The sequence below is a fragment of the Agelaius tricolor genome, unplaced genomic scaffold (genome assembly GCF_023055355.1).
Source record: "Agelaius tricolor isolate 1412-34295 unplaced genomic scaffold, bAgeTri1.0.p SCAF_5, whole genome shotgun sequence".
Lineage (NCBI taxonomy): Eukaryota > Metazoa > Chordata > Aves > Passeriformes > Icteridae > Agelaius > Agelaius tricolor.
In genome coordinates, this window is record NW_027269265.1 from 41544335 (window position 1) to 41688513 (window position 144179).

The window sequence follows — 144179 nt, forward strand, 5'->3', positions numbered from 1 at the left end:
CATCAAATAAACTTGTAATAGCATTTGGTTTTGACTGGTTTTGAATAACAACTTTCAGAACAAGATGGAAATTCAGTAAACATGAATTGTGAATCTGGTCCAAAATAGATGTTTCCTACTGTGAGGAAGTAGTTGTCAGTTTTTTTCTGCCCCTAGCCAGTCATTCTTGCCCTGTGGCAGCAATGTCTTGCTTTTCCACCCCTCATTCCATTATTTTGGGGTGCTCAATAAATCTGATAACTAAAATGTTCCAAGTTAAAAAAAAGTTAGCTAGCATAACACTGTTTTAAACACTTGAGTCATTTTTGCAACCAATGCTATTATATCATGGAGTTCTTAATATCCTGGTATGAAAATCAAAGGAATAAATGTCTTCATGCTGAGAAGAAGGCCTAAACTGATTATCAAATGACCGGGTAAAGATTATGGCTAGGTGCCAAAAGTTAGACTTGGTGTTGCATGGTACTTCCTTAGTATTAGACTTGATAGCCTACAGGATGAAAGAAGAATTAATTCTTGTACCCATAACAATTTCAGTGTCCTCCCTAAGACTGAATGACTGGTAAAGTAGCTTTGGAATGGTGGACATTTGCCTTCTAACATCATGGACCAAACCCCAACAGTTTCTGTTGAAAAACAAAAATTAGGCAACCAGCAGGCAACCATCAGACAGTAAAATTCATTTGATATGATTTTATATCTGTGATCCTCTATAGGTATGATTTGTTCATACAGGGCTGGAAGACTCCTTGCCCCATTTCAAATAAAATTGCTTTATAAAGGTCCTTGAAAGGAAAGCTCAGGCTGTTATCAGATCACATCTGCCACACAGTAGTTCAGCTTAACAACTCTCAAAACAAGCTAGTAGGAATGTGTTAAATCTTGCTTATATAATAAGTCTTAATTTCTGTGTTTCTGATGCTGTTTGACATGGCCAGCATAGCTGGAATATTTCCTGGTTTACGCATCCTTTTAGTTTGTCTTTTATTTTCCTTGCATTTTACGCAGAGTCAAGTAGTCTTTTGTGAGGTAACAAAAAGTTTGAAAAAGTGCCTTAATATTTGAAAAACTGCATGTCAGGTAATGGTGATAGGAGTGCTGCAGGAAGACTGTGTTCAAGGGAACCTGACTTTTACCACTGAGTAGGAAAACATAGATTACTCTTGCAAGATTTGCTCTCTAGAATCACAGGCAATTTAGCAGCATAGCTGCATTTAGCAGAAGACATAATGGTCTTTCCTTTTAAGGCTTTGACACTGCCAGCCTGTGTACATTTTTATGCATACAAAACATACACTTTGAAGTTCAACCAGTCAGTTCTAAAAGCTATTTTTCTCGTGTGCTTATTACTCATCTGTCAGGAAAAAAATGCATATTTTGTAGGTGAATTGAAAGGCCCACTTTAAAACAGAGAAGCACTAGACTGTTTAAGATCAGCTTTAATAAGTTAGCAGTATGAGTGCTGACATTTTAAAATGACCTACGAACAGAACAGACTACAAAGTTGAAACTCATCTCCAGTTTAACCCTTGAAGTCCTAACTTCAGGCAGAGATGAGAAGGTAGCCCAAAAAATGTCTGTAAACACTGTGCTCAATGCATTATTTTTATGGGTATAAATAAATGTGTCCAGATTTCCAAGTTTGTTTGTGCTTTCATTTGGAAGAAAATAAAGGCTAAGGAGAGTATCTCCTGAGCTGTAAGAGAAACAAATTCATGAACATTTGTCAGGGTGTTTGCACAGTCCTTCTCTTTAGAGCTGAAAGATGAGAAGCATCTGGAAGAGAAGCAGAAGAGACAAGAGCAACAACTACTTTGTGCACACCTTGCTCAGTCAGTGAAGGATGAAAACACAGCCCAGTGCTGGGGCCATAGCAGCACCTTTCAGGTGAGCATGGGGCATGGGCACACAGAGAGGGCCCAAAGCATCAGATGTGCCCCAGATCTGGGGAGAAGTGTAGGACTGAGGCAGCAAGAAGGAGAAGAACCTGTAGGCTGAATCTGATAACTTCATCTGCAAAATCAAACCTGTCTCTTTTGGTAGGCAGCTGTTGGCTTCAAAAGTGAGAATGGTGTTTGATAGCAGCATTGTCTGAGAACTGGAGACCAAGACATTCAATAAATGCAGTAATGAGAGGTTTGACATCTTGCACAGAAGATCCCACACTCCATACCAAACCCCACAGTTAAAACTAATTGGCGAATATGAAGGGTGAGGAACTATTTTACAGATTAGAGCAAACCTGCAGTTATGCATTGAATAATGGAACTATTTTGTGAAAATATAATGAAATGGTGTGTGAATAATCCTACCTATAGCTACAACATATAATGTTGAAATGTTTATTTACAAATATGTGTCTACTTTTCTAATCTGTTAAGAAATAAAATAAACATTATCCCCATGTAAGTCCTTCTAGAGAAGACTGGTTTTGAAAAATGCTCCTGTTGAATCTTTTAGCCCACAATTAAAAAAAAAATCCTTGTATTTATCTTACTACACCCAAGTCCAGGAAGACTGTCTATGAAAATAGAAGAGACCTTTTTTGTAACAATTTTAATTCAGTGGTGGACTCTCTGTCATCTTTAATTAAGTTCCTCTAGTTTCCTCCAAGCATAACATTTCTCTTTTTATTGAAATGTAGCAAATAAACAGGTATAGGAAGACATGCTTATTATTCAACCAAGGCATTCTAATGTATTTAGACCTGGTGTAACAAAATCTCCAGAGCAAAGTGACAGGTAATATGGTATGGGAGTGGGGGGGACAAAGTTACAAGGGATGAAATCACATGCCTTGTATATTTGTTTATTTTTTTTTTTTTAGAAAACATTCAAAAAAACCTAACTCTACATTGCCTAGATTTCAAATCATCTGAGGTCTTGGCTTGCAAAATGCAGATGCTCTCTGCAGAGCCTGAAGACACCATTGGCAAGTGCTGCAGGAAGGCAGGTGGTGTTTTTTGCCATGTCTATGGGTTGAAGCTGCTATATTGGGTGTATGTGAATCAAACTCAGACTACCCTTTTCATCAGGTCCTCTGACAGAAGAAAGTCAGCTGGGCAGGCTTTGGCTTTGAATGTACTTCATCTTTTCTACAGTAAAGACTGTGTAGTTGCCTAGTACTTCTTTCAAAGCCGGCAGTGCTGGTTTGAAAGAAAATGTATTTCTCAGGACACTTGGCTGTCTGCTTACTCAGTCAATTTCTGTCTGCCCACCTGATTAACTGTGTGTACCAGGGTTCTCACCATGATATCTTCAGTACCAGATCTAAATGTATTCTAAAGAAGAATCTAAAGAAGAAAGTTAAAACTTTTCTTTCTTCTGCTGCCTCTCACCACCTCCCAGAATACATATTGGCACTTGCTTGGAACAAGCACTAAAAAGGTATCAAATCCTCATCAAAAGAAGTTAAACAATAGGGGGATGGAAAAAGGAATAGAACTAATTTTTTGTAAATTGTTTATTTATGAGCTCATGATAGTTCTCTGAAGAGCAGAAAAGGAAAGGCAGGCCAAGGAAATACTTAAAGGATATCTCTTAAGTTTCTGAATGTTCCTCTCCTTAAGTGGAACAATCCAGGATTTTGATTCATAATACACAAAACCCTGGAAGTAATAGATCTGAGTTCTATAATGTGAGTTAATTTCCTATTAATATAACAAGTAAAATGTTAGACATGCTTAATTCAAGAGCAAAAAAGCATTTAACATCAATATGTGTTTTTCATCTACTATAAGTGACAGCCAGCTATACCACCCAGGTGCCTTAAATACCCTTGTCTTGTGAAGCATAACACTGACATCTTACTTAGATTAGAAAATAAATGATTTTACTTGTCTTTATAAAATTTTAAATCACCACCAGACAGTGGAGCTAAAGAGCCACAAGCAGCACTTGGAGCACAAGCAGGAAAATGAACTTAAGGTTTCTTTTCTACATGTTTGTGTGGAGTATGTGTATTTACAAAATAGTCAAGCAGGTATAATTCATTTCTACATGCAAGTGTTAAGTCATAACATATCTGATTGAGTGCAAAGTAAGAAGAAAGTATGTTATAGGCCAAATTGAGTCCTGTCACAAAGGAAATAACTGTTGAATTCAGAAGTGAATTTTGTCCATTGAAAAAAACACGGTACCTATTCTTTCTGGTTCCTTTGGAATAGAAACAGAAAATGCACCTATAAAGTCTTCCCCATACAATTTATTTCATGCTGCATGCAAATGACTTAAGGCCTGTTCCAGTGAAATTGTGGGAGACTTGGTCCTGCAGTGCTTGTTGAGATGGGGAGAGGCAGAGCAGGGCAGGTTCACACCGGACAGGGGAGAAGCAGCTGTCTGTACCATCATGTTTCTGAAAGGTTGAACAATTTCACAGAACAGCTCCAGACTGTTATTTTAAAGGAAGTGACAGAGGGCTGCTGAGAAGAAATTGTGCACGGACATGCTGTGCTGAGATGCAGCAAAAAGCCTATAATTTAAGGTCCACTCTTACTGTTCTAAAAGCCTTTTCTGGCACAAGGAACGCAAAGTTTTTTGCCTTATTAGTGGTAAAATGTAAGTTTGGAGGGTTTTTTCTGTACCAAAAGATGTTTAGCTCCTTTAGGAAGACTTGAGGATCTTCCTGCTCTGATCTGCAGCTTTAATACTATTGTGTTTTTCACACAGATCTCATCCTACAGTTCATCAAAATAGACTACCTGTCCTTCTTCTATACTGCAGTCTTTTTCCACCATGGGAACTCAGATATGATGATGGTGAGTTTGGGATGCACAGAGATATCTCTACACAAAACCTGGATCATCTGTGCATTATTAGAGCTGATATCCTCTTTGTAGGAATTCAGCCACTAGAGAGACAGAGTCACAAGCATGCGAGTAGTTTTGATTCACTGCCCTGCAGCTATTGTTGAATTGTAGCACATTCATTTTAAAAATCAATTGGTATCTAGTTAATGTTTGCAATAGTGAAATAGGATTGAGTTGGATGTTGAAACCCAGGGACATTGTACAGTTGGTGACTGAAAATGAAGAGGTAATTGTCTTCACTTTGACTGCCTTATATTGATATTATTCATATAAGTACACCAATAAAAATGGTTGCTTCAGCCCCTCATTTCATTCACTAGACAAAATAGAAGCTTATTTCCTTTTCTCAATTGATAATAGTTAATTGGTAGGCACTGCAGTCTGGAACAATACCTTGAGGAATAGTTATTAACTTCACCTCTGAGCTAAATCCTTTGGCTCCTGAGCTTGTTTAAGCAGAGATCACTGAGAAGAATGCACCCTGAAATTATTTTCAAAATGACTGCTACATACAGAAATCCTTTCCATCGTCTGGAAGGGAGGATCCTCTGCTCCATTATTTCTGTCTGCTACTGGAAAATGTTCTTGGTATTGCTACATAGTTTTTGGGGCCATGCCTCCTTCTATTTATTCTGAAAGAAATTTGCAATGTTTTTGTGAATGAGGGTTGTCTGGAAAGGACATGGTGTTGGGACAATCTCAGTGGCATAAAGCTTTGCTTAATTATCGGTGGGCAGGGTACAGATAGCAGCATGCAGGCTGCTTCAGTAGGTTTCAGATCTACTTGAGGAGGGATTAGGGGTGGTGTTCAAATCTGAGCATCCATGTTGTGCTTGGCTTCTCTGCTGTCACACCAAAATAGCAAGGGTGACTACAAGTCTCACAGTGTTTCACTCAAAGCACATTCTCCCTTCAGGATCAGGATAAATATGGGAACCATGTAAGCTTAATAGTATAATAAATTGATCAGACTTTGCATTCACAGCTCCCTCTGCCTAACTCAGTCAAAGCTATCCACTTCTCCTGTCGGCCCTCCACAGCTCAGAGATAAAGTGATTTTCCTCATTGTCTTCTCAGTTAAGTTGGTTAGTGACAATTCTGAAATCCTTGGTGGACAATAATTTGTTTCAGAATTTATTCAAAAAGCTACATTAATTTCAATGAACATTGTGAGGATGAATATGCAGGACATTAAATTTAAAATGATACTGCTGTGTCTAAAATCACTAAGAGTTTTACCTGTTATTTCTGGGTGAAGCACCTTGAAATTTTGTAGCATGACTATACAAGAGCTCGACTAGTCAGTGCACTCTGCTGCATTCCTTATGTCTAATCTAAGCCTGCTCTCTTTCAGTTTTCCACTCCTGTTTTTACAACTTTCCTCTGGTTTGTCTCCAATAGTATACACTCTGCTAGGAGTATCAAGAGCTTGGGATATCTTGATATTGGGACAGGACAGAAATATAACTCCAATGGCACAAAAGTATGAACTGAGTAACTAGGGACAGAGCAGGGATGCAAGGTAATAGCTTCATGATGTAGCACTTCTGCATTTCTGAGGGTGACTAAGGAAGAAAATACATGTCCACTCCCTCAGAGTGTTCCTAACCAGGTCATCACTAAAGCTTTACATTAATAAGCACTACATATAGCACTGAAAAAATAGTAGGAAAGAGATCATCTGGATAATAGACTGATTTTGAGCTCTGTTTGTGGAGCACTGTGGCTCCACAAACTTTTTGAAATTATCCCTCATGGACAGAAGAGTACGTGAAAGTGAGCTAAGACCAAAGCCCCAAGTAAGATAAAAGAAAAGTTCATTTTCCTATTCCTAGGCCTTGTCTACAAAAGCATGTTGCACAAGTTTAATTCAGGTTATTTTTTAAATTGATATAGTTAAAAGTAATACAAATTCTTTATGGATCCAGTTAATTCAATAACTGAACTGAGACAAATCCATATAAATCAGTTATGAACCAAACCTATTCATATGGGATATGGAACAATTTAACTAAATCCATACCTATGCCTAGGTTGTAACCAAAGCAATGCAACTCTTCTGTGTCATCAAGGCTGCAATAACCCATTATTCTATCAAATATTTTCAATTAAGCTGGAACATATTTTTGAAGCAAGTCAGTATTACTGAAACAATTTTTTAGATTTAGAACTTCTATTGTTTATGTTGTACTTATTGTATACATGGATAAAGTAAGTCTATAATTGAGATTGTTCACTAAGACATCTCTAAAAATGCAGCGGTTCATTTTCGAATACAAATCCTTTCAAGTTTCATGTTATGGACAATATTTTATCCATGTTACCAAGAGGATATTGAGCTACAGAAAAATTTCTGTCAAATATTTCCAAAAGTATTTTTTACTCAAGTCCTTAAACAGATGTGCCATAGCAGGAGGCAGACCAAGAGCACAGAACCTTACATGCCCTGAAATCTTTAGGAGAAACATCAACAGACCTGCATGGGAGCAGCAGCAGGAGGCACTGCTACGACACGGAATGAACTGTGCTGCCAAGTGAATTAAGAGGGATAAGAGCTTTCTTTTGACCCTGCTCCTCAAGTATGAATTTCTGAGCTATTGCCTGTAAATTACAAAGCTTTGATTTTCCAGTGCACAATTTAATACATGCTTTGACCTTTCAACGTGCCATATGAAACTTTGATCCTTACCAGCCGACTGTCAGGGTGAACTTTGCATAAGATGAAAACAATACATTTCAAAATCATATTCTCCCTCCCTTTTAGAAAACCCATAAAATATTTCTGAGGTGGAGAAAACTCGTCTTTATACACTGACTAAGGGTAAATGCTACAGAAGTGCTACATTTTAATGGCTATAGTCAGAAGCCTTGATTATCAAGACCTTTATGCAAGGTTGATACGAAGCACAGATTGTCTAGGAAGAAGATAAATGCCTAAGAAGAATATAAATCAAGAATACTCAAAAGAATATTCTTACTTCAGCCTTACCTTGGAAAGGATGGGGAAGTCACTGACAGGGCAGTCCATTGCTCAAAATGACTTTGGAACTAGGAGGTAGTTGTATCATTTCATGCACAATTATAGGGTGAGTTCAAAAGGTCTAGTTCATTCCAAATTAAGAAGAGCTGAGAGATTTCTGAACTGCTCACCTGAGAACAATGAAAATTTCATAAACACAAAATCCTGTGATATTTCTAGTCTTGCTAATGCTAAGAAAGTAAGAAAAAAGAAAACAAACCAAAAAACCCAGCAACCTCAGGATGAAGAAACTAACCCAAAAGCCCAAACAGAAAAAAAAACCAGCACACAAAAAAGGTGAAAATAAATGTTTGCAGCAGAATGTACTCCTTACTTTATTTTTGTTTGTACTGGGCTTTTTCTGTCTGGAAGCCCTATAAAATCAGATTGCAATATTTTAAAGACTAGATGTATTCTGCTATTTCCCCCATGCATGGTAACCCTATATAATTTTATATCACACACTATAACCTATTTTCATCAATTTTAAAGATAAAGAAATTTGCAAATTTGTCCTCAGTAAAAAAGCTCTTCATGTTTATTCATGTTTAGCATAGATGCATCCTACTTCTTTTTTTCTTCTTTTTACTGAAGGATATTATGAAACCTCCCACTTCCAGAAAGACAAAAAAATCATAAATCCTCTTCTATGTGTGAGCTGCAACATTGCCCATGGAGTTGCTGTGCTGCTGGTATTTAGCTCTTTGTCTTAGACTGCACAGTGAAAATCCTCAATATCAGTTCACAGTCTACTCTAAACAATTCTTCAGACCTACAAGCCTTGGATGTCAGTTTAAAGGCAGGCTTTGTCAGTTTTAAATGTCAGGTTTTTTCTAATTTGGAAAGTGACTCTAGAGGCAGCATCCCTGGTATCACAATCTTCCTTCAGTGCTTTCTCTCAGAAACATTCTGTTCCCAAGCCAAAAGATTTCCTGGCTTTCTTCTGACTGCCAGTAGGCATATACTCCCCACATTCACAGAAAACGCACCAGCATAAATCTCTCTGACTTTCCTCCCTTGTCATCATGTGATCAATGGAACTGGAAAAATGTGCGCAGATGAGTGCAGTGACAGGACTTCACAGCCCAGCAGGAGATCCTGGAGGAGGGGACACCACTCCGCTCTGACCCAAGGCAGCCTGGGGTGCACCTTCTGATGCTCGTTTGGTATGTACTAACACCCAAGCCATGCTAATTCCTGACTGTCACACTGTACAAAGGACTCCCAGGGAGGGTGTTATAGCCTTAAAACTGGCTATACAGATTCCACATCAGTCAGGATTGGCTTTTTGCCTCAGAGCAGTCAAGCCTATTTTGCTGCCAGTTTATGCCAGCACTACTAGCTGACCTCCTCAGCTGCTGGCATAAATTGCTGCAACACACCCCTAAATTTCCTCCACAGGGAGCAGATTTGTTGAATTAGAAGGTGCAGTCTTTAGATGGCTACTTTTCTGCATAACACGTGGAGGCCAGGAAACACAAAGAGTGCATCAACTCGATGTGTGCTCAGTGAGGAACCAAAGTGTCACAGAAGCCAGCCCTGGCTGCTGCGCTGTGGGGGCTGGGAGGACAGCAGGACCGATCCATGATAAGGGGAGACAGACATGGAAAGTAAACAGAACCATGATTACAGAGGAGAAATGAAGAGTTGCCTGACAGTGTCACACTGGGAAAGAAAAAGGCAGAGAGGATTAAGGATGGCATCAGAAGATATGTCTCACTGCTCGGTGACTCCAGCATGGCCCTGCTGGCAAGCCAAGGGGGTGGAAATGTGGTTAAAAAATACTGTCTAGGAAAGTGATGACGGCCTGTGAATCACTGGTGATGATTCCTGCTTTTATTTTGATTGCATTAGTGGTTGTGGTGTTTCAGGACCTATTTTCAGTAAGGCATTTCCTTGGTAACAGGAATATAGTTTCAAATGCTTTTCATGTAAGACTTGGAAGTGTTAGAAACAGAAGTCTGATAGGTAAGCCTAGAATGGGACCAGATTGAATAAAAGGTGAGGCAAATTTCTTTTAACTCCTCTGTGCTATTATTAAAAGGCCACTAATTAGAGACAGAAGATAATGCTTGTAGACTTTAGCCATCTTCACCACAGCTGCAGTGGTGTTATTTGGGAATGAGAGGGAGAAAGGATAAGATTATAAATGAGAGGGATCGTAACACAGGCTTTCAGCACCACCAATTAAACTGTGCCTCGAGGACTACTTCACATTTTCAGTCATTTGGAGACCTCACAATAATTTATAGGAATAAATCACATGGTAAATCATGTGATAGCTCCCTTGCAACCTCAAATAATTGAGACTCATTGGGGTCAGCTAAAGTCAGCTGAAGTAATTTTCACTTGGTTTCTAAACATGCATTAAAAATTAGCTTTGATTCAGCTGGAGAAGGCAAAGGAAAAAACACAAATCAAAACAAGTAAAACCCAACATGTGTATGTTCTCTCTGAGGTCTGCATTTGCCTGATCCACTGTAGCCTTTCAGCACCTTCTCCAGGTCCTCTTTTAATGATATTTGATAATTTTCCCTACTTAATAATTAGAATCTTGTCTTAAAAGATGTAATTTTTTTGGGTAACAGAACTGGATATGATATATATACTTCCAATTCCAGCAAATCTGAAAACATGGTAAATGAGCACCTGGCACATTGGACAGGTGACGTTTGGGACATCCATGTTCAAGAATTGGAAGAAATTGGAATATTTGATCCAGGACTTGTGACACTAGGTTTATAAGAGATGTTAGCTAGGTAAATTTTATGCAGACATCCAGACTTTGAGACTAGTTTCCTCTTAAACAACAGTTTGGAACAAATTTTGAAAATTTTATACATTACCTCATGTAGCTGACTTTGCAGAGATTCTCTGTTTTTTGAATTAGTACTATCCCCCTACCACATTAGTGCACTGAACCTATCTGTTATTTAAACAGCTTCCTTGTGTGGATCACTATAGGCTGCTGTCTTCTAATTGCTGAATCAAGTATGCATAAATAATTTACTGAAATTGCATTGTTGCACTTAGACAGTTTTTGAAATTACCTCATGTAACTTCATTAAACTTCAAGTCTGGAATGTTAATTTGAGGGAAGAAAAATCACTGTTTCTGTATTATTAGATCATTCAGCTGATAAACACGTTCTCAAAAAAGTCACCTGATGAGTTTCAGTCATCAGATTCAAATTGTAAATGGAATCATTGTCTATGTATTAGAAAAGCACATGCCATGTTTTGTTAACATAATCAGAAAAATGGAGCTGCCACAAATCCTTTCCCCATCTGCCAGTCATTGCACTAAATGTTTCTGCAATTTTATTAGAATCCTGTCTCTGCAGATCCTGCTCAACTGTGAAATTGGAATTGCAAACAGAAATATTACATTTCTACATACAGTAGTGAATAAAAAGTCCAATTTTTACATGTAGAGAGACAGGGGAAATGTTTTTTTAAGACAGAAAAATAGCAGAGGGAATATCCTCTCTTTCCCAAGTATGAGGCAGAAGGTAAAAGCGTCTGTTTCCTTTATGACATTTTCTATGACAGCAGGTAGAAACTGAGAGCAGCTTTCTGTCAGGAGCTTTAACACAGAAAGGACAAAAGACTGCCCATCCTTCTGGTCCTTGGAGAGGGACACCAGGTAAAGGTTAATAAACTTGAGTTGCTTTGGCTGCTGCAGATCAGACTTCCAGAATGGATGAGTCAAGGTTGGAGAAGGACTGGGCAAGTCCTGCTGCCTAAATCCTTGCTTGTAGCCCCGTTTTTACTGTACATTTGTTGCAATAATGCAAGAGATATTTATCTAGTTTTGATAACATCACCTGTATTGGATATTCCTGAAGTATTATTTCCAAAGCTGATAAAGCACAGTGGTTAAAAAGAGTTTTGTGAGTCTGATGATTGAAGAATCTTGTCTACAGGGTGTTTTCACACATCTCTTAATAAAAAGTCTCAATATAAGGTGTTTCTCCACTTCCCCACTCTCCCTCCTCCCATCTTCCTACTCTCTTGGTATTTGTTATCATTTCTTAAAGGGTATTTTCCAAGAGTCAAATGCAAACACTTTTGCATGTTCAGTTTGCCTGCAAAGCACATTTACATACTTTCTGGAAAATGAGAAATTGAAGTGGAAAGAGGGACATGAGAAAACTCTGCTTGTTCAGCTCCTTGTGCAAGCATCCTATCTTTACCATTCAAGACACAGGAGATGTAGAAAGAATGACCTCTAGGATATCTGGAAAAAAAATAGCAATGCCTCTGTAGAGCTGCTTTTTTTTTCCACATTGACTGCAATATCTTAGTCATGAAGTTTAATCAGTCCTGCATCAGCAATACTTGATTTTTCAGCTCTTTGCATTGATTGACACTTACCTGCAAACAAAAGGTAGAAGCTACAGCACTTAGTCCAGCATTCTTAAAGAACTGCTACTATCTCCTTTCACAAGAATGAATATCCTTGTTTTTTTTCTCTTAATTTAATAGGATGTTCAAGAGCTGTTAAAAAATTTCTGTCTTTTTCCACAATTTTTTTCTTCAGCAGTCTCCACCTTGGATCAAAGTCTTGGTCTACTTTACTTTCTCGTCATAACTGAACTCTGGTATTAGCTATGGCTTCTTGTGATTTCTATCTAGTCTAGGCTTCTGTAATGATTCATAGAAAATAGCATTCAGAGTAGCAACTTTGTCATGCTACCTGGCTCAGGACACAGGATCTGCAGCTGCCTTCACTCTCTGATGACATTATGAATACTTCATAAATACTGCAAATCAGCCTGCTGCATTCATCTTTCTCTCTCTAATAACATTTACCCTTAAATATTTTTAAAGAAATCCAGCTACAGCTGTGTCCCCTTCTACTTTTTGCATGGGGCACAGCCCACAAGGTGTCTCTGTGCTCCCTGGTGCCAGTATGCAAAGTTCTCACTCAGGACAGGAGCAAAAGGCAGACTCCCTCTCTCTCTGGCCTGTGGGCATCAGCACCTTTCCCTTTGCTGTAGCCTGGGCTGACCTGATACCTCAGAACAAATCTGTTACAGAACAGTGTCACAGCTGGTTACAGGACTCCCCTAGGCAACATCCACCAGTCCCCACCCTAGGTACTTTTTTCTGAAGCTGCTTCTTTTTCTGTTTGCAGTTTGAAGTGTGTAGGCAGATGTTTGAGTGTCCACACATACAGAGTTCCTCTCACAGCTAAACCCTTAAAATTAACTCTCCCTCCTTCATCTTGTGGTAGACAACTATAGGTACATCCTTTTGGCACCTGTGATGTACCTATCATCTGTTGCATCTTGAAGCAATTTAAACTTGGTTCTTAATTATTTACATCAGGTTTAGTCCAGCGTTGGTAAGGTGAAATAACAGTGATGCAAAACTTGTATAAACAGATAAGAAAAGGAGACCCCATAACTCTCTTTATAATCTGCCTTGAATCAGCCTTCTCATAGGCTGCTTAGAAGGATTTCTTCTTGCCCCCAATTTGTAGGTTCTACAAGCTGTGCTTTTGTACAAGTCTTGTTTAATTAGGATTTTATTTTAGAATAAAGACACGCTTCCTTGGAAGGTCAGGGATGGCTAGATTTTAGTCTCAGACAATTTCCTCAAATCAAATTCATCCAAGGATAAACAATGAATTCAGAAAAGCTGTGTAATGTCCTTCTAAATGTCCCTGGATATAGGCAGGGGGCAACATATGAAGAGTTTCAACATTTTGCAGTCACACTATAATACATAATCTAACAATTTTACAGAAGAGAGATTTTCATATCTCTGCAAACTTGTCTAGAATAATTTTAAAACCTGTACTTTCTTGACAGGACCTACTCTACATTTCTGAGTTTCATATTCCATGTGAAAAAGAAACTGGCACTTTCAGCTTTACTTCAAAGAAAACCAGTGAAAAACAAAAAGCAAACACAAATTTGTTGTGAAGGTGTATCACAGGGATTTCTTTTTTAAGCTGCCATCTTGAATCTCTTCAATGTAGCCATCAAGCAGGACTGCTAGCATTTAAAAGTGTTGCATAGAGAAAGTAATAATGAAAATAACATCTTTGTAACACCGTAATGAAGAATGAGATTCTGCTTTCACCCACATTTCATTTCCTTTCGTGATGACCTTCTTGTAGTTGTCAACATGGAAGCAGGAAAATGAAGCTTACCATGGCGTAAATTTACTGTTATGACCTTGATGCATAACTAAGTCATAAAAATGGACTAAGCTAGGGCTGTGTAACAACTACAACAAATGAGCAAAGTCCTGAAGAGAAATTGAACTGATTGTCTGCAAATGTAGCTTGTTCCATAGAATGTTGAACAGTATGCAACAAAGCCAAGTCAAAGGACCACAAGCCAGAGGTTGGCAGATTTTTCTGGAGTTGCTTTACTGGCTTTAAGTGAGGATGAAGATGTGGATGCGTCTGAACACAAACTGAACAAGATATCCCAGTTCAGTTTATCCTAACTATATCCATCTAGGTCTAGATCTAGATCTTCATCTTTTTCATTAGAGTGAAAATATTTTAGCTTGCAATCTCAATTCAGTATTCCCAAACTTTTTGTTTAAGCTCAAACACTTAAAGACTTTGCCTGTATTTGGAATAGTTACAACTTTATAAAAGCCCTATCTGCTTTCTTAAGAGATATTATGAATTAATTTTCACCCCTACAAACTGTAGGGTTTTTAGCAGTAGATGTCATTGTCATCTGACTTGTCTAAAGCTCGTTTCCCAGTGGAGCACAAATACATATGACACTGCAGACTTACTCAAAATCAGACCATGACCAATTTACTCCAAGACCTCAAGGTGACGTAAGAGTTTAACTTTGCATCTGATCTCATTCCTTGTGAGGCTTCCTCTTAGAGACTTAATACAGATTTTTCTGATATGATCTATAGATTTGAAGAAATGCAATGAGATCTATAGAAAGATGATTGGGGGTAAAGTTAGAGAAAACTGGGAAGTTAAGGTCACATTCTAACAAATGTTATAAGAGCACAGAAATTATAGTAAAATGCAGCTGCTACTTCCTTGATGGAATGTGGTTGGCATGCAGAAAATCTCTTCAACAATGATTTCCCCCTGCCCCCTTAAGCAAGCACCTGCAACCTTAAGCAAGTGCTAAGAGGAGTGAAATGGAGGGTGGAGTGGAATGGAAACACCAAGGCCAGGCTCTGCAGGGAAGGGAACCTGATGGTGCCATGTAGCCGATAAATCGGATAGCAACTGTCAGCCAAGGTCTGTGGGACATTTCCTGCTGTTGAACCAGCAACCATGGCAAAATTACTGTCCTTGGATTAACTTGCTTCATTGTAATCTCATTGCAACATCAACGCACACCTGAATCCCTGGAGTTAAAGCCAAAGTTACCTGCCTCCAAGGTACAACTGTCCCTCACTGAAATTGCTCTCTGTATTTCATTGACTACATTTTAAGAGTGAAACCAGAGAATTTTACACCAGTCAGTAACAAGGGTATGTATGACTAGAGTCACTCAAACCTCATGCAAATGTAAAGAAATAGTATAAAAATGAGGTAAGGGTGGGGAGAAATTAGGGAAGACTCCATCATAACTTCAGGAATCAGTCAACAGGCTGAATCTATACTCTCCTCCATAGAGATGCCTATTGGTTAACAACCTTACTCTTTGTACACTAAATGATTATCTCAAGATAGTCCAATTTTATATTGTCAGTGTATTTTTATTAAAGTTTGTTATTCCATCCTTTAAGGATGCTAGCAGTTCCTGGCAGTGGATATTTAACTAGGAGTGGGGAGATCCAAGAAGGGGATCTCTCTCACTAAATTGCAGTAAAGGATTTGCCTCTGATTCACTATTGGCATGTGTCTCTAAACAAGTCAGTTGAACTGGCCTCCAATATAGCAAGCTGTTCAGTGGAGTCCCCATAATGGGACACTGATAGACTGAGCAGCCACGAGGGTCTCATCATCTCTGGGGCACTGACACGCTGATCAAACATAAGAAGGTTCAAGAAAACCAGTTTTTCACTTGAAAGGATTACTAGCTGATCACTGATTTTCTGCAGTCTCTAAATCATTTATCAAATAGCAAGAACTGACATACCTCAGTGCTTCTCCTGTAAGAAGCTATGAGATGAAAGTCTTGCAGTATTTTCCCCATGGCCTGAGCTACCTTTTCTTCAAGCACAAAAAAAAATTCCCTGTTTACGTACCGGAATTATTACCTACAGTGTTAACACAGTTATAATACAACATTAATTTGGATATATTTGTTTCCATCAAATCTAGATATTGAAAAAAATAGGAATATCAACTGGGTAGCAAATATGATTTTCTTAGCTGATGGCAGGATCATATGCTGCCTAGCTGAGCATATAACACCATCCAGGGATGTCATACATTTGTGCTCTCAGGGTTTTATTACTATTTTACAGGTGGCTTCTGGATTGAGTTGTAGTAGTCTGACTCAACCTATTCTGGCTTTTTACTCCAGTCCCATTGTGAGATTGAATGCTGCTCTGGTATGAATAGGGGATGACTTTTTTGAAGTCAACAGAACAGTATCAACTTGTGCCAAATGAGAATCTGTCCCATATTGCTGTTTTAATTACAGTCATGTCAGAGCTGCTGTTTCATACATATCGATTAATCAAAATGTTACAGGAAACATATGGCACCAACAGGAGAAGGGTAAAGGACATCATCTTTCACTAGGACATCCACCTTCCACAGTCTTACCACATGAATATTAAGTCATCATTGCTATCAGATAATACTTAATGCAAGTATATTTCTGTCAGGTGTACAAAACCACGGGGATATAGTCATCACTATTAGGTTGATGCAAACAGCTGTCCACATGGGATAAATTTAATGACATACTCCACATGCTGTTGAAAACTGGCTCCAGAAATCCAGCAACCTGCCACTACTCATCCTTCCAGATCCAAGCTCCCAGCTATCCAAACTGAGCTTTTCATCTTTTAACAGTGCTTAATGACAGCTGATCCTGTAACTCCATAAACAAATCAAGAGATATGGCCCAAGACCAAAATATTCTTTCCCTGAAGAGAAGTCTAGACACATCACAGTATTTTTTATTTTGCTGGCTATTTTTTTTAACACTGATTAATCCACCCAGGCTTCATTATGAAGCATCGCCAGAGGCAATTTGCATAAGTTATTTTGTGTGCATAGTTTCTCTCCATCTTTTCAATATCTTTGTATCACAGGAATCACTCTGATCTATCTTAACTAAGTGTGGTGGCACCAAGCAGCTGCTGCTCTGCCATTGTTCCAGATTTCCAGAAATATAGAACAAAGGTCCCAACCTTTTGTGGTCATTAAAGCTAGTCTTGCAATTTACCATATGGATCAAGTTGTTGTGCCGCTATGCTCTTGATGGAATCCTGTCTCTGATAATTGCTCTGCCTTTATAAATTACTCTGCTTTTCAGCTTTACACTGGTTTTCTGATTCCATTGAAGCCCTTGGGTGGTTTTGGCACTTCACTACTTAGCTCAGTGAAATTGCTTTTTAAAATTACTAAGTTGCCACTTCTAGTGCTGAATGTGACGGCAACTTCAACATCATTCAAAGATACTCAGTCGTTAAGAAAAATAACGATGAAAAATGTTGAAAGTCGAGTGCGGATTACTCAATAAACAGTTATTGTGTATGCTGGATTTTGGCCAGATAGGTTTGCATCTCTATTCTTATGAGGAGTGGCATGAAAGACACACTATTAAAGACTGGACTTGACATCAGAAGGTGTAATGTGTAGGGAAGGATACTGCTGTACAGCAATACAACTGCAATTGCTCTTGCAGGTCTGCATGCAAAGCCAACTGCTTCCATCTTTGACCCTGATTCTTCTGCAAAATTACAAAGGAGGCAGCTTAAGCCCTTTTCTTCCTGAAGTAAGTTTTCTACCTGGGAAAAGATCTTCTAATTTCATTTGTGGCTTCATAAACTATCAGGACGGTATGTGGGGCCAGATGTAAGATAAAAACACTATGCTCTTAGTTTTGTGGGTATTTCCTCATCTATAATTTATAGAATAGGCATAACTTAAACAAATGTCATGAGCACTTTTTTTTTCTGCATAGGAAGAATAAACTGTCTACTTAACATTTCAAATAGCATTATCCCTAAATATCTCTACTTTCATTGAGTAGACACTCTGAAAAAGATTCTCAAGCAACAAAAGATAACATCAACACTATGAGCCTGCATCTCAGGTGCATCTTCATCCAGAAACATCCGTGTGATAAATGCCAAATGAAATTATTTATAAGGAAATAAAGGAAATAACTGGCCTTAATAGACTGGACTTTCTTATCCGTATCCAGAGTTATTTGTCCTGTCATTTGAGAATCATCCAGTCACAAAAAAAATTCCAAGAGAAAAAACACAGGTCTTTTGCTCCTGAGGAGAATCTGCTAATGTAACAATGTGGGAAACTAGGCCCTAAGGAGCAACTGTCAATTAATTTCACTATTACACTTCATCTGAAATGCTCATGGTTCTCTTATTAAGATATAAGCTGTTCATCTTAGAATAAAATGAGAAGTATTTGTATCATTATGCTTGCTTTCCTTTGCCATCTCACAAGGAAATGAAATAATTTTATGACTTTTCAAAAGATCCTCTAATCTTGGGCACCTTTTCTGAGACACTACAGACACTGATTTCATGGGCAGTTGCAAATGTGCAGCTGCTTAGGAAAATCTGGTGCCAAATCTCACCCTGAAGACGGTGCACTTGGAAAATATGGAACCAGGTGATTTTGTTGGATAGCCTTGAGAAGGGGCCAGACAACGGATTTCTCAGTCACATGTTTTCTCTTCAGCTGAGAACAGTAAAGATGAAAATCTTATTAAAATAATTCCTTCTAGGTGCTTACAGCCCTTTACTAGTAATATACAAACCCGCATCTTTCTGTGCGCTATCTACAATGTAGAAACAATTTGCAAACAGTGAAATTAATAACTGGAAATTTTATCACAGTACTGACACCTTTCAACAGCAACCTCCAGAAGTCAGTACTTCAAGTTTGATGAAGAAAACTGAGAGGGGCAAAATCCCCTTTCTGTCCCAGAAGTAGTCCCATACACCTACTAGTAGAAAAAAGCTGCCAAGGCTTTGGGAGTTTAGCTACAATTTGTGAGCTCCAGTCACATCAGCCATGTCTGCATTGTTTAAATTTCCACATCCTAGGAGAAGGGCAACTCAATACATTACTGAATTCATATGCATTAATGTAAACCCTTTGTACACTTCCCTCAGGTCCTCCTTGGAGAGATGTCTTAACACAGTGATATTTATCAAAACCTCTCACAATGTGATTTCAGAGGAGAGTTTTTGCAGACTAAGCTGTGTTAAGGTAGAGCAGGAAAGGGAATAAGAGAAAACAAGATACAATTCTTAATCTATGTATTTTCTAATTTTTAATCATTATCTTGGGACTAGGTGCAGGTGGCACTGACCAGTTTGACACAGGCTGTATGTTAGTTTGCATTCTTATACAGAACAGGCTGACATCTTGAAAACCTGTCAAGGTTGCTACTGTATTTTAAGAGAAGTTCTATTACCTGGGGATACAACAAAATAGTCATAAAAGTATTTCAAAAGTGTAGAAGCCTAATTGACATTTTACCCAAGATCGCAAAGAATTCAACTAACTTTTCAAAGTGATTTCTGAAGCACAAACCAAAGTCTGCACATACACAAATTCAAGGTCATCTATGTGTTATATTTTTTCTTGCATGGAAAGCACGTTGGTGTTTTTATTCTGAACAAGACATCAGTTTAGTCATGGGGACAATGAAACCCAGGAGAGAAAACAAGAAGTCAGCATACATCTCTTCCTTCTACGATCATCTGCTCTGCACAGCTCAGTGCATAATGAGAGCTGTTACAGGCTCCCAGCCACTTGTTATTCTTCTGTTCCAGGGCAAAGTCAGCTGGCACAGCATAGACAGCCTTCACTGCTGTTTTCAGCTATCATGTTTTCCTTGTGCTGCAGTAGATGAGGATCACTCACAAAACAGGTTCCTTTCCTTCTGCTGGCCTTGCTGTGGGGTGGGCAACCCACCACAGAGATGTGTTACCAAACTAGATGAGGTTTAATAATGTCTTCTTGCAGAGAATATCTGAGCACAGGCTGAATTGTTACATGAAATGTTGCATAGAACAGTGGCTGTTCCTGAAGCTAGGATCACATGAGAAAATTTAAAGTTATGGTACAGGTAGCATTAGAATACTGCAGGGCACAATTACATAAAATAAGGAAGGTTTTGGCAATTTGCACCCAAAGCAAAGGTGGGGACCTCTTGTTTGAATAGCTGCTTGAGCTTGAGAAAGGATGCTTACAGTCCATGTGCTGTTCTTTGCTTTCTGATAGTATAAAACTAGGTTAACATGAATCATAGTACTTTTTTTTCTTTTTGAAATTATTAACTCTATCACATTATTTATGATGTACTTGAATAAAAGCTCAATTTGAATTGATGTTGCAGTTGTACCCTTAAATAATGACTATTACAGCTGACGAGGGATGAGCTCTAAATCAGGTTTGAAATAATTAATTATTAGGTCTTAAAGATGGTTGCACATACGTTTGTTTAATTTTATCTTTGTGTCAGTGAAGTTGTGCTGAAAAATCTGTGGCTAGAGAAGCAGCTTTGTTTAGTTACCATTTGACGATAGAAGAAAAATATATTGACTGTTTCCATGTAAGCACAGGAGAAGTGTCTTTCATTCCTCATCACAAATTGCTATTCTCCCTAGTCAGCAGTTACTTGCACGGAACTTTACTGTCTCTGCAGTAAAGTTTGTATTCAACTGCTGTGGAAGGAAGGACTAGAGAGAAAGTATTTGACCTGGAAGGTCAGGCATTCCAGGGAGAGAACTTGGAGTTTTGCTGTGGGTGTCTCGTTAGCTGTAAATTCTTAACCCTGAACTACACGTGCCACTTTCATTCTCATTGCTTTTAGGTTTCAATTAAAATGCAAGCACAGGAAAACATTTCATTTCTTGGAGCTATGTACAGGCTTCTTCATGGGGACTTCTTGACCCTTGCTTCTTAAAAGAATGGAGATTCATATGTGAAAACAGAAAGACAGGTCCCGTTCTTTCTTGTAACAGTAACAACCAGAGGCCATTAGAAAGGCTATAATCCAAATTGAAGGAGAATTGAATCCATTCAATTTGGATTATAGCCTTTCTAATGGCCTCTGGTTGTTACTGAGAAAATCATAGCAGACTGACAGATATGGCCTTATATTAAAGAGATTGGGATCAAGGGGTAGGACACCTGAGTCCAGTCAAAATTAGGCACAATTCTTCCTTAGGCTTCCAAAAATAATTTTCAAACCACTTACATTTGATCTCTCTAAAACCCTCTCTTGTTGCAGGTCTTGTTTACTTGATTGAAAGTTGTTTTTCATGAGCACTGTTTCTTAGTGTAGTATTCCTAGATGTACCCTCCTAAATGTACTATTTCTAGGCTTTTAGGATCACTTAGGGTGTCTCATTTTTTTTGAAATACAAATAATACTCATAAATAGAATCTGATTTACTTAGGAAAAGAAGGTATAGTGAATACTTGACATTTAGGTGTTTCTCTGGCCACCGGTCAGTAGGATCACAGAGAAGAAAGACAGGAAAAACTACAAGAGAAAGAATGGAATATATCTAGAAGGAAGGTTATACTGAAAAATAAATAGGGATTTGAGAGATTGAGGTTACAGGAGGGTAGAATTGGGTACAGAGAAAAAAAGTTTTAAAAGAGGTAGAACAGAAAGAAAAGAAAAAATATGGAGGTGAGAAAGGACCTGGAAAAGAAAGAAAAATAAATGGGAAGACCAGAAAAGCAATGAAATTTAGGAGAAAAGATTTAGGAGAAACAAATACACTACAGAGAAAGAAAGAGGATAAAAGAATAAAGAAAGCATGGAGGAAAACAAAAAAACTCAGAGTACTGCAATACCTTTGTTCCCAGAGCATATGCGTTCAGTGGATATAGGAGATACAGAAAGTCATTCTGGTCCATAATGAACTCTTGATTCTGTAGGATGGTCATTAAATACCTATATACTCATTTGTGTGACTGTCTTAGGCTAGAAACTACCTTATCACTGAAAGAACAGGACTTGTCTCTGAAGTATTTGCCTTGGGTGTATTCCAAATAAGCAGTATTTTAGCACTAAAAGAAAGCAGGAGTAGATGGAGTAGGGCAAAATTGGAGAAGAAAGATCAAGAGAAAAAACTAAAAGAAAACCCAGGTTTAAAATTACAGTTGACACCTTAGGTAATTATATTGGCAGGATCATTCAGTCTCTGCTGTATTTCATTAGGCTGCTGTACCTCTTAGCTTTTCCAGGGTGTGTTCACAATGTTTACTGTGTTTTGTTCTTCAGCAAAAATTACTGACCAGTATTATTATGATCGAGATAAATAAATAGATCAATTTATCTTGTATATTGTTTATAATAATTCAGATGCTCACTCTGACTATTCCTTGCAGTGGCATAAAGAATTGCAATCAATGGAGTGTTAGAAATTACTTATATCTTTCTTTCCAAACCTAAGCATGCTTCCCCTTGTTTTTAATCTACTAAGTGACATTAAAATAGTCATTTGGAAAATGTCCTCTGAGGCTGCTTTGTTCAGTTGACTGTTCTTGATTAGACTTGTATTAGTAGGACTGAAACCCCACTTTATAATCTGGAAGCTGTACTAAGACTTGTTCTAGTTTTATGTAATATTTTTATATTTTTATATTTTTTCATATTTAACCATACTTAAGATTATCATGAGCCCTAGAAAAACTGTCCATACTATTTAATGATAATTTGCACTGACTCTGGAGGTTTACTGGTGCCCTGTGTTGAGGAATAAAGCTGTAGGTTCCTTATGTGGGCCTGTCTTTAGATGCGTAATCTAGACACTTAAGATATTTAGATAGATAATGGACAGATAGTATTGCTCGTTCATTTGGTAATGAGCAGGCCAGAGAATGTGTCCTGAATGGAATCAGAAATTAGTAATAGCAAGGTTCTAAATCATTACTAGTTAAGGACATTCTTAAAATGGCAAAGGTTGAGAACCCCTCTAACCTCACCTACTTTTTGGTTCTATGATAAAAGTGGTGATGTTACATGGCAGAGACTCTTTGCACATTTCCATCTATTACATGAGACAAGGATGTGTTTCTGAGGTCACAGATGCAAAAGGGACAGAAAACTAAACATATCTGTAACTGTTCATGAGATAAGTAACTCCAGTCAGCTTCTATTGTCCAGGTGATAGACCTGTCTTTCCCTCCACAACAATGATTTTCTAATTAGACTACATCAGGTCAAAAGACTTGAGTGGGCCTGTCTTAAATGGACTTTTAGATGCCTGCCATTTAAACTATGACTTAAGATAAAACACATGGACAGTTTTTCAAGAATAAAGTATGTGAAATCCATATTGTGTAGTGCCAGTAACTTGCACAGGATTTTCCTTCTTTTGTTGTACATTTTTAGAAGTTGCTTTTTTTATGAGGCAGGAATTTCAAGACAATAAAGTCTCACAGTTAAAGCAGACATATGCTGAACTCAAGAATTAGGTCTTATCTTTTCTGATGAATTCTGATGTGTTTCTTAGCAAGTTTCTTCAAATCCAAGTGGGGTTTTCAGATGGGGTCATTAACAGTTTGTTCCTTTTTCCCAGGGTGCCCAGCATGAGACTCTTTTTCCTGATTGGCAGGAGTGTGAAATCCTCACAACTATAGCTGCAGTCAATCAAGGATGTGCTCTCAGCATACAAAATCAGATTGACTGCTAAATACTCTGAAAACTTAGGTGCTACATATCTCAGAAAGTGTGCTTGGTGTTAGTGGCTGTGTTTGACTTGAACTCTCCTGTGGCTCAGTTTTAGGTCTACAATAAGAGGATAATGACAGCCTTCACCTCACCTGGGCTGGAGACGATAAATTCATTAATGTTTGCAAAGCACTTAGATATTAGTCATCACCACTATAGAAAAGTCTGCAAGGAAATGAACAGTTATGTATTCAGGGCAGGGTTTGAATGCAATGCAGTAAATAAGAACTGAGAGCACTGAGCAATAAGAAGAAAGTCAAATATTAAAGAGCTGCTCATTAGGTACATCCTCTGAATTCTGAGCACTGATTGAGACCACAGTTCTCTGTAAATAAAAACGAGTGATCATGGAACTAAGAGATGTATTGTGATGCGTACATACCAGAGGCTAAACTAGCTTTGCAGGTACTCCCTTAGTCCTGTAATTTCCTAATTGTCAATTCTTACCCTTGAAACTTTGATAAAATTCTTAAAATTGTGCACATAATTTCATTTTGATGTACATATATTAATATATACATACATCTTCTCATAAACACACAATCACAGAGCACAATCTATTTTACATGTTTTTATATCTTTCTTTTGCTTTTCCACATTTTTCTGATGCCATTTCAGCATCCAATCTGATTCATAACTGTAAATGTAGATACTGTGTCTAATGACATACCTAAGTATAAATCTGAAGGTTAAATAGTTAAAAATATTAATAGATAAAATAATGACTTCTTGTAAGTAATCAAATACATTTTTCCAGACACATTTTCATCCCAATATTCCAAATTGTTAACCTGGCAGTTTCCCATATTTCTCCTTGATATATTCTGTTCATTGCTTTTTATGTTAGAGCCAGGTTTACATTTGCAAATGAAAAGCGTTAGTTTTTAGAATGATAACTTTTAATGCTGGACTCTAAAAGCACAGTTAATATAGCTAACAAAGGCATTTTAAAGATACAGAGCTAACAATGCTGCAGGTTAGAAGTGATGGATATTGTAAAACCGAGTTGCCATCACAAAAAATATTGAAGGTGAATCACTTTTATAGAGAAGACAGTGCTTATTTTGCATATACAAATGAGATACAGATATAAGATGTGGTTTTTATTTAAAATAGATCTGTGTACTCCATGCTCTGCCAATATCTTAAGAAAGTCATTTACTTATGTCTGGTTTTAAGATGAGTGACAAAAATTACCTTACTGCTGTTCTGATCTGTTCTGATTCCTGTTAAAGGGCAGCTTTTCAGGATGTCTAATGGAATGTTCACTTCAGGTTTTCACCAGAACCAGAAAGTTCAACTCTGCTGTGAAACTTATACTGATGTGCCTAACTTTTGACAAATGGGGATTTATCCATTCAATGCAGCTCTGAACAAATGCATAGAAAGGTGTGGAAAATATATAAGTAAGAAACAGGGATTTCACAGGCATAGCATCCTTTTGCTATTATTGTAATCCAGAACCTTGTATGGATCACAGGCAGGATGTAGTGTCTGCATGAGGAGAGGAGCACAGGTTGAGGGATGGATAGTTTGAAGATGATAGAGAGTCTATACACAGATTGAAAATTATAGCTAATATTCCAACAGCACTGAACATAAGTTTACTTAGCAAACACTAGAAATGTGAATCCTCTCACTATGCTGTGCAACAGAATTTATACCATTTATGGCTTTACAGAAGAAACAATCCTGGGATCAGGCAAATCCATGAGAGACAGATTCAGGGATAAACATTTCAGTGTTGGTTTAATTTTGAGACTGATACAGTACAAGTGATGTAAAATAAATGTCAAGGTGTGATGAGTTCATCAGAAAGAATATAATTAGAGAGTGTTGATTATGTAAACAAAATACCATCCTTCTCTCGTGTACAAAAAAATTAATTCCACAGAATTAATTTTGAACAAATGCTCCTCTCTGTCAGTGATTTTTCCTGATATTCATAGCCAAGGGATAGGTTGATTAAATTTATTTTTCTGATACCCACATGACCACCCTCATTTTTTGACATGGAAAGTTGCCCATGCATTCAGGCTGGTAAGATTTGGATGCGTTTTTTTTCAGGGCCCACTCTGCAGGAAATTTGTACATGAATAACCACTAATGAAAGCTAATTAGGAGCAGTCCAATGATCTGTTTTAGAGAAGATACAGTGATTGACTTAATTCTAGGAAGTATGGATTTAAGTGGAGTATTACTTTTTATTTTCAACATTGATATTCAGGGCACAAGTGGAAAAAAAGAAGAGCTTAGATGCTGGACAATAACTCATTTGGAAAGGCAAGAAATAATTTAGAGGTGTCTGTGAATTGCAGAGAAGAGTAATGGTGTTACTGTATGTACCATGGCTCTATACCTGAAGAAATAACAGGACTTGATCAATGATAACTTACGTAGAGGAAGGATGGGAGATGATGAAGAACCAGCAGAGGCATCCCTAAGAGAATAATGATATCTTTCCCCATGGTCCACGTCGCCCTACGCAGCAGGTGTGCTTGGATTGATGAGAGCTGTGCTGAGGGCAGTCAGTAGTAATTTAGTGTGGTAGGCCATGCACAAACGACTTTCGTTACTGCTGACAGCTTCATTACAGCAGGACCATCCTTCACTTATTGTAGACCTTCTTCCATCAAGCTGAAGACAAATGCAGGAATGACTAAGGCCCTATATGTTTGCAATATTATCCTCTCCATTACTGTACCCTGTCCTGTTTTGTCTGTAAATTCTACAGTTGTACCTTTGAAGTGTACAGCAAAGAACCAGAAACATCTCTAATGCCTTCATCTGCATGCACTTACTGTATGTACTCCAAAAGATACACTAGGAGAAAATGAAAGAGGGACTTTAGCATAGTCTGAAAGTGCAGCTTTTCTGATATCTTATAGGAAATGATTTCTGGAACATGCTGGGTCACCATGGAGTCTTTTTCTTTCTGACATGGTATGAACCATCTTTCTCTAAAACTGAGTTTCCAACCAGCTTTCCAATGCCTTTTCTAAGAGAATTATTAGGTTTCTGTAAAGCAATAAAATTACCCAGACATGAGTCATCCTCCTTAATCTTTTATGTGGGTGTATGCCATAGAATGGAGCAAGGCTGCAATCAAGTCTGAAAATCTCTTTTTCTCACAGCAAGAGAGTCAAAGCAAAAGGGAATTTCTATTTTCTGTGATAGAAAAAAGTAGCATGAAGGAAGTAAGGGGGCTGTTCAGATACTTTATACATACAAGGACTGCAGGAACACAGAATGATGGAGTAAGGAATACACAGGCCAAGGCTGCATAGAGCTAGATGCAAGAAATCAGACGAATGAATTTTAAAGGATCTTAGACTGGAACTCTGTATTAGTGTCTCCAAATGCATGTGAGAAGGTGCATTTTTTCCTGCTGGTGAACGTGGTTTTACTAATGCTACAAGACTGATGGAATTGTTTGTGAGTTTCTATAAGCCCTGTAAAATCACTGTTTATGACAGCATTTGCCTCTGGTTGTTATCATCCCACTCAGGAGATCTGTCAATGCCAATGCAACAACTGAGATTCTTCCTTGGGTAAGTTCTAAGTCACTTGTTAAATTATACATTCAACTACCTTAAAAAACCTCTAGGCACTGTACATAAAACCACTAGACTTCATAATGATATTTATAACAATAATCAGAACTTTGAATGAATATAAAGTTCTATCAAAATGTTGTATCTTGGATTTGGAAGATGTTTGAATTTATTACTCTAAGGCTGCATACCAGATAATAATGTAATAATGTTTTTTATTGACTACAGTGTCTCTGACTGCATTGCACTATCTTTTATAGCACTCCCTGCTGGAGGCTTGGCATTTCATCATGAAACTTCAGGACTTCCATGTATGAATGATCTGTGCATTTGTCACACAGTACGTTCACTCTTGCAAGGGGCATGTGCATGTGTGTGTATCTGTAAAATTGTAACACTCCCTGCCTACTGCAGGAACTCCCTGAAGATTCAGCTCTCTGACCAGGAATGTGCTGATTGTGTTGTAAAGAGGGGCCATCCATCTGGCACAGGCAGGCAGGATGAAGGTGCAGCCTATGTAAAATTGGTAATTGTGGATTATGACTGCACTTCAACATTAACTCAGGAAATACTGAATAAAACAAGACTTCCAACTCTGTCCCAAAATGGCCTCAAATATGGCTATTGGGTCAAAGGCAAGAGACTGGACATGCAGAACTCTAGCCTGAAGCAAAGAAACCGCTGGCACACTGGGTTGGTATAAAGTGATCACATATTCACAACTTACCAATTGCTAACTATTATAAACATATGGCAAATGGTAGCTTTGAAGGAACACTTGTATGAAGACAATTAAGTAGCTTTGTAAATGTTCAACCTAGGATTCTTGAGTCAATACTCTTTGTTCCATGCTTCTTAGGAAACAACTTAAAAATGCTCACTGTAACAACAGGATGCGGTAAAAAATCCAGTTATCGTTCTAGTTTATTTATTTTAAAAATTATATGTTTTATATAAAACCCCTCCACATAAGTACATTATGCATGATGACTTTTCTGCCAGGTGTGGAAGTGGCAAATTTCATGAGCCATCTGGACAATTACCTAGAGAATGTTTTTCTGGAGCTGTTGGTGAATGTTCATGTGGGTAACAGCAGCAGTGGGAGAAGTAAAGTGGAGATATGGGGAAAACCTACAGCTATGAGTGAGACAGTTGGCGTAACATAAATCTTAGGCACTTCATGGAAGGGCAATAAACAGTGGAACTCTAGAAAATCAAAGAGCAAATCAGAGACCAAAGCTTTATGCTGAGGAAAACACAGAGACAGAACATCTGCATTATTGGTGTACATGGTTAATATAAATTAGCATTAAAAAATAAAATCTCTAAATTTGCTCCATAGAAATTCTTCAGATTAAAATTTCATGCTTAAATGGGGAGAATATAATGCATTGTCCTGACTTCATGATGAGGAGGGGAATGCTGGTTATGCAATACTGTCAGTGCAAAGAGAACCTGCAAGGGCTGAAAACACATCTGCAATGAGACCTCTCCCATTAATGTTAGCTAAGTGTCAAGGTAAAACACTATGCAGAAGTTACATCCTTAGAAATCACTGGTGCGTGTCCCTTGAAGCAACTCTCTTCAAAAGGAAGAAAAGTTACTACAGATTCAGACTTCAACAGCAAAATTTAACTTCATAATGGATGTTGAGACTCATCCCTGTACAGGCCACCAATTGTTGGCATCAGTGCTTGGCACCAATCTGACTGTCACCATCAGTTTATCATCTCACTATAAAACTTTCATACCTTCTCTCTGTGAGTTCCCACAGGAAGCTTCTTACAACACTAACTCCTTTTCTCTTCTTCCTGCATGGCTGGCTGACTCCTTCCTGTCCCTCACACAACACACTAACCTCTACTGTCCCTTATGCGACCACCTTACCCTCACTGCTCCTCTCAACACAGCCAACAAACACCAGCTCTCCTCTCAAACAGCTAACACACTCTTTTATAGCATCCATCCTTAGTGGACACAGCTGTGGCCTGTGAAGGGCAGGCCTTATTGGATATAGCTGTGCCCTATTAAGGGCAGGGCTGTTCTTACTCTTTGGTAATTAGTACAGCTGCAACTCCTCAGGGGCAAGATTGCCTTCAGCACTATCTCTACTCTCCTACAATCCATCCTCCCACAAATGGAAACTGTGGTAACCAGGAAACTTTTTTAAAGGATGAAGGGGAGTAATAAAAAGGGTAAAATATTTTTGAGACCTTTTAAAGGCACCTTATTGCATCCTCAGCCTAAATTTTTATTTGTATAAAAATACTGTAAATTACAAAAAAAAGAGAATGTGGTTAAGGAAAGAGGGAAAGAGGCAATTATAAGTAAAAGGATATCCCTCAAAAAGTAGAATTTGTATCCAAAAGTGCAAAACTAGAAAATGTGTAAAAATTCTGATATACAAAATGTAAAAATACAATAACCTGTATCAACACTGATTCTGAGTATCAGTCTGCTAAAGGCATGGAAATTGGTAATACAGTCTCTCTAAAACACATGAAAACCAAACATCCTTCCCATGTCTGTAGGGCTGACAGATGGCTGAGCCATGGAAAAAGCACTGGAGGATGCTGTGGTCATTGCAGAAAGGCTGAGAGAGCTGCTTACATTAGTGCTATCCACATGGAACTTAGAGACGTTTCTGCCTTTACTTACAGGAAATGAGTCTGAAAATCTGCCTCAAAGAGAAGCATCAGCAGAAGGGGTTTTAGAGCAGATCAATAAAATGTATAATAACAAACACCATAAGAAACAGATGGTATTAACCCAAGAGTTCTCAAAGTTGCTGCTGAACTACTAACTGCTCTGAGTGAACTCTTGAATAAATTAGTGTTTATTCCAGAGAAAGAGCAGGTGGCAAGCAGAACAACCATTTTTAAAGGACCCCTGGCATCTGTGCGGGTGGGGAATACGCACACTGTGAAATCTACAAACAAAAAAGTATGATTTTCTTATCAAACAAATGGACAGAAGCTGTGATAAAAAATAAAAATAACAGATGTGGATAAATGTGACATTTTCAGGCAGAGTCAGTAAAGCAACAATAATCTGTTCTTGAGATCTTTGGGCATGTCTCATCCTTTTGACATAATGCATTTTGATTTCCAAAACACTTTTGATCATGCTCTTGTCCAAAAGTCTGTTGATCTTAAAAGAGCATAATCTCATAAAAAAAAGAGAGACTGAGAGAGTATGTCAAACATATAAGATCACAAGTAATTTGAAGAAGGTAAATAGGAATGATTATGCACTTATTTCACAAGGAACTGTGATTATTAACTGAAATAGCTTAACAAACCTGGAGTAAAAAAACCCAGTTTTTTACTCAATGGGTAATTAATATGTTGAACTTTCAGTCATGAAATAAAGAAACCCAAATCATTACAAGGTTTAAAAAGTGACTGTAAAAAGTGATAAAGTGTAGGCACACCATTAACTATTAACATAAAAAGTGTATTTAAACACTGAGTTAATCTTTGGTCTATATACAATGGGCTGGTATAGGCCTCCTTTCATGTTCTTTCCATAAGCATCATTTTCTGATCAGTGTTAGAGAGATGCTACTGTCCACTGCTGCTATTCTTTTCACTGTTTCTCTAACTATCAGGAAAACAGAATTTTAAAAAATTCACCTAATATAATAATATTAAATATTGTATGACTCAAAAGAGCAGAGAAAGTGATGGAAATGTTATGGAGAGAGACTACCACTAATTTTTGGTTTAACTGATATTAAAGCTTGAGAAATATGTTAAATCAAACAAATTTAGTATCTCTATCTTTAAAGATATATGGGAGAAATTTATCAGAAAGGGTGGTCCTGCAACTAGAGTATTAGACTGGATTTGAACTTGATACCAAAATCCTGTCTGATGCATTGCAAAGACTCTCCAGGTTCCTCTGTTTCCCATCTTCAAAACTGGGTGACCTCCCACAGTAAGTCCCAACTTCAAGAGTGTTGTTAGCATAAGTACTTAATGTTTCAAGGCAGCCAGAAAATTTGTTTGAGAAGGCTCCTAGCAAGTTGCAGTGTCATTAATCTTTGCAATTTGTTTACAAGCCTTCAGCCACTTTTCAGTCCATGCAAAAAAGGCTTATATCCAAGCCTACCTGAATTAATTCTTGTAAGACCTTGTGAGGCGTTGAATCAATATACTGTTTTCTGTTTAACTTACTCTTGGAAGAATATTTTACATTCATATAGCTCTTCTCAACCTGAATGGTACTGAAATGCTTTGCAGACTATGTTAATACAACTGCAGCACTAAAATGCTGCACTAGCAGAAAGTGTTGAGAGAGAAAATTGCAGCCAAGGACAACAGGACAGACTGTTTCTGTTGTAAGGAATTGTTTCAAAACCCTTACTGCACAATGACTGAAGTTTGCACAGGGAAATTCTAGAATGGTCTGTCATTGATAACAGTGCTGCCAAAGCAAGAGAGAAACTGAAATATCACGGGGTGCTCAGGAATCCTGTGCCTTGCTTGGAATCCTTCCTGCTCCCATGGTGTCTATCATGCCTTCTGCTCTCCTTCTGTACCCCTGGATGTGATGAGGGCTATGCCGCTCTAAAGCAACCCTGCAGACACATCATCCCAGGGATGACGAGAAATGTGTTTCTCAGTTTTGTGGAGTTTCGATTTGCTTCAGAATCTCTGCCTTGCTGCAAAACTTTGGGAACTGGTTTAACTTTCATTCAAAAAAGGGCTGCTTCTTCTGCTGCGTAGGAGGATGTGATGCTGGAGGCAAAAGCTGTGCCTATCATCAGTTTCAGTGCCTTACCATAACTGTAAGTGTGTGGGAGTGAGATCTGGGATTTCTCCTACCTGACATTAATTTCAGGACTATTTCCATATTGCTGTAATCCATTCAGGTACTGTAGGCAAGTTTCTGATATTTGTTTTTCAAATTCCCTTTACTTGGGAGTGCTGGCAACTGTATTCTGCTCTGCCTCTTTCCCTCAAAGGCTCTTGGACTGAACTCCAGTTTTTATCTCCTTTTTGAGACATTCACAGTCAGGAAAATGGAAGGAATGAAGGAGCTGGAGATATAGACCAGCACACAGTGTGAAGTGAGGGCTGTGGAAAGACAGACTGGACATGCATTTTGTCTCTGCATGGAGTCTCATCTCTGCTGAGATAAGGGATCAGAAACAGAGTGAAATTCACCATTTCAAACCCTCCAGGGCAAGCAGAGAAGATACAGGTCCTCAGGGTCACACTAATGGACTCTTCATTGTCACAGCCCAGGCTCCAGGGTTACAAAGAGAAGGGAGGCAAAAGAGCCCATCAGTCATGAAAGGTAATTGCTGAATTGTACATCCATGGACCTCCATTGTGAAGTGCCACCATGGTGGTGGGGGTATGTAAGAAGAGTAGGGCTGAAGGCTGTTACAGAATTTTTCTTATCTCAGACTTTGCTTTCCTGCTGCTGTTAAGTAGATGGCACTCATTTACCATAAAATGACACAAATATCATCTGGCATTCTAAGACTTTCTCAGTGCAGCCGTGTTACTAACTGTAGAGTGTTCTTTAATGGTCCCATTACTAAAACTTCAGTGGCTACCTAAATTTCACATGTAATTTTCCTTTATGTCATTTCATACCTACAAGTAAAATTCTTTCTCTCCCTTCAGCACTGGATTTATACAGCTGACTTGTGGAGGAGGACTGCTACTGACCCTGCTCTCTTCCTCCACTCCTTCTGGAATCACTTGCAAAGTTTCATCTGATTTCAGAGAAACAAAAAATCTCAGCCTGACTTTCTCTCATGACAAAAAGAAATTTCCCTAGGTCCTGAAGTCAAGGATGGCTACACAGGACCATGTTTTTAAGGTTTAAGACAAATATAAATGCTAGGCTATGAACCTGCAGCACCATCCAAAGTAATTTGCTGCTTCATGGGTTGCCTGGCAGGAAGAAGCAAGCTGAGATGTTTAGAATTTTTTTTAATATGTAATTAGAATAGATTTTATTAAGATCAAGTTTGAGTCAGATTCCCAACAAGAAATCTGATGGCACATGAAGTCCTGAGAACTGCAACGCAAGCAGAACCAATATGTGAATTTTAAGTAGAGATGTCCCACTTTTCTGGCCCCCAACAAATCTCACTACTAACCTTTGCTGCGCATAATAAAACGTGCCAACCCAGTAGGTTTGCTTTGACAATGGGAAAAAAGAAAAATAGCTGTAATGATTCACAAGGGATAGTTATCATTAGATCCCAAGAAAATAAGGACGTAGCACATGAGTTAGAAAAAGCTGCTTATCCAAGCTAGATTCATTTTGCTATTGCTAAAATTTGACAGTGATAATAAATTCCATGAGGTGCAGATCAGGTTTTTGCTCTGTGCTTACTATGTCCAGCATTATAAGGTCCTGATCTACATCAGAAAGTCCTTGATTCCACCAAACTATAATTAAAATAATTATAAATCTTTGCTATAAATTGTTCCTTCTCCAGTTTTTTATCCAAGCATAATGAACATGTTTTTCTGAATTGGTTTGCAAAGTACCTGTGTGAGAACTACCAAAAGAAAATGTATTGTTTTTTCCAGAACTTTTTATTGGAATTTATATTTTTGGATTTAATCTTTTTTTGTTACTTTTAACTGAAAATCCATTCATTCAAACTTTCCTTCCTCTTCCTAAGAAGCATCTGAAACAGTGGAAGGAGAAGTGGGATGGGTAGAAAGAGAGCGGAAAAAAAAAGGGGTTCAGCAGAGCTTCTGCTGAGATCAAAAGTGGAAAACTAGCTATGGTCATGTTGCCTTTAAGCTATTCTTTGCCTGAGTTACATCAATACTGGGCTGTCCACCTAGAACAGAGAGGATACCTATGTAACCCAGGAGTAACTGCTGCAAGAACATGGGTTAAAATGTGCTCAGTTCTAGTCACAAATAAGCATCTTAATTCATGTGGATATTGTGACCAGACCCAGACAACAGCAAGCACATTTGTCTCTGTGCACATGGACAGTTATTGCCCGTAAATAACCTGTCTTTAAATCAGCCTTTTCCCCCATGATGTATTTAAATATATCTACCACTCTTAGCAGCTACTGTCTAATCTGCAGGATTTGGGAGATCTTCAGATTCCTGGACCCGCTGGATTTTTGGATCTAGGCATTTATTTTGGCCACATTCAGACTCATATGACACATACGACACACGGGATGCACTTTTATTCTTTTCTGTTGCCTTCTTATCCTGGAAAGGAGCCCAGAGTAAAACTCTGTTGTTTCCTCACTGAGCTGGTTGATTGAGCAATTTTGTAAATATATCTCCATATGTACATGGATGCTCCTGCTTTTTCTTATTACAGAGAAAGCTCATAACTAGAGCATAAAACACAGGTAATGTTTAGATTGAATGTGAAACAGTTCCACATAAAATTAGAAGAATATCACTTCTTCCTGCAGTTTGGCCTAAAAGGAAATTAACTTAATTGAATATGGACAGCTGTATTTTGCAAAAATATTACAGCTAAAGATAATTTGGTTTTTGAAAATATTTTAGTAGACTATTTCAATTTCAATGAGATTGCTTGCTAGAAAATTAAATACATTTTCAGTTAAATGTAATAATGAATTCCATTGTCTGCACTGCTCAGGCAGAACTATAATTGTGTTTAATACAATTAAACCCAGTTTTTCTTAAAAGTAATAATGCAGACTATTGTCTACATTACTCAGGCAGAACTACAATACAATTAATGTCTCGTATTGAAGTCACTCAGAAAATGTACGTGCATTATTACATGCTCATTTTAAACATTGCATCCCCACAGCTCTCCATGCTAGTAAAAAATGCTTTTCCTCGTTCTAGTGGACCTCTGTTGTTACCAGCTACAGAGGCAACAGGTATGCACAAAGTAAATTTAGTGGTTTTATCCCAGTTGTTAGTGTACTCAAACCAGTAAGTTTTTCAAATCTCCCATCCCAAAGCATTTCTCCTCAGTTTTTGCCATCCCTCATGCCTTTTAGCTAGGGGTCTAAGTATCTTGTAAACTGCTCCAACAATCCTGAAAGCCTCCAATGATCCCACAGTGAAAACTGCTATATACTCCGGTTAAAAAAGTATTTCTATTCTAGAATTGTAACAATTTAAGTAATTTCTAAAGCATCATAGAGTGCTTTACTCAAGAACCTGAGTGTTATACAGACTAATAAAGTAACTTATGCTTCTTGAGAAAGCAGTGAATGCTAAAAATTGTGGTAGAGTGACTTTTTATATGTGACTATTATAAAACATAAACAGAACATTGAAGAATAGGAATGGAAACAAAAAATTGTGGAAAGAAACAAATGTGATTTTGGTAAGGGGTTGTGTCTAACTGAGCAAATATTCATTATTCTTTTTTGAAAGAAAACCTTTAATAAGCTTTATTTCTCTTCAAAAGGTCATGAGAGGAAGAATGGGAAGATGAGGACAGGAATTTACAAAAATGATCAAAGATAGTGGAAACACAGTAAAGAGATGTAATACAAACAAGTAAATGGAAATAAAGGTGGGGAAAATTCTTGGAAAATTTTTTGATGTGGCTCAGAAATGTTCTGTGAGTATCAGATCAATCCTGATGACCTGCTTGGCATAATTTCTTCTAGAAGCAGAATTAACCCCGGAAAGAGCAGATCTGCTAAAACTGTTCTTTTACTTTGTTCATCTAATTTTTTTTTTGTTCTTTCTGTTACTAAACATGAGTTTGATCTCATATGTTCACCCAATGACACAAGAAGAGAACTCCTCTTCCCCTTCCCCTCTCCCTACTTTTTTCCTATTTCTCTTTTACCTCCAGAAGGCACTGAGGATGTCACTGTTGTGGAATCAACGTACAGATGCATTGCTCTGTTTTAGCTTCCAGAACAACTTTGACTAGCTATGGAAAATTAAACTCTTTAACACTTTCAGTAGCATTTTGTCAATAAATAAAAGTATTGCTAATAACTTTGAGGCCTGGGTGGTGAAAAGACCATAAATGGATGGGAAGATTTTTGGTTCCAAGATTCATTGCCTTGGTTGGATTCCACATCATAGTTCCCTGTTTTTCACTGAAATTTTCTTCCTACCTCTGGAGAATCGCTTCTTTTAGGGGGTGGAGGCTTATAAATTAGGGGTACAGAAACCTGCTCCAAGAATGTTCTTCTGCATTTATGTGGATTTTGCTTAGTTCAGTTTAGCAACTACATAAAACCTGATACAAAGATGTATTGACTGTTAGCTGTAGAATTATTTCTTTGGGTAACTCAGGAAAGTGATGATGGAGAATTTAATGGTTTTAAAGTGTCTGTGATACAAAGGGCTTCTACTGCATGGTAGGCACCTGTTGGCTGTTACGCCCATTCTAGTATTTCAATTTCAATTTGACACCCAGATTTTGTCCCATTGGAGATAATTATAGTTATTTTCATTACAATAATGCCTGGAGATTTCAATCAAAATTAGAAAATTAGAAAAAAATTGCCAGTTAGTATAAAAACATATGACAAGACATAATGGCTGTAAATAAAGAAGAGCCCCCCAAACATTATCTCTTATAGGCAATGCAACCTAAATCATCACAGCAGTCTTTGCAGTAACATGGAAGAAATTAATGTGGTGAGGCAAAATGGAGAAGGCTTTGCCTCTCTTTACAGTAGGTATTTATCTAGTCTTGCTGCTACACTATCTGAGCACACAAGAGTTGAAATATATTTATTCACCCAGTGCTGCTGAAAATAGAAGCTTTATCTATCAGGAAGATCTGTGAATTGCAGGTAGTCACAGTGAAAATGCAGATAGTTGAAGAGTGGGCTTGTGCAATAACTTTGGATAATCCTTTCTTTCTCATGAATAATCACAATTACTTCAGATGGAGCATATGAAAGCAGTGGTACTGTGCCTAATCTTACAGAGTTTTCCCTGTTTCCTCAGTAAGCTCCCAATGATCAGGGGAGGCACACAGCATGGATAGTAAGCTTTGCCTGAAGCTCCCACTGCACCTGTGACACACATCTCAAGAATTAACTGGAACAAAGGATAAAAATTGAACAAAACTGTGAGCTTGTTTCCTAACATCAGCTATCCAGATGCTCCAAAAGTTCTATCCAGCCATCTATTCCTATGATCTCCTCTCAAATCAAACTACTTGAGTAGTAAAGTAGCTGAGGGTTTAACATACTGCAGTCATACAAATATTTTAATGAAATGTTCTCAGAGACTGAAATCTTCATATATTATGCATCAGCACAGGTCTGTTTACAGGTGTATTTTATGATAAGCCTCCTTGTATGCAGACCAAGCTGGCAGATGAGAGAGGATGAGTGCAAGGAAATAAGAATACCTGATGTGTTTTCATAACTTTATATTTGTTATTTATTATTCATTCACTCATTAATGACTATGCAGCCGCTCACTCAGAAACAGGTAACATTCCAGGTAATTAGATTATAAAACCCACTGCAAACACTGGGCAGTGAATCCTTGCAGGACATAGCAGTTTGATTTGTGGACCCTTTGCTGAATGATCACCATTAACAGAGATGAACATGAACAAGGCACCAAAAGAACAAATTGAATGACTCGCTATGAACATATTTTCAAATCAGATTTGATGTGGAAGCATGATGCTGTTTTAGAGTGTTCTTCAGTGAGAATCTAGTGAAGCTTCACAGGTTCAGCTGTCTACGCCAGCTGAGTGAGGGCCAGGCTCAGAATCTGCTGGGACACTTTCCCTTAAAGAGAGCTATTTCTTGCATTGGGATGAGCAAATTTTTGTTTGTTTGTTTGTAGTTCTGTTTCCTTTCCTTTCCTTTCCTTTCCTTTCCTTTCCTTTCCTTTCCTTTCCTTTCCTTTCCTTTCCTTTCCTTTTTTAACATATTATGAAGTATTTAAATTTAGGATATTTCTATCCCATCTTATCAGCTCCATATGGTTCATAAGTACTTCCCCTAGTTAAAATGTAGTGACTGAAAAAACAATTTTTTTCTCTAAATAGGCAGGAACAAATGTGGGGTCTTAATCAAACATGTCTAGTAAGTGACAGAAAGCAAACACTGAATTAGATGCAGGGGCCAAATTCTGTACTATAACCTCTTTTCAAATTGCTTCAGGTGTAAAGGGTATGAATGAAGCAGAGAAGGTGTAAATGCCCTGTCAAGATCAGATACATATGGGCAAGGTGGAAGTTCTGTTCATTGTCAGTGTTCATCTTAACATGAAAATTTATTTGTTTCTCCTCAAGGGGCTAAGAGCTGCTGGAAATAATCCAAATACAGAATATTCCTGTGAGTTAGCTTAGCTTTCAGGGAGTATTTTGTCTGCTCTAGTTCAGGTCTGATTGATCATACTTTAATTATTAATCAGAGAGATTAATTTCTGGCAAGTCTATTACATCAGGTTTTAGCTGATAGCAAAAGCTAGGTGTAGTCCTAGAAATTTTTGAACAGACTTGAGTTTTGGCTTACTTATCTCTTTCCTGATATGTATATATTGGTAATGATACCCAAAGTGAAGGGATGTGGCACAAAGAGAAACAGCTGGTGAAGAAAATTAAATAGACTTAGAAAACAATAGAATAAACTCATAAAAGAAAAATCCATCCAAGACCATTGAAAACAAAGAAACCACCTCTAATTCAGAGAGCTTCTGAGCTGCAGACCCATGGGTATTGATCTCCTATAGCTGGTATATGTTACCTGGCACTCACCTACTCTTATATTCTGCCCTAGGCATCTGTCTAGGACACTGTTGGCAATACTGATCAGGCTGGACCGTTGCTCTCACTCGTTATAGACATATATATTTTTGTGTGACAAAATCTCAGATTTCACTAGCATTACTGTGGACATTATTGCTATGGAAACAAACTACTGTAATTTACTGTCTACACTTTAAAAATACATTAGTGTTGATGCATTTGCATCAAACCTCATAGAAATCGACCAAAACCTTTTGCATTTTTTTTACACTTCTGTGCAATGATCCAGCAATGAGGACCTGTCAGGCTTGACCAATGGCTGGCATTAATGCAGAAACATTTTAAAAGCTCCATACTGATGAACCTCTGATATCTGCATAGGGCCTTCAGGGCAAACAATTTGGTTTTTATAGTGCAAGACACAAGAGGTGAAGACTCCAGGGCTGTTCAGCCCAGAGCCTGTTTCCTCTCCTCAGGAGCTGCCAGGAAGAGGCAGAACATGAGTTCTCCAGAAGAAGCTCTTGTTACCACCCAAGCAGCTATTTGACAGCTGTCACTGTGGTTCTGTGCTGGGAATGCTACTCCATGGAAGAAGTTACCATCTAATGATATCAACTGTCTCTACAAGTCTTTGGTCCCACTATTTCTAATGGGATTATGGCAGGCATAGATTTCCTCTATAGAGTTTGCGCTGAAAGTACCATTAACTCAATTATTTATTTCAGATATTCCTCCCAAACCTTCTATGCCTGCTAAAGGCTGTCCCAGTGCTCAGGGTCACTACCTTTGTACCTTGTAAGTCCTGAAGGAGACATTTTCAGGTGTGGAATTTTTCCAGTGAGATTGCTGTGGTACACATACATCCTCCTATGCACGTGAAAAAACAGGCATCACCTCTTCTCCCCTAACTGATTAATGGTGAGGATACATTATCAGAGCTAATAGGAGTCAAATGAAGAAAGCTAGTCAAGTGAAACCGTGTAAATTGGTTCCTGTGCTTTTTCCATCTCTTCTAATACTTAATGCCAGGAATTTTCATTTGTGTCCAGCCAGAGCTAAAAGGGAGAGGATTAGAAAGTAAATAACTCCCACATCTGCACTAGGGGAGCAGTCAGCTGTTTCATTGCCCCATTTATTAGAAGGACAAAAATGTAAATTTACATCACAGAATTTTTTATCCTGTACAACCTGTCATTCTTCTTGGAAAAGTAGATGTGCATACTAGCCTTTCACCTATATGTCCATATTAGTATGTCTATGCACCTTTATTATTCTCTTCCCTGACCTATATGACCTTTACCTAGGTGAAATTATCAGTTTTCAATAGGAATTTTGCTACCTAAGGGCAGGCCAGTTTTGGTCTGATGCTCTTAGATGTTCTATTTTACCACTTTGGTTTTAGTTTAAAATTCCTACCATAAAATTCTGCTTTAGAGCCAGGTGGAGAGTCCTGTAAGCATAGACCAGGGGGTGGTGTTCTGAAGACCTAGTTCACAGACCTGCTGAAAAGATGCTGGGAGGTACACTCTGTCTAGCTTTCCATCAGCCATTGCCAAGGACTAGAGGTGGTGGGAAAGCTTATAGGGGAAAGCTGCATAGATTGGAGCAGATCATAGGTTGATACTGTCCACCTGTTTTCCATGTTGATTTCCCCTTCTGTCTCATTATCTCTCATTTATCTACCACATCAATGAATTTTAAAATCTATAATTGCCATTAAATTTCTGCCACAAAAATATGCAATATTGGAAAAATAATATGAAATGAAATGAAATGAAAATATGCAAAAGTGGAAACTATCGGTCTGCTGGAACGGAACAGAAAATTATACTGATCTTTGCAGTCCTACTGCTCCCAAGGATAATTCTGAGAAGCTGGGGAGATTTGCTGTACCAGTGAGCATTCAGAGGAGCTTGATGTCTGTTTGTCTCTGAGATTCTTTCCATGCTCTGGGCTGTTCCCATGCTTTGATATCATTACACCTTCTGTAAGACATGCTGCAGGCACCTGGGAATGCAGGGTTCCTCCTCTGGATGGGAGTGAGAAATGTGCAGGGAGATAAAGAGCAAACTCATTTCCTATGCATAGAAAGATGAAATTTCTCTACATGCACATAGCTTATTGTCCCTGCAGTGGCTCTCTCTCTCTCTTTGCTTCTGTCACCCTGGTGATGGTTATCTCCCAACACTGATAGTCAAGGTGTCTCTCCACCTTGACATAGACTTTGATTCAGTAAGTCTATCTGTGTAACAGCTGTTGTGACAGAGCACAGAGTCTCAGGATTTTCTTACTTGAAAGCCAGACATATTGTCTGTTTTCTTTATCTTCTTTTCTCTTTCAGTTTTAGAAGGACTACATTAACAAAACAAATTATATAAACAGTCTGGAATGTCTTCTCTCCTTTCTCCCTTCTCCTCTGAGTATTGATTATTTGAAAGTAATGCAAAGACAATTTCCATGCATAATATTGTTATGCATATCTTTCCTTTTCCCTAGTTAAAGAGTATTAAATTAAATGTGTCAAGCTGTAGGACATTGTAATCAAACACTGTGAGCACAACAGGTTTTGTCTTCTTGTTTGAATAACATTTTTCTCATTATTTTTCAGCTTGGATCCCTGGAAAACTGTAGAATCAGTTTCATTCTTTGTGTTCTCTTTTTGAAGTTTTATTTAACATCCTTCTAAATAAAAAAGCCAGTGACCACACTTGAGCCATCAACAACAAACTTTTCAACTAGCAAATTATCAGTGTGAAACTGAATTAATAAACAAAATGAATGCATTAAATCACAAAATGTATCTAATTCTGTATCTGACAAGCAACTATACCTCTTACTGAACTGTAAACCTATGTCTGAATAGCAACAAGCCCAGAGGAACCTGACCCAGATTTATCTTTTATTACTACAGCAGAAATTATATGGTAATAATAATATTATCAATGCACTCCCTTTCTCAACAGTTCTGAGTATCCCAGATACACGATTCCATGCAAATGCCTAAAAGCAGCATTCCAATAACAAACTACTTTATGTTCTACACCATTCCCGATTATCTCTACTGTTATTTTTTTCTATGTATGTATCCTATTTGTTAATAACAGTGGGAATGAACTTATGAGCTGTTCACAATTTCATTATCCTCTGGGAAGTAATCAAGGCACGTCATTGCAACCAAGCTTTTTCTTAACTGTGGTCCATGGTTGTGAGAATCACATATATCAGATTAAAAACAATTGTCAGTGATGGTTTGATGTCAATATAGGTGTTACACAAAATAACCAAGGCCCAATTTTTTTGTGACTGTGAGATTTTCTACATGAGATTTGGTGGCAATCACAAATGTGATTCAGTTTAATAAACTGAACTATTTTTAGAAAACGAAAGACTATCTAACGAAAGACTACTATGGCTCAGCTAGAATTGCTGCATAACTTCATCTACACAGCTAAAGTGGCAATGTTGTCCATTTACTGCTAACAACCCAAGTGATCCAGTAAATACAGAAAATGAAATAGCCTATTTGCATGTCAGTATAATACCATTTTGTCCTGTTCTATTATTCCGTATCTCTCAGAATCTCTTTTTGTCTCCTCCAATAAAAGGCATGAAACAAGAAATGCTGAAAATAATAACTGGGAGCTATAAAGCCAGCTGATATCTCAAAGAATGCTGCCATTACTTCTTTGTTTGGGTCAGTACTGGACAGTCCTGACTGTTAAACACCAGTTCATTTATCCTTCACAGGACTAAAATAATATTTCATACCATACTTACTAAATTCCATAAGAAACTGCTACTCCTTTATGATCTAGCTGTTTTTTTGGTTTTTTTTAAACTATGAAGCTGCAATATTGGTATGAACAATGTGTAATGCTGGTGCAAACAGCATTGTCCTTTCAGACATTAACTAAAAGTGGTTTAGAAATCCATCAGTCATACAATTCTCACTTTATTGCTGAGCAAAGTGCACCATAACAAATGGTGGTGAGCAGACCAAAACCACAAAAAGGAACAAATGTTCAAGCTGAAGCTAGATTGGAGGAGAGAGACCTATCCTTACAAACTTGTGCTTATTTTTAAATAAATAATATTGCCTGAGGCCTGGGACATGTATAGGAATGCACAGATCTCTGTGACTAAGGGCTGCAATGTCATGTGCACTACATGCAGAGTAATATCTTCATTTCTGTGTCAAAGGAAAAGGAAAGCTTTCAAATATTTAGCAAAAAAAATTGTCTGGACACAGTAAGAAATATCTCTCTAGCAGTCATTTAACTTTAGTGAAATGCTCCTATTATTTCCAAAATTAATCAGGTATGAAAGCTCTTCTTTGTTCTTTTGAGGATAATGTCTTTATGGCAATTCATCACAGCAGCCATGAAATCTTGATGACAAATCCATAAACCCTGAAAAATATTGTAGGGAAAGTAATCTCCTAATTTAAACATGAACTAGTCTTGTTCTTATTATAACAAACAAAGGAGAAGTAATTTTCTGAGTAATGTGCACAGATATTTAGTGTGTGACTTGGAGTGTACACATCTAAAAAAACTCCAAACCCTCAGCAGTTTAATTCCCTCGTGTAGCTGGCCCAGCCCTGTCTCTCTGCTACTCCTGTGGGTGCCAACTCACCCACTGGTCTGTCTAGTCCTGCACGTGCTACTGAGCTTAGTAGCAGCGACATTTGTCATGTCCTGACCTCATCATGATATAAAACTAAGTGTTCACCTTGCAAGAGTAAAATATGCATCTTCCAGTTATTTTCTTATAGTCCTACCACCTGCTGTTCTAGCATATCTGAGCTTTATTATTTTATTTTTTTGCTAGCTAACAGAATCAGTATTTAATCAAATCAATATTTTATTTTCCATCTGAAAATATTTTGCTTTTCAATAGCAATTCCTGTTTCAAGAAATTTCAGTTTTAGATGTCCTGATTTCAAACAGTCACATAACCTTCTGGTATGGTGATTGTTTTATTATAGTTTCTTTTTACATGGAGAAGTTAGGCACAAATGTTTTAAACTAGTTTGTCAGTATAAAAAGTTACACTGTTAATAAACCAAGGCTAGAAGTCAGAAGACTTCAGACTTTTTATTGAGTTATTTCAGCCTATGATCTGGCAAAAGACATCAATAAAAACATCACGAATAATTTCTGGCATGCCCCTCTACCGCTATCTTACATAATGTTAGGCTTTAGAAACTCCAGTTACATAAACCAGACTTTCATGCAGCTCCAATAATGTCACTCAGCTGAGGTCCAGTATTTATAAAATTGAATTAACACTATATTAACAATATATAATTTCTGTGAAATCTAATGAGTGTCACCGATATTTAAAAACTAGAATTATTTTTTTCAAGGTTAATTCCATCTATTACTGGATATTTTAACTGCCCCAGGAGCCCAAGAAGAAGCCAGCACTCATAAATTTGTGACTGGTATACAAACCTTTACCTTTTGGTAAGGTCTGATTAAGGTTTTTTTAAAAAAAAATAAAAACAAAACAAAACAAATCCACAATATATCTAGCATCGAGTTCATCCCCATCTTTTTTACCCTCTCATAATGTCCATTCTTCAGTGCCTGTGCTAGTCTGTTAGACTGGCCAGGTAAAGTTTGTAGCCATCCTGCACCTCCTGCAGCAGACAAACTGGGTGCCCACAGCCCCACAGCTCCTCTGCCAGGCAGCTGGGGGGGACAGTTCTATCAGCCAAACAAAAAGACTTTCCAGACCAAAACAGTCCACAAATGATGACAGATCCGAATTTGTCAGAAGCCTTTCTAATGCCTTAGCCAGCTTGAGCAGAGAAATTCACTTTTTCTTCCAAACTAACCAGTATCACAACTATCTTCTGTCCAGTTCTATGTCCCTGCTGAGTAACACCCTTATGACTTATAGGAAGTTGCTGCAACATATAAATTAGTATTTGTAAAACTTTCCACGGTATCCTTCTGTCAATTCTCTCTTATTTATCATTGTAACCTATATCTGTGCACAAGAGAACAAGCAAGGACATGACTGATACATACTACATTCACAGAAACTTGATGTAACTGTAAAAATCTAGCAGTTTTCTGAAACTGAAACATTCAAAAGAAGTGATTTGGTTTTTACAGAGTTGTGATGTGACCAGGCTACTGTCAGATCTTCAGTCTGGTGCCTTGGGACCTGAACACCTCAGCATCCCATCTGCTAGGCTGATCAGAGTTGGGTGTCCAAACAGCCTGGCATCCAACCCTCACCTGCTTGTCAGTCTGGGCTCCCAACTTCTGGGACAGCCAAACCCACAGAGCACTTCCACAGGTTGCACACCCCAGCGAATCTGTGCTGTAAAGACCATGGGATCTCAGATCTCTAGCGCATTTACCAGAGAAGTAAAACAAGTTGGATTTTTGTCCTGAATCAACCCCAAATCACATTTCAAAGTATTGTCTGTGAAGTGGAATCCTACATCTCTGCAAATCTCATGAATTGTGTTATTAACAGCAAAGAAACACAGTACATGCAATTTTTAGTAGACCATCATGAAACACCCAACCCTCCTTCCCCCCCGTCCCCCCTGTCAATGCCAGCTATTTCAAAGCTTTTATTTCATGTTATAGTAAAAGATATACATAAAATGCTTTCTCAACATAAATGGACAGAAGAAAATCAATACTTTACAAATACAAAGACCTTCCATCTTTCTATTATAGGCACTCTTGGATTTAGCCTACATACCTTAAGGTATTTGACAAATTTAACTTGGCTGTAGCAATGAGCTATACAGAACTAGAATTGATTTATCCAATGTGACATAGGAAATCTTGAAAAGAGCCAAGCCAAGAATCCAGATCTTCAGAATTCTTGTCCTATGACTTATCCATGCATTTCCTGTCACTCTGTATTTCTTTACATGGGTTACAAGGCTTGAAATTTATGCAAAGTGAGTGGAGATATGCTAGGTTGTGTTCCCTTTACTGTCATAGAAGACAGTGTTGGAAATACTTTGGTAGGCCATATAAGGAGTAATGGATTGCTCTTTGCTAATCAAGATGTCAGCTGACAGGGCACCTTTTCATCCACTGCAGTTCCAACATCAATTTACAAAGCAATAGTTTATACTAGGAATTGTCAAAATCATTAAAAAAGAGAGTTTTCATAACCTGACACATGATACCGGCACTCTCAGTAGTAAGTGATGTCTGAAGTCAGTAATAAACAATGGTATATTTTATGTGTTCCCTGTTACTTTAGCTGAGTCAAACAGATATTTGAAGTGCATGCCATGATCTCCTGAGATGAAGGAATTACATAATTTCCAAAGATGAAAAAGGGGTGCATTCTATAAGACCTGAATGTGTTTGCAGTGCTAGCAATTCAACAAGAAAAAAACAGAATGTAAGTTAGGTGTTCTGGTACAGGGCTGAAGAAGTTGCTCTTGAGTACATTGCTATTCACCACACAATAAAGACAAGGTCATACTATCAGTGGTTTTTGGCTTTTGAATTCCAAAGGGTCTTTATCAGGAAGCAAAAGGAACCAGCCTGGTAGTTCTGAACACTGAACACCTTTGTAAAAAAGCTTCATCCACACACTCCTGCCAATGTGCGCCTTCAACGCCAGGCAGTGAATAGCCATAGAGCCCAGAGTATCTCTCTGCCTGGAGGTGCTCCCTCTGCATCAGAGATGAGGAAGGTCTACAGAGAGAAATGTGTGTGGTAGTGCCACTGCTCAGACTTCTCTAAACATAAACAATGGACATCAGTCTTCAGGGCTGTCAGCCTACCATTCAAGCTGGCATTAAACTCACTTTTTAAAAGAACATTACTGATTGATAGAAGAGTTTAACAAGGGCAAAACATGGATAACCTAAATGTGTGAAAAGAACAGAGGACATGTTCTTTTTCAAGAGTTTACTTCAGAGTCTAAAAGACTAATAGCAAATGGATGAAAGCAGGGAATACACCAAAGGATATTTTCAATGTTTTTTAGTGCCACAGATTTTCAGTAATAAGTGAGATGGCTAAGCTTGCATGAAAACAACAAAACTTTAAAAACTGTAAGAAGAGATGCTCGTGTAAAGTTAGAGTATTCTAAAGTTAACTGTATCCTTTCTCAAAGCCCACAGCGCTTTCCCCAAGGAAAAGTTATGGCTAGTCTAAGTACTTCAGATTTCTGTCGTATAAGAAAGAGGATATCAGGATCAAGTTTTTTATAAAACAATAATCTATAAGGCAATCTGTGACTTGGTTCAGGAAAGCATGTTTTTATTGCACAGTCAAAAGAAAATTCTTGAATTGTGGTCATAGACAACTTGCTAAAGCCTTACAAACGGAAAAGATGGATTTCTAAATTTCCAAGATGTTGAAGAGTGATGGAAAAGAAGGAGCAATGGTGAAGTTATCTGAAAAATGGCTGGTAAATTTTAAAGTATCAGGAGCTACAAAAGTAGAAGCAACTGCAGCACAGAGGAGTAATGGGAAGGGCGAAGAATGAGGTTTTTTTAAAAAAAACAGCAGCTGCCTTTACTTTGTGGTTAATCTGGAGATGAGAAAAATGATCAGCTCTTAAGGATCTGTGCTTCTAATAAAGAAGCTATGAGACTGGTTAACATCACTGGTGAAATCTTGTTCTACTTTGATAAAATTTTAAATTAAAAGACCCAACCAAACTAAAATCTCAGTTCCTATTAAACCAGGTTAAACATGACTCCTAAGGTCTCTTCTTGTTAAGATCATTAAATTCATTACTACATTTCCTCATACTGTCTGAAAATTCTGGTAATCATAAATGAGAAGACTAGGAACAGGAGCAGAGTTGATATCAGATTAAAACTATAAAGCCTCTCCATAAGATTGTCAAGGATAGTCCTTTTCAAGTACATGATGTTTCTCTATTTTTTTTCTTCTTATGACTGTTTGTATCATAATAACACTTACTGGATAGAGTGAATGGTGAGCTGCATGCTCCTAGCTGTGTTTACAAATAGAAAGAGAGAGCTGGTATCCTGGAGAGCTTATCCATTAAGTAGGCAAGAAGTATGAGGAAGAAAATCTCAAAGGATTAAAGCCTGGGATGGTTAATCCTCCCTTTTTGCCCAACATATGGTTCCAGAATAGTTCATGCATACTGGGAAGATTCTGAGATACAGAGTTGTAAATGGCTGGGAGTATGTACCTTGTTTCTAATTAATTGAAAAATTCAGTTCAAATATTGTAATTTCCTTTTGAAATGTAAGAAATGTATTAAAACCTCAATAAGAAAATCACTTTAATAAAACGGATTATGCTATTCATGCACAACTCTAATTTTGTGATTAATGCAGTCTCCCTAGCTGTCTCCATGTAATCTCCCCAATCTGTCCCCATGGGACATTTCTAAGTGTTCTCAGTCTGCACTTCAGTAAGCTGGTAATATCAAAAGAAGAGACTCAAGAATGGGATCAACAAAGTTTGCTTTTGTGCACCGTCAGCTATTGCCTGTAGCAACACTAAGTTAGGTGTAACAAGAGAAGTAATGTTTTTGAGAAAAAGCTAATTTCTGGAGGTCAAAACAGACAGGAGAGCTCCACTTTTTTCCCTGTTAAGAAAATGAAACACTTTAGAGGTTTGTGAGTCAGTGGAGGATGACAGATACAAATCTTTAAATGGCATTACTTTTTGTTCTGAAGGAGGCAGCAGAGACACAAATATACTGGTATTTCCTTGTTATATGGAGGTAACAACAATAGCCTTGCATCAAAGTTTCTCTCTCATTGCTGCAAAGGGATTTTTTGCTAAAGTCAAAGCAAGTACATTCAGTTTAAATTTCCACAATACTGAAATCTGATTCTGAAAAATAACAGATCATTCTAATTCAAATATGTGTAAAATTAAACTTATTGATACTAATGTAGCAAAAAATCAGTCCACCCTGTCAAATCTATATGTCTTGAGCTTCTAACATATTTAAATATTCTTTTTAATTTTTGGTTTTGCCCTTTCTTTTCACTTGAACTAGCTTATTGGATGTTTCAAGTTTCATGGGTGACGTGCTCATTCTTTAAGACCCTAGGCATGTGGAGGCATGCAGAGATTACTAGAGAGTGTATGCTCATTGCCTTGAAGGATGAATATTATATCCAAATAGTCTTTAAACATATACTGGAAGTTTATAAACCAGTTAACAGCGCTCTAATTCACAGGATGAAAAACCCACATCTATTATTTGTTTCAGATGCAAGAAAATAATAAAAAGAATCATAAACATCTGCCTGCTACCTAGCAGGGAGGCTGAAGAATTCCTGTACTGATGCTAAGCAACCCTGGAGGAAGAAAGCACTGACTTCGAACACAGTCCTTTCAAAAATGGTGTTACAGCAGAATCCCACCAGTACTTTCAAATCTGTCACAGCTTTCTAAAGCCACTGTGTGACTTGTCTATGACAGCACAAAAATAAGCAGTGACAGATAGGAACCCTTCATTTAAGAACACCAGGATATAATGATATTCTGAACAATAGCAAAGATGCAGCCAGTATGCAGAGGTTACCATACCTTTGCTTATGCAGCTGTTATGTGGGAATGCAATCGAAATTCTTTATTGGAAGAATCAGAAGAGTTATTTGGCACATCCTGTCAGGGAGAAATAAGGCTCACACACAGAGACTTTTTCAGATTTGGGAGATGATAAATTTTAGGGCAGATATGAAAATCTTCAGCTTGCTTTAGCATTTTAAAGGCAAGTTTTCGCAGACGTCTTAGAAGTGAATAACACCCTGCTTTTGATGGGTTGTTACTGCCATCACTTTGCTAGATGAAAGGAGACCTGCATTCTCCAAACTGAAGTGAGAGAGGTTGAAATACTTGGTTATAGAAAACTGTGGGTAGGGCCTTCTCTGGGACTGAGACAATCACTTGCCTAAAGGGGAAAATGCTCTCAGAGCATACTTCACAGACTTTACAATCACCCAGGATGTACTATATCCTCTCAGTTCTGGTTTCTGTCCTGTTGAAATAGTCCTTTGTTCTGAGGTGAAGAGTATATTTTCATGCACAGAACTTACTTACTGTTTATACTGACAGTCTACCTCATAAACTGTTAATTTACAGGTTTCCATAAAATATCTGCCACTAACAAACATGTTATACATTTAGAGACATAGTATTATCCAGTTCACTCCAATATTTATGCTAAAAATATACTAGTTGGGTAAGGAAGATCAAAGGAAGATTTCCTTCCCTAGCACTAATGAAAATAACTCACAGTTTTCAAACTTTTAGTCGTTCAATATTTAAATACTCAAGAAAAAAAAACAACAAACCATGGTTTGTGACTCATCTGGAGTGTTTACAAGTCCAGAAAAGCTATATGATCACATATGTTGGTTGTTAGATGTAGTATCCTTATGATAGCCATTATTATTAAGGGGCTCTTCAGAGCCTCCATACACTGATGAAGACAATCCAGTAGTTTTAATAAACATTTTCCTTAGAGACTGATTCTACCTAATCTTCTGGTGAGCTTCTACTCCCTTTCTCTGTTTTTCACAGTCATTGTCATGGTATCTGACTACTCTGCATTTCACTTAACCTAGTTTTTAACTCTTTTTGTTTCATATAAAATAAAAAAATCGCTAACTTCTTCTAAAATGTTGTGTGATATTCTAAATGGGTTGTAGAATGCATCACATTTTAACCGAGAGAGGCAGGCAGCTTTCTGTCATCTGACTCTGTCTTGAAAAATTAATTCTAATATCTTTTTTTAAAGCTCCTACACTGATAAGTCACAGCTGGGAAAGGAAATGCTTCATAAAATCAATGAGTCACTTCTGATCTGTTGCCTACTCCTCTGCTAAGGTCACCCCTGCCCGACTGCTGATTATCTGATGGAGATAACACAATGTCAATGGGTATCTCCAATGGGAAAACAAAAACCCCATAACAGCTCACCTTTTTACCTGCTGTCTGTAAAAGATATGATTTTTCCCTAGAAACTTGTCCTTAGTAAAACAGGTACAATCTTGGAGGTCATTAAACTGAATTTAGGTAAACAGCTTCAGGGACTGTGCGCTCCTTGTCACTGTTCTTTCTGGTAAAACTTTCTGCTATGAAAGTTCCTACCAACCCTTTAATGACTTGCAGAGGATGTACACGTTTGGCTACTAAGAGGTGATCCTAGACTCTTAATCCTGCATGTTCCTGACAAAATTTGCCCTTTGATGGTCTCACTGTAAACAACATAGATCAGATCCTTTCTGATCAGAGGAAACAGCAAGCTCTTCCCATACTGGCCCTTTCCCAAAGCTGTTTTTCAAAGTGGTCATTCATTCTTCATTGACACATCCAAGCCCACACAGTTTAAACAAGTTCCAAAAAGACAGAAGCTACTTTTAAAACCTTTTGATCTTGAGCTAATTTTAAACCTACTCCAGCTGAAATATTTACTGCATGTCTTCCTCATAAATTATGTCATATTCAAAAAGTGAAAATCCTATTTCAGCATCATCATCTCAAGTGGAAAAACTGCAAATCCTCCAACAGAAAATTAGGGAACATTTGTTCTGTCTGTAACAGCTCAAGTGTGCAGCAATTTTTTTCCCTGGCACAGATGTGTTTAGGCTTGCTAGCTGAGGAAACTATTGTAGCTATTCTGCTGTGTCCCTGAAGCCAGGCGTCCTATGGCTACAAATGACTGTATTATTTAATCATGAAAAGACAAGACTTTGAATAAGAGAAAGCATTTCTAAAAGAAAAGTTACCAGGAACTCTGGGATCTGACTGCATAATTCAATCTCATTCCATTTTTTGAATGAAAATGGAATGCTGCTGAAATGATGTATTTGTGCCTTGGGAATACACTCAACGAACACTGAAGTGCAATGATGTACTTTTTCCAGCCTTGGATAAAAATCAGCTTTGTCTATAAAAGTACAGGAAGATATGCTCTCTGAGCATTTCACAAACATTAATCACTTCATCCCTCCATTGGAAAGATATGCACACTGTCCTTAATTTGCAAAGTACTTAGCACTGCTTCCAGCCTTAGGGTGCATCTGAAATTCTTTGAAGGGGTTTCAGTTTTAGTAAGCATTTGGTATTTTCTACTGCAAAATATGTTTGGTAAAATACCTCCATGGAAACACTCAGTTTTGAAATGTGAAAGACATCAAATCATCAGGTATGTATGCACTTTTATATTGAATGCTACCATTTTGCTCATGTAAATGCAACACAGCTTTTTTAATTTACCAAGAAGTAACTCAAAAATAAAAGACCTGGTGAAATTCTGATGAAGCCTAAGCAACAAATACATATTGCAACTAAATACTAGCTGGCTCTTTGAGTGTACTTCATTTCTTGCCCTTTACATTTCCTTTCATCCATATCTGATTTTTTAGCTTCAGTTTTAGCAAGTCACGTTTTTACCTGTTCAGTTGCTGAGACTAAAAGCAGCTAAAAGTAAATACACGTTATAACAGTCTAAAAAAAGCAACAGATTTAGGAAAGGTGGCAAGCACAGGAAAGTAATTTAAAAGTATAGCAGCAACGCAAATATGGGAACTTTATCAGAAATAAGGTAAAAATAAATCTTATACCCCTAAAAACTAGAAAATGCTAATTTTTTTTTGCTGTCCCTGAGAGACAGAAATATTCCTTTAAATTGGAGCAAATAAGGAAATGTCACTTTTAGATTAATTTTTGAGATGTGAACAGATGTGTTTCTGCTGCGTTCTTAACCTTGTATGCCTGTTTAAGCTCCCACAAATGACTGAGTCCTGGCTATGGGAGATTAAAAGAACCTAAGGTTAGTGTTTAATCACATTTCACTACACCTTTCAATTAACATCTCTCTATGGTTTTCCCCTCCTGTTGACAGTGGCTGTCATGGCTCATTCATAGCTCATCATTGACAAAAAGATTAAATGTTGTCCAAGGATATAGAAAATGGCAATCTGTACACTAGGGTGGAGGCAGATCACATTCAGTTTGACATCTGACTGCAGGAACTGATTCCAGAACAAGCTCTGCTTTGGTCTCTGCAGGTGTCACCAGTGCTGTAGAAGAAAACATGCAGTGCAGCTATGGGAACATTCCCTCCAGGAGCAATAGACTCAGTATTGAATAGAACACTTTACAATGGAGAGTTAAAATATTCTGGCCCTCACCTTTTACAACATTCTATATATAAAATGGCACAAATTTTCACATTAAGTGTTAATTTTGTCTTTGTTTTTTAAGACCAAAACCTCAAGTATATCTGTGAATGGAAAGGATACAACATGCCTACTGTATTGTCACATTTTAAATGCTATCACACAGATTTATATATGATCACAGAGAATTATAAATCCAGTTAGACCTGTGGCAAACAGGCTGTATAGTGAACAATATAATATAGTTTCATTTACCAATTCTTGAAAAAAACTAGGAGTCAGCTGCTTTGAAGTTGTACTTTGATCTCTCTGAGACCTACAGCCCAGCTTGTAGCCAAAGAAAGGGACATGCCATGAATGAAAAATTGAGCACCAGAATTTTAGAGTAGTATCAAGAACACAAACAGAGGGAAGCTGAGACTGCTAGGAAGTCAAATTTCATTTTATAATCACTAAAATTTGGGTGGTAGCACACAAGACAGATGAAGAAATTTTTGTGGTGCTGAATCCCATGTTATGCTTTGAACCTGCTATTAAGATTAGCCAGTAATTCTAAATAGCTTCCTGAGGTCACCCCATTCACTGCACATTTAAGGTCCAAAAGAAAAGACATGCAGGTGAACAGACTAGTTAGGCACGAACTCAGACAAGCTTCATTGTTAAACTGCGATTGGATGTAAAACAAGAACATTTTCATCCCTGTCTTCAATCACACTCTTCAATGATGTTTGGAAAAATTATCTTCAGTTCACTACTACAATTATCACTCTGATTTCCTTCATGAGGTGTCAGATTTTTAGCTCCTCATCTGAGGTCATCATGTGGTCCAAAGGTGGGTGTGATGCACCACTACATATTCCCTCCCTCTTCGAAGCCTCTAGGATGTTTTGCCCAACTACTTCAAAAGAAGATCAATAGGTCCTCATGCACGTATGCTTGCAGTTTCACATTTTTGCTGACACAAAATCCTTATCTTGTAACAGAAGGAAAATATTATCATTTTTCACATTGTATACACACTATATGAAAAAAACTTTATGTACTTTTACAAAGTTACTTATTCTTTATCCTAAATTGAAGTCCCTATGATAGCACACTCCTTTTTGTTTCTTTATAGGCTAGAAGATCTTCAGACAGAGCTTTCTTTTGCCCTTCCTTTCCCTTCGTTCCTCCCTCCCTCCCTCCCTCTCGGCATAATTTATCAACATGGGCTGTCTGACATTTCATTGTGATGATTACCTCTGGGAAGGACACTTGATTATTAACAGGTCAGCTGGACTCTTTATGCTTAAAGAGCAAAGTTTCCCTCTCTTCCAAATGCACCCTGAGTTTAAGGATACCTAATTTAATACTTTGACTCTTTGCAAAGAGATCACAGAATATTCTGAGCTGGAAGGGATCCATCAGGATCATCTAGTCCATCTCTTTAAGTGAATAGTCTATGCAGGGGTCAAATCCATGACCTTGGTGTTCCTAGCACCGTGCTCTGACCAACTGAGCTCACTGATGTGCTGAAGAGAGGCTTACTAACAACTACATCAGGTATTAATGACAGATAAATTGATATCAAACATTAAATGTTCTGGAATCACTTTGTTTCTTGAGTTAAACACCCAAGGCTAATTCAGAATAGCATACCTGTACCTTTGTTTTCCATGTGTAAAACAGAACTGTACCTCTCTTCACACAGCTGATATAAATATTAATGTCTTTGCTAAGAACTATGACACAGCATCATGAAGACAATAGATTGGCCTTTAATTCTATATTCAGTGAAAGTATTAGATGGCATTTAGTAAATAAAGCATGAGAGTCTGTGCAATAAAGGCTGAAGATGAAAGGCACTATTGAACAGCTACCATTCAGTAAGTACTACCCAAGTGGTGCACTAAATGAGGCAAGGGACCCACGGGAAACATTTGATCTTGTAATTAAAGACTATCAGAAAGGCATATGAAGAGGGGATCTGAATAAATGTTGCATGGAAACATTAATTCTGGAATTTCCTAACTTCAGAGTGTTCTATTTTTCAAACTTGATTTATTTTAATGTCATTTTAAGGAAATATGTAATATATATGATATTTGCAGTCCTTTATACTAAACTGTGCTTCACTCACAGCTTCTGAGGGGAGGAATTTTATTGTCAAGGGCATCAGTGAATGGTAAAATATCTTTGAAATCGCAAAGGAGAGTGACATACCCTAAGCAGACATACTGAACATTGTCAGAATAACAATAAGATGTAAGAGTGCTGAGGCCCATTCTGTAAGTGCAGCTGTTAAAAGAAAAGTTTTTTCTGGTGAAAAGCCCCATTACTCAACAAATTTTAGGAGTAGGCACTGGAAAATTTATGAATGAGAATGACCTTGTTTTGACAGGGAAGGAGAAAAGGCCTCATGGAATCTGAAAGAGCTCTTTCTAGATTACATCTCAGCACTGTTTCAGTCCACTTCTGCCCCGGGGTAGCTCACTGTTACACATATGCTCATTGTTCTCTCTGCTATGGGGTTGGACTTTAACTTAAGTAAATGTGGAAAAGTTTGCAGCCAAGAGCTCTGATTAATAACTAGGGAAGATTTTGCTTAGAATCACTGACATGTCTCCTCTCAGAGGTACTTTGAAAGTGATGGTGTCACAGTCTGAGGGAGATGTGTAGCCGATTCAATTTTACCCAGAGGTTCAGCTCAGCTGCCGAGCTGACTAAATTTTTCTGCTATGCAGAACCTGGAAGTAGATTCCTAATGTGAATAATCATATCAGTATTATTACTGAACCATGACATAAAGGCATCATTTAGGATTGTATCCTATTAGTTTGACAGCTATACTTTTCCACGTCCAGAAGTCAGGCCTTGCCAGCAGGAACTCGTCTCAAAATCTCAGTCAGACTGATGAAGCTATATGCAGATAAAGCTACAAAATGCCATCGATTTTGGACTTGCCTACAAAGGGTGCAGTGCAACCTACATCACAGTCACTTCTCCTGGAATATTCACCTACTGTCAAGGAAAGTCATAGAATCAAACATCACCATCCAAACATTCTAGGGAGAGACCTGGATTGTAGTAGGCCTGTTTTGCTTCAGTGTTGGGATCACACTATACAAAAAAAGGAGAAGCAGCTTCAATGTAGTTCTGTAGCGATCTAAGTTCTGTAGTTCTGTACTAATAGTACAGCAGTTAGTATCTTTTCTTAGGAGTGTGTTGCATTATGTGGGCACATCAGCATATTTAGCATAAATGTTCCCATTTAGCAAAATGGTTCCCTGCTTCATGCAAGCAGCTCAGACTGCTTTTGTCTGCAATGAGAAGCACCTTCCATCACAAAAAGTCACTTAGCCAGCTGAAAATAGGCCTTTAAGTAGTTGTGATTAATCTAAAAAAAATTTTATGGTGCACAAGTCTCTCAGATGTTACTGCTAAATTCCAGTTCAAATTCTACATATATATATCTGTATATTATGATGTGCAAAATCTAAGTGTTCATCACATTCTTCCCACACCAGACATTTAGAATACTATGATATATGTCTACAAGGTACAACTGGCACATATTGCAGAGTTGATCATTATGTAAATGAACAAATTTTGAGGTCAGCAAATCAACAGAAACTACAGTTCTAATCTCATTGCGAATAATATTATTTATTTCTTCAAACTTCTACATTAAGAAATGAAAAGAAATACCTTAACACTACAAATTCACAAATATTTTTAAAACTTTAGCGTTTCTGTTCTATGCACAGCATAGTTTGTGACTTTATCAGTTTGTTTTCCTTAAAGCCAACTAAATGGCAAGAAATCTTGTCTGATCTTTCTAGTAAACACAACTTCAGACACAGAGACAGTTTTATAGTGTAAATAACAGTCAGGTTAAATTGCCACTATAAAAACATTCTACTCATGATCAGTGGTTTCTACTTTTCTAGAATGGATTTGCATTTTGACATTGCAAAAGCAGAATTTTTTTTTTTTGTTCTTGTTGCTTTTGAATATATAAAGAACCCAGCCCAGCAGCTAAATCAAGATAAAAGACATCAGTATTCTCTTTTCCCTGGGATGTATCAACCATCATTAGGAATGCAGACAGTAAAAAGGCAATTTGGGACTCTGAGAGCAGGTTGCAAAAATAATTTACAGTTGTGTTCACTGTTGGCATAATACTAAATCACATCAAGACTCTTCATTTGTTCAGCCTACATTCAGTATCATATTAAAAACAAGTCTTTCCATTGGTATTTTTATTGTTTTTTGCAAATAAGATATTTTCTTCTAAAGGTCTAATATGCCAATAGAGACATCTCTGCACAGATAGCAATTAGTTACTTACGTTGTAACGATAGACATTACAAATCAGGCACAGTGTGGAATGAAAGGAACTTATTACAGCATTTGTCAGGCAAAGTTACTTCTCCTTCCTTTTCAATTATACGCAGGAGCAGTTCAATCAATGCTCATATATTAAATTTACTGCCAGTTTTAATTACTGAAAATCTAGGACAAACACACTGAAGTCTTATGTATTTACATATTTTACATATTTTTTCTTTCTGGAACATTTTTCTATTGAGTGCCATCTCAAAGTGCTTCATAAACTGTGAGTTAATCAAGAGAGCCACATGTAGCAATTAATAATGTTGCCCCTTTCTGTAAGCAGTCTGTACTTAAATAAATAATTTTTCTAGCATCTCAGACTGAGCAGTGGAAAAATCAGAAAACCTTCTCTGATTCTCATAATGACTCAGTTTGGTGTGTACCAAGTAAAGCTATCTTCTGTCCCCTTCAACTATGATCTGACACAAAAATACTTGTTGGGATAAAACTTCAAAATATGATTACCTTTGCTTATGTTGTGATTCTCCTCTGTTTAGAAAAACACTTTCCCTCTTTGCTGGATTCCCTAGTTTCTTCTTCCATGAGCCAGAAACTGCTGTCACTGAGACGTGTTTTCACTGCTGCTGCACTACTATGCAAACTCTCCTATCACTCAAAAACCAAAGTCTGTCTGAGTCCTTGTCCTGTCCTTGGCACAAATCTGATCTTTATACTGTGAAATATGTATACTAACCTTCTTTTCTACACTGCTTATTTTCAAGCTTTGTAACTCTGAACTCTTATTTTCAAGATCTGTAGCTCTGTAACTCTGGGTTCCAGACAGAGAAGAAACACCCAACCAGTGCTGGCATGATCCATTTCACCAAGATTACAAGCTCGTCTTTTATGACTACAAAGTAGTTTAGATCAGTAAATACCTCCCCCTCTGAAAACGTTAAAAAAAATTTTCTTGATTAGTAAATTTTAATATTCTTCTTCCTTATGCCTTTGGAAGGATAATATTCTTAAAGAAGAAAAAAAAAAAAAAACCCAAACCAAAAACATTTAGCAAAAAGAGAAGTGTTTTAATCCGGACTCCAGAGTATCTCTAATCCTCTGAATTTTCAGGTGCTTCTCTGAGGTGCCCTCAGACGCTGTCTGGGTCACAGGCTGCCCTCTTGGCTTTGAGACCCCAGTTCTTTTCTCTAGTGTTAGAGCTAAAGATTATTTCCACATTACCCACTACCGTAGTGACTGACTGACATGCTTTTGTCCTTCAAAGCAAGGCTTTTACAGTGTGGTAACAGGGCTAAGAACTCATTTCCTCTGAACTGCAAATCTGAAAAGAGGCTACAACGGCTTGTGGCACCCTGTCAAATACTGTAAATTGTTCTCACAGCACCGTATTTCGAGGCTGATGGCAGTGTAAACTTATGGGTGGGTACGGTTGGAAGGTAACACCCACAGTGAGATTGTGGGGTATCAAATCTGCTCTCTGTCAAGGAGGTCAGAACAAATTGGCTCACTTCAAGAAACAGAATATTTTTTCTGTCAGGTCTTCAGAACCAGGCTAGATTCCAAATCCTGTGTGTTAATTCCATCTTGTGTATTGCTGACTGATGATTTGTGAAAATGGAAGAAACATGAAAGAAGAAACATTTGCTCTCTTATATTTGTATTGTCTTGACAGGGAAAGAAAAAGGAAGTTTTTGTCTCTATTAAATCTTATTGATGATGCTGGCACCAAATCTGTGCCATTCTTTTTGAGAACTATTTCTGAAGTTCTGTGAATTTTATTGCAAAAACCCCCAGTAGTGCTTCAAGACAGATGGAATATAACTATTAAAAAACTCTTTGTTTAAAAAAAAAATTGAAAATATTTTATATTTAACAATAAAGTTATGAAAACCTATATGATGACTTAATTTATTACTGTACTAAAAGCATTATATGAAATACTAGTAGAAAATGTAGTATGCTTGCTATCATAATGTTAATGGATATCAAATTACCAAGATGGTAGAAGTAAGTTGTCAAATTCCAAACATTCACTTCATTGACCTGAAAACTCAAACAAACTGGCTGCAACCTCTTCCTATGGCAGAAAAGAAGCCATTATTTAAAAAAAAAAAAAATTAATTACAGATTCCATGTAAGGGAAGAAATTTGGACAGACTTGATAAAAAGGTAAAAATTTTGTTTCCTCTTCAAGCCCATGAATAAAATCTGGTATAAAAATGAGAAGATGAACTAGTTTTAGAAAGATAAAGGACTTGGTGATAAGAAAAAGTCTCTTTGATGCATTAATAATTAGTGTTTTATCTTTTTCTTAGAGATCTTTCTTTTAGAAAAATCTAGAGATTTTTCTAAAAGAGATCTTAGAGATCTCTTTTCTTAGAGATCTTTCTTGGTCTGGAAAGATTTGCATGAGGTCAGGCCTAAAGTAACTTTGCTTAGATTTAGAAGAAAATGAAAAATAAACCAAAGATTTTGGTTGTTTTCCAATTTTCTTTCAGCCTGCCATAATTTTTACGACAATCATTACATATTTAATAAAAATGTAGAATAATTTAAAAAATTGATGTCATAATTAAGGACTTTAATGACTATAGAGTCAGCTTTCTAAATTATCTACATTATGCTTACCCTGTCCTCCTGCATCAGTAAAGAGAAATGCCATATACAAGAAATGCCCTATAGAAAATTATTTTTTTATATATATATATATGCATACATATATATATAATATATATATAAATAAAATAGGAAAAAAATGGAATGCACCAGTGGAAATAGAATTTAAGAAGTATGAAGCAAATTATCTACTCACTGATATGAATAATGATCAAAATCCTATAATTTCAATCTCTTTGAGTTAATTCAGTCTGCATAAAAAGCACAATAAAACAAAGAAAAAGATTGTTGTACAGATCACCTCAAGGACTTGCAACAGCTTATAGTACGTTAGCTTTGTAAGAAGCTTAGCAAGTGAATTTTGGGGAAGCCTTGAGTATCCAAGGGATTATTGGCCTGAGGCAATGAACCAATTATAAGAGCACAAGGGATGGCAGCATGTTTTTCTTCTCTGGCTGTATGGATCCCAAAAGATGGCTTATGATAATCTTCCATTGTGCCTTTTCCTCTTTCCCTTTCCATAAAATGCAGGCCTAGTAGTAAGTGTGAAAAGTTTTTTTTGACAGCAAACATAGCAAAATGAAATATGCCTAGCAGACACAAAAGATTGGGTGCATGAGAAAACGAAAATTGTCAGTGCATCCCATTGCCCATCAGTCTCACAATATAATTATTAATTTTCTAAGGGAAGTGCATAGAATATTTCAATGAATTAAGGAGAAAGACCTGAACCTGAACGATGTTTTGAGTCTGGCTTAATCAATAGCATTAGGGAATACTGTGCTTAAATTATGAATATATTCATATTTACTGAAGCTAAGGATTGTGAAAGATGCCCTGGATGACAGGCTAAAAAAATTAATTTCTATCATTCTATTTGATCTCCAGCCTGTCAGTTATAGAGAGGGTATAGGCAATTTCATTTAGCTACGCAGTACAACTCAAGTGTGTCCTATAACACTCTGAATACAGTCAGCATTATTTATAAAACCAGCCTATGCCCTTATTTAATGATTTGGCAGTCGTGCTAAACCATTGAACCTTTTAGTGAATGGTGTTAGCTGAATGTCAATACGTACATATGATTGCCTTTCATCTGCACAGAGAAATGGTAATTAGGATTTCCATTGAATTTCTGACAGAGGCGAAGCTGAATTAAAGCCTATTTATAAATATTTTAATATCATAAAACAGCCTTAGAGCATTCAATTTGAGCAGCACTGTAAATATGCCCTTCATTATGTAAAGGTTGGCTGTTTAATAACAATATGCAAATATCTTTGCAAGAGAACTTGCTTTTTGTTTTTTTCCTTTGTTTTTTAGGCACAGTGTTTCTCCCACTGGGGAAAATGTACAGACAACCCTACTATCACTTTCATTATTTACTTGTATGTATAGAACTTATTTATAGTTTTCAGCTGAATCAAAAACTTATAATCCTGGCAGCTTTTTTCATTAAAATTTCTATTAAAACTTGCATAGTGTCATGGGAATATTCATTATTTACAAGTCAAAGTCTAGTTGCAGAAGCAGAAATTCAGACACTTTTTAGCATGTATGAACTGTTGCATTCCACTGACTGCAGACAGGGATCCATCCCATAAATCCAAATTCTTTCTCACACTAGAATTTCAGTCACTTTGTCTGTTTCTAGATAAAGCTGATCATCTTGCTCCAAGGGTGACTTCCTGCAGCCATAAGTAAGTGACTTTATTTTGGAATTGGATTTTCTGCCCCAAAAAAGTCTGAAAACACCTAGCTTATTAGTGTATTCCTTTTTTTTAACAGGAATTCCAATTATGTTAGGATGACACAGAGACAGGAAAAAGGAAATCAGAATTTGAATGAACTTTGACAGATGCAGGTGAGATTTCTAGTAAACCAACAAGGTGCAAGATGTCAACCTGCCATGACAAGCAGAGGAGGCAGACCCCAACAAAACAATATTCCTGCTCACCTGTAGAACCCCAGCAAGGTTAAAGCCTATGATCTGCAAAGAAATCAAGAACATTCTGACAATTTTACTGCTAGTAAGTTATAGACCTTCAGGGTTTTGTGTGGAACTATCTTTCTATTCAGAGCAATATTATGTGTTCTGTGTCTTTTGTCTCTTTCTTTTACAATGTAGTTTCATCCTTCATCATCAACTTGTGGTAGATTAAAAAAATTAAATTCCAAATATGTTTTGGCCTTTATACATAGAATCTCTTTAACTTATCTTTCTGAATTTATACAACACTGACACAAATTTGCTATCTTTCTACTTGTTCTGAAGCTTGTTGCATTAGCTGAAGTAATATACAACAATTTATAGATCATTAAGCAATTTGTTTACAATGCCAGGGATCATTTGTGACCTAATTTTTATGTGGGGGGTCAAAATGAAAGAAGCACAAAAACTTATATATATGCTCTGAAAACTCAGACAAGTGACTTTGCAAAAGTTTTTGTGCAAGAGTCGCCTCAAGGAATCATAGAGGAGAGATGGAAATGACCAAAGTGCTGGAGATGTTCCCTTCATCTCAATTGGATTTCCTAGCATGTCCATCACCGAAGACAATTACAACTACAGAATGGTGGCTCAAAAATATTAGGAACAGTTGAACTAGAAGAACACCACAAGGTACCACTTCAGCATTTACTAGTGTACCAGCAAAACAATTTTACAGCTCAATTTTTACTTACTGATCATATAGTACCATTCTGGATCACAGAGGAAAATCCCAAGTAGTTCAGTTCCTCTGTGGCAAGCATATAGCTGCTTGCCAAGGAAAAGTGAGACTTTCACTTGTCCAGGGAGACATTGAAAACCTAGCATTTGGTAGAGTATCCTGTAGGATAGCCATTGTCTCAAATATCAGTGCTGCATGGATGGAGTGCAATTTCTTGACTCGGTTACTCCTATTTCAACTGGGCAGCTCTCTAGAATAGCTTGCCTCCTTTAGTAAAAACTTGGAGGTCACTAAAAGCTTTGAAAATGGGCCTTAGCTGACATGTTTCAGCAAAGAAAACAAAATATTAAGCACTACTTATATCAGCAGTTTTGTGCTTGTGAACACAAAACATCTTGTTTATATAAACATCTGCCAAAACACAAATATAGAAGTCATGCTTTGAGGTAGCTCTCTGTATTTTTCTACATATGCTGATCTTTACTATGAATTTTAATAGGCTGTCTAGAACTGGTCAGATATTCAAGGAAAAATGAAAAATAATATTGGGTGAAATACTTTAAGATTCCACTTACAGCTTCTAAGTGTTTACTTACTGTCACACTTGAATGGCATTTTCCTTGGAAGAAATATCTCCTTTTTATTAAATCTGAAGGAAGGACACTGCTTACTGAATGGAAAAGTTGTCTTCTAAGACTGCTTTGGCCTGTCTGTGCTTACTTTATGAGAATTGACAACATATTTGACTTCCAACAAGGACACATACTGAGAGAAAATGCCATTTATCCGTGTCCAATCCAAAAGCCCAAAAGTGGGAGAACACGATGAATTAAGCAGTTGTCATGCTATTAGAAGGTCAAAACTCTAATTTTTCCTAGGAAATTAATATAATTGTAAAAAGTACAAGCTGTGACAGTTAACTGAGGAACCAGGGGAGTTTCAAAGATATTTCTTTAGTTCCAGTCAGGATAAGGCTTTGGTTTATATCTCCTGAGTGTCCCCACTTACTGCATTTTTATTCCTAGCTCATTAAATGGCATCCTGTCAGACCAAGGTAAACCAGACAATGTGCTCTAGTAGAATATCTACTGGGCTTCAGCTGCTAATGGGTCCTCAGGCTACCAGAAAAAAGTAGATACAACTAGTCTGAAATGGAATTGCTGGTAAGGGAATAGAATTCCAATAGTGTTTATTGTCATTGTATTGTTAATGTTTTTTTTACTCTTTATTACTGTTCTAGTATCCACTCCTATTGTACCATGCTATTCGCTAACAGTTGTATCTAATTCTCTAACTGGCAGCTTCTCCAAGGGCTTGCTTCATGTTGATCAAATATACACAAGACACATTGAAAAAGAGTTTATGGTCTTATCCACAGGAGCAGTCTTTTTGGGGAGTTTATTGAGAAATATGAAGGTCTAGAAAAATCTTTAAAACTATTGTCATTATTTTGGTGAATTACTTTTTCTTTTAGTTCTCACAAGCAGAGGCAACAAAGAGAAGAAAAAAATGCCAGTCATGTATCGCTTTTTTTCCATGACCAGGTAGAAAGAAGATTTCTGAGCACTCTCGTCAATGGTAAATATTCATTTGATGCTTCTCTGTAATCATTGTATCATTTGTCATGAAAACATATGTATAGGTAGAATTTTCAAAGAACAGTGGCTCTGCTCTGGGAAGACAGAAAGTATCTATCTTCCACTAAAATCATATAAAAAAATTTTCATGTCAAGACTAACAAGGGTCAAAAGGCAAGATGTTAATCCTGAGAAATGAGCACATTAGATCATTCCTATGTGGAATTTTTATTTTCTCTGGCTGAAGCTGACAAGTAGACACATGATATTATTAGATATGGGTCATTAAAGAGAGCTAATTAGCAAAGGCTACCTGTAGGAAAGGCTAGGGATGGGATACCACACCTCAGCATCAGGCTAAGTGCAATGTAAAGCTTGTCTACCTACTCCAGTCTCAGAAGGTACATAATTACTAACGCACCATCACAGATATTAAAGTTTGTTCCAAAAAAGCCTAATTGTCTTTTTGAGCCTACATAAGACAATTCCTGCAACCTTAGCCAAGTACTGTAAAGGTATTGTTAAGCAACCTATGATCTCAGAATTTATGACCAAGTAATAATCCATATACACTATCAGCTTTTAATTCTGAAAACTGAGGTTTTATTGTGCTCTTTCAAATTGATTCAGGAGTTAGCTTTCTTTAATCGTATTATTATAAGTCCTTTCCCTTCACAAGATAAATTTGTAATTTAAAGTTGGAATCTTCATACCATTTAATAAGACTCAGAGGAGAGAACACCATATTACAAAAATTATTCTCTATTGATTGCATTAAAATTCTGTTAATGACAGCATTTTTAAAATACCCTAGATATTGTATAGACCAGGATCCCTAGTAATTACTTTCATCTAGTAATAAAGATATGAGAAACTAGCAAAATATACAAAACAAGCAGGATAGACGAGTGTGTTCACAGAGATTTGAGTAGGTATGGTTAAGAACAAATAGGAAGTATAGAATCCTTAAACATTCAGCTGTAGCAGTAGCAACAGCTTTTCCATGAGTTCCAGAACTGTCAGCAGAGGAGCTCCAATTTCCTGAACTGAGGCATAAGATGCCAACCCAAATTGTCCCATGAGAAGTATTTTACACATTGCAATGGCACAGTATAGAGAAAGTAAGGGATTATATGATCTGAGAACTGTTTACAGTTTCTGAACTTTAGGAAATATCTGGTCTCCCTGTGAATTCATGGAGAATTTAAATTCCAAAAATAGAAGTTAAAAACTACAAGTACATGAGAGTCTTAATTGGTGGCTGACTTAAAAAGTATAAAAGGTGTAGATGAAACAGAGGTTCAGACAAGAGAAGTCCTTAATATGATTGGTCTGGAGTGACACAATTCCTGAAGTAATAAATAAATAATAATAAAAAAATTACCCAGAACCAATCTATCTTGCCTGCCTTTTTAGTGATAAACAGGGTGAAAACAGTGCAACCGCAAGTTTGGCAATCTCTGAAAAAGATCTGACCACTTCCTGTTTTCTTTTCCTGAGTGCTAGATTTGCATCAGAGAGCTTAAGTATTGTCTGTATGAGCTTGTGAAACCCAGAAGTGTTCTCCAAGATATGTACGACCTGTAACTATTGGTTTGTGCTTGTGTCAAAGAAAAAGGGAGAGGGAGAGGGATAGTGGTATATTTATTTTTCTTGTAATCAAAATATATAATAGCTTATGACAAGGTCTATTATCCCCTGGAAGGAAAAGGAAACAAGGAAATGCCTTTATGCTGCAACAAAAGCTAAATCACTTCAACTGTCAGCCTCCATTAAGACACACTGAGCAGGGACAGTGATTGCTAAGCCAATTTGTCCATCAGTTTTTGAAAAGTGCTAGCAAATATAAATAAAGAAATAGAGACTGTGTTTCTATAGGCATTATTACAGTTGATTTCCATAGATATAAGCCACCCCTGCTGATAATTTTCATGTCATTTTGGAGATCAGTGCTAGGAGCAAAATACAGCTCTGCTCCAGAATGCTGAGAAACAAAAAGTAGTATTTGTTTTTATGCTAATAAGATTGGAAGAATGTCCCTTCATCCTGGGGGGTTTATCTTTCAAAGGACATCAGTCACTTTCCTGAACCAGTGTTTAGGTTTGATTTATGCATTGTCTATCATCTCTAAATTAGGCAACCTGCATTAATAGATTTTCAAATCTTGGTTATCGTCCTGTATCCCGAAAGTTCTCCATGCAATCCAAAGTCTCTTTCCATATGGTACTGAAGCAGTCTGCCCACAGAAGAAGGTGGAAGTCTGCTAGAGGCAGAATCACTTGGGCTGATGATTTGCCAGCAGGTTCTCAGCAAGCCCATCCCATTGAGAAATGCAGCCAGTAGAATATATCCAATGTCCATGCTTCACAGGGTGGGTGTTAGTCAGGCTGAGAATTCATGATGCGGAAAGGCAGAGTGTGCTGGGTTTGGCTGGGGCAGAGTTAATCTTCTTCACAGTGACTGGTATGGGGCTGTGTTTTGGAATTGAGCTGAACACAGGGTTGGTAATACAGAGACATGTTTATGAATGCCTGAGCAGAGCTCACATACAGCCAAGGCCTTTTCTGCTCAGTTGTGGCTGGGGTTGAACCATAACACATAGAAAAAGAATCTGTTTGAAAAAGAGAGAATTACTTTTCTTGTCCAAGATGAAAATGAATGTTTTTTTTATGTAGTAGATGGGAATTTGTGGATTTGCATCTTGCATTCACTCCCACATCTACTCTGAGCTTCAATTAGAGCAGGTAGCATAGTTTGTTTGCTTGAGGTAGCTATAGATCATAGTATCTACCTATTCACCTTTTTTTTATTACCTACTTCATCAATGTGGGTCAAAGTACTTGCTTGAAACTGTCGAGATAATTTACTCTGAATTCTTCTCTTGGAAATGCAGAGATACATGGGGATTAAGAAAAAGAGAAGAAAATATGAAAAGAATGTTCTTCCAAGGCTTGAAAAGAGTGGTGCATGAGTGTAAGGGCTTGGCCATGACAAGAGAAAACTTTAGACAGGGTCAATGACACACTAACTTGCTAAGTTTTACGGATGACAACTGGGCCTGTTTTTGCACAGGATAGCTCATGATACAAATATCAGAAAGTCCAAGCACTCCTCAAAGAGCTGCCTGATGGATGTCAGCTAGGCCTCCAAATATCTTTTTTTTACTGTCATCTGTATGATGAGGATAGTAACAAGTGTGATAAAGTCATGTTTAAACTCCTTAGAAGTCTAAGTCTTATGTTAGTCACATTTTAATTATTTTTTAATCAGAAATCTTATATTACCTCTTTTTAGTTCTGTGTTTGTTTCTGGTTTCACTAAAGGGATTTTTTTTTTTTCTTCAAATGATTAGAAATTAAATGTTAACAAGCAATAATAGCAGGAAAAAGAGCTCATAGATATAGGACACGTCTTTCAGTAATATCAATTAGCATCACTAGGTTCACTGAAATCAATGTGAACTGAGTCATTGACTTCAAGAGCTCTAAAGGCCACCAGGGATGTTTTAGATGGAGATATGAAAGGAAACCTGGAGAGATTTTCAGGCAAAGGTTTTCTTTTGTTTGTAGCAATCTTACTGGTTTCCATAGGGATTTCTAATGAGAAGAAATAAAAGGGAACTGCTCACCTAGAGGATAAGAGCATATAATCAATTTAAAACAAATTAAAGATCAGGTATCATCTATAACTGTGTTTCTTCTTTTTGACTTATTTTATTCTCAAAAGAGAATTTGGAGTCCTAAGAAAACTCAAAATACTGTTAAAATTTACAGTTCTTAACAGTGAAGAAAAATCAGTTCTTAAAATCAGTTCTTAACACTGTAATAGTATTCATTAACTTCTGGAAGTGCTTCAAAATCTAAAACATGCTCTGTATTGCTATTCAGTTTGTATTTCTAGTTTCAGGGACTCATCTTCTGACTTTTGAACAAGTATGTTTTCAGCTGGTTTTAAGTCTCTGTACCTCCTCAGAGCCACCATGACTGACAGCTATGTCAGTCTCTTACTCTCTCTTACTCTCAATAGTAAGAAAGCAGGCTGATATGTGTATAATTAGTTGAGAGAGCAAAAAATTCCTGATAATATCAAGTTCTACCAACTCAGACCAGCATGTACATAAGTTTTGCTGTGCAGGGAATTTAATGAAAAAAAAATCCTAGCACAAGCTTTCCTTCCTGGAAATTGGTGTTTTGAACCTGCTTTATCAAGAGCCTAAATTGTGACTCATTGGTATTGCTAAGGTGAACTCTTAAACATAATGGCAACTGGCTTCTGCAAGAAAGTCTTCAGATGCAGACCTGTACATCTTCCTTCTTCAACCAAACATAACAAAAGAGTGATTATAAACATGGCATGGATAACTATAGAGGTTTAACTGTCTGCCTGATATAATTAGGCTCAGGAATGCCTAGGGAGTGTCTTCCAAAGCAGCAAGTGTTAGGGTGTCACATGAGAGCCTTCATTGTGGTTAAGAACATCCTGGGGCTTGGTGTTCTCAATCTCTATAGACTGGTCCATTTCAGCTTTTCACTGCAAGGATTTTGGACCTAATGTCCTTCATTTTGCTGTTGGTATGTAACCATCCAAGGTGCAATCTCATTAGATGACAGTGTGGATTCCTGTGACACCTGTACTATTTGTGACTGCTATTTCCCACGAGGGAGTGGCACCGCAGAAGGCCCCTGAGGTAATTGGAGTTTTCAAAGCCCCAAATTATACTGAGAGAGTTTTTGTCTCTCTATACTTCTGTAAGCCCCCAAAGACTCTGGCATGTGTAAGGGAAGTTTTGTCTTCAGTTTTCTGCTCAATAAAAAGTCAGCAAAACACAGATGATGCTTTGAGCTATAGAAATATTTTGTTATCCTTTTGCCCAACATATTTTCTTACTTGAAAGTGTATTCACTTCAATTCTTATATCACATTTCTCCTAGGAATATGATATTTGGAACTTACTGCCCATAATTTCAAATTGGCCCACATATGCCTTTAGTTTTGACAAAATGATTGAAGAATGCCTAAAATAAACCTTTAAAATACTTAGTTATTCCAAGTTAACTGCCAAGATTTAACATGAAATAAAAATTTCTGGTGAAGATCAGTCCCAGAGTTTATAAAACCTTAGTAAAAAAAGAATTTTGTAGAAAGCTCAGGGGTTTAGGATTTGCAAGAGCCCTTCTCAACCCAAGCTTTGGCAGCAGATTTAGCTTCCGCATATCTGCAAGGTGTGGAGAACCTCTCTCTTGATTGCTGTGACAGAACAGCATCTTGCAAACAGCATTTGACCCTTGAGAGGCTCAGGAACTAGTCCTCCTGGTATCCTTGGAAGTGGTTACATTCACTGAGGAGAGTGAACCATCAGCCTTCACTTTCCTCCTGAGCATGATCTGGGCAGCTGAGTGGAGCACACAGCATTCTGCATAGGTCTGTCAAATTCTGAGCTATCAGATACTCTATGGAAAGTGAGAAGGAGGATACTTCTGAGATACTGAAGCACTTTTTGTGGAATAGACCTACTAAGAACCCTTGGGTACTGCTGCTACTACAGTCACATGTGGATAATCGAGAAAGGTACATGTAAAGTAAAAATAATTATATCATAACACCCAATACAAGAGCCTACAAGCTCCATTAACATAAGGGAGAAGAAAAACCTTTTTCTTGAGAGTTGATAGAGTGCTTGACTTGCATAATCACCTTGTTCACATTTTCCTCTGCAACCAAACTAACAAGAAGATTTTGTAGATATAAAAATTACATATACAGACATGAATTTCCTTACCTAACTTTATAAGATAAATACACAGGTGCATTTAGAAAATGACTGTAGACAAACAAACAACAGATATATTGAGATATTCTGTAAATGGTTGAATAGAATGGAATGTAAAAATTATTACAGAAATGTTTGGACATCTTAAAACAACAAAGAGTTCAATATGATTTATTTAGTCAGGGTAGACTAAAATTCACTAGTATAATAACAGAACCATTTGTCTTAGCAAGTATCTTGTTATTGGTGATCAATAATGTAGCTGAGATGACTGATGGCTTTGTTTTCCTGTGGTGCCTCAGCCAGACTAAATTATTTATTTGACATGCTGCCTCTTGGCAAATGCTAGGAAACAGTGATAAGAAATTTGCATGCCTCTGTATATACCTCTGAATGAATATGAGATGTTCCTCAAACTTTTGGTGAATGACATATGGCTGTAGTTTGAGGGACAGTTTTGCTCACTGGACATGCTTTTGTCTCCTGGCATGAATAGCAATGTAGACATCAGAATGAAACCAAGAGGCTATTTTATTTTGGTTGTTGTTGTACATGACGAGGAGAAAATGATGGCATTTTGAGAAATATCCAGAATTTGAATGTCTCTGAATACTTAAGAACCTGCCTCAATTTGCCAGGATATTTAAGTTGTTAGAGACAATTTTAATTACCTTGAGACAGGGAGAAGTGTAAAAATAATAAAAGAGGATAAAAACGTATGAGCAGGATAGAGAAAAAGTCTCCTAAGCTCATTATTAGTGCCCCTGACAGTGGCCAGTGGAGGAAGATGACTTGAAGAATGAATGTAAGAGTATAGCCAGTTCAGAACAGTATTTGCCCTTTTGTATTTTGCCATTTTTGTGTCATCTGTTTTCCACACTGAAGTGTTCTTTTTTTAAATATATACAAGCTTTTCAATAACTCCAGGCATCCTTGCTCTTCTCCGTGCTGTTGTGTTACAGTCTATTAAGATATGGCGATCAAAACTGCACTCAAGGTATGTGTGGAAAAGGACTTACACATGGTTAAAAAAATATTAATTTTTCCTATGTTTTCTTAATGAATAAGTAATAATACAATTTTTTTTTCTTTTTATATTTAATCCTATTTTACAGCTAATTTTAAACTCTTGCTGAGCATGAAGCTGATACTTTCAAACATCTATCCACAATAATTCCAGTGTCTTTGGACAAGAAAAACATTTCTGTCTATGAAAAATGATAGTTTAGAGACAGTCATCAGGCACTGTTTTCTCCTTACACATTACTTTGTTTTTTTTCCATTTAATTTGACTTGCTGCATTACAAACCAGTTGCTTAGTATCACAAGACCCTTTTACATGACTTAATTGTCTGGCCTAGTGTGCTAGTGCCAGCCTAGAAAATGTGCTCCTGGTACTATGGTGCTGCACTGCAGCTCATAAGTTCTCCAGCAGCCACAGCTGTGGCAGGGCTTGGCATTTGTTTGGCTCTGCCAGGACACCAATGGCTCAGTGCTGGAGGGTGGAAGAGGGGTTTTGCTCTTTTGTAATTCACAACTGGGGACCACCACATTGACTTCCACTGCAATTTTTCCAGTATTAGGAACTAATTTTGGTGCTCATGTCTGGCCAATTTTGTGATAAATAGCTTCCAATATCTTTGATCTTGAGATCTGTAGTGCAGCAGGATGAATCTCTTGAGTGCTGGAAAAAACTGTGTTGTGTCTTACAGAGCAGCTAACAGCACTCTGAAACTTTTGTTTATTGTACCTACTCAGAGAAAATTAGTGTGCTTTGAAGAGGTAAGGCAGAATGGATGATTACATATGCTATTAGTTCTCATTTGCTTAACATCATTTCCTAATTCACAGCTCTAAAACTTTTCACAGGACCTTTAAAATACAATCAGTTTTCCTTGTCTATTTCCTAATAATTCAAACTGAGTGCAGAACCTGACACGCAATCAGGCTAATACAGGTCGATATCCATTTTCTTTCAGTTAAAGAGGAATTTTAACACAGTGATACGAGCTTTGGAATCACAAACAGCTACTGTATATCTATCTGTCTCTTTGCTGAACAGGAACGGTGGGGACTGACTCAGCTGCCTTTAGTCATGCTGAATGAAACCCACCACTGTAACTCACTAGGTAAGACAAAGCATATCACTGCTGATTAAGATAAAACTTGTTTGAGAATCATTCAACCTCATTCATATCTTTTTCATTTACATTTCATTCATAAATATAAGACTTAAACACTTTACAATTTGGTGTGATCTCACTTGGGAAAATGGAGAGGAGAAGATATTCTTCTCTAACTAGAAGAGTTTAAAATATAGCTTGTGAGATCAAAACCAAGCCCTACATAAAGTACATACAAAAAATCCTGAAAAAAATTACCCACTTGCGTGCAGAGGGATCTTCCGCTCTGTTTTTAACATCACACAGTAATGGAAGTTGATGGCTAGAATCTGCAAATCAATTCTGCACCCAGCTGAAATTGCCACAAAAGCTTAGGATGCCATGAGGGAAGAAACTGTCAGAAGCTTGCCTAAAGACCACAGCAGATATTTGTGAATAGAACTCTGAGATGTCTAGGACTTAATTTTACATCATCCAAAAAACACCACAGTCCCCCCAGATGATATAGCAAATTATTCATGCATAAACTTAATTACCCATATGACATTTATCACAAACATCTATCTGCATTCGCTGGTTATGATAGCCTGAATTCTGAGTTTTTAATATTGCTATGATGCAGTCATTAAAACAAATTAGGGACAGAAAAGAATTAAAATTGCTTCATTTTTTTTACAGCTAAGGTAGTTTTTGCTTTGGTAACTGTTTTCAAGGCTGAGTGACTGAGATTTTGCTGATGCACCACTCCATAGAGGTGAATAGTCTACCTGAAAGTGACTGACTTAATTCTGCTGGATCATGGTTTACAGAACATGGATAAAATTATTAAATTCAATTTGTTTCTAGGTTTCAAGGTATCATTTGCTTCTGTTTGGAAAGAAGATGAGTGCTAGAGATCAAAAAGGAGGAAAAGACCCATGGCAGACAAAATGATTGAGATGAATGGTGGACTACAAATAAAACTCTTATAAACAGTTGCACAGACAACAAGAAATCCAGAAAAAAGAAACTAGGAGAGGATTTCCATCAGGTCCGGATGAGCTTTATTGTCATACTCACCTGGCTCCTTTTCATTCTATTTCACTGCAGGTGGGTGAAGGAGCTATGACAAAGTTGCATATAAAGAAATAATTGACTGTGAACATGTAGACAGGTTTAGGCTCTGGGAATACTAAGCAAATACCTATGAAAATCCTGTGAGATTGCTCAATTGTCAATTGAGCAAAGTTGACTAGAAGAGAGTGATGTCTAGTACAAGAGCTATGAACCCCAGTATAACTAATTCTTCTGACCCCTTAGTCGCCATGATTTCCAAGGCATGCATGTGAGGGACACATTATTTATTGGGTGAGAATACTAGGACTTGACCCTTAAACATATACACTATATAGCATACTGTATTATTCTACTAAGGTAGATTCTGCGTTTTTGCATAACTTTATTTATGTTCATTTATTGTTTGAAAACAAACAAGGTCTTACTTAGAGGAGTTGTCCTTCCTTCTTCACTCTCCCTTCCATGCTGTTGTAATTCAAACCCTTTTTTGTGCCAGTCTCTCTATTAAACTGAGCTCTTGTATTAGGTTCAATACAATTTGCACAGAAAATGAGACTAACTGTCCCCTATGGTTTGGGTCATCTGAAGGATAACATCTATTGGAAGAACTGTGTGAATTTTACCTATGGAAATAGTGAGGGGGGAAGTTTAAAAGACTTTAATTAATTTGCATCCCTAAAGGTGAAGAGTTAGGCACTGTTGAGAATTAGAGAGTTAATGTGACTGTGAAAGCTACATGGGATGATTTGGTGTGTCATATTGAATTATGACAGCCTATATCCATGTCAAACATGTCAAAATGTATCTCAAAGGAGAGGATGTGGAAAGCCAAGGACAATTTCTAAAGGTACCACCATTATCCCTGAAGTTCCCACTTCAGAGTGGATTTTAAATAAATACAAAATGTTCTGAGCAGAAATGCAGCCAAGAAGGAACAGTTTGGAACCAAAATATACAAGGGCTCTGTAACCACAGAAAACTTCTGCAGATTGTTAGGGGAGAGATAGTCGAGACACCTCCACCACATGCTTTAAATGGTTTAAAGTCTTTTACAATGACATCATTGTTTTATTTGCATTGCATATAAGATGGAAGATCAATGCATTGGCATCAATGACTGTGACAAATCTTTACACACAGGCACAGCCTCTTGCAAAGAATTTTGTGCTATTGAAAATTCTGAAAATTATATATAGAGCAGGAGTTCTTGCCCTTCCAGAGATTATTGTGGAGCCACAGGCTGCTTTATGCAGGCGGTTTTCTGAGGATAGGCACAACTGAAGATCTCATGTCAGTTGAACAATGAATTTAAAAAAACCCATCTACATGAAATTCTGTATGCAGAAAAGAGCAACAGGTTTTTCTTAGTGCAATGATGTGCATCTAAAAGATTGCTAAGGTTCTAATAACTGTCCCATCTATCCTGATAAATGTCTAACCAGAACTCCTCCTTCCTGACCTTTGAAAACAGCCCTTTTTTTGTGATAATGCCATCTTCAGAAAGACCCATTATTCACCTGCTTGAATACTGTATAGGCTGGTAAGGTTGAACAGTTCATTAATACTTCCAGTCTTGCATTTACATTGGGCATAGATAACCTGAGAATCCAATGCAAGAGATCGGTAGACAATCTGGAAAGGGCTGCCATGTGCTAAAGGATGTGTTCTAGTTGCAACAGGAGAAAAAGTAATCATCCTGTCCATCAACAACACAGGTAATAGTGCAAATACAAAGCTGAGGAAAGGAACTCCTTGATTTTAGCAAGTCCATACAAAAGATACAAGAGAGATACAAAAAAGATACAAAAGATATTTGACGGGACCCATTGGTAGACATGCAAGCTGCATCATATTACTTTGGCACGAGAGTAACTCAAGCAACAAAATGATTTGGTGATAAGGGTGCTAAAAAAGGTGCTCATATCTTATCTTAATCTTTTTTTCAACTGTTTAACAGCTAGCTTTTTAATGGCAGCTGTCTTGCAACCTCTGCTATGATCTATTTTGCTCCAGAAGTACAGACAGGGTAAGGACTACCATCCCTGTTCTGTGCTCTGAGCTCAGCACCTTAAATTCAGTGAATCTGAAGTAATATTCAGAAGAGAAAGCTTTAGTATTGGTCATAATACCACATCTAATCTAATGTAAGAGGTAACTATATAATTTGTTATATTATTTGTTATATATTATATTATTCTTTTTAAATACTACACAACTGGACTAATATTCAGTGCCTGCAACTTCTCCTTGTGTTCTGGGTTAAAAAAAAACCTTCTTTGTTACCTCTTTAAAAATTGTCTTCTGAATTTTCAAGAGGTTTATCATTATTTAAATTTTTGTTTTGGGAATCTGTGATAAAAATAACTAGAAGCACAGAATTTCCTCCTTTGCACAGCTCATTGCATCTGAATTTTCTCTTAATCTTTTACTTGCCACTACAATTTTGTTTGTAATCTCATGCATGAAATGGGCACTTTGCATGAAACATATACTTGCAGTACCTATTATTTTATTTTTGTCCTTTGTGGTTTTTTAGTGCTCACTGTGTCTTTGGCCTGTTTACAAAGATGGAAAAATCCCCAGGGTCTATATTTTAATCATTTTATTAAAGTTTCTGAAATGGCTAACCTGTCTAAGTTTGGACTAGGGATATTCTGAAGTCTGTGATATATGTCTAGAAATAGATTATTCAGACACTTAGTTCAGATACTGGATTGTCTGTACCTGTACAGCTCCATTTGCTTTCAAGGGGTAGCACTGGGGACACCTGAGCTCTCAAAGTAGTCCAAGGCCTTTCTACCACGCACACTATGCAGCCTTGGAGGTGGAGAATAAAATAGAACCTGGATGTGAGCAAAGTAAATTTATCAGAATTATAGTTCTTTAGTTCTCATTTTTAATAGAATATCTGTGACAATTAGACTGTTTACAAAAGTGAAAGTTTGTTAAAATCTGGTTAAGGGAAAGGACTGGGAGAGTCACCATCTCCCTGATACTGCAGCAAGCTTTACTCCAGCCCTGAACTAGGAGAACTAGCAGTTCTACAGCAACAGTATTGTTGGGTCTGTGACATCAGCCAATGCATTTCATTTTTTGCCAGAGAACTCAGTCTCTGTCATTTCACTCTGATACACTGAGAGCCTACATTTGTGTGATATTGTGCTGCAGTTTTAAAAGAGGAGCTGCTAGATGAAGTGACTAAAAGTGATCTCAAAAAGAGGATTCATTTGGGTCATTACACTGTGACAGGCACTGTGGGTCAAACTGGTGCCATCAAAGGTGAAAAACAAATGGATTAGTCTAGTGCCCTTTGCATCCATAACCATCATACCAGATGTCAACAGTTCTACGTTTAAGCTGAAGCATCTTGGATACAGTTTCTTCCAGTTCCTGGAGTGACAGACAGTGGCTCCTCTAGCAGATTTTAACAAAACCTCTTGGGACTCAGAGCATCTTTTTTTTTCTTTTCTGTCGATTTACTTATAAAGCAGGGAACATTCCTCCTGCATCTTTCAAATCAATACCAAGGCAGCAGGGTGATCTGCATACAAATCGACTTGCAAATTTACACCCTGTCTGACTCAGCCAACGGGATTAAAAATCGTTCATGAAACAACAGCTCCCTGTAATCACATCCTGAAATCACAGGCAGATTTCAATAATAACTCAAGCATATAAAAGCCTCTTGGTTTCATATGTATTAAAAATAGTTTCTTCTCATTTTCTACCTTTTCCTTGAATAGTAACTTCCTATTTTTTTGAAAGCTTTCTGGTCTGTGTTTTATCATCCATTCTCCAAAACCCCCATCTACTTAGTGACTGGAAAGATTTTTCCTATTAACCAAAATAAAAGGCAATTGTTTATACCCCAATCTGATAGCAGACAGGATTTGGAAAAAAACCTGAGTCCTCATCACTTCACCACATATCGCAGCCACTGTCACCAAATTGTCACTAAATTTTGATGTACAATGATCCTGGTAGTTATAATTCTACTCTCCGTGGACAGTTGCCTACTTCAGAAAAGCCATCGGTATCCTATTTAACATCTTATGAACAATATTCAATCTTTAGTAGGCAAAGCAGTTAGGCTTCCTCACTGGGCTGCTTTGATTTCTGCTTCAGATTATGACGTGACTGTGTAATTAAATGTAGTGCCTGCTGTCTATTATTACACTGCATTTTTTTTCTGGTTCACAGATTCATCTTGGTACAGTGTCATTTGCAGTTATTGTGGAAATAGAGCAGAGAAAAAGGGCTTCTCTGTAAATTGAAACAATACATAAATGCAAAAAACCATACTCCATCCTGCAGTTCCTTTTGTCCAGGAGAGCTGAAACAGAAGTCAGGAGCTGTGAACAATTTTTGTCTTTCAGTGACAGGGCTGTGAAAGACCGATTCCAGTCGGAGTTCTTGATCGCCTCATGGGGACGATCTGTCATCATTTGTCAGGGGTGATTCCTGTGTTCACAGCTTTAGAAAGAGTAGTTACTGACTGCAGGTATAATAGGATGCATGAGTTTAGAGGGCAAAGCAAGGTTTTTGGCAAACATACTTAATAATCACTGCAGAATGAATTCAGTCTGAAGTGCCTGAAATCTACTCGTATCTTTTTAGTTACTTAACCATTTCAGCACTCAGAGCACAGATCTGAAACTCAGCACAAACTCCCCCAAAATGAAATGATATAAAAAGCTACAGTGTGTTATTTTTTCTCCCATTACTTTCTTTTACACAAACATAGTTATTAATTAAGCAATATGGAAAAGCATTACTTGTAGTAATTATTCTTTTACTCTTTTTTTATTAAAGGGGCAACAAATTGGCAATCCCAGGAGAAAATATTTGAGAAGATACAAATAGACTGAGTTGCTGAGAATGGATGAGACTTTAGCTCAAACCAGTCACCTTCAATGCAGCACTGGGGATCAGCACAATGGTTTGGTTTCCCTTGTGCACATAGTAAAACTCGGCATTCATCATTTATCATGTGCAACAGGCACAATGCTTGTGCTTCTTGAGTTTTTTATGAAGAATATATCTTGCAAACATCCAAATTCAAAGCAGCTTGAAACAGTGAAATGAGTTTGAAAGCAACTACCAAGTGGTTTCTTTTCCATTACATATATTGCTGCCTGCTGGCAAAGAGGAAGAGTTTCTCAGCCATGCCATTACCTCCATTGTCATTACTTAATAATGCTATTATTTGTTTTTACTGCTTCTACAGTGAGCAGCTGGGACGAGGCAGGCATGGGAAGAGGAGAGTGGGCTGTGTAAGTTGAGAGCTGTGGTGAGCGAATTCCTCTTAGAGCTGCTGGAGTGATGGTCTGGAGAGAGGGGGTACAGTACTTACTGGTGCCACTGAGAAGGAATATTCCATGCAACATCACTATCTCTAAATGTCATCCAATCCTACTGCTGGCTGATTCCTATCAGGAATCAAATCTGAGGCTGACAAAAGGCATTGCAAAGGAAAGAGCTGGAATGTGACTATTTGCTGCTCTCAATGGTCTGCTGTCCTCATCCACAGCCTGCTTTGCTCATGTCTTTGGCCTAGGGCTCACAGGACCCCATATGATGAATCCACCCCTTCTCAGTGAATTAGCAGCAGCAAGGAACAGCATCTGATTGACTTGATAGGCAGTACATTGCTCCAGTGAATTAAAATTATGAAGAATGCTTTAATGCTAAAATTAATCTGTCTTGAGAAGCTATGTCACAAATAGGGCCCTAGGCTTGCAGGTCTTAGATGCACCAGAATCTGGGGTGCAGAAGTCATAGAAGAGTTTCAGTGTAGTTTTGCAGCAACACAGAAGGGAAAAATCAGACAGTACTAACTGAAGTGCTTACTTCTTGTATTTGATAGAATAATAAAAATATTTTTATGTTAATATGTTCTGCAACACCTTTAATTCTTTTGCTTTATAAAATGACTTCTTAAATCATACTTATGCTGTGAGAATCAAAGAGAAAGCAAGTAGGTCTGCTTTATGCATGGACCTAGCAACTTGCCTGTTTAGAAAAGGCCCTCAACAGAGGCAATCAAAAACATCCTGAATGAGGTTGTAGTACCTCATTTTGATTTTCTGACTCTAGCTATTCATTCAAATGGACTCCTTATGTACTGAGGTCACCTAAAACAAAGACTGGAAAGTCTCTCCAAGGAAATTTATTTTTTGCACCTAAGCAACTACTTTTCATGTTTTCAATACATGCTCTTCACATACTTGCATGTTCAAAATACACAAACCAGACTGACTCTCATGACTAAGCTATATTTGCCTGATACAATTTTTTCTCATAGAAAAGGGCTGTGGCTATGAGTACGTTATGGCAAACTGAAACTCAATGCTGTTAGTGCTCTCACATGTGCACTAAGAACACCTAAGGTAGGACAAACAACACCCAGCAACTTCCTGTTTCTACACTGATACTTTTTGAAGATGCTGAAGAAGAGAGGTAATACAAAAATGCAAAGTGTTTTCTACTGTGCAGATCTGTGGATTTACATGGCTACATCATCCTGGCCTTTAATTGAGATTTCCTTTCACTGGTAGAGCTGGAGGCAGAACTTTTGGGATGGTGAACATGAGAAACTATGAAATGTTGCAAGCTCTTCTTGAAAACTGTCTCTGCTAATAAATCTTGGTAAATTCCAAGGGCATTGAAGCTTGTTTGCTAGAGTGGCACCTGGCATTTGGCCCATGCCAAATAGCAGCTTCCCAAATTATTCCTGAGCTTTGCTTATTCCAATAAGCAGTTTGCGTGCAGCACCCTTTTTCAGAAGCTCACAAAATAAACCAGCATAGGCATGGGACATCCTTTGCCAGTTGGCATCAGTATCTGGGAATGTTCCTGTTCATTTACTACCATAAGATGTAGCTGGAATGCCTGATGCACAGGGTGTGTTAATGAGGGACTGCAGCCTTCCTGGTCCCTTGGCAGTTCTGCACCTGTTTAAAGCAGCCACTGTGCATCGTAAAAGAGAAATCGTAAAGAAAACAAGGCACGGAAATGAAATGATTTCTAGACTATTTGGCTTGCACCGCTTAATAAACTCAGTTTTGGAATATCTGCTTTGGTGCTCATTTTCTGGCCAGGGAGATGTAAACATGCAATCCAGCCTCTTTGGGAACACATGTCATAAGACATTAAGGAGGCAACTGGACAAATGCCAAGAAATATCTATAGGACTTTGACAGATATGCCAAATCTGTCACAGATATGCAAATCACACTTGCTAGTCATATTCCCTTGAGTCATCCTGTAATTGGGCTGTGAAATTGTGTGCCAGTGCTAAAGGCTGTGCCCACCTCCTTAGGTACAGCCAGGCAGTGAAAGGAGGGAAACGTTGCTTACATCCTCCCCATACTGGAATACTGCTAAGCTCTAAAATATCACCTGCTGACAAGGTGGGCCAAGTCTGACAGACACATGGACTGGTGCTTGACATTGGAAACTCAGTCTCAATTCAGAGTGATACAGAAATGGTGGCTATCCCAGGAGAAAATAATAATGTCAGACACAAAGCTTTTCCCTCCTTCCTCTGAGGAAAAGACAAGATGCTAGATGGAGTATGCCAAGGTGAGATTTGGCCTGCAGGCCACCAGCCTGGCTGTACCTGTTTAGAACTTCCTGAGGGCTACTCCAAACTGGATTCCCAAAAAGCCAATACTGTCATATGTTGTTTAGGCCTAAATCCTATCAGCATTGTGGCACAAAGATCCCAATTCCCCCCCAATTTATCAGACCATGGTCAAGACTGTTTTATTGAATATGACAATGAGGCATGACTTTGGTCACACCAAAACTTCATCCCCTCCCCTATTACAGCAGAAACTCTGAGATAGGAACCTGGGAATGAAATGAATTACTGACAAAACAAGCAAATGAAGTAAATGGGATAGAATGTCTCTATTTCAGAGTTACTTATGATACCTGCAATGCATCAATGAACTGTAGAGCAATGCTTTACAAAAGTTATTAAGATTTGGTAATATGAGAACACATGATGATAACCACTGGGAGAGATGTGCTTAGACCTGGGGTGAGTCTATAATGTCATTCCAGAGGAATAAAAAGCACTGATGCCATAGACTTAAGCATTAGAATCTACACGGTTCTATTAACTCACAAGAGAGAAAAAATTGATAAAATGCTGTCATTAGGATGCTTTTCCTTAAGTAATTTGCAAGACCACAATTTACATGTGATAGTAAAATGAAAAAAAACACTGATTTATACAGGTTTTATCACTTTGAGCTAGATGTGTACAAACCACCACAGTTCTCCTATAAAATATCACAAGCTAATAGTATCTCTGGTGTAAAAGCTATCTTAGTGCCACGTAAGAAACCAGGATAAATTTAGATTTCTGATTAAAACAGCAGTTGGTATTAGGTATACAGGAAAATTTGTAAAGAATTTTTCTGATGGAGTGTTGAAAGTACTAATTTGTATGAAGACTATGTATTATGAACTTATATGAAGATCATGCATAGTGCATATTCCTCTTTCTTTCTTGTGAAGCTAATGCAAAACTAATAGCTGGAGAGATGCTTTCAGAAGAGTAAGGCAATGGCCTAGATAAGGAAACATCACCTGGTCAGGTATATTCTAGCCTTGACTGTTATGAACAAGTGGTTGAGATTGCTTTATGAATCACCAGCAAATTATAATAAAAACCAGATTTAATACCAAGCAACAGTATGACAGAGTTCATTGGCAAGGTTCACTCTACTGCTTACTAGGTGGTTAAGGCACACCAAGGAAAAAAAAGAGCTACAAACAAAATTCAGTCAATGAATCTAAACCGAAATTAACCAAGAACTCTGTGTGTTTATGTGTGTGTGTGTGACAAAAGGATAGCAGTAGCAAGAATAAGAAGAAATATGGCCTAAAGGCTTAACAGCACTCCAGCTTAACAAAACTTAACTTATAACTTAACAATTTTAGCAAAGGAACAAGACTTTACCAGTGTTTAACTTAGCTGATAAGTTCTTTTCAGGCCTAACTCACTTAGATATATAAAGTACTCAAACCTCTAAGAGAGCAGCATTTCTCCCATGTCTGCCATAGCATTTGTATCCTTGTATGCACACAGACATAAAGAGTCAGTGCAAGGTACCTGTGACAAACTCCCTGGAAGGCAGCGAAATGCTCACCTTGGACGCCTTTGTGTCTCCTGAAGGGCCGAAGGCCTGGGCCTCGAGGAATGGGGGTTTCAGCCCGGGATCCATCCTTGTTCAGCAGCCTCTGAGCACAGCAAACAGGAGCTCCCTGGCTCTAGGAGCTGTCCCTCAGGGGGAGGTGGCTCATCACCCTCACTGCAGTCCAGGAGAGCTCCAAAGGCCTCATTTTGGATCTCTGTCCACAGGCCGCAAGTGAGGGCCTCAGTCATAACAATGTTTCACCCTGGCCACCGTTTGGGCAACTTTCTTTGAAAGTTTAAGAGCAAATATGTCATGCCATTCAGGCAAGAAAAATAGTTTCCAAGGCTGTTCATAATAAAAAGAGCAGGAGCTCTTTAGGCAGCAGCAGTTTGTGGGAGCAGACGATGTTGCTGAGGCACTCAGGAGACGCTGAGCCCAGGTGCTGCTTGTCAAGGCTGAGGCCCAACGAGCGATTCTGGGATCCTGGTGCGGCCTGGAAAGGGGGAATGCTCCTCCACATTAACAAATGGGTTCTTTAGCCTCTGATTACTTTTTCATACCACTGAAAATCTGAGATCTGATATTGTACCATGTCTGTGTTACAGGGTGCTGGAGAAATGTGTCCTGTCTTCCTCACAGATCAGACTGACAGAGCAGTAGAGGCAGAAGAAAGAGCTGGTAAGGCTGGTACAGGCATGTCACAGCTGAAGTATCACGTTTCAACCCCTTGGATGTGGGTAACACAGCACACATACCAGTCTTCCTGTTAGTTTGAAATATATGCCTTTAAGTCCTGTGTTGCATTTAGGCAACATCAATTTGCCTTGTGACTCTGTCAGTCAATGCTTCTATCTGCAGGATTGTGAGAGAGAAATCCACTGGGTACAGTGCTCATTGGCACTTCTGAAAAAACCCCACTGGTTTTGAACCCTAGCCACTGTAGGGTTTAAATTGGTGCAATCTGGCCAGACGACTGCAGATGACAGACAGGCCAGACTATTTCAGTACTGTCACAGTTTCCATAACACTATTCTGGATACACACTGTGCTCTCCTAAGTGCAAAGTAACTCAATCTTATGCAAGACAGCAGTCAGAGTGAGTGGAATAAAGGATACTTGAATTATGACTTTCTCTGATGCTACATTACATAGGGGGAAACTGAGTAGTTATTTAATCTTATAAATGTCAACTTCCCCTTCTGTGACTGTGTAGTATTTTCCTTTGCAAAACACTAGAAATCTTTAAATAAAAAGGACTACCTAGTGGTAATTTCTCCCATATACATGCATATTCATGTCCAAGATAACATGAGATTAGTAAGTTTCTTGGCCTTTTCTCTGTACATTGAATGAATCAGGTAGGCTTATATTAGTGTTTGGTTATACACAGAAGATATGATAATATATGTATTTAGTCATCATGCTATCAGAGTCAGGATGGAAGGCAAATTGAAATGTTCAGCACTTTTGTATATGAGAAACACAGACATTGCCACATGCTGAGCACAGTTATGTTTCTGTTACAGGTATACTGGATCTGGGAAGAAGTGATGTCATAATACCTGCACCTAAAAAAACTGGATTTAAAACTCTAATTTATTCCAAAATTTACTTGTTTAACTTAGTCCATAACACAACTGTAGTGCCTGTGTTAGGAGAATTGTATCTCCAAGATCTCTCTATAAAGAATAGGGTGATATATAAAGGTGATATAGGTTGGATAGGGTGAAATATAAAGTAATTTAGGCTACTTTTACTTTTTCATTAATCATAGAAGAAATCTCTGGCTAAAGGTTTTTACCAGGCTTTAATTCCATGATGATTTAAATAGAGATAAGTTCAAATCCCTGGAAAATTATTTCCTCCTCCTCCCATGTTCCAGCTATGATGCTCATCTGCCCCTCTGGTGAATGTGTTCAATGAGTGAAACTAGGAAAAAAACTATTTTTAGAGAAAAAAAACCAAAAAAAACCAACCCCAAACCAACCCAAGAAGTATCTTTCCATAAGTTTCATTTCCTGTATGGGATAATTTTGCAATATGAATTGAGGACTTGGGCTGGCCCCAGAGATTAGTCAAGTGTGATTGTCTGGAGACAAGAACACAGATCTGGGACTAAGAACAGGATCATGGCAATGCTAACTTACATCTGCTTTTCATCAGAAATGTGTGGATTTAAATAGAAAACAGAGATTGTGCACTGGAATTGAAAACAAAAGATGCCAGGGAAGTTCAGAAGCTGTAGATACCTGCAGAATTTCAGGCCTAATTTTGGGCTTGGCTGTAGTTATGTTTATGAGCAAAGACAAGCTTTACTCTGTATCCAGATTTGTGCAAAACAAGTGCAGAGTGAGTTCAAAACATTGTCATATCAGAATGGAAGCTGTGTCTAATTAATTCCCTTGGTACTATAGGATAATTTTCCATTGCATGCTCAACAGTATTATGTTCAATTGTGAATTTTAAGTAATCTATAATTTTGGGTATGTGGTTTTTGTAAGAAAAGTATTCCAGAGCTCCAAACCACTGCTGATGGAAATCCTTTGAATGATCCTTTATTTTCCTTAATTTACTCTTAATTTTTCTATTTACTACTTTATCAAAGTGGCAGGCATATTGATGGGAGATAATGAAATTTTAGCAAGCTTTTATCTTATCTAGAGGGAATGATAGCATGCAAATCTAGCTAATTAATAAATCAAAGCAAACTACAGCTCCAGGTTTGCCAGCACAGCGTTCCTTGCTAACCAGTTCTCAAGAGCAAATAAGCTCTGCAGCTGGAAAGGTGTTGGAAGTGTAAACTTCTCATAGCACAGCTGCACTGTCTTAGGAATGGGAGCTGTGTCTCAAGTCCAGACTCCCCAGGGCTTCAATGCCAGCTCATGTCTGGAGGAAGTCATATGGCTGGCAGGCTGTAGATGAGGCAAAGACTGAACTCCAACCTGGAGGCTTGAACTCCAACCCAGGCAAGCAAGGTGAGTCACCTGGCACAGTGAACTGAAGCCACAATCAGTCAGACATAAAAATGAAGTTCTACAAATGACTTCTGGGTGAGAGGAAGAGGCTGAAAATGTGTTACTTGCAACCTATCCTGAAGGTTAAGGAGCGCTAATAGACACTTGTAAGCTGCAGTTGTGTCAATAAAATATTTCCCGAGGTAGCTCATCAACTGACTCAGATGATGAGAATTTAAAACTTCCTTTATTTGCAAGAATAAGAAGCAGCACAGCCATTATCTCACTAAATTATGTTTTTACTGGATCTCTTTCAATTAAGCACATTTCCAACAAGTCCATTCCATTTTGCACAATAATGCTCCTTAGTGCATATGTTATGGAATATGTGAGACAACCAGCAATTTCAAACCTCACCTCACCAAAGCTTTCAGTAATATCTAGTAATGGCTTACTTTGCTACAGTGCCTCTCAACACAAGGGACATTGAAGCCACTTAAGAAAGCAGGGAGAGAAAATGACATCACCTTTCACCAAAATGCTGCCACTTGTGAGGACAAACACTCAAGTGGCAAAGAGAATGATGGCAAATGAAGAATGCTTTCTGCCATGAAAAGCAGAAAAAATGGAAACTACATACAGCATCCCATCATGAAGAACATTTAAAACACCACCCTTCCCTCTATCCGTGGGAAAATTTCCATTAGTATTTAATAGCCACAGAATATCAGGGGGTTTCTTGATTTTACTTTCAAATTAAAAAATGACTCCTGGAAGCACAATGCCTCCTAAAAAATACCAGAGACCTTTTTATTATTAACTTGGAGTGGAAATTGTTATAATTTAATACTGCAGAATTACATCATGCAAACCCCTTAAATTTCACTGGAAGTTTCTATCTAACTACTGACCCATGTTGTGACATCTCAAAAAATCGTAGACTGAGGCAACATAATAATAATGCTACTTGGCACTTTACATCTTTAAATAACTATGGAAATGTTAATTAATTTTCACAACAGCCTAGGGAGTAAATATTTTCATACTGATTTTACAGATTAAGGGGATGAAACATAATGTGTGGACATGACTTCTCTAAGGCAATCTATCAAATAAGTGTCAGATGTGGGACTAGAATTCAAAGATTCATCAGGCTTTTAAACAATGGTGCCTGGGGCAGCCACTTATTTATTTATTAAAAGTAGCTTAAACCATTTACAGATTCTCTTTAATATGCTATTGTACTGCGTATTGGTTATTTAAAATAAAAGCTGATTATGAGGACTTGTTTTGTTCTATTTTTACAAATATTTTTTTAAATTTTCAGCCTAAATTTCAATATTCTTTTCCATAAAATTAAGTGCAGAAATCAGGTATGTTAAAATATGTTCAGAAGAGATCAGGATAGTGTATTGGAGCAGAATTCCTGTGTCAGAATAGGTGTGTCAAAATTGTCTTTCTTTCCACTGTTTGGCTGGTTCTTTTCTTAATGATATTTAATTTTTATAAAAGCAGATTGTACCCTTAGGCCTGTTGATTTGTTTTTTATTTTATTTTTGCTTTGTAACAGTAGAGAGAAAAATTTCAGATGCATCTTTTTAAAAATTATTATTATCCTAAATCTCATGTACCCTAGAGCTCCAGCATCTTTTGGAAAGCTTTTTAGTACACCAAAACAAAAGGCTCAGAAATATAGCAACTTGTCCAACAGATCAACTCAATGGCCAAAATGCAAAGTATTTGAGCAGATAAAAAACCTAATTCACCAAGCAAATACATCTCAAAATTCATATAAAATACAAGGACAAGAAATCAGATAAGACAGATGTGCTACCTTACTGCACAATGATGAAAATTTTTTGCCTGAGATAGTCCAAGAGCAAATCCCAAAGCTAAGGAGACCTCTTCTTCCTCTGCTTGATCTTCTCCCTTCTTAAGTATCTGAAGTCTAGTCTAACAGAACTAAGAGATAATGTTTTGCTCGTGCTACCCTACAGCACATCTAGGAAAACACACTTTGTAATACAAAAAGCAAATGATCCACTTCCAAAATAAGCACTACTCTTTCCAGTCAGTGTCCCAGTTTTGTCAGTCTTAAGTCCCTGAATACACTTGAGAGCCAAGACTGCAGAATTCTCCTGACAGTATTAGGCCCATGCAAAATCAATCTGTTTCATTTTCTCTTATTTAGAAAAGAAGCTCTTCAGCTTCATCCTGCAGAGCATTCACTCATCTATGCCTAAACAGTGCATTTCACTTCCAGCTCACAAGAATTCATTTCATTCACTATTTGAAGACTGAGCCAGCTGAATTGAAAGCTCTATATTTTCCTATGAAAGAGAAAAAAAGAATTTCTATAAAGTCCTTTGGAAGGAATTCTGATAAGAATCTGATTAGGAGTCCCACTCCAGATTTTCTAGAACTCTGTGTACATTTTAATTCTGTTACAGCTACCAACATACAGTATTGTATTCTTTACACTTGCTTATGGCAAATATCAGTGCCATTTTGTTTTGTTTGTTGGCACGGTGTTTTCCTTCCCTGGTAGTGAGGAGTGAGGACTACCAAGGCACATTAAAATATGGGATTCCCTCTCTCCTCTGACAAGCAGAGTGTCTCAAAGACCATAACAAAAGCCTTCTGCAAGAAGGCATCCCATATCTTATTCAGTTATGGCTCCTCCGTTAATCCACGCGCAGCTGATGATGCTCTGACATCCTCTAGAAATACTTTCTTGAAAAGACCTTTTCCTTGCAGTATCTGTTTCCTTGCAATACTCTGTTTCCTATGCTTTTCTATGGTGTGGTTATGTGCTCTTTGCTGTAATAAAAAGCCATAAATTTTTTCACTTTTTTGGTGGCTACTCTTCATATAAATATCATGTAATATGATGGGAATCCACAGAATGACAGAATCCACAGAATGTGCAAATGTACCTCAGTCCCAGTATAGGGAACTGTCTCAAGAAGCAATGAGCTTTGGATGCTTTAGGTTTTATACTTAATTAAATTAATTCTTCAGAGCTGGAAACAGGTCTTTTTAAAAAATTGTTGTTTGCTTTGCTTTGTGATTTTCTAAAGGTTTGTTTCAAAGAAAGTTAGGTCAGAGCATTAGTCACTGCTGTCAGCTTCTGTCATCTTTGTTCCCCTGTGACAGGATCAGAAGGCCTGTGTGCAGTCGTACCTATCTCTGTCCTAAACATGCATCAGTGGTTACCTGAAAGGCTGCGGATGAGAAACTGCCATCTCCCCTTGAATAATTGTAACAAGGAAGGAGGACACTGTGTGCACAGGTTTGACAAAGGATTAACCTGTTTCCTCTACTGTAAAGTTGTAATGGGCTCATTCATTACTCACAGAGCTTCATGACATGTCACATGTTAGGGAATGATGCCTCCGGTTCATTCCAGGAGGTGAATGGTTAGGACAGAAGGGATGGGAGACAGACAGAAGTGCTGGAGGAGGAGGGCTAAGTTAGATAATGATAATTAACGCTGATATAAACTGGAATAACAATTAACTGATTTTAAGCAGTGTTTTAGTGCTATGAAAACATTAATTAACCTTAAATTACCATTGTTGGGTAAATATCCACCAGTACACTATGATTTGCCCAAGAAATCCACATGATTTGAGACAGCAAGAAAGAAAGAAAGAAAAAAATTGCTGGTTGCAATATGCACATATATTTGAAAAATAAAGCTGTGCAAAAGTCATTCAACCCTATGGTTTATGTCTTCACCATGCTGTAAATGGCTGTGGTTTTGGGGGCTGTCAGTTGCACAGAATGGAGCCCTGGAGCAGTGGTGAGGTTATGCTGGCTGGGATAGTCAGTCAGCCTCCCCCAGTGCATTGTCTCCACTCTAGCACAGGCAGACAGCACGTGTGATTGCCTACACTCCACTCTGGCAGCCTCCCCATGTCAGGAACCTGGCCCATTTCCCTATGCTTAAAATTTAATCAGAGATTTTACTGCTCATCAGCAGCTTAACGGGAGCAGTTAGAACTCTAAAACTTTGCATATTTTGGCTTAATTACCACTAACAGACAGATGCCACTTTCAAGCACTCTCCTTTCCCAGCCCTTGCTCCCTGTAGCTGCTCAAACCTGGAACATAAATTCATTGGTTAAATAACTGATAAGAGGCAAAATGATTAGGGATTAATGGGAAAGACAGAAATCTCCTTATTTCTCTTTGATGTTTTAATTTTGGTTATCTCTGCTAAATTGCAGTCTGTACCTCCCAACTGGCAAGATAACAACTCCTCTTTTCCCTCCTTTAAAGCAACAAGTAAACAGAGACAATATAGAATGGAAAAGATCTTGAAGTGTCACACTGCTACCATGTGTGATTTGTGTGTATAAGCAAGTAGAATTACAACACAATAGGGGAACAGCTCCTGATGCCCCTTCTCTGAATAGACTGTTTCCATTTGTTCCTTTTTTGGGTGCTGGGTTTCTCCTTTGATAGGGGAAGTAGAGCAGCAAATAAGCAAATAAGCGAATTGTTGTTTTAAATACAGTAAAAAATGTCACAGTGAACCAGGAACAAGAATTAAAGTGTTCATGAGTGATGATGGCTGTTCCTGGGACAAAGGAGCTGTATTTATGTGGGAGAGACATTAATATCCTACTTTGTGATTTCCCATTACTTCCAAAAAACCACATTTTAAGTGCACTTGTGTTGACTGAAGCAATAAGGAAACTGGTGCATTGAAAGAGGAGCCCAATGTTCCACTTTTTAAGTTCTCCTGGAGGAATGAATTCTGTCTGCACTTCTTTTTGTTTTGTGGAACTATCCCTTGAAATGGAGGAAGAAGAAACGCTCTTCTTGCGGATCTGAATATTCTCACTAAGGATTAAAGGTTTTGGAAGGCAGAGCCTAGGATGCTGTTTGTTGTCACTTATTTATAAGGTAACTTATGAGGTTAAACTAGATCTTGGATTGAATGTCTGCACTGATATCTGCTTTTCTCAGAACAATAGTTAGCTTTGGATAGAGAAAATTGTAGTGAGCTCATAAGAAAAATATTAAGTGAAAAGCCGTTTCTAAATTAGCACATGGGTGGATGCATGAGCAAGCACAGGATTTGTGAAACACAGATTCAGGATTTGTCAGTGTCAATTGAAAATTTGTCATTGCCTCCTAGAAAACAAAGTTCATACTTTTAATGATTTTTTAAAGAAATAATACCACTTAGAGGAACAGATTCTTTTATGTCCATAAACTACCTCGGGGAGAAAGGAAAGAAAAAAGCCAAAAACCCCAAAGAAACACTCAACCATGAAATCCAGCAGAACTTTCAACCAAATCACAGTCAAAACCTGATTCCCAATCCAGGTGGGCCTACGATCTTGCAAAAAATATTTTCTTGCAACAGTTCTTTTACCTTGGCAGAAACCTGAGAGAATAGAAAATGAAGTTTGTTCTGTCTGTTCTGCCTGACACGTTGCATATGTGGAAGAAAATAGACAACAGAAGTTCGGGATTAACAACCCATGAAGAGCTCATTAGTACATCATGGGACAGATCCTGGTTTCCACCATGCTGCATTTGTTTCACCTCACTAACTCAAGAGAGGAGATACTGCTTGCATCTTGCCAATGCAGCAAAAGTGGCTTTCTGCACTTGTTCACCTGCCTGATTTGAGGGACATGAAGGGCAAAGTCTCAAACGGAAATAGCCCTGATGCTGTCCTGTGTTGATGTGTAAGCAGCAATGAGTCAGCAATTAGAGGTCCAGTAGATGGTGCTCAAGACTGCAGCAGAATCCTAGGTTTTGTAGAGGGTGCACTTCAGATGTTTTTTACCATACAGCTCTTTCAATCCACCTCTTATTCAGCCACCTCCCATTTATACAATGCTTTCAAAAGGGCTTCTCAGAGCTCCCAGACATTTGAGGCACCCCAAGACTGGTCTTAACTTTGACAGAGTCAGCATAAATCTGACTAAAATTAAAAAACCAAACTGTTTTTCAGATGCTGTAGTCCCAGTAAAAATTGAATATAAAAGAGGATCTCAGTATTTTTAACTTCTAATAGCTCAAGATTTCAAAGAAGGGCCTAGGGTTTGCACAGTAATATTTAACAGCCATTTTGTCTCTATTTTTTCTACTTTTCTGGATTTATCCCTGCCCATTGCAAACATATTTTTAGAAGCAGTAAGACTTTGTTCCTTACTCACCATGGCAACTGGTGGCTACACCGGCTTTACAGCTCTCTTTTCAAAACTTGGTAAGGCTGACTAAAGGTACAGTAGAAGTCTGTATTTCAGAGCATAATGATCTTTGTGTTGCATAATTATCGCTTTAGACTTGGCAAAGTATGTAATTTGTCTCATTGTATAGAGAAGAATTTGGTTTTGTTCTTTGAGTGATCAAGAGATCTGGGTTCATTTGGTATGGCCACAGACTTACTGTGTGACCCTGACTAAGCTGCTCAATCTATGCCACCTTCATTCCTGTTTGTCATGGGAGACATGACATCTCCTGTTTGTAGGGAGACACTTCCCTACCTTTCAAGTTGCTGGAAAACTGGACTTATTAATGCATGTGAAGATTTCTACAACTGCAATGATAGAAGCACTTAAAATGTCACAATACATTTGTATATCTTTCCAAATGACATCAGGTAAAGTCATTCTTTGATAGAAAGGACATAGGAAAGTTTAAGCATTTCAACATACCTGTGATATCACAAACAGTTATTAATTTCCATATGATTCCATATATTTCATCTCCAGAATGTTCTCCCTTCAATGAACAATAGAGCCTGTGAATTCTGCAGCAAATACTTGTTCTTCTGCAAACCATTCTTGGGAGTTTTATTTTTAGATATGGGAATTAAATGACTCAATTTTCCCTCTTCTTGTCTCCTATCTCAGCAAGCAATAAAATGTCAGCACTGTGGTAGGTAAAGGGAGGGGAAAACACCTCTATTGACTGAATAGAGTTATAGCTGAATATTTTCATGAACATTCTACTGGTGCCTTAAGCACAATAAACACTGCAGGTAAAATATATCAGAGATAACAAAAAATGAACTGAATACAAATGAAATCATTCATCGGGTGGCAAAATACCACAATTCATACAGGAGAGCATTTTACGCTTCAGCCAGTTACTGCACTTTATTTTTTCAAACTACTTTTGGCAGGTTCAGATAGAAGATGAATACAATATCCAACAAAAAATAAGATATGCTGCAGTAATCTACCCCAGTCACTGAACTTAAATCATGAAGCATAGTGATTGAAAGATTGTTCTACGATAGGTTTCCCAATTTAGGTAAGGAATATAATTAGAAGTAAAGAGGTGAATTGTTCTGAGTGTTGAGCTTGGAATACAGGAGGTATCATCAGAGTATTTATCAGTGCTTTAAATAAAGCTGGAGTTTCCATAACCCAGGGCTGTGGTTTAAACCTAGCCAGTAACACAGCTGCTCAGTCCCTCCTGGTGGGATGCAGGAAAGAACAGGACGAGTAAAAGTAGAAAAACTCATGGTTTGAGATAAAGATAGTTCAATAGGTAAAGCAAAAGCCACACACACAAGTAAAACAAAACAAGGTATTAATTCACTACTTCCCATGGACAGACAGATGTTCAACAATCCCCAGGACAGCATGGCTCCACCACTCCTAATGGTTACTGGGGAAAACAAATGCCATATCCCTGAAAGTCCCTTCCTTTTTTGTTCTTCCCTCAGCTTTATATGCTGAGCATGACACAATATAGTCTGTAATATTGTTTGGTCACTTGGGCTCAGCTGTTCTGGCTGTGTCCCCTCCCAGATCCTTGTGCAACCCAAGCCTGCTCACTGGTGGGATGAGATGAGAGGCAGAAAAGGCTTTGACTGTGTGGAAGTGCTGCTCAGCACTCAGCAGTAACAAAAATATGCCTGTATTATTAGCTCTGTTTCCAGCATAAAACCAAGACATAGTCTCCTATACCAGCTATACTATGAGGAAAATTAACTCTGTCCCAGCTGAACCAGAACACCAAGCCAGACTGAGACTCCAAGTAGTGTGGCCATGCTGAAAAAGTAGGTTCACTTAGGGCCTCTGATTATATATCAAGAATGTTGAACTTTTATATACTTAAAATTGTCTTCATACCCTGTTTTTCTTAAGTCTAGCCTCTCCTTAATACCTTCTCATTTACCTTTTTCATGCTCCTTTCCAGCTGACTGTGAAGTCAGCAGCAAAGAAAGCAGCAAAACTCCCTCAAGCCTTTTCTCCAAGAGTTATATAGGACATGTGCTTTCTCTGTCTAGTTCTCAGCTCTCAAACTGCTTCAAAGAATTCAGAGCATCTTGCAGGAACTCCCAGGCAGTCACCTATATCTTTCATCATATCTGCAAGCCCTTTGGTTTGACCATACAGATCACAGGTCTAGCCTCCCTTTAAATGTTACCTAGATGGAAATCAGACCTTGTCCTTAGAGTCTGAGAGTTGATGAGGTATGTCAAGAGCTGTGAAATTTCTTGTCTAAAAGCCTGACCTAACCTCTTCTCTTTCTTTCATGAACTTCAATTTAGAGATCAGAACAGAGCTTTCCATATGTCTGATGGCATATATATTACACATATACTTAATGTATTACCTAAGATTCATATATTAGATATTACATATCTATATATCTATTGTCTATATCTATATCTGTATGTTCATCAGGTCCTCTGATGAAGTTGAGAAACAATTTATCCAGACAATATAAAGTGCAAGAATTTCATATGGGGCACATCTAATGGCACTAGTAACTCTTTTCCCCAAAGGCTGCATGCAGTCAGGCTGTTGGATGGCTTCATTGAGCTCAGTCAGGCTCTATGTTCATGATCAAAAGAGTACGAAAAAATAGCTAGGAGAATCACCAAAGATTGCCTGGTGAGTTAATAAGGATCCTGATCACACAGCAGGGATGATAGGGGGTAGGGGGGCTGTGAAAGTCTGCACAGCGTCTGCCTTCCAACTGAGCTGTACTCATGGAGTGTGTAATTAATTGTTACTGTTCATTTATTTGTACAATCAATGAATTTTCAAGTGAGTGCCACCCAGTGACAATCTAACAATTGACATGAGACAGCAAAGGCAAAGTTTCCTTCTGAATAGCAAAAGGAACTCCATTTCATTTTTTATTTTTTCAGGTCTGCCCAGACTTGCTTGCTCCAGTCTTAGGCTACAGAGGAGTCTTCTTGCCCAGAGGTGTTGTTTATGTCCCATTACTGGAAATGTTCAAGGCCAGGTTGGATGGGGCTTTGAGCATTCTGACCAAGTAGAAGGTGTCCCTGTACAGATAATTAAATCTGAATCCAAGGACAAAGTTGTGTGTTTCTGAGTTGTGATATCAATGAAAAATACCATGTAAATAAAAGCACATATTGTTGATTGCCTCAGTTTGAGACGAGTTAGGAGGATTTATCAAAGTTGTCTTTTCTGATTTGGACCTCACACTCCTTATCCTTTACAAACTTTTCCTTTTCCTTATGTTACTATCCTACCTTAATGAGGCATAGCCTTGACTTTGCATAGATAGAGACTTTTGGTAGATTCTGTTTCTACTTCTATGGGATTTTTTTTTCAAATGACTTTGAATGAACTTCAAGATTAAATGAGCCAGAATTCTCTTCTCCATCCCTAACATTTTAGTTATTAATCATCCTATTTACAGCTGTTTTAAACATAGGCTATGATCTAACTTGGAGTTTATTGTATAGATGAGAAGGGATGTTGTGTGTGTGTGGGTAAGCACACAGGCAGACATTTAGGAAGCTGTGAAATCTCCATGACCTTCAGTGCAAGTTTCTTATGCTGGAGCAGCAGTTTTCTGCAAAAAATCTGCCTAGTTTAAAACAAAATCTCATTTCAGTCTTCCTTAACTTAGGTTTAGAATATTCATTTGTCCTTCTGAATTAGTTGCTGATGAGGCCCGAGGTATTTCATTTATCTGAGCCTCTGCTCCCTGTCTGTAAAAGACAAGAACAAAGAGCCTTGCCTTTCTGCATCTGGTGCTTGAATGTTTGTGTCCTGAATCAATCATCCAGAAGTTGAGAGCTGTAACTGAGATGAAATGGGCAACTGAGTAAGAGAGAGGATTAGTTCATGAGGCTGCTGGAAATGAAGGTCAAGATTTCTTTCCAAAGATGCACAATTAGACACAGCAATTTCTATGAAGAGAGAAACTGTTTAGGGAAGCACCTTTGACATACACACACAGAATGCCACTTCCTACAATATTGTATGACTCATGAGTCAATGTTCAAGAAGCTTTTCCCTCCTGCAGAGCAATGTTTGTTATCAGCTTGCACATCTCCTAAAATATATTATACTGTGTAAAATTAATACATGCTGCCTTTTTTATTACAACTCACTATTGATTCTGGCTTATTTATAGCATATGAAAATAAAATGCTGTGGACTGTGTCCTATATGTAATTACTTCCAAAGCCTTTTATCAGTGCAGAGAACCTAGCTGTTAGAGAAGCTGTGGGTGCATTTCCTTCAGGGAAAATATAATCACTTTTTATTCCATTCTAAACCTAATTCTTGCACTATATCCTCACTGTAAATTGAGATGACAGACAGGAGCTGAAAGATTGTCAGAGCAGCTGCCATAATTTGCTGACTTCCAGCAATAAATGTTCACCTGAAACACAGTCCACAGACTTAAACTGAAAGGGCCCCATGAAGGAAAAAAGGGAGGAATTCTGTAGGGATGGTAGAGAGGAGCAATAAATCTCACATGACACAGAAGCAGAAAAATAATGACTTTTTCCATAGCGTTCAGTCTTTACTTTTTGTATTGATTATTAGGTCTCAACCTTTTATGTAAGTTCCTATAGTTTTAATATCCTTAATGTGCTCCCCATGCATTCACTAAATTGCTTTTCTGATTCACTTTCACCTCACAGCACCTGTAGGTAAGCAATAGCTAAACATTTGCAGAGCTAACCCTGCTGTCGTGTTACTGGATTGCCGCTAATCTGCATTTCTTTCCTGTATTGCGTTGCGTCCTGATTAATGTCCATATTCCAGTAAGGTCATATAGAGATTAGACCCATAGGACGTCGGGTTCTCCATGGACATTGTTTGGATTTAATCTTGGGAATGGGACTACTGCTCTGAAGTGACAGGAAGATTGTGGGGGGATACAATTTGGATTAATCAAAGCCTTTTTTCCTTCCCTTTTCTTGGAAGAGATGGAAAAATATTTGTGTTTCTAATTAAAAGATTTAGAGCAAATTTTGCACAACAAGGGTGCTATTTATTTCAATTTGAACATCTGCTGATATTTTGCTGGGCAGTCCTGATAAAGAAAAAACAGCCCTGATCCAGGAGTCAAAATTACTAAAAGCTAATTGAGTTTTGATATCAGCACTGTTTATCAGCAGCAGATAAGCACAATCCTTCTCCTGTGGATTTCCCACTGAAGTCAGGACTACCATCCTAAACATGCTGGAAATATGCATTTTAGTGTCTTCTCAGAGCAGGTCATAGTTTTTATATGATATCTATTTAAGGTTAAAACTACAAATTCACAACTGTGAATTAGCAGCAGTGAATGATCTATGCTGAATCAAGCAGCATTTTCCAATGAATAAGTTCCAAAATATTATGAATTAAGTTTTCCAGACAATCTGGAAAAATGATGTGACATCAGTTTATGCTTCTGATGCTGTCTAGAGAAACACAAGGAAATGTTTGGAAGGCCCTTTAACAAGTGAAGTTAGAGAAAGATACTCCAGTAAACATAGTCACCACTGCTTTCAAAGTTAGATAGTACATAAGGAAAGCCAAAATACTTTTCTGTCCCCCATGACTACTACCTAGTGGCTCTAATAAATAAACTAGTTTTTTTTTCCTTATCTACAGCAAAAAAACTTATGCTCTATATAGTTCCAGATCAGGTTCTCCTAAAGACTGTTTGAAGCATCTTCGCTATTTTCATTTGTCCTCTAATCTTTTTCTTGGCTGAGTAAGTCAGTGAAATAGGCATCTCTCTTTTTTTTTTTTTTGTTTTTTTCTTTGCTTGCATTTTTCTTGTTTTGTTTTATTAAAATGAATTAAAGAAATTAAAAGTGCACAGTGAGGGCACTTTTGCCCTCTCCCGCTTACTACAGTTGTATTGCTTTTGTATGTGTAATTCCACTCACATTTTCTATCAGTTGCACCTTTTGGACAATAGCATTAATGACATGTCGGCCAGAAGTCTAGTGAATCGAGGTATATTCTTTTCTGTATTATCAAAGACCTATAGAAATCTGTTTTATAAATAGACATCTTGTGTATCTTGTTTTACAGACAAGAAACCAATACACATGTATGTACAGGTCAAAGCCTACTAACTTTTCTCAAAAAGGCTGTCCCACTAACTCATGCTTTGAACTAGACTAAGAGTCCCCAACTCAATTCATTTTCAGCTAATAGTAATCTGTTTCTTCAAAGATAAGATTTTTTTTTTGATACTACTAAGCAGCTTATAAAGCACTTAGAATGTCTCAAACTATTTCAAGAAGTTTGTATTTTATATTGCTGGCTTTTTTAGAATTTCTTTTAAAAAGTTTTTGTGGGCAGTATTTTGTCATGTTTCCTGCTCAAGCTTTCTCTGACTTTTTCTTACTAGTGTGGTAGGAAATGGATTTTTATTTATTACGGACTTATACCAAGAGGAAAAAGAGCCCAGTTAACCCCACAAAATAGATCATAATGTGATGCTACTGTACCCTTCCTTTTCTATAAGGCTCTTTGAAGATGCAAATAAATCCATCTAAATTCTACCTTTAAAAATTTCCAGTTGTTTCTTTGATGGCTGAAGAATCTCTAGAGTAGTCATTGTTCCATTTTAATAGAGAAAAAACAGCCCCAAATCTAAATCCTTGAGGAAGTATATGATTAGAGTGAAGAAAAAAAGCCATTTGTTTTCATTGTGCTAGAAAAATACATCAGATGGGTGCAGTTTTCTTTAAAAAGAAAATCCAGAAGAAATGAAGTTTTGCATTTAATGAAGTTTATTAATCTTTCACTGGCATGAATAGAATTTTTTTCTATCACATATCTCAGTTCTAGTTGATGTTAAGGAATCAGAATAATTGCCTCAATTGTATTGACTAATATGAAGGCTGCTTCCTGATTTCCTTACATAACAGCTTTGAGATACTATTATCCTGCTCCTCTTCAAATGGACAGTAAATCAGACCTGGTAAACAGCAATCCTTTGAGAAACAAAGGATTGTGCATTCAGATAAAGAAGAGCTAACTAAGATTAAAACAGTAAGAGCTCAAATTAATTTCATACATTGCATACATATATATACATACTAAAAAAAAAAAAAAGAAAAAAAAGACAACCCATAAAATATCTCCTTACCTTACCTCTTTCCAGTAAAGGGACATCTACATTTAGAAAGGGATTATGCTTCAAAAGATCTACATTCTATTGTCAGAACACCCAGCTTTGCCTTCCATAGTTAATCTCCTGTTTGCTGACATAGTTATGAAATTAGGGTATTGAAATCAATGTAGTATTTTATATATTTCAGCCTGTTTGTCTGAATCAACTCCATTTCAATACTTATTCACAATTTGCCATAATCACAATTTACTGTCAAAATATGCTGGTATAGGGTTTCATTAGTACTCAACAGCTGTAACCTAGAGTGAAGTCAGATCCTGGTGTAAATCATCCTTTTTTTCTCAGAATATAAATAAAGTTAAATAGGTGTCTTCCCTATAGGCATGTTTTAAATCTAAATTCCATTATATATCGAGAAAAATCTGAAATATTTATACAGAAATCTGGATTAAAGAAAGAAAAAAAGATCATTGTTCAAATCAAAGGGACTCTAAAGTAATATGGGAAAAGGTTTGTGATAGATGCCAAGAAATGACCTTGACAGATATTTAAAGTCTCTGTTTCGGGAGACAGAGAAAGAGGAATACAATTGCTGATAATAGATTATAAAGTAGCAGGAGAAATTATGACTCAAAAATGTCTTCAAAAGATGTAAAGAACAAAGAAGAATGTGTATTCTTAAGATATGCTCAATGTTACCACTTCCTTTAGGAACAGGATATTTGACAGAATAATTGGCAAGCTGCAATATTAATGCAAAGATAATGACTGATTAATAAGGGTTAGATACAAAAAATGAAGCAATTTCACCTTGTACATCAAGGATGCTTACTTGAGACATGATAAAAATCTTTAAGAGTAAAAAATAAAAAAGAGTCTGGCAACAGTGGGGTACTATAGATCAGTAAACCAAGATAGTATTATAGATGAGGCCTTTTGTGGCTACTTAACAGGTTATCTATAGCAAGAGATTGCATGATAACAAGAGATTTCAAATACACACATATAGCCTGGGCAAGAAAAATGGTAGAATAGAAGATGGGGGTAGGCTATTTACCTAAATTTAATAAAAGATTTCCTTGGGGCTATTCAGAACACCTCAGTTTGGGATATTATTGCTTTGTCCAGCAAGCCATGTACAAGTGATTCAACGAGTTCTTAGGCTGTTCTAATAATTTTTTGACTATAAAGGAAGGGATATGTGAAGGTAGGATTAAGCTCAAATGAAAAAGATAAAGTGATTGTATTTTCCAGCCACAAGGAAAGGATGGAAAGCAAAATGCAAACTTAAAGAAACTCTATGTGGGTCTGTATCACTTCAGGGTGAAAGCTAAATGAAAGATAAAATATAGGCAATAGATTTTTCTGTTTGGTGTTTTTCTGCTTTCTCTTCAGAAGTTGACTCATGCTGTTGAATTTTACAATATAACCTAAGGCTGAAACAGTCTCAAATTTTTAACTGCTATCTGATAACTCATGCAAGGCAGATAAGGCATCAGAAACCTAGAAAGGACACATCTTTAAACAAGAAAAAGGAAAGCTTGGTGACATAGCCAGCAGCTTACTCTCAAGTTCATAAAGTACTTGAACGAATAATCAAAAAATAGTATTTATGAACATTGGAATTTTTGTCAGGGAGTGAATGACAGCAAGTAATGAATACACTAAATCACACACACAATGTCTAAAAAGATAGTAGGATTTAAGAGTAAGAAGAAAGTACCAGAATTTACACAACTACACTTCAATGTTACGGTGGCAGTGTGTGGCTCTATTCTGTCTTGTCTAGTATGTTGTACCTGAGTGAGTGACTAGAAAAATCCTTACTTCAATTTGTACTTAGTACTGCATCATGACAACAATCAGGTGAGGCTTCAAAACTTTCCTGACATACTGGGGGAATGGTCTGAAATAATAGAATGCAGTTTAACAAAGCGAAATGCAAATTGCCACATTAATCTAAACCAACAATCCTAAACTCTTGGTAAGGTCAATGAAAAAATCAAGTGCATCTTCTAGGAAGGTTAGTTCCTTCAAATTAGTTCATATAATGCCTATTTAATATACCCATGTCCACAAAATCCTACACTCAGATTCCTCTCCTGCCTTTTAGAGAAATGTTTTTTAAAAATTGGATAATTTACAATTAGGTAGTAAATAGAAAAGTCTAGATTTATAGTCTAGTGGCTGGTGACTTGCAAGTACCAGAAATATAGAGTCCTTAATTCTAGTCTGCCATGATTTCTTTTTTTCTGTTAGCTGAAATATTCCTCCAAACAAAATCACTGAGGACAACACTGCTCTCTCTTTCCCTCTACTTCCCCATTAGTACTGTGCTTAGAAGGAGTGCAAACATTTAATTCCACTTCATTGGTCTTTTACCTGCCACTGTTCTATATTTTTCATAGTGCAAAATTTTCCATAGTGCTTGCATATCCCAGGCACAGGCATATCTAGGTGGTATTTTTCTGTGCCAGTGCTTTGGCTGTGTGAAATAGCAGGAGCCAGTAGCAGGCATTCTTTATACATGGGACAGCCTTTCATGAATTGCATGCTGAATATTAGCAGTTGCAGACATAAATTGCTGCCTTAGTTACATGGAAAATGCACATTTTTATTTTTGATACTGCTCCTGTTTTTAGGATATGCCAAGACGTGATGATACAAAGACAACACAGGACTAGTTATTATAAAGTATTAGTGGAAGAAGGATTCTTGTATCCTGTAAAGAACAGCTAGTACCTTGTATGCTCTCAGTTTAATTTGTGTTATCCAGGCTGGTTTAACTATTTTTAGTATACTGGAAATTTTCTCTCCATTTTTCTTAAAAAAGCAAACATACCCTGAAAACAAACCTTGTCTGATTTTACAACACCTTATAGTCATGAGCCAGTGAGTAGCATTTTGGATTTTTTTGCAGAGACAAATCTGAAAACTCCTAAGGTTCAATTTCAGACACCCCTATACACAGGAAATTAATCACAACTATATAATTTCATTTGCAATGTTTTGCTCTGAGGATATATAAAAATACATAAAAAAAAAAAAAGCTCAGAGAATGAATTTTAGGGATTCTTATGGTAAAAACAAACCTTTAGTGGTATGAAAAATGACACATCTTGCATTGCAGCAATTTAATACATTCCCAGACTATTTTTCAGAAAAAGCATGAAACAGATTATGAGCCAAGTAAAGTTCTGGTAAAAAACTGCTACACTATTTAAAACTAAATTACATTTATTTCTATTTTTGCTATTGTACTGTGCAATAAATAGTGTTCTTTCTAGATCCATGCCTTCAGTGTCAGTGAGCACAGTTGGAGAACACAGCAAGGCTAAATGTCACACCATCTGGAACTTGAAAGTGATTTTGGCTACAAATTCAGATTTCGTATCTTGTGTTCAAAATCAAAATCTGAGAAACTATTGCTTTGGAATCTTTTTGTTCTTCTATTACTTTGATTTTATCAATTCCCCGAAGGCAATCCAATTTAGGCACTAAAAAATGCAAACTAAGTGAAAATTGAAATGTCCACTTTGCATAAATATATCATATATAGATAAATTGTACTATAAGCAGCATTTGATTTGATAGCATGGGGGGCAACCACTGACTTTTTTCCTGCTGGTGTAAATAAATTCAATTGAATGACTGTCATCATTGTCATTGACAATCAATGCTGATTTATAGCAATTTATTGACCTGTGCATTTTATGCTAACACTGACAGGCTTCCAATACAAATCAAAGAAAGTCAGTCATGCATTTCATTATAAACTTAATAATTACTTCACACTAGTCTGAAGTCTACTAATAGATTAAAATATTGGGGAAAGATTCTGATGAAAAGGTTTTGTAGAAATGGAAAGCTGTTTTATTATACTCAAGGCCTTAGGGTCTTCAGTTTTTAATTTACCCAAAAAGAACAGAGTGCCCAAATGAAGGGCTAGACTTTACCTACAGATTTTTTCTTTGTTTATTTCTTCCAGGACAAAATAACTGTTGAAATACTGTGCTATGAATGGTGCACATTTCACTGTCCTACTGAAAAAAAAGTCAAAAAACCCATGAAAAATGAGATCATTAGCTCATTTTATTTCTTTCCAAGATGGCTTGGTGCTATATAAAAAGTATATTATAGTAAATAAAGAAGTGCATTCAGTAAGTCTCAAAAATACCACTGTAAACCCAGCACAAGTAAAACTTGCACTTGCAGCTCTCCTTATAACTTTACTTATCTGAATGAGACCTAAGAGAGGTTTCTGTTTCAAACCAAACAGAAAGATTTACACAATTGCTCATAAAATTTGCCTCACTTCTTGTTCACCTCCAACATATTCACTTTTCTGCAGCTATTGTTATGGTCCCTCAGTGACTTCAGGAGGGGTCTTCTATCCGGCGCATTAGCCAGTGCTAATGTAGCTGGAAAACTCCAAAGCCAAATTCCTGTTCTGCCATCAACTCCCTTAACGCTTGTGGGGGAATCCCTTGGGGTGTGCCTGCAACATGGAGTCAAGTACTGCATGGAGATTGGAAATGGGACCATTCACACGGCATTCCTCAGTGAGGAGGAGAATCATGAGACCTGAAAGCAGTCTGACCACATTTGACATTGCTATGCCAGACTCATAAGTTCAGTATTTCATCACAGCAGTGTATTTGGTTCAGAGGCTGAGCTGAAACTGTACTGCTTCACATTTGGAAGCAGCCTTGAGCATTGCTGTCTCAAGGAGGTATGCTTCACACTCCACTGCATTGTGCAGACGTGCCAGCAGTCTGCCTGAACCCTGAAACCTACCTGTAAAAGAGGGACAATGGTTTGACCTATAAAACATACAGATACAGTAAGTAATACATTTTGACAGTGTTGTAAAGTTTCCCTAGAGCTCAGTGTAGTGATGAGGGCCAGATGAATAATGCAGATGTTTGAGCACTCATGCAAAACTACACAATCCTTACATTTGTTTCCTCAGAGTTAGTGGATATTTTTGAAAGTATCACTGATTTTTCCCTTGTTCTAAGATAAGGTAAGGTCAGTAAAGGTGTCACATCCCTGAGGACACTCAAAAGACTAACATTTATGAACAGTGTCAGCTGGTATCTCTATCCACCCTCCTCCTTTGCTGTTGTCAGGACCAGGGGCTCTATTTCAAGTCAGGACTTCCCTTCCTTGGGTTGTGCTGTGGAGGTGCTTGTTTCCAGTTCTGCCTGTATCCCTAAGCCTCATAGCACAGCTGTCTCCTGCAGATTTGCCAGCAGTGCCCAGAGGAAGCAAAGTCTTGCTGTGCCTGGGGCTGTTGCAGGGCCCTATCTATGCCTGACTAAGCCCCTGCAGGCCAGTACCAACTGGTGAGCACACAGTCTGTGCAGGGCTCACCTTGGCTCCTGTCCTGACCCCCTAATCACAGACAGCTAGCCCTTGCTGCCCCCTGGCAAGTACTAGACTGGAGAGACCCTGGCCCTCCTGCTGTTCCTTTGGCAGCAGGACAGGACATACCCTCCTCTGGTGCCAAGCACAGCTCTGCTGCATTGTTCACAATTGGCTGCTTCTGCCCAGTTTTGACCAGCAGCCTTGTGCTGCCACTCTGGAACCCTGAGAAGGGGGTTAACATGAATAACAATGGGAGGTTGGATCCTAGTGATTCTTACTCTCAGACCCTGATGTCACTGAATTAGAAGTTAATGCCCTTATTAATATTCTCAGTTTTCTGAAAAGCCAGAATAATTCCTTTATCTAGTCAGAAATGTAGGACATTTGAGAGACTGATGATGTGGTGAGGAAGACAGCAATAGCCTCCTGACTTTGGAGACAAGTAGAGATTTCACCAAAAGTAGTAGACATTGAATTATGAGTCTACTGGAGGACAGGGGCATTAGCCTGCTCAGACTGTATGGAGATAAGGTACTTGCCATCCTCAGCAGTTTCAGCAGCTGACTTGCAATGATACTGTTGAATGCTTAACTGGACTAATTTTGCTGTGTGCTAAATACTTAGCACTTGTACTGAGTTTTACATCTTCAAGGTGCTTTTTGGACACAAATTAACTGCTATCATTTTGATAGCAAGAATGAAGAGAGAAGGATTAGAAAGATCAGAATTATATCAGCAGCAGTGTATGACTGTACCACGTATTTTTCTGATTTAGACTCAAAGACCAGGTAAAACATAGCACTGATAAGAAAAGTCTGTCAGTTTTTCAGGTTAGTTCTTGCTGATAGGATCTGAAGAAATAAAGGTGAGAAGGAAATATAATAGAATTTCTACCACGTTCTTATAGAATACTTTTGAAAAAGATGCCAAAGGACTTAGAATATTTATAAAAGTGATGGGAATTTTATTCTTGGTGACTGAAGATCCCAAATTACCCACAGAAGAATATGGTATAAAATCATATTGTATATTATTAGCAATTAGTTTTCCTTTGTGTATTTTTCTTAGAAGTCACATATATTCCTTATTAATTTTCTGTTTCTTATGAAACTACCAAAGAGAGAGGCTTGGGATTAGACTCAGACTGTCTAAATACTCTGCATAGTTCATCAAGGCAACATCTGCTTCATCTGCTCTGAATCCCAAATCAATAATCAGGAGGTAAAATTTTGTGCCCATCTATTTCTGCTGTCCTGTATCATTACGGGTGGGAGAAGATAAGTTTTAGTAGGGAAGATTTGCTTGCTAGTTGTGTATGACTTCTCTTAGTGACTATTCCTTCTGTTTCAAGACAATTACCTGTATTTTCATGCACCCATAAACTTTTCAATAAGATAAATTTGATGTCAAAAGCAGAGATTTATGCCTCTGAATGAAGAAACTCTTTCTTAACAGGCTCTTCTATCATCATGTAGGTCAATTAAATCCATACTAATTACACCAGTCATTTTTAGTGGAGCATGTGCTGGTGGGGCAAACACTGTCACAATCTGATGTAGGATTATTGCCAGAAACTCCTAGGGTTCCTACTGTCATATTTTTCTCTGCCTTGACTTTCATCTGCTATATCACTAAAACCATACAATCAGTGCATACAGCTACTGCCATGTTAACTCTTCCCAGTTAGACAGCAGTTCAGTTTCCCCATCTCATATTTTATGTCCATTAACAAGTTAGAACATGAGTTAAAGGCAGAGAAATAATAATTATATCTTATTTTCCCTCTCCCTGGAACAGCTCAATTAATTTGTAATGAAAGTACATACACTTTAAAGTGCTTTGATCATGTTAGGTATGTGATCCTTCCAGCATCTCTACAAGGTACTGATTTCACATTGTTTACTCATTTTGTACATCAAGAGACCAACAAAATTGGATGCCTTTCCCATGGCCTCACACAAGAAAAGGGTATGTATTGGGGGCCATGCTAAAATGAATACTTACATTTCCAGAGCCAGTGACATTACAATGTAAGTCTGACTCAAAAATAAGTAATTTTTTCCCTTTCAAGAAAGTTTTGCACTGTTTCTCTGTAAAGCTGCTTACGGGGTATATAGTTTCTCCTTTTCTAGTCTTTGGGTATTCTTGCATTTCTTCTCTTAAAACTCCTGGTTTTCTTTGAAATGGAAACATTCAAATTGTGGTAAATTCAGCAATATTCTCTCTCATCTTCTCTGTTGTAACACTCACTTTGTTTAAACTGCATCTCATTCAAAGGCAGGAATCTCATCCACTAAATTTAGAGGACACTTTTCTGAAGGTCTGTAGGGTGCATGTACTTTGAATGAAGATATAAATGAGTTATTTGGAAGATAGTCCAGGAGGACAGGATGTGTACTCACTGTTTCAGAGGAGAACCTCAAAATTTGTTTCTCTTCTTCCTTTAAACGATCCATGCTAGGATTCCAACTCCAGAGACCAAAACAACTTCCCTTCTTTCCTTTAAGAAGCTGTGCTTAAGGAACTGAAACATGGGCAGTGATTCACCATAAGAAAGAGCTCCTTTCAACCTTCTCTGTAATGATCCAGTCCTTGTCATTGTCTGGCTTCTCTGTCAGAGAGATTTAATGCAACAAACTCACAGTTCTTTGACAAAAGACTAGGCATAAACCTTCTAGTTTGTTGCATGAAAGAATTGCTCTGTTGTAAATGAGCTATGAATAAATGTGCCAAAGGAAAGCATCACTTTTTGTAGGTTCATATAGTATACAATAAAAACACATAGTTCCTCAGTTATAAAATCTATTGAAGTTTTTCAACAGTCCCATATTTTTAACATGCCTTCACAACTGCGAGCAGCTGCCTCTACATATGTTCCTTGATTTTTATGCCCACATTACAATGGCACTGGAGCCCTCCTGGCTGTGCAGGCACATTTTTTATCCACCTCCAGCCTTCTGTTGCTGGGAAGGTAAATGAATTTGATAGAAGAGGAATGAGGGCATGAGGATAATATAGAATATGTGGCACAAAGTCTCTGATGGAGGTAAGGAGGATTAAAACCTAGATGTTTCTTAGCTGAACTATGGCATGTATGAAGCATTCACTCAAATATATTCAATCTGTCAGGCCTGCTATACAAGAAGGCTCCTTTATACTTCATGATAGGGCCACAATTTTATATAGAGGCTTTGATCTGGAATTCTCAAAATAACTAAATAGATTTTCTATAAAAGAATGCTGTTTCTGTCATGGCTGGAGCACAGCGAGAAAAGAACTCTGCTTTGTAGTGGACTATGTAGGGATACAGGGGTATCCTCCTTTCAAGAGTGAGGAATCTGGGGGCACCAGTGGTGCACTTCAAAGGGTATTCCTCACTGTAAGTGCCATTAGAGTGAAAATAGTACTTTTCAGGTCTCATTCACACATCTTTTTAGTAAATTGACTTGGTATTGACTAGAGTGGTTTTTTTAGATTGTTGTGTAAAGAACAAAATTTGCAGCAGTTTAGGACTGGAAGTGAAGGCATATAGTCAGCTGCAGGAGCAAATGGGCAAAATGTAATTAGTCAATGAAATTTTGATGCGCAGAGTTTTGTAACAGTCTTCTTTTTCTTTTTAAAGTAGAAGTATTGAGTAGCCTGCATAGTTTCACAGGCAACATTGACATAATATGAAAATGCATCTCTAAATATTGTCTTTCAGTCTTCCTAATGTTTTCAAGTTTCCTATTAACTGGTCCTACTTAATTTGTAAACTTTGATCTTTTAAGAGAATGGAGTCAGCATGCCATGCTGTGTGTGAGAGTAATGCCTGAAAAAAGACTTCATTTAAGAAAATAATCAGTGTAATTATTTATGGTGTTGTACAAAACCTGGCTACAATTCCAATCCAATTTCAGTTACTTCTTAATGTTTCTCTAGGCTCTGCAAAAAAAAAAAAAAAAATCAAGCTGATTAATACTTCTGAACCTCAATAAACACTAAACACACTTGGTCCCTCATGACTTAACAGTGCCAGTAAGAGCTAAAGAACTTTTCCTGGTACTGCCTTCCATGAAGGAAAATTCAGGGCTTTGTCTAGTCTATTCTTAAACAACTGTTTAAGGAAAAGAGGTTTCACACATTTCTTCTTTAAGACAATCAGAACCTATTAAATATCTCTGATAGGGAGTACCTCTTAGTCCAGCCCCAAACTGTATAGCTACCATCTGCTTGGACAAAGAGAGAAAAAGAGGAGTGGAGTGCTTTTATCTGTCTCTCTGAGAATCAGATAAGTAGATGCTTTCTTGCACTCTTAAAGTTATCACAATGTCTTGCAGTGTGTGAGGAGAAAGCAGCATTTGCTCTACCAGCAGAATAGACCCTTAACAGTTCTCATGGGTGAGCATACAACCATTCTCTTTCAGCAAACAGACAACTTTGGTAAGCTTATTCAGAGGCAGGGAAAAGTTAATTTGGCCACATCATATCTGTCACTGGATTCCATATGATACAGGGAGTAAGAACTCTTGGTGAATTTTTATTCCCAAATCAGAACAGCACGTTTTCTGACACATTTTATTGCTCCATGGGGATATTGCTCCCATGTGAATTCTGCATTAACAACATATTGAGCTAAGAGTGAGGAACCTCAGCATTTCTCTCCTGTGCTGCTTTCCTTTGCTTAACCTTGTCAACATGTGAAACTTCAAAATCTCATCTGAATTTCAGGTTGACGACATCTACTAGAGTGAAATTACATCTTGTCATTGAGTATGGATGGATAGAGACAGCGGGTGGTACAAAGCATATTCAGCAGTAGGAGCTGCTATTAGTCTAAGAAATTTTCTGCTTGAGTTCTGTGGCTGAGTGCCTGCCTCCTTATGCTTGTGAAATAATAGAAAACAGCCGTAGACCAGCACAGATCCATTATGCAGTCTCTTGTGGGAGTAGACGTTTTTGTCTAGTAACAGAGTTCATTCCTTCTTAGAGGAGCCCTCTGCAAGGTTTTAATCATGAAAACACATCCAGATGTCTTCGCCAATCTTTGCTGTGTGTTTATCTTAAAAGGAGTTAAGAATAAAATGAATTAAGGGAAGGAAAAAAATTGATAGTACAAGAATCCCATTTAAGTTACTGCTATTGAATCTCATCTAAGCTAAATAGTGCAGTAATTAAAGCAGTATTTACAATGCTATAAAGACAAAGCTAATTACTGGGAAATATGAGATGGATGAGGCTTTTTCGTAGGGAAACTAGTGAAGAATCAGGCCAGAGCAATAAATCCTTCAGCAACCTCATCTGTTAATCATGTTCATAATCCTCTTGCTTGTAATGATCATCTGATTTATTACCACGAAACAGGAAAGTAATGTAAGGTGAAACAACTGAGGCAGTCAAGTGAGTCAAGTTTGTAAGACTGACTAACTCTTCGTGCAGGAACCAGGGCTGTGGAAAAAGTGATTTTGGGTATTGACTTGTGCCAAGAGAGTTGAGACTGAAGCAGAATCTGTCAGAAGGCAGAGGCTTCATCTTAGATAAAGCTGTGTGTTGCTTCTACACAGCAGATATTCACGGGGATCTTCTCAGAAGACCTTCCTATCATGATTTAAAATCATGGGTTTCCTAGCTATTCTAAGTTTAAGACTTTCAGGGAGGACAAATAAACCAGATTATTCTATCAAGCAAACTGGAAGAAACTATTTTAAGTACATAACTAGCCCTTAATTAAGTATGGTACATTGCTTTTTAAAAAACACACCAAATGAAGTCAGAGCTTATACACTGGTTTCCATTCTCTGAAGGAGTCACTTGGCTGAGGGTGTGAAAGAATTATTTGGGAAACTGACTTTCCGGTATACCTGTTTTTTCAAAGTAAGTGAACAAGTTCCTTTTTTCATGGGTTCTTAACCAGGTAGGTAGAAGCAAAGGTCACCATAGAGTTAATTAACTAGTTAAAATATAAGAAAAGTGGGAAGGAATGGTCAGTGTTGGTAGTAGAATGAAGTCACGCAATAGAGTCTTTCTATGTCTTGTACCCTTTGGCAATTAAAACACAAGAGAAAAGGCAGATTTTCCCCCAAAGAGCTTGCAAGTCTGATGTTGAGCTTTTATCGTCCAAGACAGAGTTTTCTGACCTGACTGTTAAGTGAATTGAACTGCAAGTGGAGACTATTACAATCCCATACAGATGTTATCTTAAATCCCAAAACCAACTTTGCTGCATCAGTGTGGCTTTGCATGTAGACCATTGTCAACACTGTCCTGCTCATTGGCTGAAATTCATTTATGAAAGTGCAATGCCATGATGGCATGGTTATATAGCATTTGATGGTGATCTGTGGCAGCACAGGACCCCTGTTCCAATTCCCACTATGCTTAAATCAGACAGATCTTGAGAGAACAGAAGGCAGAGATGCCCATGTCTGGGAACCAGTGTGACCACCTGAGAACCACTGGTATATATTTAAATCTCAAAAAAAAATATAAAATGTGAAAGGAAACACAGGGCAAAATAGGAGAAACTATGAAGAAACAAAAAAATGTCTCCAGAAAGATGAAGTCATGCTTTTGAAACTCCTGAACAAAACACGGATTTGGTTTGTTATCAGTCACTGTCCATGAGCCCCAAGTTCCCCAGGTACACATTATAGCTCTCAGTCACATTACTGAGGAAAGCTTACAGCCAGTGAGAGTTGCCTGCAAATGTGAGGCTGAGTAGGACCTGCTGGTCACAGAGAGCATCTGGCACAGTGCTAGGAGAACAGGTAAGGGTGGGAACAAATAGAAAGAGAATTAAAATAATTTTTACTGTGTGAGAGCTGAATGACTGACTCTTTCCCTGAGCTGTGCAGACATACCAGGGCAATAAAATGTATTTTCTAGACATGACATGCCAGCAGTGAATCACTGATGGTGACGACTGTTTTATTCTTTCTGCTTTCTAAGCCCCACAACATTATTACCCTTTTGCACTGTCAGATATTAAAATCATATTAACGATCAGGAACTGTATTAAACTGTCTGAAAATGAAATAATATGGTAGCACATTTGAAGGTTAGAGAGAGCCCTTGGGTGTTATTCACTAAACTGTAATCTACCTGCCTGCTACTCTGCAGATGAAGCAGAAAGCATTGTTTGTGGGAAACTAATTACCGCCAAGATATACACTCCCCTACCCCCAGACATGCACACAAACACTACTCTGTGCATCTCAAGCTGCTGTTGAAGCTGGGCACCTGGGAAAGGATAGTCATGTGTGCACAAACCAGTGTAACAGACAACTTCTTCATTGCACCATCACAGTTTTCTGTAGCAGGGCCATGAAGAGAAATGTGTTGCTCCAGTTACATGCAAAGGTATGTGGGAGAGGGAAGAAAACCCATTGTCTAATGATCAGAGAAAGAATTAGAGAATTAGAGATACAGTCCATTGCCACAGCAAAATAGACAGTTACCAGGAGTAGTTAAGGAGTTCTTTGAGAGGTTACTGAAATCCCCTAGAAGAAAATAGTTTAGTCAAGGTAACAAGACCCAGCCAATTCTGACTATTGGTGTTTGTAAAAAGAGATGTCTGTGCCCCTGCCCTTACATTAATGAAGCAAATTTAATTACTGTTTAAACTTACTCTTCTCTATAACACAGGTGAGCCATTAATCCAGATTCCAAAGAAAATATAAATCAATCAGTCCCTTATGAAAGGGTTGTACTGTCATAGACGTGCCATAAATCATGTAGAAAGGTGATGCCCGAACCCTTTCTGAATTTCTATAATCTAATTTTATCCTCTCCAAAATGAAGAATGTTTTTTCTGGCAGACAATAAAATGGAGACAACTTTATTAATTATGTTTATGACACAACTGAAATGAAAGAGATCTCTAGAATTTAAGTTTGTTCTAAAAGGGTCAAATATTTTTTTAAATTTGATTTTGAGGACACAGTATAGGAAAAAGGCAGGGAAGGGAGAAAACCATTGGAATATTTCCCCCCATATCTCGAGGGATTTTTTTAGCTCCTGCTTCTTCATGGTTCTGTAAAACTGAGTGACAAAATCTGTAAGAATGAAAGATTTTGTAAATATGAGTATTTTACAAAAAGCTTGGGGCTATCCACAGACTCTTATTTGATCTCATTGCTGAACAGGGTCACAAGTCCTACAGATGCTATGCATCAGTGAGCTTGCTACTACTGCCTTACTGATCTGGAAGCAACTACATGGTGATTTCTCAGTGACAGTTAAAATTACAGGAATATTCATTATCATCCTATTTTTCTAACGTGGAAATATGAAGGTTTGAGATATTTTTCTCTGCAATTAAATCAACTACAGAGAAAGGACAGGACATCTGAGGTTTATTGTAGAATTCACAGATGAAAGAGGCAAACTTGTTGAGGGAGTAGTGAGAGGGACCCTCCCTATACTGCACATATATAAACTTTCACAGGAATGACTTCTATGTGTTATTTGATGTAAATAAAATAGACAAAGAACATCATCAACTGTCAGAATTACTTCCAGTTGTAGAGTCAATGTAAGTGAACATTTTTGATCAAAACAGAGCACAGTACTTCAGTAAAATGATTTGCTAGTTGATTGTGACAATTCTTTGTGTGTCAGAACAGCATTTTAATTTCACTTTACCCTGTCCATCTGAGTGCCAGCCAGACATGATGTTCTTCTACTAATGCACTCACATACTCGTGGATAAATGCTACACTAGACAATGATGCACAGGTCTCTGCACTTGCATTAGTCTGTTTGGTACCTCTTGGTACTACTTACTGGTAGTACCAAGTAAAAGATTGGTATCTCTTTGGTACTACTTACTGAGAAAATATATATTTTTCTGAGTGAAAGATATTGAGAGATAGCTTTTTCAGGATGAGCTGCTACCACCTTGTATTGTTTAATATGCCTGTCAAATCTATCAATTCCTCAATGCTCATATCTTCTTTATTTCTCCACTACAATTGGCTCACAATGGCAAGCAAAAAAAATGCAGAAAATTCCAGCAGCACTCTCTGTTAATCACAAAAGTTCTTGATTATTGTATAGCTGCTATGGTGGATGCCACAACCCACTCATCTAGTCTTCTTTCTTTCCTAGAAAAAAAAAACATTTATCTACTATTTCCACCTCTTTAACCATGGGCAGCTTCTGCAAAGCTGAAGGTATTAAATGACAGTTACACTTTCCCTGCTAATAGAAGATTGTGGTATTATGGTCATGCTAAACAGAGGTTGAGTGAAATGTCTTAAAAAATTGAAGTGTATCACTTTTTAATGAGGAAGTACAAGTCATTATATACTGCAAGTGAGAGTCACCTGCAGCTAATAAAATGCATAGTTTATGTGCACTGAGACAAGGATATACATTGTTCTGTTCTCTCTACAGAAAGTTTTATTTTGTGAAATCTCTCTGAGATGGCATACACTGCTTAGTGGATGTCATATACTTTTGCTTTCAGTAAGCTCAAAACATATTCAAACACTTAAAAAAAAATTCTCCTGAGAGGTAAAAGTTGTATTTCCTAGTTGAAAATGATAATTTTAAGTCCAGCTTGATGTAAATACAATGAAAAAAGAATTACGGTGCTTTTCTGTTTCATGCAGATCATTGAACTAAATACTGAAATACTATTTCAGATATTGTTTGGGTGTTAATTAGGCTAAGCTTTGGCTGAGGTGTCTGGGAGATTAAAACCCCAGTTCTCAAAATATAATCTAATTGCAAGTATACAGCAAATGGATCATCTCAAAAGTATTTGTAAGATAGGTGCCAGAGAATCAGCTTATGTGTTTGATTTCTGCTTCATTTCCTGCTGTTCAATGTCATGCTCCAGTTAACTGTGGAAAGATTATTAATATATGAAAACAGTTCTTAGTTGGAGTGATATTGATAAGTCATTCCAATTCATGAAGGATCATTTGTGATACAACAGCATTTGCATATTAGGTTCACTGAGCTAAAATGCCTCATATATCTCCAGGACTGAGGCAAATAAACTCACATTTTGGCAAACCCCTGACATTTGGTATATGCTTTCCAGTCAGAATTAGGGTCCTGGGAGAGACTTGCTTACACCATGTGAGAGAGCATCTCTGGTCAGTGGGGTCTTAGGCAGTAGTGAAAAGGCCTCAGGGACGTTTAGTTTCCCACTTTGCCACAGAAGACCAACAGTAAGGAGGATGGTGGAATAAAACCGCAATGCATGAAGAGAAAAACCCCATCATTTATTAGATCAAAGACCCATTCTAACTAATAGCAGCCTGGCATCCTTTTGAATGAGACATATCTTTTCTGCCTTTGAAATCATAATGTGATGCTGTTTTCTGCAATCACCAGAGTAATCACAGTATTTGACATAAACTCTCCCAATATTTCTGCTGCATTCAGGATTCTGTTTTTTCCCCTTTTCAGAATGGTTGATTGGCAGACACAGCCCAATAGCTGCTGCATTGTACCCTGTAGTAGCTGCTTTTCAACAGTGTCTGTTCAGTAGTTACTTCAGACATATATACATCATTTACTTTATTGTGAGCAATTGGTATCTTTTGGAATGATGGTGACATGATTAATCTGAGTTTCACTACAGGGATATTTGAGTGAAAGCTGTCCTGCCTTTTGAGCATTTCATTTTATGCTGCTTCTCTTGTAATTATCAGCCAATACTTTTCTAATTGCATTTTGCTTTTAACAAAAATGACTATAAAATGGATAGAAATTATCCATGCCAAATGACTGTTTTTCCTGCATGCTAAACTTCTTCATAATTGCCTCCTCTGTGGGAACATAACTTGGAGGATTTTTATGTTGCTTCGAAATTCTAGGTCTTTCTGATTTAAAATTAAAAAATGGAGAGCTCCCCTTCCTGTTTAGCTCAATTTCAGGACGGGCTCAAGGCTCTGTTGAGCTATTCAGCATTCAGCCTCAGCATTCAGAATGTTGGGGCTTTGGTGTGAAAGCTCCTCCAAACATAAATGTCACTCCATCTCCCTGAAATCATACTTGTAATCCATGAGTTATGTCAAATACCTAATACTATGTCTCCCTTGTGAGTCAGTGTTAATAGACCATGGTTCCAAAAAAAAAAAGAAATTATTTTTCTGTCAGATGCTTAGGAAAAAAAAGAAAAACTGCATAGAGAGAGGCCTAAATAGAGTCCTGTTTGCCTGCTGTCCTGAATCTGTTGTGTTTACCAGCTGCCAATGAAACTATAATGAAAAATAATTACTGACTGTTCCTCCGAGTCAGTAAGTTTATAGTTCATCCCAGCAGGAGATTGAACCTCATGGGTTTTGCAGGTAATATCTGCAAATGAAACCAGACATGCTGCAAACTCCCCTTCACCCCTGTGTTTGAAAGAGATTCTGGAAGGCATTCACAGCCCAGTTGGTCATTCTGTACCAGCACTGTCATGCTGGTGCCACGTGACCTCTAACATCTGTTCCTTCACCAATTAGATCACTTCTAAAGGATAAATTAAAAACAATTCTAATTAAACACTATAATGGAACTATCAATCTGTGTTACTGAGGCAGAACAAGGATGTAATTAGTTATTGATACAAAAAGATTTGTTTAAACTGGTTTGGTTTGCTATCAGCCACCATAGGCTTTGAGTGAGCTTATACAGAACCTGAAAATAGCCACCAATGTGTCTTTATTTTAATTGAAAGATACACACGGGAGCAGATTCTTGTAAACTACTCAGTCATTCCATGTTCCTCACTACTTACTTTAGGCAAGAGATTTGCACATTTACTTTAATACTATCTCTTTTGACTGGCAATGCACTGCTTCCACTATTCAGATGATCTATTTAATGTATATTGTATTCAGACTATAAACAGCCTTTTTTTAAATATCCAAAAACATGGAGAAGAATTCTTTACCATTGCTACCTCTGTTTCCAGACAAAATGGTGTTTTAAACTCAGACAAAATCATGCACAGTCAGATTTAAGAGGAGAGTGTGGAGAAAACATGATGACTGTATATGAAATGCAAGAGGATGTGGGAGGTTTTATCTGAATGGGAAATGAATGCGAATGTCTCTTTGTATCACAGAAATTGGGTGTTTTTTTTGTTGGGGGGTGAACTGTGATGAATGCACAAAGTCCACAAGATTGCATTGATCAAATTCAGACGTTTTACTAAAAAGAAATATGGAAATGGCTGGAAGTGAGCTGGCTTTAGTAAACCAGTGTTGCATTTTATTCCATTTTCTTTTAATAGTTTTAATTAGTTTTCCTTCACTATTTGCTCTATAGCTGTCCATGATCTTATGGTAAGAGTAGTCCCTATGGTTACCCACATCATATTGTTCGGACTCTGTCTTAAACAGAATGAATTGTGCCTATTCCTCAAGTATTGTACCAATTCTGTTATCATAAACAGATAAAGCTGCCACATATGCACCATTTTTAAATGCGTGGCTTCTTCATACATCTACAGCTCTCACAAAGGCTGGACTGTTCATCAAGGAAAGAAGCAGAGAAATTCTTCCAGGGGTCTACTGGAAATAGTTTGTAATCTCTGCTCCAGTTTGCATCTCCTCATCTACTTCTGCTTCCCAGGCAACAGAAGTGAGTTCTAATGGAACAAAGATCCAGATACTGTAGATATTACAGTAGAGTAGCAACTTCATCTGAGTTCTTCTCAAAACTTGAGAACAGTACCTTTCCCCAAATTAATTTTATTAGAGGATTAATTAAAAGGATAGTGTAATCTGATAGCAGTTTTTTTCTCAGTAAATATAAAAATATAGTAAAAAAATATTTTAAAAAGTATAATAGCTTTGTGTTTTGGTGTAGATTTTATTCAACCTTCAATTTGCCCGGTTGTCCATAAGAAGCCTAATAAAATTTTGTACTTTTAGAAAATAAAAATATAAAATTATTTTTGAATAGCTGGGGGAAATGGTTTGTAAAATGGAGGCAGATGGGGTTATTTTGTTCCAATATAAGTACACCTCTACTGAGATGAGCACTGTACTCAGTCACATCTTTAACAGAATGCAAAGCCAGCACCAGGTCTCTGCTGCATAGAATTTTTCATCTGCTACCAGAAAACAATTAACTCTTTGTACAACATGGAGGCTTATTAAAAAACACTCTTCCATCAACCTGGATTTATTCTATTAAATCAAGACCAAACTATTTTCCTCATACTTAGCTCTGTCAAACTGAAGGAGAATTGCAACTAATATAAGAGAGCATTTCATTTCCAATCATAATTTTGGCACAGAGTCTTAGTTATAATCCACATATAAGAAGTCAGTGAATGACAGACCCATCATAGTAAATTTGTGACATGATCATATCACCAGCCTGTTTGCTGGTGTTCATCTACAAAACTGTCAGGTTGTGACCACTCTGACTATAGACAGCTTAGGCCTGATTTAAAAGAAAAAAAATCTACTGAGTAAAAGCTGTTGTTAATTTTAAAGGTAAATTCCACTGCTCAATATATTGGTTAACCCACAAGTGTTCTATTCTGTGGGAACAATAGCAATTGCTAACATATTAAAAGAGCAGCATGTCTCTGTTGCAAGGCTAACAAAAATCCTACTCTGCTGCGTTTTTCATTTTGTTTTGCACTCCCTTCAATGAGGCTTAACTCAACCTTTGTAGAAAGAATAATGTAAAAACCATCTGTATATGGTTGAGATAAAGATTTATGGCCTTATCATCACTTTTTATAATCAACTTCTCTGAAGTTCATTCTTGCTTCTTTTGGCCTCCTTTTTTAGAGAGTAAAAGGAAAATATGGTAATTTTACTCTACCAGACTTAAGGCTATGATGAGAAGTGCTAAAGAATAAACAACCAGCTAATGCATCTGAGATCTCATTTGTTTTATTCATACTAATGCATTTGTGCAGTAAAAACTGTGCTTCTCCGTGCCTATTAGAGAATAGTTGGTAGAGCACAATAGTGTCTCAAATTAACTGAAAATGGAATTTAAGGGCCATTCTTTTTATTCAGTTTCTGGGTATAATCTGCTAAAATATTACTTTCAAATTTATAATTGCACTTGAAGACAAGAAAATAAGAAATCATGTTACAAATTACTACAGAGGGAGGTGCTTGATGGGAGTAACATTTGTGCCATTCGCATTGCATTTTAAGGCCCAGAATTGCCACCCACCAGTTCTACTGAGTAGCAAGCACCGCTTTACATGAGTGTAGACCAATTTTTAAGCTTTGGGAGAACAGGACACCACATACATGACACCACATTTGTCACAACATACAAAAAAACCAGGTCAAAACATATCAGTAGAAGAAAGTTAGACATGTAAGTAAGGTAGGCATAGCTGTATGGCTAATCAGCAGTGTCTCCATAGTGCCTAGGAAGATAAGATGAATCATTCTCCGAAATAAATGTGAGTTAACTCAGCTGCTCTCTATTGGCATAGATTATATCTTAAACCCATCACCATTCAAATTGCATTTCACTAGCAAAAATTATCATGCATCCAGAAAGCATTAGGATTCTATAAGCAATTTCTCCCAGGTGTTGTGCCATTGAATACCATTCATCATGAGTTTCACCAAAACCTGTGTAAAGTGAATATTCAGAAAGTAAATGTTTCTGAGCAGATGTGCAATTCACAGGGGTGAGTATTACGGTGAATGTTTGGTTATAGTGAAAGCAGTAACAGAAATTTTTATTAAATTATAAATAGAATTTCCCTCACCACCAAGAAAAAAACCATGTTTTGATTCAATAGCTAATTTGTCACAAAATAAAATTAGATTAATTCAATTATTAGACCAGAAAAACCATGCACAGTGATGTTTCTAACTTCAAATACAAATAAATTAGAGAAGGGCTCATTTTCCATAAAGTAAATATTCCTTTGTGTTGATGGATGCTATGGTGGCCTTTGAAAGAAAAAAAAAATCCTATCTATTCTGGGTACTGGACCCAAATACAGAGTTTCTATGTTTATAAACATTGAGGATATACAGCTCAAGGTAAACAGTCCTCCCTTGTTAGAATAGAAAATAAGTTTCAAGTTCTGCTCCTCTACTAACTTGGAGAACTGTAGATTGTAGCAGATGGAATACACCATGGGACCGACTGGGGACTTTGGTAGTGTTCACAACCAGCTTCCATTATCACATTCCCTTCTAGTTTTGCCACTACTGCAGACTAAATCAAGAAAGATTAATATTTCAGAAAGGTGCTATTGCTGAATGTCCTGGGCCTTTTGTAAGTGAAATCAGTTTTCCTTGGATAAATAAAGGTTTATTATTGCTTTTTTTTTTAATTTCAGGGGTTTTTTTTTTGGTACTGGAGTGTCTCCATCAACTTCTCTGTGACTGACAGAAAATTTCAGAGTATGATCTATGAAATGCCCCAGTGACTTTCACAAGCCATAGAAAATGGCCATGGGGGCCTGGTAAAGAGTGTACTGTGAATAAGGGTCTATAGCAGTCCCATGAGTTGTGCTCGTGCAACTATTTACTGCAAATCAATAACATGGTTGGAACATTAAAGGACATAGATGAAGTGATAGCACTTGTTACAATAAGGTTAGAGCTGAAAAGCCAACTGATTATGTTGCAGAACCACAGTGGAGGGGTAACCAGAAGAGAAACTTTGTGCAGATTGATACCATTCTTTTTCTTGAGATAGTGTCACATTAGTAATTAGCTGGCTAGATTAGCTAGATAGGTAGAAATTAATTATTTGGCTGTTAAGAGGATTGTACAGAGTAGAATTTTAAATAGGAGTTCAAATTTCTGAATTAAAGGCACATCTTTTAATAATTATTTAACAATTAATAAACTATTAATAGATACCAAAACCAAGTTATAGACAGGAATATCATGGGTCTAGATTTCCAGTTGAAAACAAACCAGATTACTGTAAACCATAGTTCCAAGCAGTGAGCTCACTGCCTGCTTTGGATCAGCTGAATAAATGTCCTGTTTGCTATCAAACTGGAGTTTTGCTTTGATAACTTTCTATATACTTTGTAATGACTTACAAGGGAAAGATAATACAGTTTGGTCCATAAACCTAAGTGAAAATAGACTGAAGTGGTGATTTGGACTGTTCAGAGACTTTTTTTATTAAGGGTCGTTTCCCAAGAGCTGTGAGTGTAGCCTCTATATTATTCTCTCCCTTGGAAAGAACGCCCAAAGATGCAAACACCGAGCAAAGCTTGGCTGCAAAGCTACCAAGAGTAATGCATGCTGAGTTATGATTCCCCTATGATATTCCTCTGTCATGCTTTCTTGTAGAATAAATGGGAATTTATGTCATAAATCCATGGCAATTTGGCACTCAATCTTCATTCATGGTTCAGAAGTCTATTCTGGGAAGGTGATTTGCTGTCATAAGGCAAAGTGTGCAGTGGAGTTACGTATAACCTACTCCCACCTACTTAAAGCATTATCTAAGTGAAGTGATTGGATATATTTACACTATATTAAAAATTAAATTGGATGAGGTCCTCCTGTTCCTGTAAATTTCAGTATATGAACAGACTGATAGGACTGGATTTAATTTCTCCTTAATTGGTGAAGTCCTTTTGTTATGACATCTATCTCTCCCTTGACAGAGCAATGAGGAAGACATGGATTCTGTACTTGAGCTCTCTGTGAAGGATCAGGCCTCTTAGACTGGAAATGACCTGGAAGATCATGTTTCCAAGTACTTTGGTATTTCATTAACATTTTGGCTTATAGTCAGGAGATTTTCAAGAGCATCAGCCTGCTTCTATTATGTGGTGCCTTTGGTATATAATGATATGTGACTAAAATGGAACTTATGTAAAATATAGTGTATAATTTCATAAGGAGGAAGTTGCTTCATATTTTTTTTTACCTTTTTTACAATTCTGAAAGATAATGTGTCCTGATTTGGGCTGGAACTGCAATTTTCAGCCTGTAAACTGGGGACAGTTGGCTGGGAGGTACCAACCACTGTTTGGGGTTGGGCTGGGCATTGGTCAGTTGTTGGTAAGGAGTTGTCTTGTGCTTCACTAATCTTATTTGGGTTTTATTCCTCTTTCCCTTTTTTTCTTTTCATTATTGGTATGATTAAATTTTAATTTATTTCAGTTCTTAGACTGTTCTTATCTCAGCCCATGGATTTAACCTTTTTCTGCTTCTCTTTGCCATCCCACTGGGCATGGGGGAGTGAAAGAGTAGCTGTGTGGTACTTAGTTGCCAGCTGAGGTTGAACCATGACAGAATGTTATAACTTTACTGCTATTTATCGTCAGAGTGTCTTAAATGCTTCACCTCAGATCTAGACCCCATTGCTTTATGCAGTGTAAAAGGGCTGAGTACTATTTTGCACTCCTTGTCTTGACATCTGGTACTGTGTTCACCATTTAATTTCCTCCATACTTGAAATGGCTCTTTCCTGATACTTTTTAAAGTGACTTCTCAATGTATAATTTGAAAGTGCTTTGGAACCTGCATGAATATTGTATAAATAACACTATGGATAAAGACCATATAATTTATTGATTTTTGAGATGCTTTCCAGATTATTTATAAAATAAAGGTGCAAAGTGGGTTTAATTGCAACATTGGGTTCTAGCTGGTGTACCTACCCATTCACAGTATGAAAGCAAGTTAATTTTAGTCTAGTTGACAGCTTTAAAAACAAAACAAAACAAAACAAAACCAGAAAACACATCACATTGAAGCACATAAAAATTCTTCCAAGAGAGAAAAACAAATCTCTGCTTCTTTCAGTCTGGTTACTTCTGACTGTCTCTGCAGTAATTGCAGATCAGATCAGCTAGTTGAAGAAGATAGAGCACTACATTTCCTTTAATTCTTATTTTAAAAGGAAATCTTCTGCAAAAAATATTGCTTGCCCTCAAAAGCATGGAAAGTAAAAGGCTGAATTTCTTTTTGAAAAATGCTTCTCTTTCTTTGCCATCACATTTCTGATATGTAAAATATATCCCTGCAGGGCATAGAACAGAAGAGCCTGCAAAGTACTCTGTAGGAGATTCTGTGCCAAGGGTTTGGGGGTTTTTGTGCAGACTGTGGTAAAATCTGGGCAGATAAATCTAAGTGGGAGCTATGGGACATAACTGAGTTAGCAAACATATAGATTTGGCAAATAAAAACGGGTTACTTAATTATATGGGAGAGAGGGTTTATCGCAAAGGGCTAGCATAAAGATTCTCACAAACAAAATGGCTTTGGTCAAAGATTTATTGCTTGAATTATTTAACTGGTTTTGATGAACACGTGATAGAGCATTGGAAATGAACTGGGTATCTCCTCAAATTTCTGAATGGCCTAATTCTCATCTCAGCTCAATGAGGACCCTTTGTTGCTACCTGGATGTTCCCAAAACAAAGGCTCTGTTATCCCTTATTTATTAAAACTCTTTAACTTAGAAGAACAGAAGAAATGTATTCAATATAAATAGTTCAGTGTAAACATTTCTGTATCATCTGGAAATTAGAGGAAAAGCTAATTATTTTTTATGTGAAACTTCCAAGCAGAGCACTCTATCTCATTTCTTTTTAATTATATTAATACCTAAATCCCCCACAAACCAGGAATATAAATCTAAACAATAATATGGTATATTAAAATTGATATTGATTATTGGGAGTAAAAGTGCTTTATAAGGAATAATAACAACCCTTTAAGATCCCTAAGGAAAAAACATCGTAATAAAACTAAAATAAATCACTACAATCCAATCACGTTTTAAATAACTAAAACTCTTTAGTGGAATTTATGTTGTCAGAAGAGCTGTTGCTTTTAAACACAGAGCAAACAGCTGCTGCTGCTGCTGCATGCAGTTAAAGCATGCAGGAGCTGTGTCGACAATCTGCCCTCCTGATTAACTGTTCATTGACTCATTATTTCTCTCTCTGAACCGTTTTTTCACACTTTTGCTTTATCTTGTGTCTTCTACCTCTTTCTCTCCAAGATTGACCCTAAGGGCCTGAGAAGAGTAGGGAAGTTCATGTGGATCAGCTGCCCTAAAAGCGGCCTTTGAGCTCACTTCTGCTAATAAATTAGGATTAGATGATACATTGCCCTTTGCAAAATGTATCTTATAGTCTTGCCCTTCTTCTGTAGAAGGAAGCCCAGAATGTCTTATTTTAAATGGCGCATGACTTTTCTTCAATATCTGTTAGAGAAGATAAGTACTTTAGAAAAGACAAATCAAAGAATTAAACCTTGCATTTTGGCTCAGAAAAATGAGATTTTTGATGGCCATTTTCTGCTGGGAGAGTTCAATGACAACTTTACACTAATTTCCAAGACAATTTCATCCGCATGCATGAACTTTCCTATCACTGAGAAGAGTTCAAGGTCCAAAGTCTCATTCCTGCTCAAACTTCAGATATGTCAGGTCCAGACAATTGCATGGTTCTAGGGGAAGGTGTGACTTTGAACTCAATTCAGTATTTTATAGTAAGGAATTTTAGTGAGCAGAGGACACACTTGATGTGCTTTCAGCGGCCTGTGTTGCTAGGGAGACATGTTATAATGTAATGTTAGGAATCCAAGTGCACAAAGGCATTGTGCCTTGGTCATCCTGTCATGCAATGAAGACATGAGAAAGGTAGGAACATGAAAATCCCATTTCTCACCCATTCTAATGTGACCATTTGATATCTGTTTAGTCAGTATGAGCCCTTTTGTTCCAGGGACCTCTGATTAGTTGCTAATTTAAAGTTGCTCCAAAATAACTTTTTCAAAATCAAGTATGAATTATTTTGTTCCCTCTAGTACTTGTAACAGATGAGAGATAAGAGCTGGCTACTGTACAATGTTATGGCAGAGGAAGAGGCTGTCCCTGAATAAGTTCATCTGAAATGAAAGCCGGCAGTAAAGCACTTGAGTTACTTAATGCCACCTCGCCCATCTTCACTGTAACCACTGAGGCCTAAAGAAAAAGCTGTGGAGAGTGTCAATGTGACGTATGAAATACTGATATTGCAGGGCATGTTGCCTTACATACTTCTGACAGTCTTGCTGAAGCGATGAAATTCTGAAAGAGTAATCTGTATTATTTATAGCGAGAGAGATCTTTGTTATTTTTACTGACATGTTATGGGACAAATTGAATATTCAGTAGAACTGGTGTTTACCTTCAGTTACATTCTCTGCTGACAGGACCAAATACTTATCTGTGGCTGCAAAAATGATGCATTTCTAGTTCATTTCCAGGCTATACTCTTTGAACATATGCATGTTTAGGTACGCCAGTGAAAGGTGGGAGAACTGAAGAGGGGGGCCCTGTTGCACATTAATATTGGGAACTACTGACTGGCTCTGGAAACCTTATCTAACCATACCCCAGTCTAGTGAGGTGCCATAGGGGAATGTGTCCACAGCATGCAAACAACACTGGGGCATCATCTGGTCAGCAGGCTAAAGACTCATCAGGTAGCACTGGGACTACACTCAGCCTGGTGTTGTACATCTACAGTTTATCTTATGACAGTCATAGCTCAACAGAATGAACATCTTAAGCAATAGCAGAAAATTTCCTGATTTTGAAGAGTCTTGCTTTTTCAGAAATATGATTGAGTCCAATTACATAAGAACAGATTAAAAACCACACCAGCTTGAGGAAAATTCTACAGGAAAAATTCCTGTGTAGGTAATATTTATGCTCTACATACGCTCCCCTTGGGTTTACTTTGTCCCTCAACAAAGTGAATCCAAACAGCTGCACCACAGCATCCCAATATGTAATTCCAGGTAATAATCCATCCTTGAAAGGAGCAGGAAACATTCTTTACCACTGGCTTAAATTAAATTCATCCATTTACTTGAGCAGGGGGTCACAGACACCTTTCAGATGCTGTAACACAGATTCAGTGATGCAGTGAAGTTTGAAGATAGATCCACAAATAGACCCCTGATATTGCTATATGTAGACTGTTTATGTTTCAAGCTGCAGACAAAATGACATAACTGAATGGCATTGCCAAAATTGGAGCCATGACCAACGGATACTTTGAGCAAATTAGTGACATCTTGAATTGGTTCAGGTGTCATTGTTTTGCATTAAATACATATGATTTCATGCTTACATATTTTGGATATTATTGCTTTAATGAACCAATGATGTCAATGGTAGGTACTAATTCACACTGGTTCTGAAAGAGGCTTGTGTGGGTGCCTGTACTATTTAGACAAATTAAATATGTCATATTAAATATATCAGTCCACTCCATTTGAAAATGTGGAGATTAGGTTCATCTCTGTGCCTGATATAATAAGCTTCTTCTCATGGACTTTTTTCCACCTTCCCTGAGAGTATGGGACACATAGTCATTGTCCCTGAAGGTCTGCATTCATTCATTCATTCATTCATTCATTCATTCATCATAATGTCGTGCATTTCTGAACTACATATTTATTTTGATTTATATGATACACTCAGGCCCTCCTATGTTTTATGAAAAGCAGGGGCAAAAAAGAATTTTTAAAAAAACCCTACAAGATGGGCCATTGCATTGCAATTTTTAAAATTCCAAATTATATTTCCTTTTGTCTAGAGGAAGAAAAAAGACGTTTGAAGAACCCTCACTGGAACATTTTACCCATTACAACAGTGTCACCACTGTCTGGTTGCATAGAACAAAATTCAAATCAAGGTATTTGACTTGGACAAAGTGTTGTTGGACATAAACGAGATTACATGAACGTCATGTTCCATGGTTCTATAAAAATTCTATTTCTGGGCAATCAATTTGCTCTTGGAAGCTCCAAGGTCTATTTTTGAGCAAGAACTGAGTCTCATTTTGCTAACTTTTCTTCTTCTTGTGAGAAAGACAGCAAAAGGGAAAATTAGTACCTTGAAGATACAATGACCTTCACACTAAAGATTACTCATAATAGAATTTAAATTGTTGATGACTTTCATAATTGTCTTTTTGATTTTATATAATTTTGAATTCCTCTACTATAAAACATTATTCCCTTCCCCACCTCAGATGCTTCATTACGCATAATATTGCACATTAACTCTCAAATACTACATTATTTCTGTGTCATTTTGGTGCTCAGTTTGGGTTCACTGAGTTTGTAATTGGGAATCTCCTGTATTTTTTCAACAGTTGAAGACAGCATTTCATATTCTGGATGACTACTGAGGCTATTATTTTTCATTTGATTTCTCTATAACTATAAAGTATTTAACTTAGGTCAGTACTCTTAGCAGCAGAATTACCCCCTTACTACTCTTTTTTTCTATTATTATCTTTGCTAATTGAAAGATAATTTCCATCTGAAAATTGTTCCATATCATGTCTAACAAGAATTGAAAATTCAGTCTGTGAAGTGTGCCCTAGTTTATTAAAGCAGTGTTTACAGCATCATTTTATGATTTCAACATGATAAATCCATCTCCAAATACTTGGAAAAGTAGAGTGAGAATTTATGATATGTTCTCCTTTTGGTAAAAGAAAATTCCACTGACCAGTCTTTGCTATGACTTCTTTGTATGCCCTTATGCTATCCACCTCTCAGAACTGATGCTTGATTTTGCAGCCTGGATTTTCAAGTTAAATTACATTGATCCTTTCTTTGACTCCTGTGTTAAAAATTATCCTGAGTGGTTTTAGCATAGTGACCCAGGAAGGTTTAAATTTAAAATGAATGACCAAGGGTTCAGCTTTAGTCCCTGTCATATTAGGAATTATACTGAAAAATCTCCAATAGTGTCCCTGTGTGCTGGAAAAATCTTTTGGATGATACCTTGTCAAAATCCTCACTTTATTCTTGCTAGTTTTATGTTAAGTTGCTGTCTGCTGGAAACACGTTTGATCACAGCTGGAGTTCAGGCCAAGGTATATTTCAGAACCCCCAAGCAACACTTCAGAGCTGTCACACTTACAGAAATGAGTGTTCTTCTGTCTCTGCCCCTCATGGGCAGGGGACAAGCTCCAGGTCCTGCTGATGACAGGTGCTACAGTACAGCCTGCATCAGCCTGCATGGGCTGTTGCAGTCAGAGCCAAGGCTTGGCTTAGTGACAGTAGCGTGTGACTGACAGTCACACCAGCCAGCCTGCAGAGATCATGGCTTGCCTGGGTGAGCTCAGAATGCCCTTCTGGAGGGCACACAACAACAGTCTGAGCCAGGAGCAGTGCTGGGGTCAGGGAGACCCAGCCTGGAATTTAACCTGGCCACTCAGAAGACACTGGGGATGCATGAGCTGTAAGGGCTGAAAAATGGATGCCTCTTAATTCTTCTTCTAGTGTGGCTAGTCAGGGGTTTACTTCATGTTCTCTCTTAGTCTTAAATGTTCCCAGGGATGGGCCATGTACCACCTCTCTGGGCCTCTCTGGGCAACCTGTCTCAGTGCTTAACCACCCTCATTGTAAAAAATTCCTCCTTTTATCAAGAAAGATCCTTCCTTTTATCTAGTTTCTAGGATTACAAACTCATCAGTTCTATGAATGATAAACCAGGTTTCATCATTTCTACTCTCAACATACCTAAAAGAATCTGAAAGTATCTCTTTTTTTTCTACTTATTTTATTCCCAGTCCATTGTGCAAAACTTAATTGAAAACTTTCTTTACTGCATATGCTTCTAAAGGTCTTCCAATATCAACTTCCCAGAGAAGGAAAAAAAATTATCTAGAATAAGTACCAAGTCTTGTAGTTAACACAAAAATATCTTTCCCTGCTTTGCTTCAGGAGGCACTTTTCTCATGTGAGGTCAATGTATCTTTTCTGCTGTATTTTTCACATTTGTAATATGCCAAGCCAGTATCTGTGGTATTATTATTCTTTGTTAAGTTTTTACCATTTTGTTTTAGTTTTTATTCCCTTAACAAGATCCTTTTTCATTAGTTAACTCCAGTAAGTGGTGTAGCATGATAAAAGTAATGTATCATATAAGGATGGAACTTTGATTTCAGAAATGGCCAACCAACCTAACAGCTTACATTATCTCCTGAAGGTTTTCAACCTGACCTGTTGTTTTTGAGTCACAGTTCAAACTGGCATCTTTCCACGCGGTATTTTCAGTTAAGTATGAATTTCTCACCTCTGTTTCTTTTTTGTTTGTGAGGATAGTACTGATGATGACCTCAGAATTATTAGGATTTATCTGTGTAGTTCTCTGCATTAACTCCAGGGTATACTTTTCCCTACACTTTCCTCTGGTTTAGAGTTGTTTGGGATTTTTTAATCTTTAACCCAACACCTCTTCCTCTCCCTTAAGACTTGCCAGAATTCTCTAGATGCTGGCTTTCTCCCAGATAAAAATATCACTAAATCTTACTAATCTCAATAGCATAAAAATATTTTATATTCTACAGAAAAACCTCATATTCCAAAGGAAATCAAAATAACAGTCTTCACTAATCTCCTAAAGAAGTATTAACTATCAGAACATGTATGCTGATGGTATAAGGGTAGAGGCTTATATGTCTTTTTTAGGTAGCTGTTTGGCATCAGCCATATGGCCTAAATTTTATTCCTTGGTTAGTTATTGAAACATTTTCTTTTTTACATCATTTTTCAGTAGTTTTGGGTCTCTGTAAAATCAGAGCATTCTGTTAGTTTCTTCCTTTGCATTAATAATTTCTCTGCTTGTTTGTCTATTTCCAAGTCAAGAAACGTCCTTAGCTTCTCTCAGCCCTCAACTTTCAGGCAAAGAAAACTCAGGACAGAAATAGTATATTGGGTGTGCTTTTCTGGCTTTACTCTGACAGATGATACAGTTATTTCATTAAGAGTATCCCTATTCTCTGGAAGCTGACCTTCAGCTCATCTGCAATTGTATGCAGCTAAACTCTACACTCTGCTTATTGCATAACAGGGGTAAGCTGGCCCCTGGATGGCCTAAGTTTTTACTTTTATTTTACTAGTGCTGAGTTCTTTCAGCACCGTCTTGTTTCTGGCCACATAGTGTGCATGTCTTTAGGATCAAAACCTCCTAAAGACTTAATTGTGTGACATTTCTCCCAGTGATAGGATGTGCATGAATTGTTCAAAGATACACCACGGTTGGTATAGGTATTAGCAAGCATTTTTTTTTTTACTAAGAGGATGGTCAAACACTAGAACATGCTTTCCAGAGAGGTGAGCAGTGCCCCAAGCCTGTTAGTGTTTGAAAAATCTCTTTAAGAATATTCTTAACTTTTGGCCAGGCAGTTGGACTAAATAATCTTTGTAGGTTCCTTCCAACTGAATGTATTCTGTTCTGTTCTATTCTATTCTATTCTATTCTATTCTATTCTATTCTATTCTATTCTATATAAAGAAGTAAATAAATACTTGCTTTTATAATGAAAAAAAATACTTCTTAAATACTCATCATGAGAAAAGCTTCTTCTCCGGGGCAATAAGAAAAAATTTCACACACTAAGTGAACATGTCAGTGACAGAAATCACACAATCCATTAAAGGTCTTCTACAAACCCATTGCTTGTTGATTCAGGTTCAAGGCTCTTGTCACTATATTTCAAACAAATTCAGCTCTAAAAGTTCCAATAGCTCTGTATTTCTACTCAGTATAATTCTCTTTACAATTTATTTTCTTCAGACAGAATGCAGTATTTAGGATAAACTAGCCCCCAAAATACAAATTTAACTGTTTTTACATAGCAGTACTTGGGTTCCTATAGCTATTCTCCAAATATTGGTATTTGGGGCTATATGATTTATGTGTATTATTCAAAATATTATACAAATTATGCTATTGTGTTGGGAGGGAGAAGTGCACACAGGATGTTCTTCTAAAGAAAAATAAAGGATTAGAGACTTTGATGATGCAGAGTCATCATGCTCCTCAAAGCTCTCAAAATTAAATTAGAATTTAGAAGAAAAATATGAGAAGCTATTTCCCAGTGTTCACGTATTTCAAGATGTTCTTTTCCTTTCACCTTTTGCATTCTTCATCTTCTCCTATGGTTGCTAAATGACTTCCTGATATCTAATTTTGACCCTGCTCTGAAGTGCCTGCTCCTAATTCTGTACTATTATACCTGGATGATTAACTGGCTTGTCAAATAAATCACTATGAGCACTCAGCTACCATTATTAATCTATTAATCACTTTAGCAAAGAAGAAGTTAATGCTATTCTGTCATCTTTAGACAATTCTAGAACTGAAACAGGTTGTGGACTTGAGCTTGCATTCCAATGTGACTCTGCACATGCACACCAGCAGCAATATAAAACAAAGATTATTGATAATTCAGCATTTTTGTAGAGAGATAGACTGGAATCAGGCCAGCAATAGTACATGACATTAAGATCTATTTTACAAAAAAGGCACTATCACGTGCTTGTCTGCCTGGAGTTGACCAATGATATCATCATCAGAATGCATGGTGAGAAATGGCCACCAGGATGAGCAAAGTCTAAGAGCAATGGCCATTCTATCACTCCCATGATATCATTATATCAGAGGGATGGCTCTGAAAGAGGCCTGTTTTACCTTTCTGAGATAGGTAATTTTGTCTTGTATCTTTCAGCTCTGGGTGCCTCAGGATGCCTACCCAAGGCTTCTTTCTGTTCTTTGTATTCCTCAAGTTTTTTCCTTGTTCTAATCTCTGTTCAAGTCTTGCTTTTGCCCTGATGCCTTATTTAAGATCTGCATCAACCCTTGGCTTTTCTACTCTTCATATTCCCAATCCATCCCCGTTAAAGCTTATTCACAAATAAAATATTACAAATATTTATTTGTATTGAAGTACTTTACCTTAAAACTAACCAAAATGGTCAGAAATAGATTCACATCCTCTTCCCCATAAGAATTTAGGCATTATTGTTATGTTAAATGTATTCAGAGATAAGGAAGGGAAAATACATGTTACACTATATTCACAGGAAAGCCATTGACTTAATGGCACCGAGAGGGATTTACATTGTAGAGAGAGGGAGAATTTTAAACTACAGACTTCTTTTCATTCAATATGTTCTCTCAATTCCACTATCTGAGTTTGAAGGTTTTGAATGACAAAATGGCTACTCAGATTTAGACAGGTTTAACTGGCATCAGGTTTTGGATCTTTGTTTCTTTTGTGTATCTAACAAATTACGCTTTTATGAGGAAGATTGCACTTTTGGTCTATTTGCTGTAGGAGCAACAGACATATTGCTTTGATTCATTTTTATAACCCTTCCTAAGAGCAATACATTCTTCTTTATTTATACTTAGGCTGGCTTTTTACAAACCTCAAGAGAGCGTGAGATGTTCCAGAAGAGAGATGTTGAGAAAGACATTTCTGAATGACTGCATCTTTTCTCATTGAACAGCATTAATTTTGTTATTGCATAAGAAAATGTAGTTCTATAGATTCTCAGTAACTTTTTCACCCTCTGTGAACAAAAACATAACTAACTGAAACAAAAGCCATATTTTATTACTAGTGATGAATGGGTCTTTTTACTCGGCTCCACTCTTTAGTGAATGGAGTACCAGGAACTGACAAATTTGAATTGAATTAATAATATGAACACATTATGTTTGGATTCTTCAGTCCCTGGTTTGTCTCTCCTTAGGTAGAAATAACACAAGTCCAAGAGATTGAATACAGCATTCCTTTTGTTTAAAAGCTGAGACACTCAACTTCTCTAATAATTAAGGCTGGGATAAAATATGTTGCATTTGCAGTTTCAGGCTTTGCCTTTTTTGTGTATTTGTTTCTACCAAAAACTTGTGCTCAACCAAAGCACCTGCAGGACAGCATTAGAAATGCATAGGATTTGCTGAGGCAATGTTATTAGCAGGCATTGAAAGAACAGAATTGCTGGGAGTTGGCAGAAGGCCTCAGAAGGTCCTCTCTAGGAGCTCTTCTAATCAGTTCTTGGGTCATGGCAGATAGTTTCCTCTGCCTGCAGAGCACACAATATGTTAGGAATCCCTCAGCTTTTGAGATGCAGGACTTGGTTCACTGAGCTCCCTCATGTATGGCAGACCAAGTGCAAGTAACGTTCTGACAATTCAGAAACACTAATCACAAAAATATAAAAATGTCTCCTTCAAATCAAATAAACCATAAATAAGCTCCAAGGACAAAGGTCTAGTTTGAAGACTGATAGCAGAATCCTATTGGCATCCTGGTGGGACAAGGATGCTAAGAGTTGTGCAAATTTTTTTTTTTGAGACATCTTCAGAACCATTTATTTAGCCTAATAACATGAAGCAAAGCAATGCTTGATGGCAAACCAGTACTTGATTTGCTTGGGGACAGGTAACTTCAACTTTCCTTTGTCTTATGCATTTTATCAGAAGCTTTGATATACATTTTTTTCTATGTAGGAACTTTGGCTCATTCAATATCCAGAATGAGTGCAGAACTTTATAGATTCAGCATTGCACATGCTTCTGAGATTTTCTTCCATAAAAATTCTTGATTCATCTACTGAAAAAAAATGTTCCTCGTATAATTTTTCTGCATTTCTTATAAGGTATACGAGATACATATCCAGTTGCTGGAGTGTCTACTGGAGCATCTCCCATACTCCAAGGCTTTCAGCCATGTGCTCTGACCTCAGACTGCAGGGCAGGAAGCAATATCTTGAATCCTCTAGACCCTTCTTTTCTCTCTTAAATTGCCAGCAAATTTCTGAGGATTTCTTGTATCAAGGACACATATTATACATGCTGAGGACTGCATGCATTCTGTGCTAAGAGCTGAGAGTCCAAGCAGAGCAAATCACCTCAAAAGTCATCACTGAAGTATTTAGTGACTAGGGTTTTTTCAGTTGCTAACAAGGTAAGATTATTTTTGTATAAGAAAGCTGCCACCTTAAGTGTCAGCTGGGCCACAGTCAAACAGAACTTGTAAAAGCCACAATTGAATAACTTTTTCAAAAAATGAAGATTCTAGAAATAAAGTCATAATAGTATAATAACAAAGTAAGAAGATTAGCTGAGAATAGAAACAATAAAAAGGAAAACAAGCCTGTCCATTAGGAATGATAAAATATCCTGAGTAGAGATCCCTTAGAATATATACAGAGGGGAATTTGTGGGAAAACTCCAGCATTTTTTAAGTGAATCTCTTCCTTTTTCCTTCTGAAGTTGATTTTTAAAAAAGATTTGTATTAACAATATTGGTAAGAAATGCATTACAAACAATGATTGCTGGTGGTTTAGATGAAGCAATTTTGCACTTATCATTGTTAACCCAACATGTTAAAAATGGTAAATCAGGCTACATAAATCATTATTATGGAAAATGGGGCTAGAGATGAACTCACTACATGACCTCACCACTACTCCACATCTTAAAACAGAACCAATGAGAGCTTAAACATCCCTGGGTAGCAACCTGTCCAGTTTGCTCTTAAAAACCTTCACTGGTGGAAAATCATAAGCTCTCTAAAAAAATTGTCCTTCTACTTAACTATCTGTACAGCAGAAGGGTTCCTTAATGTTTAACCTCAATCTCCCCAGCTGCAATTTTAAACCCATAAAACTAGTTTAAAAATCATGAGATTTAAAAAGTAATATCCCTTGGGATCTTTATATTATTTGCCTTCTAGTGTTTGATCCTTTCAGATTAACCTTTCCAAATGTCTCCTAGCAGCCATGAGAACTTGAAGCTTATTTTCTGAAAAGAAAAATGAAAGTTGGATTTCTTGTAAAATAATATAACTGTAAACTGGGGTTTCAAGGGGAAAAATCCCACCCAAAATTGCAGGGCTTGTAATAAATGTACAAGAGCAAAAAACTGTCTGTGAGAAATACATGAGGAGTGGTGTGCCATATTCTGTTAGTCTACATCACAACTAGATATGCATTTATACAAATTAACACAAATTTAAGGCCTGTTTCAGAACTCCCTTAGACTGGTGAAAATATGGAGAAACATTGTTAGAGTCAGTGAAATGTAAACTGATGTAAAGTAAGAGTAGATCTCATCCTTAAGGATGCAAAGTTGTGGGGTTTCTTTTGTCAAAGAACACCTTTTTGAAATTATTTCTATGAACTGTTTCCACTGAAAGAAAGGCTGGATAGAAATAAGCATGCTGTACACATTTAAGTATTATAGACCACATCAGCTGGAACAAGCAAATTTGGAGCTAGATTAATTTTTGAAAGCATTTCTAATGTTAACTAATGTGTGTTCCTGAAACCTATTTATTAGACAGCATTAATGCAAAGAGGTAATATAGCTTTGGCTACATTTCTGGGAAGTTAGATATTTTAGTTCATTCTCAGTGCAACTAATTGCAACTTTAATTTTCTATAAGTAAGGGAGAAAAAAACATCTGGCTTAGCACTTGTAATATGCAATTTTTAACCTAATTAGAGGATCTCTCAACCCTGCATTCATTGTATTGTTGGGAAAAAAAATGCAGTAGTTATAGTAGTGCACTTCTTTGCTTTTAGCAATCCTTCAGATCATCAGTGTATAGCTCTGTATTTTCTTTATCTGATGTAGGACTGAAGATGAAAGGCTGTAAGACTTTTAGACATGCTTATACCTTCCTATGCCAAAATTACTTGCTTTTGTATTTGCAGATGAGAGTACACTGCTGCTACTACCCATGCCTGACTTGGGAATTGGATTACTGCAATATGCTGTGCATGGAAATAAAATATAAATCTTATTAGAAGGAGAGCTGATGCAGGAGGCAGTGAGCTGAAACATGGGTGCTGTTTGTCAAATGCAATACAAATGATTGGCTCTGACCTATAGAGACTCTTGTGACTTCAAATCTGAAGACCAGCAGGACTTTGCAATAATGTCACAGGTGCCATCAGTGACCATGTTAAAGTACCCTGGTTTTAAAGGATCTTCCATCAATGAGTCCTCAGGGATTCATCCTGACTATCAGCTACCAATCCACAGATCTTCAGGATAAACTGCAAGCCACCTTTTTTGCCATACAACACATGTCACTAGGGTATAGCAAATGGAGAAGCTAAAATGAAGTAATAGACTAGAAAGTGGAAATGTTTGTCTAGTTCTGCCACTGACATTTGGAGAAGCCACTTTCCTTCCTTGTGCCTCTATTTTCCTTCTATAATTTATCTGTGCAGCTAAAACAAAAAATGTGAATATCTACAGCTAATTTTTTTTTTTTACTTTTAGATTGGCTACAACAAAAAGAGCTAGAGGAAAACATATATACACAATCTTAGGGTTATCATTCATTGAATGAAACTTGATGCTCTTTTGCCCCAATATCTTTTCCTTAAAGTGCATCCTCCTCCAAGTATAAAGCTAATACAGCAAGAAGGAAACTGGGTTACAGACCAATTTTATAAACTTTAATATCCATGTTGGACTATTCCAAGGAACAACTGGTCTGATGCAATTTCCGTGATATATCCTCCCAGCTTTTGACAGTCAATAATCCAAATAATCATAGAATGGCTTGGGTTGGAAGGTGGAAGGGACCTTAAAGATCATGCAGTTCCAATTCCCTGCCATGGGCAGAAATGACACCCACTAGACCAGGTTGCTCAAAGCCTCATTGAACCTGACATTAAACACTTCCAGGGATGGAGCACCAAGTTTTCTAGACAATCTGTTCCAGTGCCTCACCACCCTCACAGTGAAGAATTTATTTCAAATATATAATTTAAACTTTTCCTCTTTCAATTTAAAGCCATTCCCCCTTGTTCTATACCATAAAATGCCCCTCTTTGACTTTGACTTTCTTGTAGGATTTTTTCAGATACTGGAAGGCTGCTCTGTGGTCTCTCCAGAGCCTTTTCTTCTCCAGGCTGAACCTGAACTCTCTCAGCCTGTCTTGACAGGGGAGGTGTCCCAGCCCTCTGGTCATTGCTTTGGCTCTCTTTTTGTCTTACTCCAACAGGTCTACATCCTTGTGCTGGCACCCCAAAAGGTGGACTCAGTGCTTCAGATGGGGTGGAGTGGAGGGGGAGAATCTTCTCCCAGAGACTCCAAATGCCAGTCTGCACCTAAATGGTTCTGTGTTTTTTGCTCTTTGACTTCCCTCAACAGAGTTCTGTGATCCCTTTTTGGAAGCATTCCTGCTTTTGGCTTCCCCTATGCACTCAGAAAGAAAAGCACAATAGATATTGGTATCCATTGTGCTTCTTGTGGTTGGGGAAGAATTTTTTTTTTTCACAGTGCCTGGGAAGGGGTTGTATTTTGGACTTCTTCAGGTCTCACATTGTGTTATAATAATCACTCATTTTTCATGAAGTCCCACATCTCTGCCAAAGGTCCAACACAGAGAGTATGTAAAGTGAACATCTGTGTTCTTTATCAGATGCCTACCACAGGAATATGCTGGAAAGCAGATTTGATTGCTACTATGGTGCTCTGTCTTTCATATCTACTCAGTAGCTTATTTGAGAGTAACGGCTTAAAGGAACAAAGACAGTGCCTGTCTCCCTATGTGTCTGACCCTTCCTTAGTTGTGAATCAAAGAAAGGAATCAAACCAGGAAAACATAGCCCAAACAAAAGCACATGCTCAAAAAGGAAGATTTTGATTGATTTTAATGAAAAGTTCTAAATGTTTCTCTTCTGTTGTCCAAGCCTCTGACCTATAGCACACAATAAGAAAAAGAAAAAACTCGGGAATCGCATGCCACTAAACCAGAAGTTTTGTTATGTTGAATTTATTAATCAACCAAGCTACATTAATTCTCATTTTGCTGGAGATATCCATTTTAAATCAGACATTAATATATTGCAGAACTGTATAATAATATAATATAATATAATATAATATAATATAATATAATATAATATTATATATTATAGTGGTAAAAAGGAACTATCAGGCCAGAATGTCTCCCAGGAATTGTGATCTGTTTTTGTATTAAAATATATAAACCCAGATATTCTTACAATAATATTTCTTGTTTACCTTGTAAAGCCATGCAAAAATGACCAGGACTTACATTTTGCCTTTCATAAAAATATGGCAGAGATCAACTTCTGTGACACTAAAAAACCAGAAAAACATTAGTCTGGAAAGACTCCCAACAGAGACGTGAAACCCATTCTCTGCTGAAGCTATTAAAATAGTGAGGCAAAACCTCATGTAGACCAATCTCCTTCTGTACAGGCAGACTCCATTTGTAATGGAGAAATAGCCCAATTATGCTCCATTTCAGCATGCAGAAAAATTATTCTACCAGGTAACCACAGATAGTAAATCCAACATGAATGTATGGTCCCAGTGCCATTGGTTGCTAGACCGAAGGAACTCAGCCCAAAAGAAAACTAATGGTTTTAGCACTTACTGAGGAGAGATCCAAGACATGATCTCTCCTGAGAGACATCATGGTGTAGCATGATTATGTCCCAGTTCAAACCCCATTACTCAGAGGAACAAAAGAAAAAGAATTTCATTTCTTGGTAAATATGTAACACAAACAGAAAAGCTCCTATGTAGCATAGGTAGACAGGAGACAACGCCTTAATCTATTTGTTGACAAATCCTTCAGAGCTCAAAATCACAGCTGGGCAATGGGGTCAAAGTAAGGCCCTCTGAAAGGGCTTCCAGTTCTCACTTTTCCCAAGTACCTCTATGTGACTAGTAGAAAGGTACACTGGTAATCTGAGGTAATAAAGCAGTTCATATCCTAACACGCACACGGCAGTCGCTTTTCTGTAAGTAGAAGCTACACTTTCAGTTCTTGATCTCAACAATCATCCAGCTCCCTTCCACCAGCTAGGAGCTGAAGTGTGATCTGGCTTCTCTTCAAGGATAAAAACTTCCTAAAATGAATGGCAAAATGAAGGATGCTGGAGCTTTTATTATATGATGGAAGAAAGGCTATTCGGTATGTTTCTAGCTTTCTTATACAGTTTGTCAGTCACTGGTGTGAGGGATTCTCTTACTGTTTTGAAGATGTTTTCCTCCTAAAGATTCTTTTCTGAAAAGGAACATAATATGAAGTTTGAATCTGAAAATGCTTCATAGTCATATACCTTGTGATTTAAGAATGCCTCCAATTAATGGAGAAGAAAGGAAAAGCCTGAAGAAATAAGAAATGCTGTAGTGCAGAGCGGTATTGAATTAGACCCTGTAATTCCCAGTCCTGCAGCAAACCATGCTCAGCAGAGGCACATTGGAGACAGCATAACAAATGCAGAAGAGATTAGAGTTTGTTAAAGGAGCAGAGGCATAATTCTTTATCAAGCTCCAGAATTTACATAAAGAACTGTGACCAAGTGATAGATTCTGGGAAACACAGGACAAGTAAGAAAACTCTCACGGCTTCTCCTGTCTGACATGGGTCTTGCTGCTGAGTGACGGGAGATGACCTAATGTATTGATGGTTGTGGACCTTTTGCTGTATATCTGAGAAAGACAGAAATAGAATGGGACAGAAAAAAAGTCCGTCTGCTGCATGTTGATCAGGTATACAGAGCAGATCTGATGTTTCTCTTTAAGCCTAGTATTTCTGAAGGGACACATTTCAGATCTGCTACGACCCTCTGGAGGCACATTGGCATTTCTGGTTACACGCTCATCATTACGCTTTTTAGTTTCTGGCTTAGCATAGTAGTACTATGCTAACTACTATAGTAAACCAAATGTTACGCAGAACTTTGATATCAGAGTGTTTGAAAATGTAGAAACATGTAAAACCATGTATTCCAGTAGTATCAGCAGTGGACATGCAGATGTACGGGGAGCTGGAATGTCATAGAACCCGGTGTGCTGGAGTCGTTTATCTGGACATAATTTTGCCCCTGAGCATTTAGTAAGAAATTCTAGTTCTCTTTTGCTGTAAAGTGAAACAAACTGCAATCCAGGTTATTGCACAGACTTTTGAAATGTGCTATATATAATAGAAAAGCTACATTGCTGATGGCCTCTCTCTGCAGCATTTCCACTGAAGGCAGGACAAAGGACAGTTCCCTTTTCTTTCAGCTTTTTTTAAAACTGACACTAGAGATTTTATTTTTGTAAACTGCAATGAAAATGCCTCTTGATTATTCCATTATGATGCTGGTCTCATGGATGCAGTAGAAAATAATAACTTCTAAATTACTAAGTGTCTTAGCTCATAAAATTTCACTGTATAAATAGACTGTATTCCATGCTACTCCTGTTGGGAGCTCTATAGATTATTCTGATAAACTAGGTGGATGCCCTTCTATATACTATTATAACATATTGCATCACTGTCACCGTGGCTACTGTTCTTTACCTATTTGGACTTCCAGCTTCCTAAAAGGAATTACAGCTAGGTTTCTCTTCCTTCTCTTCATTCATTAGCCAAAGGAAAGCCAGCAACAGTTAAGAAGGTGCAGGCCATATTTCAGGTGAAGGTCCCCATAAGGACTATTTGTCTGATAAAAAAAAGGAATGCTCTTCAAGCAGATTAGTATTCTTGCAGAATCCCAGATAAACAGCTTTCTTTCACCTTTGACATTTCACATTCAGGGATCCACTCCTTTGTCATTTCTTTTTGCTGTGCTGCTGCTTTGGTCCTTATCACACTAGTTATTTGACATTTGACATTTGACATTTGACAATTTATGTGGAGCTATTCAATGAGAAAACCAAACATAACACAGAATGTGATGAATTGTCTAAGATTATCTACATAATGTTGTGCTGTTTTGCTATTCTACATACTGAAAAATTTTGGTAGTGAGAAATATAATTAAGGTTTCCAGAAATATTATAATTTCAAACAGATTTTTTAAAATTATATACTAAAAGGGGACATGTTGTTCTGCAGATATTTATCCTCTGGGTTCAGATCTTTTATCACTACTTGCTTTGGATGAACTTTGAAGTTCTTTTCTTTGCAAAATGCACTTTTCTATTTCACAGAAAATGTATTTTTACTGGAATAAAGCTATGTTCCACACATATTTTAAAAATACCCAGACCAAAAAATCTTTTCCGTTTGAATCAGTTTTTCAATTGACTGACAGCTAGGGTATTTGGAAAGAATCAAAAGCAGGCTGAATACCTTTAAAATTAAATATATTGTGTTTTCTAGTCATATGTTGTGATTTTTGGGAGACTTTCAAATACCACCCTGACACCACTGTGTATGTCTCTCTCAGTGGCACAGTTTGACTCAATTATCCTTACTCTAAAATCTTTTGATATGAGCTGTGATAATTGGAGTTGTTTATGCTGCATTAATCTAGGAAGCTACAGATCAAAACTGCCAGAGTGTGAGATCGAGCTGACTTGGAAGAAATGAATTCTACAAGACCAGCTGCCAAAATTGCTGCAGAAACATTAGGAATAGGGGCTATGAATATGCCCTGATTTTTTTTTCTCATGAGGCAGAAACGCATGTCACAGAGTTAGTCATGTTGATTCATGTCTAACCACTTCAGTGTTCTTTTTTCTCATTGTGTTTTGTTTACAAACTGACTGAGGTGCTTATGGTGCAGACTAGGACTAGAGGCTCTGAAAGGCACTGCTGTGGGGTTTGACAGAACCTGGTTCTTGGTGAGGTAAAAAGCCTTTGACATCCTCCCTAGAGTCCAGGTAACACTTGGAGCTAAGGAATATTGTCACCTGGGCTGCAAAGCTCAGTTTTCCCTCTCCATGAAACCAATAGTGTCTGGCATCACAGTGCCAGAGGGAAGGAGTATCCATCTTGATCCCAGTGCTTATTGCACCTAATGATAAGAGATTGCCCAAGATGTGGGTAGCTTTTGGACAACTTCTGCACTTGTGATTTTGTGGCTGCAGTTAACTAGATTCCAGGTTTCCTACAGAAGCACATGAAGTGGGGCAAACAGTTGAATCTCTGTAACTAAATTACTCCCTTTGGTTTTTAAAAAATAGGAAATTATACCTTTGGTCAACATGTTAAACACATTTACCTGAATTTCATGGAAAACTGAAATATTTGAGTATATTTGTGTTTGAGCTTCCAAAAAAATTAGGAAAGAAAACACAGATCTTTTGGGTAGCTGAAGAAAAGAGGAAGGGAATTATAATCTTAGATGACAGAAATCAGCATTTGGATAAGTGTCCCCTTCACAAAATCAACAACCACTAAAAGCCTCTGGAACCTCCCCTTTCACCCATATGGATTAATATGTAAGCATTCTACCCCAAAAAATTGCTACAAGAGGTCTTTCTTTGTGCTTTGCATTGCCTAAAATTTTTGGTCCTTTTTCATTTTCCTTTCCTCACTTTCAGGTAGTGTGAAGTTGTTGGATTGAAAATCTGGAAAAAGTAAAACACATGCAGGCAAAACTGAAAAGGCTTTTCTGACAAGGCAAGTCATTGAGTAACTTTATGGTTGGAATGTTTACATATGAACATCTATATCTGGGAAAATACTGATGGGCTTAGACTGTCAAGTCATACTTTAATTGAATGCACTCTTATTTTTCACAACAACGTTAGACATGACATAGCACATGAAGGGCGGTTAGCGGAAGCTCTGTTAAAATTATTCCTTTGGGGAAGTCATCTGGGAGAGCAGCGATATCTTAAAAGAGGCAACTCATTTGTAGTCAGCTGGGTCTTACCAACTCAACATCAGCTGGGGCTGTAAGAGTTCTGGATGAATACTTAAGATCAAATGTTAATAAATCCAAACAAGGGCATAGCATCTTTGATGAAGTAAATCCCCATATATAATAGAATACAGAAGTTCACTCATGAATACACATAAAAAGTAGATAAATCCTCACTGTGCTATTATAGGAATAGAGCCCAGAGAGAGTAATTTTGTTAATATCCTGGGCTGGAAGAAATTTGAACTCACACTAAGTTTTATTGGCCTAGCATACAAAAGAGTCTATGAGTCCCAAGAATTTCAGCTATTTTAACATTTCATCAATTTATTCTTAATTTTTTAATATAATTTAGTATCACTACCAAGTGTCTCTTCCTATTTTCACTTTTTCATTGTTTTTTCCCCCTTTCATTGGTCTTCTACATTCCTCCTCAGTTAAAAAAATAATAAAATCAAAACAATTGTAGGGAAACAAAATAAATTGGGGAAGGCTCTCATAGCAGAATTAAACTTAAGGATTTTTTTTTGTGAGGAACATAGATTGTAAAATAATTTTTATGTAGAAAGTATAGAGGAAAAATTAAAGTACAAAACAGAATGACCCAGGGGCAGGTAAGCAGAGGGAGCCTACAGGACATGTGGAGCTGGCTGTCTCTGTGAAGAGTTCCTTCACCATAAAAAGATTTGGGTGAAATTTTTTGCAAATTATCCTAGTAAAAATTCTTCAGTGTATGTCTAGAATTCCCAGAGAGAATAAATATGACTTCATTTGGCCTAGAATATCCTCTCTATCAGTTATCTCTTACACTAGAGCCTTTGCCCTAAAGTTAATATGTTTTCTCATAGGACTGAGCTCATGTGGATAACTGGTGCAGGTCAGAAGAGAGATTTAAACAAGCTCATTTCAAAAGGCAAAACCTTATAAAGTGGTTAAATCTAATGTAGGATTTTTAATAACATTGATAGGACAGCACTTCCTAAAGTCTGAGAAAGGAAAAAACAGGTACATTTCAGTTGAATTTTTTAAACTTTTGGGAAATGGCCTTCCTGTGGATAAAAGATTTAATATTGTTAATACTACACATTTCTTGTGTTCTGGTCCATTCCATGGCAATACAAAAGTCTAATTCTCTTTTCTCTCTCCTCATATGGGCCTAATTAAATCTGTTTCCCCAGGAGAGTGAAGCACACAATTTATTCTTTTTTTCAAAAGTGAAACTTGAAGGATTCATCAAACTGCATCTGAGTCTGTGTTTCTAGCCCCAAAATATTTTTCTCTGTCTGGAAGCAAAACTGTTTTATTTCTGCATATCTATGTTTATCTAGCTGTGTAATGGCGTGCAAGAATGAATTCAGAATGTGCATTCCAGCTGGAACAAAAAGCAGTGAATGAACTTTGCAAACAGCCTTTTCAAAAGAGGCGAAAGCACTTGCCTGCATTTACACTCAGCTAAAGTATTGCTTTAGTGTGATTTAACATTCTATTAACCAGACAGCAATTTGTACAAGAAGTCCTCTTCATCCTTTGACCTTTGGATTATTTGGTATTGCTCTGACAAGACAACCATTTGAAGTGAGCTCTTCTGGGTCTTTCATTGTACATCTTGTGGATAAATCTCCAGTTCAGTGTGGTAATCAAAAGGTTAATGCAGGATGATTCAGAAGGGTTTAGTTGGAAAAGAACACTTAGAGCACCTCTCCTTTTTTTGTATTGCCTTGTCTGCAAATGTTCAGCCTGCTCAGCTCCTCTTCTATTACACAGCCTTGACCTGGCAACATGTCATGACAGCAAACTTGGGCTGAAAGGGCAAAGGATGTGTCTAGGTTGTAACTTCTGCAGTGTTTGGCTAGTGGGGTGCCACATATGTGTTCAGATCTGAGACCATCTCACAAGGCAGACTGCTCTGTAATATCCAGCTTCCTTTAAATCTGGAATTTAAGGCAATAGATGGCAGTGTTGGACTAAAAACTTTGGCTGGAAAGGAAGGTGACTTAAGGGTCCTGCTGATGGCACCCTCTATATCTGCTGCAAGAAAAGTGAACCTCTCCTCTGTTGCGTGCACACCCCTGCTGCAGACCCCCTTTGCCAGGGCTGGGAGGCTGCTCTGCACCCCTCCCGGGGTTCAGCACCCACCTCAGAGCTGCATCAATGGAGAAATAGGCTCGTCACTTCTCCTCTCTCCTTTTGATCTTTTATTGGTAATCTGATGATTAATAGCTCCAGGTGAGTAATAACAAAAGAGAAAAGTTAGTTGTATGTGCTGCTGTTATTGAATAGCAGACAGATTAAATGCTGCATGATGCTGAGGTTTTTAAATGAGAGTATTTACTCGAGTTTGCTTCCCTCTCTTGTCTGTGTATATTTTTTTATGCTGGTAGAGAGACTTCATTAATCAATAGATTTTACAAGGGACTATGTATTTTAGCAGCAAATTGTCAGTTACAATTCTTTGCTGCTTAGTTTGTCCTCCAGCACTGTTTACTTCATTGTTCCCTATTAATCAAAGCAGCAGAGGTGAGGACAGCTAGGAAAACTTGTGCTGGATGTTTCTGTTCATTCATTTATTCTGTGATTTGTTATTCTGCCCATCTCTCAGAATCTTCCTGTGCTTACTCAAGTGGATCTATGTCATCATCCCCAGGGTTACAAGAAGAAAGCGCTGATTTTTAATTTCTACCGAGCTGAAGTCTCAATTTTTTAAGCTACAACAATGAAAGCCTCTATTTTGCAGTTTTGAGTGGTTCTGGACCAAGATGTTAAAAATTGAATCCCACAGCCCCCTCAAAGGCAGGTCAGCCTTGCCTAATTTGGCAG

The 144179-nt window shown here is 37.5% G+C and overlaps 1 long non-coding RNA gene across 3 annotated transcripts; it reads left to right on the top strand.

The window, feature by feature from the left end:
* The first annotated feature begins 26770 nt into the window (after positions 1-26770).
* Positions 26771-86576, top strand: LOC139590232 (uncharacterized). 3 transcript variants are annotated; one of them, XR_011679274.1, is made up of 6 exons: positions 64154-64238; positions 72070-72136; positions 72977-73219; positions 78414-78459; positions 82944-83016; positions 83865-86576. It is a non-coding gene; the product is annotated as an uncharacterized lncRNA (long non-coding RNA). The 3 variants fall into 3 exon arrangements; XR_011679275.1 differs by lacking the exons at positions 64154-64238; positions 72070-72136; positions 72977-73219 and adding exons at positions 26771-27233; positions 27497-27576; XR_011679273.1 differs by lacking the exon at positions 64154-64238 and having other exon boundaries at positions 70974-72136.
* The last annotated feature ends 57603 nt before the right edge of the window (positions 86577-144179 follow it).